The sequence below is a fragment of the Rana temporaria genome, chromosome 3 (genome assembly GCF_905171775.1).
Source record: "Rana temporaria chromosome 3, aRanTem1.1, whole genome shotgun sequence".
Taxonomy (NCBI): Eukaryota; Metazoa; Chordata; class Amphibia; order Anura; family Ranidae; genus Rana; species Rana temporaria.
In genome coordinates this window covers 55875071-55996966 of record NC_053491.1, presented here as the reverse complement: position 1 = coordinate 55996966, position 121896 = coordinate 55875071, and the positions used below count along the sequence as shown (strand labels likewise).

The 121896-nt window shown below is 44.9% G+C and overlaps 1 protein-coding gene across 2 annotated transcripts; it reads right to left on the bottom strand.

Moving 5' to 3' along the window:
- Positions 1-597: 597 nt before the first annotated feature.
- Positions 598-79414, bottom strand: TM6SF1 (transmembrane 6 superfamily member 1). Of its 2 annotated transcripts, XM_040342604.1 has the most exons (10): positions 79033-79414; positions 74841-74944; positions 68888-68985; positions 54975-55078; positions 48279-48361; positions 40042-40163; positions 32428-32532; positions 20157-20249; positions 9173-9292; positions 598-1026 (listed from the first exon to the last, which is right to left on the bottom strand). In XM_040342604.1, exons 1-10 carry the CDS (start codon positions 79122-79124, stop codon positions 835-837), a joined length of 1113 nt encoding a protein of 370 aa, XP_040198538.1. In that variant the 5' UTR covers positions 79125-79414; the 3' UTR covers positions 598-834. The 2 variants fall into 2 exon arrangements, with proteins under 2 accessions (XP_040198538.1, XP_040198539.1); XM_040342605.1 differs by lacking the exons at positions 68888-68985; positions 79033-79414 and having other exon boundaries at positions 74841-74916.
- Between the last annotated feature and the right edge of the window lie 42482 nt (positions 79415-121896).

Genomic DNA, 121896 nt, shown 5'->3' with positions numbered 1-121896 from the left:
CATTTCCATATTCTGTGCCCATTGGGGAGACCAGATATAGTGAATGCAGGGTCCTGGGTTTAGTAATACTTTAAGGCATTTTTTTAAAGTTCTAGTAAGCAAAGTACATTTCTACCTACTTCATCCATCATGAAGTAGAGGCTTTCAGAACAGTTAAAGGAGTTGTAAAGGAAACATTTTGTTTTGCTGAAATGACTGTTTACAAGGTATAGTGACATAATAGTTAACTGATTACTTTAAAAAATGATAAAAAATTGATAACAATCAATCATATAATGTACCTGTAGTTTCAGTTTCGTTTTTGCATGCTGTTTCATGCTTCTGTAATGAACAGAGACAAAGAGCCAATACAGGGCAGTGATGGTTTGGAAAACTAAACTGATTGGTGTTGAGGGGTTTTAGACACACAGTAATCACACCTCCTTGATTAGTGACCACAGAGAGAAAGCTCCCATGACTTTTTTCATCAGGAAACAGACTGTTCAGAACAGAGAAGGATTACAGCAACATCAGAGCAAAAACGAACAATGAGGACATGAAACCAGGACTGCAGTAAGGTAAAGGAAGCTATTTAACTAAAAAAAAAAAAAAAGTGACCCTTTAAGTCAAGGGATGCCCCTACACATTATTAGGTCCTTGATATGAATTGGGTGTGGTTTCTTTTGTTGGCCTCCTGTGAGGTTTGGTTGTTCTGCTGCAATTTCATTATTTTTCATTATTTACTATAAAAATCTTCAATGCATCCAAGGAAAATGTGCAGTTTGTTTTACAGAAAGGCAAAATATACAGTGACGCTCATCTTGCTGAAAGGAGAGTTGCACATGGAGCCTAATTCTATTCAGATTTGACCCCTGTTTTTACCTTCACAAAAAATTCTGGTTCACTAATACAACGATGAGCCAGTAGCTGTGGAACAGATGCAAATATTATATTTGTGAATAAAAATAAAAGCCTGGCTTCTTCAGGAACTCTGTGGATGTAAGGAGTCCGAGCATGAAGAGAAGCACCGATGTGAGAGAACTGGGCCTGTACAGCAAGAGAAAATGAATCGTCACTTATTTATTCACATAAGACATAGAAACAAGAACTAGGGAATACAGGGGGTATAGAAAAGAATCACCCCCTTTAAAATAATCACATTTTGTTGCTTTACAGGTCCAAATAAAGAAAGACACAGTTTTTGTTTTATCCGGATATGTTTACAATTTATAGCATCCAAGTGAAAGATATAACACCAACATGTCAGAAATGTTTTTTAAAAATTCAAAAACAGAATCACTCAGTTGGAAAAAAGATCACCCCCTTGTGTCAGTATTTTGTTGAACCACCTTTTGCTTTAACCACTTAACCCCCGGACCATATTGCTGGTCAAAGACCAGAGTACTTTTTGCGATTCGGCACTGCGACGCTTTAACTGACAATTGCGCGGTCGTGCGACGTGTCTCCCAAACAAAATTGGCGTCCTTTTTTTCCCACAAATAGAGCTTTCTTTTGGTGGTATTTGATCACCTCTGCGGTTTTTAGTTTTTGTGCTATAAACAAAAATAGAGCGACAATTTTGAAAAAAATTAATATTTTTTACTTTTTGCTGTAATAAATATCCCCCAAAAATATATAAAAAAACAATTTTTTTCCTCAGTTTACAAAATAGGGGGTATTTTTATGGCATTTTTATTAATATTTTTTTTACTAGAAATGGCGGCGATCAACGATTTTTTTTCGGTACTGCGACATTATGGCGGACACTTTTGACACATTTTTGGGACCATTGGCATTTTTATAGCGATCAGTGCTATAAAAATGCATTGGATTACTATAAAAATGCCACTGGCAGTGAAGGGGTTAACACTAGGCGGCGGGGAAGGGGTTAAGTATGTCCCTGGGTGTGTTCTTACTGTGGGGGGGGTGGCCTCACTAGGGGAAATCACTGATCTTCTGTTCATACATTGTATGAACAAAGGATTAGCATTTCCCCCCCTGACAGGATCGGGAGCTGTGTGTTTACACACACAGCTCCGCACGGGAGCGAGCGAAGGGGGGGCCCCTAGTCGCGCCCCTAGTTGCCTGCGAGAGAGCCGACGTAGAGCTACGGGCTCTCGCGCAGGAGAGCCAACCTGCCGCCGTAGAATGACGGCGGCAGGTTGGCAAGTAGTTAAAGCGGTTGTATACCCACCAATGAAAAAAACATGTAAGGCAAAGGCATAGCTAGCTCATTATGAAATACTTACCTTATGCCGCGTACACGATAATTTTTCGGCATGAAAAAAAATGTTTTTAAAAACGTCATTTAAAATGATCGTGTGTGGTCTTCACATCGTTTTTCGGCTTCTGAAAAACGGCAAAAAAAAAATAGTTTTTCGGGTTGTAAAAAATGATCGTGTGTGGGCAAAACAACGTTTTAAACCCGTGCATGCTCAGAAGCAAGTTATGAGACGGGAGCGTTTGTTTAGGTAAAACTACCATTCATAATGGAGTAAGCACATTCATCACACTGTAGCAGACAGAAAAGCGCAAATCGTCTTTTACTAACAAGGAATCAGCTAAAAGCAGCCCAAAGGCGAATAGAACTTCCCCTTTAGAGTGCCGTCGTACGTGTTGTACGTCACCGCGCTTTGTTCATCATTTTTCAAAAACGATGGTGTGTGGGCAACATCGTTTTTAATGATGAAGTTGGAAAAACTTCGTTTTTTGGACATGCTGAAAAACGATGTTTTTTTTCTTGCCGAAAAACGATCGTGTGTACGTACGCGGCATTAGAATGAAGCGTTGGCATTGCATCCCAGTCACCACCGAGGGAGCTGACATTTTCCCCCCTGCATTTCTTCTGGGTTCGTGGCTCCGGCACTGTGAATGGCCGGAGCCTTGATGACATTACTCCCACGCATGTGCGTGGGAGTCCTCAGTTCTTGCATGATACGCCGAACCTTCACTGCACATGCGCCGCTGATGTGAGTGGCTGCATGCAGGGTGAATATATCCTATAAACCGTGTAGGTTTAGGAGATGTTAATTTTACCGACAGGCAAGCCTTATGTAGGTAAAAAGGGAGTATACAACCACTTTAATTACAGCCTTTAGTCCGTTGGGATATGTCTCTACTAACTTTGCACATCTAGACTTTGCAATATTTGCCCACTCTTCTTTGCAGAACTGCTCAAGTTCAGGTAAATTTGATTGTGACCATTAGTGGACTGCAGTCTTCAAGTCATTCCACAGATTTTCAATGGTGTTAAAGTCTGGCCTCTGACTAGGCCATGCAAGAACATTCATCTTTTTCTCCTTCCACTACTGTGTGGTAATTTCCGCGGTGTACTTTGGGTCATGGTTATGTTGGAAGGTAAACCTTCTTCCCATTGACAACTTTCTGGCAGAGAGCAGCAGGTTTTCCTCAAAACTTTGATGGTATTTTGCCCCATCCATTTCCCCTCTATTCTGACAAGTGCTCCAGTCCCTTCTGCAGAGAAACACCCCATAACAGGATATTACCACCTCCATGCTTTACTGTGGGAATTGTGTTATTTGGATGGTGAGCTGTATTGGATTTCTACCAGACATCATTTGGTGTTGAGGCCAAATAATTCAATCTTAGGCCTCGTACACACGGCCGAGGAACTCAACGTGCCAAACACGTCGAGTTCCTCGGCTAGTTCAGCCCTGAAGCCGCCGAGGAGCTCGGCGGGCCGAGAGCTCCCATAGAACAACGAGAAAATAGAGAACATGTTCTCTATTTTCTCAACGAGTTCCTCGGCGGCTCCATCGGGCCGAAAGTGTACACACGACAGAGTTTCTCGGCAGAATCCGGCTCTGACTGAGTTTCTCGCTGAATTCTGCCAAGAAACTCTGTCGAGTGTACGAGGCCTTAGTCTCTGCTGACCATAACACCTTTTTCCATGTGGCCTCAGAATCTTCAAGACGTGTTTTGGCAAAGCTAAGCAGTGACTGCATGTGGCCTTTCTTGAGGAGTGGCTTTTTTCTTGCAACCCTCCCAGAATTTGTGATATTGTTGTCACACGCACACAATGACCACTCTTTGTCATAAACTCCTGCAACTGCTTCAGAGTTGCTGTAGACCTCTTGGTAGCTTCTCTGACTAATTTCCTCCTGGCTCTTTTATCCAGTTTGGAGCGACATCCTGATCCAGGGAGGGTCTGTGTTGTACCAAATACTTTCCACTTGTTAAAAATAGACGTGACTGTGCTTCTAGGCATTGATAAAGACTTTTCATTTTATTTGTATCCATTTTCTGATTCAAGCCTGACCACAACTTTATCCCGGAGATCCGGTGACAGTGCCTTGCCACCCATAGTTGATTGTTTAGTCAGTTGCACCACCAGGGACTGAAATGCTCTAGGAAAGCTCTTTTCATGCTGAGCTAATCAAAATGACCACAAATGATCGCAGTTGAAAGTCAGATGGCTTTGTGTGCCATTGAGAGGGTGATTACCTACACCTGATTGAGTTTACAAGTAATTTTTAGGAGAAGGATGATCCCTTTTTACATTTTTCCTGGCGTTATATCTTTAACTTGGAGTAAATACAGCTGGATAAAACAAAAACTGTCTGTCTTCATTTAATGCTGAAAAGCAGAAAAATTTGATTATTTTAAAGGGGGAGTGATTCTTTTCTATACCCATTTTATGGTGCTGAAAAAATATATTTTTTAACTGAGTATCTAAGTGGATTACTATCCGCTGTAGTGGAAGATTATACATATTGTTTATAGCACTTTATAAACAGCTAAAAACCTATGTCTTGGGTCAGGTTTGTGCATTTGGATTTTAAAAACACCATAAACCCCATGGAACGTTTTGCTTGTACTTCTGAGTGCAATATAAATGCAACATTCAGGACTTTTTAAAAATATAGCACTTTTAAAGAGGAAGTAAACCCCACCCCAAAAAACGGGGGGGGGGGACCTGCAAGAGAAAGGCATAATGAGCTACTAGCTCATTATGTGGCACTTACCTGATATCGAAGCCCCCAAAGACCTCCTAGTTCCCCCGTCGCCATGTCCCCTTGCAGATACTTCCTGTTTTCGCCGCTCCATCGCTGTGATTGGCCGGAGTGGCGATGATGTCACTCCCGTGCATGTGTGGAAATACGACATTAACCCTGGTTATGCCATTAAGAAAAACTGCACTTTCAGTGCACCTGCGCCGTTGTCTACGGCGCGCCTGCACTGTAGACATCGGCGCCTGTAATTACTGTAAATATCTTGCACCTACAGATAAGCCTAGATTAAGGCTTACCTGTAGGTGCAAGAAATATCTCCTAAACCTGCACCGTTTAGGAGATATTTCTTGCACCTACAGGTAAGCCTTAATCTAGGCTTATCTGTAGGTGCAAGATGTGTGATTGGGTTTACAACCACTTTAAATACATGAATGTAGGCAGGGCTCAGTGAAATGCATTTTAACCACTTGCAAGAGTACCTAACACCTAAAGTGTGGAGCTATTGAATTGTTACACCTTAATATATTTTATATATAGACGGTTTTAATGTAGTTATGCTCATACTGAAGGGCTTACCATTGTTTGGTGTCTCTGAAAGAGGCTCATGAGCATCACACTGCATGCTGTAAAAATGCTGAAATGTGGCTTTTAGGGTTTGTGTACACATTAGCCCTCTGAACAGGAGTCTGCGGTGGATTGGTTTTTGGAAGGCAGGCTGTGAGGAGGTGCTATGTCACCTCCTCATCACCTGTTTTATTTCCTAGAAGCCCACACCACTGCAAAGTAACACAAGTACTGCACATGGCTGCGGCGTGGCCTTATTTACTTAAATAGATTGAATTCGGTGGATAGTACTGCCTGCCTAATGCAACAGAGGGCATCATTTTTGGTGCAATGTGGCCACTGCATATGAATAGCCCTGTACAGCTTCCTTTGCAGCTTGGGAAGGGGGGGGGGGGGGGCGGGTTAAAATATGTCTCAATCACCTGTTTTTACCACCTCCACAACTACAAATGTAAACTAGGCCTTTAGTTGGTGGGTGTTAGATACATTTTGATTGTCATCCTGCTCAGTCTGCATTTACTACTTGCCGACCACGCTATAGTCAAATGACAGCTACAGCGCGATCGCCTCCCATGATTGCGTCTGCCATGGGCCCACTGCTGGGTGCAAGCGGTCCACTCTGTGGTCGCAATGTCCTTCAGACACAGATCGAGGTAAAGAGACAATCAGCGGCTCTTTACCTCGTGATCAGCTGTGTCCAATCACAGTTGATCACGATGTCAAGTGTTGCATGACCGTACAATTGTCATTCAAAGTGCAACAGCACTGAAAGCTAAAAATTGTCCTGGGCAGGAAGGAGTGAAAGTCCCGTTTGGGCAAGTGGTTAACTTGCAACAGCCTCTAAGCCCCCTGCTATTGTGCCCAAATGCTAAGCTCTTCTGATGGAAAAACCTGCAGCATTTACTAGTTGTGTTGTGGCTGGACCATCTCCCACAAATCATGGTGATTAACCAATAGGAAAAATAGGGGAGGAGAGATGGGAGAGAGCAGGAAAGGTTCAACACTTTCAAAATACACTAGTTTTTCAGCAATGGCGAAGAGTTGAAGACTGGGGTGTCTGGCCAATAGTGTCCCAGAGAGGCATAAACAGGTAGTTTAAAGCAAGTCTTTCATGGGGGGAATTTGGTGATGGGTATAAAGTGTCGGCTTATCCCTTAACCACTTAAGCCCCAGACCATATTGCTGGTCAAAGACCAGGCCACTTTTTGCGATTCGGCACTGCGTCGCTTTAACTGACAATTGCGTGGTCGTGCGACGTTGCTCCCAAACAAAATTGGCGTCCTTTTTTCCCACAAATAGAGCTTTCTTTTGGTGGTATTTGATCACCTTTGCGGTTTTTAGTTTTTGCGCTATAAACAAAAATAGAGCGCCAATTTTGAAAAAAAATAATATTTTTTACTTTTTGCTATAATAAATATCCCCAAAAAATATATAAAAAAAAACAATTTTTTTCCTCAGTTTAGGCCGATACGTATTCTTCTACATATTTTTCGTAAAAAAAAATCGCAATAAGCGTTTATTGATTGGTTTGCGCAAAAGTTATATCGATTATAAAATAGGGGGTAGTTTTATGGCATTTGTATTAAAAAAAAAGTTTTTACTAGTAATGGTGGCGATCAGCGATTTTTATCGGTACTGCGACATTATGGCGGACACATCGGACACTTTTGACACATTTTTGGGACCATTGGCATTTTTATAGCGATCAGTGCTATAAAAATGCATTGATTACTATAAAAATGCCACTGGCAGGAAAGGGGTTAAAACTAGTGGGTGAGGAAGGGGTTAAGTATGTTCCCTGGGTGTGTTCTAACTGAAGGGGGGTGGGACTGACTAGGGGAAATGACTGATCGCTGTTCATACATTGTATGAACAGACGATCAGGCATTTCTCCCCCTGACAGGACTGGGAGTTGTGTGTTTACACACACAGCTCCCGGTTCTCGCTCTGTAACGAGCGATCGCAGGTGCCCGGGGTTGATCGCGCCCGATGTGCGCGCGCGTCGGCGTCAGGGGCGAGCGGGGGGCATGCGTGCCCCCTATTGGCTGCTCAGCGAGCCCAGCAGAGCCGACCTGCCGCCGTATAACTGCGGCTGGTCGCAAGCAGTTAAAAGAGGAGAATGTTTTTTTATTTTTTCTACATTCATACTTACCTAGGTGGATGCAGCATCAGATCAATGCTGCAGCTGTCCCCCGGTGTCTCTGTACTGAGAACCGAGCCACCGAACATCGCTGATGGCTCGGTTCTCACTCCTCCCCGAGAGGAGAGCTGCTGACTGTCAATCAGCATCTCCTGCTCTGTTCTTCCACGCTCATTGGAGCGCTGAGCTGTGGAGGGGCAAGGAGCCGAGTATCAATACTCATTGGGAATAACACTGGAAGCATCATTGGGTGCTATACATTCATTACAATGTGATTTGCAGCAGTACCCCTGGGGACCACCAAAATGTTCTCGTGAACCATCAGTGGTCAACGGACCACTGCTTTAAACCACCTGACAATTTCCTGTGTCTCTCTGGGACTGACAGGAAAATATCTGTGCTTAGTTCCTGGATTTACATACCTGCTGCGGCAATTATGAGGTGTCCAATTTTTTAAATTTTGATATAAGAGAAATGCAACAAATAATTAGCTGGAATGCCCAAAATGATAAATTAGAGAGGAAGAGAGTTAGGAATTATAGCATGAAATCTCACTGTAGTGGTATTCAAGACATATTAAAAAGCCAGGGGCTGACTAAGCTCACCAAGGGGGTGATTTACTAAAACTGGAGAGTGCAAAATCTGGGGCAGCTATGCATGGTAGCCAATCAGCTTCCAGGTTTACTCCACTTTCATGGGGAAAAATAATAACAAATAAAGAAAAAATAATATAGTGTATACAACTGCGACACAAGTCATATTGTAATTGAATGTTATTAAAAATGACCTTTCCTTTTCATTCTGCAGCTCTGTAATTTTCTGAAAATGCAATGCAATATGGAAACCTGGAGAAGTTCTGTACACAGAATGTGTACTGACCACTCCCCAGAAACATAATTTCCTGCTTGTGTGATTGGCTTTACTGATTTTCCCAGAAGTCTGCGCTAAGATACAAGTCAGATTTCAGGCATCCTCTGCAACAAACATGTCTTTTTTGGGTGAGATACTCCCAATAGGAAATCACATCTAAAGGGATGCAGGCCCAGCAGATTTCCTTATTAGTGCCCTGCAGGTGCACAGCTGATTGATAATTATGAAACCACTCCCGTTAGACTCACTTTACCACATGGACACAGACGAACACACAGGGATTTCTTTAGAATAATAAAAAGTAGGAAACTGCAACAGTTTGTTAAAAATCCTTGCAATGTAAACAGATCACCCAGAGGGGAAGGGAGTTGCGCTTTAATTGAACAAGATGAAGTTAGAAGCTGATTGGTTACTATGCACAGCTGCACCCGTTTCTGAGTACTGTAGTTTTAGTAAATTCACCCCCATGTTTTCCATGTAATTAAAATATTAATTTAGGAAGAACTGCCCTTTTAAAAAAATGTAAAGCACTGCAGACAGCAAGTTTTTTGGACATAGTCACAAGGCACAGGAGTAATAGAAAAAAGCAATTTAAATGTAAAAGCATATCAAATGAACGAACAGATTTAAATGAGAAGAACTGTACCTGAGCTAATCCTCCAGCGTGTATAAGAGTCAGATCTGGCATCCAAGTACATCCAGGAACAAGCAAACCATACACAGTGATTAGATTGCTTGGAACTGAATAGAACATATATACCAACATCTGCAAAACAGAGAAAGCAAAGACAGTCATAGTTTAGCACCTAAAACAGGACCAGGAATAAATAAAGCTTATATGATGCTCAGCTTGTTTTATAATATTTAGATCAAGTTTGATCAATTTGCTAACGTTGCTGCATTCACATGAACATTGCTTCTGTCTATACAGTATGGATGATTTATGAAAGCTAAAGAGAATTAGCAATCAGTACTACATCTCGTTTCATTTTCCAGTAACGTGGTGCTTAAATTTTAAACACTTGGCTAAGGCCCCGTACTCACGACCAAACATGTCTGCTGAAACTGGTCCGCGGACCAGTTTCAGCGGACATGTTCGTTCGTGTGTAGGCAGTAACGGACAGGATTCCAGCAAACATTCGTCGGCCAGACCGTTTTCCAACGAACAACTGTTTCCTGGTCTTGCTTTAAAACAGTCTGCTGGAATCGTGTCCGTCAGACATGTTCGGTCGTCTGTACACAAAAGCAGCGTACAAAAACCCCGCGCATGCGCAGTCCAAATGAGGAGACGGGAGCGCTCGTTCAGGTAAAACTCGCGTTTGTTTGGGATATGGCACATTCGTCATTAGAAACCTTTTATTCTAGCAAAAGAACAATGTCTTAAAAAGGCGCACTAAACCACAGTTTCTTGCCTCGTTTTATTAATTCTTCTCTTGCTAGAATAACCCCGTTCTCTTGCTGATGCAATTTCAATAGAGTTGTCCCATACTGAAATGTCACATTTCTTGCTTGTGATGTAATCCTTTAATAAGGTTTTCTAGGCAAGACGTGTGTTTTGGTTGGTGGTCCTCCATAATTTATTTTAGTCATTTTTGTAAAGGAATGTGCATCTTTTTAATTTTTTTTGTTGTTTCTAGTTATGTCACCATTTTCTTTAATTTTTTTTACATGTTTTTTTTTTTTAAATTTTTTGTTTTTTTGTGTTTCATTTGAGAATATTGAACCATGTTGGCACACCAAATGTCCCCCCCCCCCCAAGGAGTGTGTCCTTTGTAAATGACCCATTGTATATTTATTAAAGGTTTGCTGCCTAATAATCCCCACAGTATAACAAACAATAGACATGTTTTCAAATGAAAGCAAAAAGCCTTTTATTTAGGCAAATGTCATCACAAAAAATAAACAGAACGGCAGCACTAGAATAGATAGCAAACTATATGCAAACTTGCATTTCCAACATGGTGAAGGAGAAACTTCCAAGCCTCAGGAGCCAAACCAAAAAATATGAAGCAGCAGCACAGAAACAAAGGAACCCAAACTGTGGTAGTCCAAACAATATGTCCTTTATGTGGAAGGAAATGGAAGGCAGAGAATCAACGTTTCCTCCTCTTTCCAGCCTTCCCTCCAGGCAGCCTTCCAGCGGATCTTACACGGGCTCTTGCAGGTGGGGTCGATGTGGCAGCAGGAGGATGGTGTTCCGCAAGCCGGGCCGGGTCACATAGCCCAGTGTCTGGGGTCAGCAGGCCCTTCTGCATCCACCAAAGGACCTGGTTCATCAGGGCCTTTGCCAGTCTTCTCTGGTCCTCCTCCCCTTCATTCAAATCGTGTGCCAAGGAGGCACTGAAGGCCTCTGTGGGGTTGAGGGGGGCCCTCATGATGGCGCTTGCCTCCTGTATCATGCGGAGGCTTGCCTCCTCCACAGGCCTCAACTGCCTCCTTCGGCCTGATGGCCTCACCTGGGGGGGAGAAGACTGGCTGGTGGTGCTTCTCCTGGCCGGGGGGACCTGCTGCAGGCCACTGGGCCCAGCCTCCTCCTGGCTGCCACTGACCCCGGCCTCCTCCTGGCTGCCACTGACCCCGGCCTCCTCCTGGCTGCCACTGACCCCGGCCTCCTCCTGGCTGCCACTGACCCCGGCCTCCTCCTGGCTGACAGACACGTGAGGATCTGCCACCTCCTGGCTGATCTCTTCTTCCTGTGTGCAAAAAAAAAGGACATTTTTTACAATTTCGCTAAATAAAACCACACTCATTTTCATGTTTTTCGTTTAGTATTTTCTGTTCATTATTACTTGAATAGACTCTACTTCTGACCCCTGCAGTTGTCATCCCTGACACCTATTTGTCTGTACACCTTTTTTTGTGCTTTTTCCCAGCTTGGCTTTTCTTTTACAATATCAAATCATTAATCAACCAATAATTATTTAGGTCAGAAATATAGAGGAAACTCCTATACCTCCTCATCGAAGGGTGGCAGATCTGCATCTCTGTCAGCCAGGCCCTCTTCCTCCGACTCTGCAGGGCTGTGGTCATCTGGGGAATGTCCGCTGGAAGGTAGCATGGAGGAAAGGTTGGAAGCAAGACTAGACATCGTTTTCCTGCCTTCCATTTCGTCCCGCAAAAAAGCCATCTGTTTATAATACCACAGTTTGGGTTCCTTTGCTTGTGTTGCTGCTGCTCCTGATTTTTTGCTTTTATTAGCTTTGTATGCTCTTCTGTATGTGCTTCTCAGGTTGGCAAGTTTATCCTTCACCATGTTGGCAGTGCATCCTGGCACCCATGTTTGCATATAGTTTGCTAGCTCCTCTAGTGCTGCCGCTCGTACCTCTTTATTGCAATATAACGCGTGTTTGGAATTCCACAGGATGGGCGTGTCCTGATATTTTTGTAGTAAGGCCTCTATAGCTTCCTTAGTTTGTAGTTGGTCCATTTCCCGTTGTGAATTATGATATTTATTTTTGAGTCTAGATTCGAAAAATCGATATTAAAAAGGATCAGCGTTGACCTTGATATAATATGTGTCTTCAAATTTATTACCTATATCTAATTACAAACACAGTCTCTCTTGTTTAAACAATGATTGGCAGCTCGGCCGCATTGGTTGTACCAAACATTGATTTGCTAGATGCAGAGCCATTGTTAACATTGCAGTAACTATTTTTAATATAGAAAAATAAACAATGATTACAAATGACAGTATTCATCTAGGCACTCTTTCATGTGTAGATCTCATGCCCCTGACAATGGATGACATAAAAGACACTTCCTAATGACCTCTGTACAACCAACACTTGAACAATACTTTGCCTGATCAGAATACACCATTCAAAAACTTGTCAATGAGGTACAGCATTGTTCACATCTCTATTTTGTGAGGTGTCCAAAAGCATTTGGACACCAAAATAACATTGTGGTACCCCATAGACAGAATAGCTTAAAAAGGGTGCAACCAACAGCCCAAACCCCCATCCCATGGGTCTACATTTTCTAGGCCTCTGCTGATCCCATTTTTAATTTCCTTACCTTCCTGTCTCTCGCTCCTCGTTTCTCACGCTCGCCTAATTACCGCGTAAGATGCGTAATCACGGCGTGCACCTTTTAAACACTCCGCGTATTTATTAAACCCAGCCCTCGTCACCTTTGCTAGGCCCCTAATCAATGTGTTTAGGAAATATGGCGTTAACTGTGTATGTTCTGGATGCGCTCGAAGATTCTCCGCGTAACCTACGTAAACACGTTTGCATTCTCTACACTCCGCGTATGTATTAAACGCCGCCCTCTTCTCCGCCCATGGCGTAACAATTCATCTTTTCCCCGCCCAGAATCTCTGTGGGAAAGGAAAGATGGCGATGTCACACGAGCGGGCACGATGCTCTCATGCCACAAGTGAAGGGACAGAGGCAGGGACGTCCCGATCCAGGCAAAGAAGATACAAAGCCACTAATATGCGGTTCCAGGAAATGGTGGAGTTAGTTTCCATCATGCGGAGGAAGGACTATGATGGTGAATTAGGGCCATACAAGACCCCTAACCGCCGAAAGGCACATATTATGGACAAGGTGGCGAGGAGAATGCAGAGGATGTTTGGGATCACTAGGTCCAAGGAACAGCTGAGGAAACGCTGGTCAGACTTAAAATTGAGGGAGCCACATCAGATGAAGAAGATACTTAAAATTCTGCGTAAAAGTAAGTAAATATATTTTGGGGTTGGGGGGGGGGGGGTTGATAGTCTGCAATAATGTGTTGCCATGTATATTTCACCATCTTCCTCCTTGGCCTGCTTGTAATTTTAAAGACATGTTGTCATTTATTTTTTATGACATAAATAACTACATATTTACAAATAGTGTTCTTAGTAAACCACGTAACATCACATAGTTTCTCAGAAAGGCTCTGTTTTTCCAGGAACAACACACCTGGACATGGCTCACTGGCCAAACACTTTGTTTGTAAACATTGTGTAAAAGCTAGTTATATAAAATAGAATTAGGAGAATGGGAAAGGCAAACAGGATACATTCTAAAAACAGTGGTAATAAAGCATATGTTTTCACATCTGCAATGCAGAGCACCTGTGTCTCTCCAAATCAAAAATGGGTTTTGGTAGGGTCTCCCAGAAATACAGTTTAGGGGGGACATCCATGTGTGTCACTTTGCTAAAAAGGGGCAGGATCAGAGCTTGCCATAGAAGTAATTAAAAAATGTAGGTTTGGTGAAAGATAAAAGTAAATAAATGAAAGCCTCTTCTAAGCAATGTGTGCGATTTCTGCTCTCCAATATCTGTGTGCTGATGAGTATACATTTTTTTTTTTGTTATTTAAGGGGAAAGAAGTCGCCAGCATTTGGAGGAGGCAGAGAGGGCCAGACAAGGCCAAAATCTTCCATCTCGACATGTGGAGGAGGAGGAGGATGTGGAAGGAGAAGAGGATGTGGAAGGAGAAGAGGATGTGGAAGGAGAAGAGGATGTGGAAGGAGAAGAGGATGTTGAAGGAGAAGAGGATGTGGAAGGAGAGGAGGAAGGAAGAAAGGAGGAAGGAAGAGAGGAGGAAGAAGTAATTTTGGACTTAGAATTTATAGCAGATGAAGGGCAAGTGGCGGAAGAACAATTTGGCGAATTGAAAGAAGGTGGATTGATGGATGAAGGAGGAGTCGAAGATGATGGGGAAGTGGTGGAAGAAGGAGGAGTGATAGAAGATGATGGGGAGGTGGTGGAAGAAGGAGGAGTGATAGAAGATGTCGAAGAGGTGGAAAGGAGAAGCCCATCAGGTCAGTGTCACCCTAGCTTGATTTAAAAAAACATATGTAGATAGGCCTCATCAAATAAATAATTTTTGAATGCCCATTTTTTTCTTTTTTAGGGGAGGAGGATGGTGTGTCAATATTTTCACGTGCAAGTGCTGCTATAATTATTCAACAGGTAATGGAGTGCAGCACTGAAATGCACAATATGCGTGAAAGGATGGTTGTCATGGAACAGAATGTAACAAATGTCCTTTTGGAATGCAGCACGGAAATGGACAATATGCGGCAAAGAATGATGGTCATCGAATCTAATTTTAAAAATATTATTGACATGATGGGCCGTGTCAAAGACTGAAACACCCCCCGCCCATCCCCCGCCCCCACAACCATTTTTACTGTTTTAATAATGAATACGCCAAAATTTGAAGATACACACACAGTGTGCCAACATGTGCTATCTGCCATCACAGAATATCTAGTGTTTGTGCTTTGTGGGTCCAACCCCCTCCTCCATCCTCAAGTAGTTGAGAGGAAGGGTTTGCTCCCACAAAACACAGACATTGATCACCCATGATGTCAGATAGCACATGTGGCCATTTGTCTGTTGAACCAATGACATTTGGCGAGTTTGCACTGAATGTGTGTATCTTCAAATTTTGGCGTGTTCCAGTGTGAAAGCACACCATGACTGACTGCTGTTGTGAATTTTTATATTTTTATAAGTTTTAAGTTCTTTTTTTTGTCCATGTTGTACATTTTTGGATACTATAAAGTTTAGACCATAAAGAATAAACACCCAAAAAAAAGAAATATATAGATATATAGAATTATAAATCTCTCTAATCACTGAATTTAGTGAAGTCGAGATTTGACTCCTAAATCTCCCCAACAAATATTCGTATTTAAAAACACACAAAAAAATGGAAAAAAAAAAAAAAAAATTTAAAAAATAAATATAGGTTTTTGGGCCGAAAAAATATGCCGAGAAGAAAAAATAAAAAGGCGGTAAACACCCCACCAAAAATATTCTATATATATATATATATATATATATGTAAACAATAAATCGAACTATATTTGATAAACAAAACTGTGAACTTGTTCAAAAATGTATATTCTTGATAATATTTTTTGTTTAATTACCTGAAAAAAAAATACACAAAGTCCAAAAAATATTGTAGACTCCTAAGTACAAAAGCAGGGAGTAATGAAAAAAATATAAAATTATTTTTGTGGTCATGAACAAGCAAAAATTAAAACACTTGACCTCAAAATTTTCTAATGGAGTTGCTTCTTATTTCTAGACTCAATACCTTGTTTGTAGATGAGTGAATACTGTGCAAAATGTGGTTATTTACTAAAAGTGGAGAAATCAATTATGCAATAAAATTGCAGAAGTTAGTTAGAGAACCAGGAAGACAGATAAAAAGAGAAAAAGCAGTAATGACAAACAACTGTATAAAGTCCAATGGTCTAATTATTTATTATTTGTGAGAATATTCCTTTCTTTGGGGGCCGAATTAGAAAGAAATATGATCTGGCATAGCAATGGCCCCCCGACCCATGAAGTACTCAACATATTTGTCGCGTACCTCACGAGCTGATTGGGGGGCCAAGCCAGCACGACCAGTGTCCAGCCCGGGAAGGGGATCTGAGGGTAGTCTTGCCTCAGAACCGATGTCGGGTAGGTACGTCTGGGAGTGCCTGCGTAAAAAGTTGTGCAAAATGCAGCAGGCAAATACAACGGTGTCCAATTTATATTCCGCCAGATGTATCGATGTCCTGAACAGGCGGAACCGGTTGGTGAGTATCCCAAAGGCATTCTCGACTACCCTCCGAGCCCTGGCCAACCGAAAATTAAACACACTCCTCTCTGAGGTGAGGGTCCTCTGGGGAAAAGGCCGCATGAGGTGAGGACCAAGCCCGAAAGCCTCGTCCGCTAGGAACACAAACGGAAGTCCTTCCACATTCTCTTCATCTGGTGGCAATGCCAGACCACCAGCTTGGAGACGATCATAGAAATCAGTCCGTGCGAACACTCCCCCATCAGACATCCGGCCGTTCTTCCCCACGTCCACATATAGAAACTCATACTGTGCCGACACCACCGCCATCAACACAATACTATGATAACCCTTGTAATTATAATAGTAGGACCCCGAGTGGGGTGGGGGCACAATGCGGACGTGTTTCCCATCTATTGCTCCACCGCAGTTAGGAAAATCCCACCGCTGGGCAAATTGGGAAGCCACAGACTGCCATTCCTGTGGTGTGGAGGGTAGCTGTGGGGACAAACAAATAAAGAGATTTAGTACTTTGGCACATAAACATCCTACAAGCATCCTTGTGAAACTTCACAGTATTAAAATTGCATTGGAAAAATGTGCATGGAGAATTTGGGGAAAGAAATATATATAGGGCCACTTAATTAAGAGACTCCACAGCCCTCTGATGGGGACTTAAAAAATTTGAAGGGGGGGGGGAAACAAAAACCAAAAAGTCGTGTTTTAAAAAATGGCAAGGTGGGTTTGTCCCTAGGATAGCATGCTGGACAGGTTAATATTGGGTAAGGGACAAATATGCAGGTAGGTCAAGAATAAAACATGTAAAGCTTATATCAACATGCATAGGGAGAAAAGGGAACGTTAGTTAAACACACAGCATATCTGGGAAATTAAAAATAAAGTTAGTTGGCCACATTATTACAGCCAGGAAACTTACCTTAATATACTCCTCATGCAGAACTTTGATGATGGCAGCACACGTGTCCGGTATGATGACCCCAAGCGCCTGCGGAGAGATGCCTGTCGAGAACTTGAGGTCCTGCAGGCTCCTCCCAGTCGCCAGGTACCGCAACGTGGCAATAAGCCTCTGCTCGGCCGTGATGGCTTGGCGCATCACAGTGTCCTGCCTCGTGATATAGGGGGACAGAAGATCCAGCAGACTGTTGAATACGGGGTCCGTCATGCGGAGAAAATTCCTAAAGTCATTAGGATTATTCTCCTGGATTTCCCTAAGCAGAGGCATATGTGAGAACTGGTCACGCTGGCGCAACCAATTCTTGGTCCAGAAACGCCTCCGCCCCCTGTTTCTGGCCAAAGTACTGGAATAATGAACATATCCAGCAGCCATCCCATAAACAGCACCAACTCGCGAAAATTGACGCTGCTGCTCCATCATGGCTTCAAACCGGCCGGCTGGTCAGTCAAGAACACACTCAAACAGAAAGCACTCGCAAATCCAGCACTACCTGCGACGAACGCGTGACAAACAGATACGAGCGCACAGGATGCAACTGCAAAAGCAGAAACAACCTGCTAGCCTATAGCCGAATGACAACTACGTTACCGCAAGCACACGCACTGAACCCGTGAATACACGCTGTCAAAGCCTGGAGACCGAGAAGCGCGAATCAGCTCTAACCAAACCTTCACTAACACGAGCAAACCCGTAACTAGCAAAAGAGGAACAGAGGGCGGCGCCATTAAGTTTGGTCTTCCCCTTTATAGTGACGTCGTACGTAGTTTACGTGCACGCGTTCCGGTACGACGGTAATTTGGTCCGCTGGTGTGTACAAGCCAGCGGAACCAAACAAAAATCAGCCTTGTACGCCGGAAACTGTCCGGCAGACAGTTTTCAGCGCACAGATCCGGTCGTGAGTACAAGGCCTAAAAGGCTTGATTCACATCTATGTATTTTTGTTTTTGGACACGCGTTTTTATGGCAATTTTGACGCAATTTGTGTTTTGCGTTTTTTTTACACTGTATATAGCTGGTTGCTAAGGAGGGGGCCGGGAAGCAAATCCTTATCAAATACAAACGATGAGTCATCAGCTGTCAGCGGGCTTCCTGCTGAATAAAAACAAAAAAGAATTACCGGCTAAAAGAAAAAAAAACATGAAAAAAGTCCATGACCCTTTCCAAAAATGCATTGATGTGAACATGTTCCATAGAAACCCATGTTAAAAAATGTCCCTGCATTTCTGCAAATTGCAAAATGCAGTGTCAATAGAGCCTAACTAATGACTAATCTGAATGTCCTAAAAACTGGATATGAACAATTTGAATTTAGTAAATTGATTTTATTCTGGAAAACTGTTTTGATTACAAAAAAAAACCTGTTCTATTTTTTATTATAGACTGACAAATGAAAGATATATAAAGCAGCCCTCAAAATTTCCACTCGCCTACTAGCATTTGGCGAGTGGATTTAAGCTGGGGGCGAGTGATGACAGGGCTGCATGACCAATGTCCCTCCAATCTGTGCCTACACTGAGGCCTCGTACACACGACAGAGATTCTCGGCAGAATTCGCCGAGAAACTCGGTCAAAACCCGGATTCTGCCGAGAATCTCTGTCGTCTGTACAGTTTTGGCTCGATGGAGCCGCCGAGGAACTCAACGAGAAAATAGAGAACATGTTCTCTATTTTCTCGTTGTCCTCGTTCTTCTATGGGAGAAGCCGGCCCGCCGAGCTCCTCGGCGGCTTCATCCCAAAACTCGACGAGGAACTCGACGTGCCAAGCACGTCGAGTTCCTCTGTCGTGTGTACGGGGCCTTAGAGTCCCGATGAGATTGGCGGCCGAAGAGGAAAGGTGCATGCTCGGGAAAAGTAGTCTGGATTGTACTCCCTCCCGCTGTGCTGCAGCTCCTCTCCTCTCTGCCAGCCTGAATAAAAGGGGGAAGTGGGGACATGCAAGCGTGGAGCCGCACACACAGGCTCCTGATGATGAGATGAATGGGAGAGAGAGAGAGGATGAATGGTCTGCCCCCAGTGCCCTGTCCCTCTGGTCTGCCCCCAGTGCCCTGTCCCATTTTGTTAAAGTTGTTGTTGGTAATATTCAATTTTGTAACTTGATTCTGCATAAAACATTGTCATTCCATGAGATAATCTACGAGGGTGTGTTTACGGGTGCAATTAGGCGCAGGGCAGTGTATGAATTAGATGGGGCAACTGGTGGCGAGTAACTCTTGAGGCCTGGCTAGTAGCTCAGGACTTGAAATTTTGAGCCCTGTATAAAGTATACAGTGGGGGAAATTATTTGATCCCCTGCAGATTTTGGAAGTTTGTCCACTTGAAAGGTAAGAGGTTTCTTGTAGTTGGTGACCAGGTTTGCACACATCTCAGGAGGGATTTTGATCCACTCTTCTTTACAGATCTTCTCCAAATACTTAAGGTTTCTTGGCTGTTGCATGGCAACTCGAAGTTTCAGCTCCCTCCATACATTTTCTATAGGATTAAGGTCTGGAGACTAGGCCACTCCATGACCTCAATGTGCTTCTTCTTGAGCCACTCTTTTGTTGCCTTGGTGGTATGCTTTGGGTAATTTTCTCATGCTGGAAGACCCATCCATGACCCATCTTCAGTGTTCTGGCTCAGGCAAGAATGTTCTCATCCAAGGTTTTTCAATACATGGCCCCATCCTTTGACCCCACATTGCGGCAAAGTCAGCCTGTACCGTTAGCAGAGAAACAGCCCCAAAGCATAATGTTTCCACCTCTGTGCTTGACTGTAAAGATGGTGTTCTTAGGGTCATAGTCAGCATCTTTCTTCCTCCAGACATGGCCAGTCAAGTTAATGCCAAAGAGATACATTTTGGTCTCATCTGACCACAACACTCTCTCCCAATCCTTCTCTGAATTATTTGAATGTTCATTGGCAAACTTCAGACAGGCATGTACAGGAGGGGGATCTTGTGGGGGGGGTGCAGGATTTCAATCCACGGCGGCGTATTGTGTTACCAATGGTTTGTTTGGTGACTGTGGTCCCAACTGCCTTGATATCATTCACAAGCTCCAACTTTAATGTTATAAAGCATTACTGGGGCAGTAATATGTTCCATTTATACCGACCTGAAGTTCAGCTTTAAATGTAATTTCAGAAAAGATTTACCTGAAGTTTTGAATAGGCAACAGGATCTTTAAGATATGGTTCTTGCAATTGCAAATAAAATCGACAGATATCAGAAGGACAGTCTAAGGCGATCTGTAAACCAATATAACATTCAGATTAATAGTGTATTTTCACTATACTTAGAATCATAAACAAGGTGGCTGACTGAACCCAATTATTACTTAAACATATGAAAGACACAGAACCAGTGACTGAGAGATGAAGGTAAGGGACTGACCAAGTCCAATGAACGATGGAACTTGTCAGCATTTTATGTCAGTTATAAAAGGTACAAGTTGTCCACTTTAATCACAGCTGAGTAGAAGAATAAAACATAGAACTGTCTCTACTGCTCTTTCTCAAATTCTCTTTTTTTTGTATAGCCTTAAAGGGCGCCTGTGCCCAGATTATGGATATTAACCACTTACCTACCGGGCGAATTCCAGCACTCCTCTCTACATGTAAAAATCATATTTTTTTGCTAGAAAATTACTCAGAACCCCAAACATTATCTATGTTTTTTAAGCAGAGACTCTAGGAAATAAAATGGCGGTCATTGTAACTTTTTTTGTCACACGGTATTTGTGCAGACATTTTTCAAACTGAATTTTTTGGGGAAAAAAACACTTTCATGAATAAAAAAACAAATCAGTAAAGTTAGCCCAATTCTTTTTGTATAATGTGAAAGATGATACTACGCCGAGTAAATAGACACCTCTTATGTCATGCTTTAAAATTGTGGTATGTCACGCTTTAATACTTGCGGTATGGCGCCAAACTTCAATACTTAAAAATCTCCATAGGCGACATTTTAATTTTTTTTTTTACAGGTTACATTTTAAGAGTTACAGAGGAGGTCTAGTGCTAGAATTATTGCTGTCGCTCCAACGTTTGCGGCGATACCTCACATTTGTGGCTTGAACGTTGTTTTCATATGCTGGCGTGACCTACGTATGCGTTTGCTTCTGAGTGCGAGCTATAATAAATATTGTTTATTTTATTTTTATTTTAACATTTTTACACATTCCCTTTACACATTCCCTTTTTTTTTTTTTTATCAAAACGACTTTTATTGAGCATAAAGAAAAAATAGATGAACAAACGGGTCATAAGTGCAACATGCACTACAAGTACAAATAATATCCATTTGACATTCATGAAGACATGCATGATAGATATATATTAAAAAAAGGGAAGTGGGGAGTTGGTGGGAACAAGCAAGAGAAGAGGATGTGGACGTGGCATAGGCCGCGGGGCGCCAGGCAAAGAGAAATGAAATTAAAAGAAACCAAAGGGGATGGAGGGGGGGGGAAGGAAATTTACGGAGAGAGTGGGCAGACATCAGGCGGGGACCACGTCTAGTCCGCTGCATTGCAAGTGGAGGAGTCCTCCAGCCACCTGTCCCAGATCTTATTGTATTTCTTCGGGCATCCCCTGTGGGTATACATCACTTTTTTATAGGGGAGGGTGATGTTGACAGCCCTGATCCATTGCTGTAGAGTGGGTGGTGCCCCTCTCATCCACCTCCTAGCGACCTGCATTCTAGCAAGGAATAACGTTTCCTGCAAAAATGTGTTAAGATATTTTTCGCTTTCGGGGAGCGAGAAGAGCCCCAGTACACACTGGCAGGGGCAGAGGGACACGGGGAGCCCATGCGGTCATGGAGGAACCAGACCACCTGGGTCCAGAACCCCTGTATGGGTGGGCAGGTCCAGAGTAGATGGAAGAAGGATGCGTCGGAGTGGCCACAACTGGGGCAATTGGGGTCATGGCCTCGTCTGAACTTGGAGATGCGGTAGGGCGTCAGGTATGACCTGTGGATAATAAATAGGTGAGTAAGACGGTCAGAGAGCTTAGGGGAAACAGTTTTGCAATTGGCGAGGGCCTCTCCCCAGTCCCCGTCGGTCACCGCACCAAGGTCAGGCTCCCAACGGGCCTTCAACCGGTAGGATACGGCGGTCGCGGCTGGCTGGAGGAGGTATATATAGAGTTGGGAGATTAGTTTTTTGTGATCCGAACCCGACACGATGTCGACTAGGAGAGGGACCTCAAGGGCCGGTATGGGGCCACCAAGCTGCATGTTGAGTGCGTGCCGGAGTTGAAGGAAACGGAAGAACATGTGGTTGGGTAGTGAAAAGTTGTCTTTAAGTGTTTGAAACGGCTTGACCGAACCGCGAGCCACGACCTGTGACAGGTAGATAACGCCCCTGTTAATCCACAGCCCGTGGTCGGGGACAGAGGCAAGCTCGGGCAGAAGAGGGTTGTCCCAGAGAGGCGTGTGAGAGTGGGGAGAAGGGGCTTCGCCGATGCGCACAGCCAGCTGCCATATCTTACAGTGGTGAAAGAGCATATGCCCGACGTCATCAGCACGGGGGGGGGGTGCATGGGCCGCGGAACAAGAGTTGGAAGGGGTGAAACGGGACCTGGGGTGTGTGAGCAGACTAGGGTAGAGTAACGGTCCTTGTCAGACCGGTTATAGTGAAAGAAGTGCGAGAGTTGGGAGGCTATGTAGTAGAGGAGGAGGTCCAGGAGTGCGGCGCCGCCCAAATCGGCCGGGCACTTCAGGACCCGCCAGGACAACTTGTGACAGGAGGAGCCCCAGACAAATGTATTGAGGATGGTCTCCATGGCCTTGAATATGCGTGGGGGAAGGTGCAGAGGAGCTTGCCAGAGAACGTAAAGCAGTTTGGGGAGAAGGATCATCTTGACCAAGTTGATGCGGCCCATCACCCCAAGGGGGAGACGGGACCAGACTTGTGTTTTCAGTTTTAAAAGCGCAAATAAGGGTTCCACATTAAGAGTGACATAGTCAAAGAGGGACCTGGAGACTGTGACACCAAGTTATTTAATAGTACTGGCTCTAACAAGGGGAAGGGAGGCCTGGTCGGCAGTGGGAGCACCAATGTCTAGGGGGAGAATTTGAGATTTGGTCCAGTTTATCCGGAGTCCCGAGTACGACCCGAAGTCCGTGATGACCTGGAGAGCTGTCCGGAGTGAGGGCCCCGCGTCCGCGACGTACAGGAGCATGTCGTTGGCATAGAGGCTAACGACCTCGGTCAGCAGACCGCACCGGAGGCCCCTGATGTTGGTGTGAGCTCTGAGGGCGATGGCCAGGGGCTCCACAGCCAGGGCATAGAGCAAGGGAGAAATAGGGCACCCCTGTCGCGTGCCACGGGAGAGGGAGAAGGGGGCCGAGATCCGACCGTTAACCTGAATGCGTGCCGAAGGGGACTGATAGAGGAGTTGGAGCCATTTAACAAATTTGGGGCCAAACCCAAATCTATAGAGGCATTCCCACAAGTAGCTCCATTCGACGGAGTCGAATGCTTTGGCAGCGTCCAAACTAACAACCACCCTGGAGCCGACATCCGAGTGCCGCGCCTGGAGGTTCATGTGTAACTGTCTGAGGTTGAAGGCCGTGTTTTTGCCCGGCATAAACCCAGACTGGTCCAGGTGTATGAGGCTAAGGATAACTTTGTTGAGGCGCAGGGCTAGGATCTTGACCAGGATTTTGACTTCAAGCTGGAGGAGGGAAATGGGCCTATAGGATTCAGGGAACAAGGGGTCCTTGCCCGGCTTGGGGATAAGAACAATCAGGGCCTCGCTCATGGATGGTGGGAGGGAGCCCGTGTCAAATATGTGCGTGTACAACTGGCAAAGTCGCGGGATGAGGGTTTCACCAAAGTGCTTGTAGAACTCGAGGGGAAGTCCATCGGAACCGGGCGTCTTAGACGTGGGGAGTGATGCCAGGGCCTCCGCGATGCATTCCTCGGTTACAGGTGCCTCTAATTGGGCCAACTGGGGGGGCGTAAGCGTGGGGAAGTCAACGTCACGCAGGAAGCCCGACAACTCGTCCTGGGTGTGGTGGACAGTGGGGGAGTATAGTTCAGAGTAGAAGGATCTAAACTCCGTGGCCACCTGGTCAGGGTCGGTCACCCTGGCCCCAGAGGCCAGCTGGAGGGAGACCACCACCGGGGGTTTGTACTCTAGATGGGCAAGGTAGGCGAGGAGCTTGCCAGCGCGCTCGCCAAATTTATAGATGCGCTGTTTGCTGAAGAATATGCCTTGCTTGGCTTTTTCAAAGTGTAATTAGTCTGTGAGTCTGGTCTGTACCCGAACGCGGGCGGCGTTGGCTGCAGTAGGGTCGCTCTGAAAATCGTGCTCGAGGGCATCAAGGCACTCCTCCGCCTGGCGGAGCAATACCTTGGAGGTGGCTTTATGCCTATTAATGCAAGTGGACAGAATCAGGCGGGCATGTGATTCAAAAGTCTCCCAAACGGAGCCGAACGAAGCGGAGCCAGCGTTTGTGCGGAAAAAGTGATCCCACTCGAGCTGGACCAGGTCCAGATCATATAGGACAGTGAGCCAGAACGGGTTCAGTTTCCAGAGTCTGACGGTGGGGGGAGTCGGGAGCCGCAGCTTAATCCAACACGGGGAGTGGTCAGAGAGTACTCTGGTAACAATTTCTGCTGCAAGGAGTTCGGGGAGGAGAGAGGGGGTGGAGAGGTCAATGCGGGACATTGCTGAACGTGAAGGGGTGAAGCATGAAAAGTGCGATTGTGTCGGGTGTATGTGACGCCACGTGTCCGTGAGGGTGAAGTCTGCGAGAAACCTCCCAAATCTGGCAGTGTCAGGGGTTGAGGGGGAGGGGGCAGTGGGACTGTCGAGGGTAGGGGAAATTACAATATTAAAGTCTCCGGCCCAGATGGCCGGCACCAGGGGATGCCGGGCCATGAAGGCCACCCCCTCCTGAAGCATAGTAAACTGAAAGGGGGAGGGATGTAAAAGGCGAGAAGGAGAACCTCAAGGCCCCCCACAGTTGCATGTAAAAACAATGATCTGCCCTGGGGGTCCGACTGCAAGGAATGAAGACAGAATTGCGCTGCCTTGGCTATGAAAACTGCAATTCCACAGGAGTTAGAGGTGTATGGGACCTAATAAAGCCAGCCAACCCATGGTTTTTTGAGGCACAGTTGTTTCTGGCCCACAAGGTGGGTCTCAACCAGGATGGATATGTCGGCCCGGAGAGATTTAAGATGTGAGAGGACAGCAGTGCGCTTCGCCTTCTCCCCGAGACCCCGGACATTCCACGTTAGAATCTTAAGGGAGGCCATGGCAGGTTAGGGGGGGTGGAGTAAGCAGTCGGACTCCCAGGGGGCAGCACATAACATGAAAAGCAATTGGACCGGCATACCACACAGTATAGCAAAACGTACAGGAGCAAGGCTATTCCCAGCAGCATAAACGCACGGGGGAGACCTCTGCGCAAATTGCAAGTCAAAATGGAGTCAAATAAAGAAAAAAGAGAAAAAACAAAACATATGTACATAAAAGCCGAAGCTAAACAGTCTGCACAGACACTGGACCAGCGGTGCAGATCCATCACACTACCGTGCACCGAACATAGGTCGGCAGGGGCTGGCCAGGGAAACATGGGTTGAAGAACAGTGTTCCTGTATGGCGTAGGTGCCATGTTAACGGTGGGGTCGGGGGGGGGGGGCGACCAAACTGAAGAGCGCACAACGGTGCAGGGGGGTATCCAGTCACTTTGGATATGGGCGCAGGTGAGCCGGCCGAGACCCATAGAGACAAAGGGGGAGAGGGGGGAATTCAATCACAGGGAAGGGGGGAATAAACACATCCCGGTCCGGTGGTGTAGCATCTGCCGGGGCATGGCGGGTACCAGGCGGGAGGGTAAATGCACAGGGGGGAGAAGTGTCAGAAGTCAACTCACAGTTCTGTAGAGGATATCAGGCGTGCATGGTGTCCATGAAGCAAAAGACCTCAGCTGTAGCGGGTTGACGGGCACGGCCAACGAGGTAACGAGGATCTAGGCCGGGGCCCGCAGGCTGCTTCTTGGTGCAAGGGGGAGAGAGGGGAGGAGGTCAGCCATGGAGAAGGGGGAAGTAAACACCGCCTGGTACCGCGGGCCAGAGATGCAACAGGGCATAACGGGGGGCAGGAGGAGAGCAAGTGTGTGGAAGAAAAAATGTTGACTCACGGTTCCACCAGGGCGTTCGGATGTGCCCAGAGAGCGGAGGTCCTCAGCTACTGTGGTTCGACGGAGGCGGCGAGCGGGATGGCAAGGATCTAGGCCGAAGCCTGGTCGGCTGCTCCGCTGTGTTCCAGCCAGGATAGGATGGCCTGCGGGTCTTCAAAAAACTGAGCCTTGCCCTCGCACACCACAGGGAGACTCGCGGGGAAGAGCATTGCATACGGAAGGTGGCGGGCGCGAAGCTGCCGCTTGGCCTCAATGAATCGCGCCCTTTTCTTCTGGACCTCGGCCGAGAAGTCCGGGAACACCGCCACGTGCACGTTGCCGATGGGGATATTTCCTCTCTCGCGGGTGAGCCGAAGGATTGCGTCACGGTCCCGGTAGTTGAGGAACTTTGCGATGAAGGTCCGTGGCGGGGCCCCGGCGGGAGGGGGTTTTGCGGCAAGGCGATGCGCACGTTCCACAATGAAGGTCGAGGAGAAGGCCTCCCTTCCAAACGACTTGATCAGCAGGTTCTCGAGGTATGTAGGGGGGTCAGCGCCTTCCGATCTCTCGGGGATGCCCACGAAGCGCAGGTTGCATCTCCTAAGGCGGTTCTCCATGTCGTCTTGCTTGGAGAGGACAGCGTTGAGTTGGTACTGCAGCTGTTCCGTGGTGACCTGGAGGGGATGCCGGCCTTCCTCCACGTGGTCGTCCCGGCGCTCCGTCTCAGACACCTGCTCGCGTAGCTTCTGGACATCTTGGCGGATCAGGGAGATGTCGATCTTCACCTCCTCGATTCTGGACGTAAGGGTAGATTGGCAAAGGGCGATCGCCTCCAACACTCTGGCTGTGTCCCCCGAGGCCTGGGTCTCGTCCTCCTCCGTGTCGTGTCCGTCGTGGCGGAATTGGACCAGTTTGGCTAGAGCCCCGGATCGCTTAGTAGGAGACATGGAGGCCCGCAGGTGAGTAGGGTGTCCGGAGACTTCAGGTAGTCTGTGATTGGGAAGAAAATCCCCCAGGATCGGTCAAAAAGGATAGGTCTCAAGCGGAGCTCTCACTCTGCACGTCCTGCTACATGCAGCTCCAGACCACGCCCCCCCCCCCCTTTACACATTCCATTTAAAAAAAAAAAATTGATCACTTTTATTCCTATTACAAGGAATGTAAACATCCCTTGTAATAGGAATGGTGTGTGATCGGTCCTCTTTCTGGAGAGATGAGGGTTCTATAAGACTCCACATCTCTCCTCCAGACAGGAAAACATCAGATAATGGCAGCCCATCCATATTGGCAAGAAAAGAGAACACTCACGATTGGCCGCGAGGGAGTAAACGGAAGCCACCACCGTGGAGAGCAGGAGAACGGGAGGCCACTAATCAGGGGAAGCCACTGCCGTGAAGAGCAGGGGAATGGGAAGCCGCCGCCAAGCAGGGGAAGCCGCTAATGATGGGGTAAGGGCTACTGACCAACCAGGGGGGGGGGGGGAATGTGGCATACTGTTTGCTGCCCCCCCCCAAAAAAAATTTACACTAGCCGCCACTGCTCTCCACCATGGCCAAGACCAGAGAGCTGTCCAAGGATGTCAGAGACAAGTTTGTAGACCCACACAAGGCCGGAATGGGCTACAAGACCATCGCCAAGCAGCTTAGTGAGAGGGTAACAACAGTTGGTGCGATTATTTACGGATGGAAGAAACAAAATAATTGTCAATCTATCTCGGTCTGGGGCTCCATGTAAGATCTCACCTTGTGGAGCTTCAATGATCACGAGAACAGTGAGGAATCAGCCCAGAACTACACAGGAGACTCTTGTCAATGATTTAAGGCAGCTGGGACCATAGTCACCAAGAAAACAATTGGTAACACACTACTCTGTGAAGGACTGAAATCCTGCAGCGTCTGCAAGGTCCCCCTGCTCAAGAAAGCAAATGTACAGGCCGTCTGAAGTTTGCTAATGAACATCTAAATGATTCAGAGGAGAACTGGGTGAAAGTGTTGAGACATGAAAGACGTTAGTCCAATCTTTCTGTAGGGTATAAACAGTTTACTTCATGTATTTATTTAGTAATACAAATTTTCACATGCCTGTGTAATACTATTTATTTACCGACAGGAAGCTGTTCATTGTACTGCTGTGTTATGTTCTTCAGCTTTTAGTAAATTATACACATGCTTGTAATACTGATTATTCCTGAAACTTGGTTTAGAATTGTCGCGAAAATAATCAGAGTTTAGGAGTGGACCTGATCCAGTTGTTGAAACAAAACAGTCTGTTCTGACCAGAGTAGTATCTTATAACACTGCAGTATTGCTTGCTGCTGAGTGGTATGTATGGCAGGGTTTGACAAATTTGCTTGGAATCTAGGAGCCAGCTAAAAAAGTTAAGCGCCAGAAAATGCGCCCTGTCCCGCCGAGCTTGCGCGCAGAAGCGAACGCTCACGTGAGTAGCGCCCGCATATGTAAACAGTGTTCAATGCACACATGTGAGGTATCACCACGATTGGTAGAGCGAGAGCAATAATTCTAGCCCCAGATCTCCTCTGTAACTCAAAACATGCAACCTGTAAAAAAATTTAAACGTTGCCTATGGAGATTTTAAAGGGTAAAAGTTTGTCGCCATTCCACGAGCGGACGCAATTTTGAAGCGTGACATGTCGAGTATCAAATTACTCGGCGTAACATTATTTTTCACAATATAAAAAAAAATTTGGGCTAACTTTACTGTTGTCTTATTTTTTTATTAAAAAAATATATATTTTTTCCCCCAAAAAGTGCACTTGTAAGACCGCTGCGCAAATACGGTGTGACATAAAGTATTGCAGTGACTGCCAGTTTATTCTCTAGGGTGTTAAAATGAAAAATATATATAATGTTTGGGGGCTCTAATTAGAGGGAAGGAGATGGCAGTGAAAACACTGGGGAAGCTCCATTAGAATTGCTGGTTTACTTGTCATGCCAACAGCCACCACAAGATGGCGCCAGATCACAGAAGGTAGCAAAGGCCTGCAGAAGGCCGCAAAGGCGTGGCCCAACGTGATTGCGTGGTGGGGGAGATGGGGGTGCACGGAGACACAGGATGGGGTATCAGAGCCTGGTCTGCAGTTATTCAAAGGGGTTCTTAACCACAATATGTGGTATGTGTAACATCAGTATGGCAAAGATTCATGAGTAACTCCAAGGAGAAACAGCAACCAGTCGTTGGCGCGGTACCTGTTAGGTGACAGGTTCTCTGGTAGAGAGGGGATCGATGCTTGGACTCCCTCCTTAGCTGCCTGACTCCATCCGTCATCGGGAGTGGACCAGCGTTACAAAGATATATGCCTGGTTACTTGGTATGGAAAGAGGAAGGTTAAGCGAGAGCACGTATGAGGTCTGCATGTACTTTGCAGGACCCAATTCTGATACTGGGAGGTAACAGGGGTACGTTGACTGCTGGAGTGGGGAGCAGCTCAGCCTTTCCCTCTGAATGCAACACATACTGTATGTCAGAACAAGTGTGTAGGACATAGGACGAAGAAGCTTAAGGAGGAACTCCATGTCATGGGTACTGCACACAGGTGGCTCATAACTGAGTTAGGAGACCACCTTAATGTTTGACTTTTCACGTGACTGCTTCTCCTGCCTGGTCCTGGGCATTGATGAGCACCACCTTGGGGGGAAGTATTACCCAATGCAAGGGTTAGTGACCCTGTTCAATGCCTGGTGTAGGTCCCGGGGGGGACCTCTCATGTGACCCTTGCTTGGTGCCCAACAAGAGAGGGAAGCATGGAGGACATGATGAAAACCCTCTTAGATACCTTCAGAAGTCTAGTCCAAGCCACGACAGGTCAGGGCTGTTTTGGAGGCAAAAGGGGCACCTACTCAATATTAGGTGGGCGATCTTAAAGTTATGGCTGAGCGGTAAATCAGCTGTGTTCCAGTAAAATAGTTAAAATGCCTCCATTGCATGGACTCTTCCTTCTCCTAAAATCAAGATGGGAACATCTGCTGGAAATTAAACTTGTGCTCGGTGAAGCTGCCATTGAGGTCCATAGCTGGAATAGGAAGCTATGCACTTGGCTCCTGAGGAGTGCTCATTAGGCCAGGCTGGGGTGCCTCTGTAATGGCACAAAGAGAAGGATCCTATGCCAAGAGAGCCTCAGTCAGTCTAAGGGGGACCAAACTATGGCAAGCAGGAATAGGCTGAAATACAGGTGCTTTCCCACTACATGGCTAAAAGTGTGGCAGACAAGCTCCCCAGCACAACAGTGGGGCCCACAACACAACAGCTAAAAATATGCAAGTCTGAATAAATAAATCTGCAGATTTCATCTTTAGCTTTTCTATGCTCCATTCATTCTAGATATACTACACAGGCAAAGAATTGTATTGGGCAATGTTTTCATTTCTTTTAACTGATAAGGTAATTAAAGCGAACATTGCTCTTAAGCCAGCCATAGATGGATGGAATCTTGGCCTGTTCAGCAGGGACCAGCAGAAGTGGACCAGCGTTACAAACATCTATGCCTGGTTACTTGGTATGGAAAGAGAAAGGTTAAGCAAAAGCACGTATGAGGTCTGCATGTACTTTGCAGGATGAGATTTGACCCATCCATGGGCAGGCTGGTTGTACTGAAGTCGATCCATTGATCGATTTCTGTAAAATCAACCCTTTAGATTTTTTTTCATGTGATCAATGTCAGTGGCTATAACCCCCAGCAGTGATCATTGTCTTCTACCAGCAGGGAAGGCTCCCAGATGAAAAAACTCAATAGCACTATGGGAGGGATTCCTCCATCAACACTGATTGTGCTAATGGGGGAAAATCAAAAAAAATTTCCTCTCACCCATTGTGGAATCCACAGATATCTCCCCCATTGTAATATCCACAGACATCTCCCCCATTGTAATATCCACAGACATCTCCCCACTGTAATATCCACAGACATCTACCCACTGTAATATCCACATCTCCCCCACTGTAATATGCACAGATATCTCCCCCATTGTAATATCCACAGACATCTCCCCACTGTATTATCCACAGACATCTCCCCCATTGTAATATCCACAGACATCTCCCCCACTGTAATATCCACAGACATCTCCCCCACTGTAAAATCCACATCTCCCCCACTGTAATATCCACAGACATCTCCCCCACTGTAATATCCACAGACATCTCTCCACTGTAATATCCACAGACATCTCCCCCACTGTAATATCCACAGACATCTCCCCCACTGTAATATCCACAATCTCCCCCACTGTAATATCCACAGACATCTCCCCACTGTAATATCCACAATCTCCCCCACTGTAAAATCCACAGACATCTCCCCCACTGTAATATCCACAGACATCTCCCCCACTGTAATATCCACAATCTCCCCCACTGTAAAATCCACAGACATCTCCCCCACTGTAATATCCACAGACATCTCCCCATTGTAATATCCACAATCTCCCCCACTGTAAAATCCACAGACATCTCCCCCACTGTAATATCCACAGACATCTCCCCCACTGTAATATCCACAGGCATCTCCCCCACTGTAATATCCACAGACATCTCCCCCACTGTAATATCCACAGACATCTCCCCCACTGTAATATCCACAGACATCTCCCCACTGTAATATCCACAGACATCCCCCCACTGTAATATGGTCCACATCTATCCCACTGTATAGGAAGATTAGTGCTTGCTTAGTTTTACCAGAGAAGCCGGCCGAACACGAGCAGTTGAGGCCGGTGATGACGTCAGTGCGCCGCTCAAGGCTCACCTAGGCCACCACCGGGTGGACCTCTGGGAGCTAAGCTGGGAGCTAAGCTGAAGCCACAGCCTTTCCTATGGCCGAGGCAGCAGCAGAGCTCCGCGGATCACGTGGTGTGCCGATCGCATATGGTGACCTGTTCAGGACACAGATCATTTACGATCCAATGCACCACTAGTACCGATCAAAAGAATTTTGATCGATCAAATAAATTAACGATTAATCAAGGAATTAATCTTTAATTCCCACAGCCTTACTTTTTATATAATTTATATATTTCGTTGTTACATACCTGCTCTTTCATATTTGTATACTGCATTTGATATAGAGATTTAACGATACATACTGTATATATAAAATATTTAAATATAAAACATATAAACCACTTCCAGATATTGAGAAAACAATTTACATTATCCTGGTTTGAAACATGTATACTTTCCCATTGTTGGTTTAATACCACTTTAGTTCTAAATGAGTTTAATAGCTCATACACTTATATTACAATGATTACATAAGGCAACGATTACATGACTCACCATTCCACGGAATACACAAAAGATACTTGCAGCGATAAGATAGGAAGCTAGCACCATGTCAAATGGTCGCTGGAATATATTTTTCTTCTGAATACTTTGTGCTTCCTACAAAAAACAAACAATTTAGACGGATGTTAAATTTGAGCTTTACTTAAAGAAATAGAGAACAAGCAGGATGTTTAATGCAGAAGAGACATGCTATGTCTCTTCCGCATTAAAGCTACTTAGCTGCCTGTTCCGCACTGTACCTTGCTGCGCACGCGCAGCTCAATGCAATAATTTTGGCAATGCGGAAATTACTGAATTCCCATGAATGCGTGGGAATGACATCATAGCAGCCTAGCCAATGGAAACAGCTGGGGATCAATACCTGGATGCCACTAAGCTGAAAATGTCAGAAGCTGGTGGGGAGCTCTGGGGGATCTCAGCACTGGAGAATAGCTGAGTATAGTTCTGCTCTAACAAATAACTAGACCTTCAATATGCATATTTTAAATAGTACATGTAAAATAAAAATGTATTTTTCTAAAGCACTGCATATCATAAACATAATCCCTCTGTAATAAAATACTTCTTTCAATCACTTCAATACCGGGCACTTTCACCCTCTTCCTGCCCAGGCCAATTTTCAGCTTTCAGCGCTGTCGCAATTTGAATGACAATTGCGTGGTCATGCAACACTGTACCCATATGATTTTTTTTATAATTTTCTTGAGATAGAGATTTATTTTGGAAGTATTTAATCACCACTGTGGTTTTTGTTTTTTGTTAAAAAAAAGACCAAAAAAAGTTTCTTATTTGAAATTTTTTATAACAGAAACAAAGTAATTTTTCTTCTTCACTGGTGGGCACTAGTGAGGCTGCACTGATGAAGCTGCACTGATGGGCACTGGTGAGGCTGCAGTGGTGGGCACTAATGAGGCTACACCAATGAGGTTGCACTGATGAGGCGGCACTAAAGGGTACTGATGAGGCAGGACTGATAGGCTGCACTGATGAGGCAACACTAAGGGGTATTGATGAGAAAGCACTGATAGACTGCACTGATGAGAAAGCACTGATGATGCTGTACTGATTGGAACTGATGTGGCTGCACTGATAATTATCAGTGTAAATGTGCCAGTTATTGGCTCTTCTTTCGCAGCGCATGAGAAAAGGAATGCTGATAAGCTGTGATTGGACCCATATGATTGGATCATATATTAAAGGGGCGCTGTGGTTGAACTTATTTTGTTCAGATGGTGTCAAGCATGTGTGACGGCAACCAGGTGAGGAGTACAAAGTCAAGCATGGTGGTGGGAGTGTCATGGTCTGGGGCTGCATGAGTGATGCTGGCACTGGGGAGCTACAGTTCATTGAGGGAACCATGAATGCCAACATGTACTGTGACATACTGAAGCAGAGCATGATCCCCTCTCTTCGGATACCGGGCCGCAGGACAGAATTCCAACATGATAACGACCCCAAACACTCTTCCAAGATGACCACTGCCTTGCTAAATAAGCTGAGGGTAAAGGTGATGGACTGGCCAAGCATGTCTCCAGACCTAAACCCTATTGAGCATCTGTGGGGCATCCCCAAACGGAAGGTGGAGGAGCGCAAGGTCTCCAACATCCACCAGCTCTGTGATGTCGTCATGGAGGAGTGGAAGAGGACTCCAGTGGCAACCTGTGAAGCTCTGGTGAAATCCAGGCCAAACAGGGTTAAGGCAGGAAAATAATGGTGGCCACACAAAATATTGACACTTTGGGTCCAATTTGGACATTTTCACTTAGGGGTGTACTCACTTTTGTTGCCAGCGGTTTAGACATTAATGGCTATGTGTTGAGGGGACAGAAAATTTACACTGTTATACAAGCTGTACACTCACTACTTTACATTGTAGCAAAGTGTAATTTCTTCAGTGTTGTCACATGAAAAGATAGAATAAAATATTTACAAAAATGTGAGGGATGTACTTGCAGCTTGTTACTGATGGGGCCATGCAAGTACAGACAGTGAAAATGGGGCACCTTCCCTGTGCAATCTACATCAATGCTAGCCAGAGGTGGGAGTCCAAAGCTAATATCTTGCCTAGGGCCCCTTCTGCATTAATCTGTCTCTATTCAAGGGTAAAAGCTTTATAAATAAGACCAAAGATAAGGAAAGGGAAAGAAAGTAAAGAAGCAAACTACCCAGCCATAAGTCAGGGGGGAGAACAAAGTTATCTTTTTTGTGTACAGTGGGCCAGATTCAGCAAAGCTTTACGCCGGCGTATCCATAGATACGCCGCGTAAATTCAAAGCTGCGCCGGCGTATCTTCTTTCTGTATTCAGAAAGCAAGATATGCAGACATTAGCTTAACCACTTCCCGCCCGGCCTATGGCCGATTTACGTCCGGGAAGTGGTTATGAAATCCTGACAGGACGTTCTAGAACGTCCTGCAGGATTTCATGCCGCGCGCGCCCGTGGGGGCGCGCATCGCGGCGATCGGTGATGCGGGGTGTCAGTCTGACACCCTGCATCTCCGATCTCGGTAAAGAGCCTCCGGCGGAGACTCTTTACCACGTGATCAGCCGTGTCCAACCACGGCTGATCACGATGTAAACAGGAAGAGCCGTCGATGGCTCTTCCTCACTCGCGTCTGACAGACGCGAGTAGAGGATAGCCGATCGGCGGCTCTCCTGACAGGGGGGGTTAGCGCTGATTGTTTATCAGCGCAGCCCCCCCTCGGATCGCCACACTGGACCACCAGGGATGCCCACCCTGGAGCACCAGGGTGGGCAAAAAAAAAAAAATGACAGAAAAAAAAAAAAAAAAAATGACAGAAAAAAAAAAAAAAAAAGCATAAAGAAAAAAAAAAAGATGCCAGTCAGTGCCCACAAATGGGCACTGACTGGCAACCTGGCAAAAATCAGTGCTGCCACCCCAGTGTCCATCAGCGCCACCCCAGTGTCCATCAGCGCCACCCCAGTGTCCATCAGTGCCACCCCAGTGTCCATCAGTGCCACCCCACAGTGCCCATCCATGCCCAGTGCCCACCTATCAGTGCCCATCTGTGCCACCCATAAGTATCCATCAGTGCCGCCCATGAGTGCCCATCTGTGCCGCCTATGAGTGCCCAGTGCCACCCATGAGTGCCCATCAGTGCCGCCTATGTGTGCCCATCAGTGCCGCCTATGTGTGCCCATCAGTGCCGCCTATGTGTGCCCATCAGTGCCGCCTATGTGTGCCCATCAGTGCCGCCTATGTGTGCCCATCAGTGTTGCATACCAGCGCCGCCAATCAGTGCCACCTCATCTGTGCCCGTCAGTACTACCTCATCGATGTCCATCAGTGCCATCTCATCGGTGCCCATTAGTGCCGCCATATCAGTGCCCGTAATTGAAAGAGAAAACGTATTTACAAAAAAATTTACAGAAAAAAATAAAAACGTAATTTTTTTTCCAAATTTTCAGCCTTTTTTTAGTTGTTGCGCAAAAAAAAAAAAATCGCAGAGGTGATCGAATACCACCAAAAGAAAGCTCTATTTGTGGGGAAAAAAGGACGCCAATTTTGTTTGGGTACAGTGTAGCATGACCGCGCAATTGGCATTCAAAGTGCGACAGTGCTGAAAGCTGAAAATTGGCTTGGGCGGGAAGCTGCGTAAGTACCTGGTATGGAAGTGGTTAAGATCCGACTGGCGTAAGTCTCTTACGCCGTCGTATCTTAGGGTGCATTCTCACGCTGGCCGCTAGGTGGCGCTTCCGTCTTTTTCAGCGTAGAGTATGCAAATTACCTAGTTACGCCGATTCACAAACGTACGTGCGCCCGGCGGTAGTTTTTTACATCGTTTGCGTAAGGCTTTTTAGGCGTAACGTTGCTCCTGCTTCTATGAGGCGCACGCAATATTAAGTATGGACGCCGTTCCCACTTCGATTTTTGAATTTTTTACGTTGTTTGCGCAAGTCGTTCGCGAATAGGGCTGGACGTAATTTACGTTCACGTCGAAACCAATACGTTGTTGCGGCGTACTTGGGAGCAATGCACACTGGGATATGTACACGGACGGCACATCGTCAATCACGTCAGGTCATCACACATTAACATAAAACACGCCCCCCCTTCCACATTTGAATTACGCGGGCTTACGCCAGCCACATTTACGCTACGCCGCCGCAACTTACGGAGCAAGTGCTTTGTGAATACTGCACTTGCTCCTGTAAGTTGCGGCGCCGTAACAATGCGCGCCCCTACATGAATCTAGGCCAGTATATTCCACCTAGATCGCATACAGTAGCTAAAGCAGGTACAATGACAATCATTTTAACCACTTCAGCCCCAGAAGAATTTACCCCCTTTCTGACCAGAGCACTTTTTGTGATTCGGCACATGCGCCGCTTTAACTGACAATTGCGCGGTCGGGCGACGTTGCACTCAAACAAAATTGACGTCCTTTTTTTCACACAAATGGAGCTTTCTTTTGGTGGTATTTGATCACCTCTGCAGTTTTTATAAAAATGCACTGATTACTGGCAGGGAAGGGGTTAAACACTAGGGGGCGACAAAGGTGTTAAGTGTGTCCTAGGGAGTGATTCTAACTGTGGGGGGGGGCTAGGCTACAAGTGACACGACACTGATCAATGCTCCCGATGACAGGGAGCAGTAGATCACTGTCCTGTCACTAGGCAGAACATTGAAATGCCTTGTTTACATAGGCATCTCCCCGTTCTGAACCATCCAAGCATCGAACAGGTACGTTGCTTTGCGCAGTCGTGCCATTCTGCCGACGTATATTGGCGTTAGCCGGTCGGCAAGTGGTTAAAGGCAAGTTTCTTGGCATAATAAATAAATATAGGTACTCTGCACTACTCTACTCAACACCACTCTATAATAATAATAAAAAAAAAAAAAGCAGCAACCACCTACAACGTGTTATTACCACACTTTCAAATGCAATATATATTATATCCAATGGTGAAGCGCTTCCTCTAAACCTTATTAATCATGCTTAAATAGTGATAGCATTGTGTTCCAAGGGAGCCTTTGAGAAAGCTGATTGGTGCGCAGCGCACGAGGCATGATGCAGTGACATCATCACACTGGGCGGGGTTTGCACGCCACCATTGAGACATTTTATTTTATTTTATGGCTGTGGATATTTTAAAAATGTAAGTTCAATTTATATGTTAAGAGATCAATACACTTTTAGCAGTCTACACTATTGGGTTCTCTGTTTTGCTTCCTCTCATGATCCATCCATCTGGGAACCTGTCTTATTGCTGAGCCTAAAGAGAAAGACTGGAGCTGACAGTTATTAAAGCGGAGGTCCGCCGTTTTTTGTTTTTTTTAAAGTCAGCAGTTACAAATACTGCAGCTGCTGACTTTTAAAATAAGGACACTTACCTGTCCAGGGCGCCTGCGATGTCGGCAGCCGAAGCCAATCTGTCCCTCGGCTCTTAGATGCTGCCACTGCCATCTTCGGTAAGGGAATCAGGAACTGAAGCCTTTTGGCTTCACTTCCTGGTTCCCTACCATGCATACGCGAGTCGCACTGCGTGATCCGAATGGTCCCTGCTCTCTTCTGGGACCTGTGTGTCTCCCAGAAAACAGCGGGGGGGGGGGGACAGAGAAGGCACCGAATGGGGCCTAGATAGCCACAGATAATACGACTATCTATGCCCGGAAGTGGGAGCAAATACTGCTAAATGTGACACCTGAGGGGGGAGGGTTCCGAAAAGCAGAAGTTCCATTTTTGGGTGGAACTCCACTTTAAGAAAGTGCAACTGACCCTAATATACTAGTGGGGTCCCCTACATTAGGCAAGAGGACACCCAAGAGGTGTGATGAAGGGCACTGTGGGTGTGAAGTGAAAAAAAGGTCACATATCACCTGTGAGAAGGGTTCACAAATCGTGCACCGCTTATATACAGATTGGATGGTGTATGGGACACTACATTGGGAATATATGTTGTTTTGACTTTTTTACGAATTTGGAATTTACACATTGATAAGATTGGATGGGACTTTATATTTCCGTTTATGTGGATCACATTTTACCTGGTTTATATTTATATTTAGTTTATGATTTGTATTAATTTAATCATATTATTATGAGTTGTCACAGACAGTTCTTTATACAGTACAGACCAAAAGTTTGGACACACCTTCTCAATCAAAGAGTTTTCTTTATTTTCATGACTATGAAAATTGTAGATTCACACTGAAGGCATCAAAACTATGAATTAACACATGTGGAATTATACATAACAAAAAAGTGTGAAACAACTGAAAACATATTTCATATTCTAGGTTCTTCAAAGTAGCCACCTTTTGCAGCAGACACATCTCTAGAACTGGTAAGAGGAGACTGTGTGAATCAGGCCTTCATGGTAGAATATCTGCTAGGAAACCACTGCTAAAGAAAGGCAACAAGCAGAAGAGACTTGTTTGGGCAAAAGAACACAAGGAATGGACATTATACCAGTGGAAATCGGTGCTTTGGTCTGATGAGTCCAAACTTGAGATCTTTGGTTCCAACCCCCGTGTCTTTGTGCGACGCAGAAAAGGTGAACAGATGGACTCTACATGCCTGGTTCCCACCGTGAAGCATGGAGGAGGAGGTGTGATGGTGTGGGGGTGCTTTGCTGGTGACACTGTTGGGGATTTAATCAAAATTGAAGGCATACTGAACCAGCATGGCTACCACAGCATCTTGCAGCGGCATGCTATTCCATCCGGTTTGCGTTTAGTTGGACAATCATTTATTTTTCAACAGGACAATGACCCCAAACACACCTCCAGGCTGTGTAAGGGCTATTTGACCAAGAAGGAGAGTGATGGGGTGCTGCGCCAGGTGACTACCTCTTGAAGCTCATCAAGAGAATGCCAAGAGTGTGCCAAGCAGTAATCAAAGCAAAAGGTGGCTACTTTGAAGAACCTAGAATATGAAATATATTTTATTTATTTTTATATTTAGTTTTGATGCCTTCAGTGTGAATCTACAATTTTCATAGTCATGAAAATAAAGAAAACTCTTTGAATGAGAAGGTGTGTCCAAACTTTTGGTCTGTACTGTATAATTTATAATTATTACTATTTAAGTACTATTAATAAGGTTTTCGACATTTTTCACCATTGGCTATAATATACATTTCTTGGCATAACAATATTAATAGCATTCTGCTGCATGCTCTAGATCTCTTATGCCGCGTACACACGATCAGTCCATCCGATGAGAACGGACCGATGGACCGTTTTCATCGGTTAACCAATGAGGATGACTGATGGTCCGTCGCGCCTACACACCATCGGTTAAAAATCGCGTCAGAACGCGGTGACGTAAAACACAAGGACATGCTGAAAAAAACAAAGTTCAATGCTTCCAAGCATGCGTCGACTTGATTCTGAGCATGCGTGGATTTTTAACCGATGGTTGTGCCTACTAACGATCGTTTTTTCCCCATCGGTTAGGAATCCATTGGTTAAATTTAAAACAAGCTTTTTTTTAACCGATGGTTAAATAACCAATGGCGCTTACACACGATCGGTTTTGACCGATGAAAGCGGTCCATCAGACCATTCTCATCGGTTTAACCAATCGTGTGTACGCGGCATTAGAATCCAGTATAGTCAATGTTAAATATGTTAAGTTACCTCTATAGATGGGTTATGAATGACAGATGGCTGATTGTAGATCTTGAATGCAGCCCAAAGTGGAAGGCACAAATATGGAAAGTTTAGGAGAAATGTTGAACAAATCCGTGTACCATATTTCCCTGTAGAACAAAAACGCCTGTTTATGTTTAAGTTGTACTGCAATAAGTTTGCGAAGTGATTGTAATGACATGAATCCCAGGATTTTGCTATATGTAGTGTGATCATGTGCACGTGTTACATAGATAGTGTGGAGTCGGTGTGACAGTATTGGGTTCCTATAGAACACAAATTACTGGGCACCAGTTCTGTTACAGGTGATACTCAAAAAATTTGAATATCATGCAAAAGTTCATTTATTTCACTAATGCAAATTAAAAGGTGAAACTAATATATGAGATAGACTCATTACATGCAAAGCAAGATAGTTCAAGCCGTGATTTGTCATAATTGTGATTTTTAAGGCTTACAGCTCATGAAAACCCCAAATCCACAATCTCAGAAAATTCGAATATTACATGCAATCAATAAAATAAGGAAAGTACATAGAACAATATCGGCCCTCTGAAAAGTAGAAGCATGCATATGTACTCAGTACTTGGTTTGGGCCCCCTTTGCAGCAATTACTGCCTCAATGCAGCGTGGCATGAAAGCTATCAGCCTGTGGCACTGCTGAGGTGTTATGGAAGACCAGGAAGCTTCAATAGCGACCTTCAGCTCTTCTGCATTGTTCGGTCTCATGTCTCTCATCTTTCTCTTGGCAATGCCTCATAGATTCTCTATGGGGTTCAGGTCAGGCGAGTTTGCTGGCCAATCAAGCACAGTAATCCCACGGTCATTGAACCAGGTTTTGGTGCTTTTGGCAGTGTGGGGGAGGTGCCAAGTGCTGCTGGAAAATGAAGTCAGCATCCCCATAGAGCTCGTCTGCAGAAGGAAGCATGAAGTGCTCCAAAATCTCCTGATAGACGGCTGCGCTGACCCCGGAATTAATGAAGCACAGTGGACCAACAACAGCAGATGACATTGCTCCCCAAATCATCACAGACTGTGGAAAATTCACACTGGACTTCAAGCATCTTGCAGTGTGTGCCTCTTCATTCTTCCTCCATACTCCGGCTCCTTGGACCACTGAGCAACAGATCAGGTGTGTTTTCCTTTAGCCCAGGTAAGACGCTTCTGACGTTGTTTTTTGTTCAGGAGTCGTCGCTTGACAAGAGGAATATGACATTTGAAGCCCATGTCCAGGATCCGTCTGTGTGTGGTCGCTCTTGATGCACTGACTCCAGCCTCAGTCCACTCATTGTGAAACAATAGTGCAGCGCTAATGAATATTGTGATCAATAGTTATAATGACACAGATGATGCAAAATATATATGTCATGGATCTTGAGATATTAAAGTGTTTCTACTTGACATCTGTTACACAGGAGAGGGACATTCAATGCAAGGACACCGGCTTTTGAAATGCTAAGTGGAACCAGCTTGTGAAATACCTTTTATTGTGTTCTGCAGGTTAAGAGAGGTTGTCGGAGACAGTCTGTCTGGCTAGAATTGTGGATTGAAGGTTAATTGAATCTATTATGTATGTTTGAAGATGTATGTGTTTACGCTAAGGGACTTTGTATTGTTCTAAAGGTCAGAAGCCTGTCAGCTGTATTGAATTAGCATTCTATTGTCTAAAAGGAATGTAACCTCTCAGAGGTAGTAATTAAGTAGACCGGGTTATTGTGTACATTGATTACCCCCTGGGGCTTCTGTCTCAATACACAAGTCTTTCTATCCAAGCTATTGGACCAATCCCTGTTGACTATTTCAAGTCCTCATTTTCATGGTCAAGGAGGACCTGAGTGAAGACTGCATACTTTACAATTGACCAATAGGAAAGCGGTTGTTGGGAGTGGGATGTTCCAAAATTCTGTATAAAAGTGTGCTGTGTAATTGAAAATAAAGAGTCCTGTTTGAACTTACATACAGCCTGCCTGGTGTTTGTTCTTAATGGGTCTGAACGGCACATAGCTGTAGTTCGGACCCCGGAACCTTGGATGACTGGACCATCAGACGCTGCAATCTGCAAGCTGACTCACTGGTAGCAGAGGAGTGTCGGGAGAGCAGAACCGGGCGAGAAAGGATCTCGTCACATTGGTGGCAGCAGTGGGATTTGCTCTCCAGTTACTGGGACAACTCCAAACCACCACCATGAATGACCAGCTATGCAGCCTGGAGGAGAACCATGCTAAAAGACTTGCTTGAGAGCCGTGGAGGGACCGGTGGGAAGAACAAGGCCACCCTGATCATTGCGCTAGCCGAGATGGATCAGAGGGATGGTGATGCAGGACCCCGGTCAGTTGAAGACTTGTTCCAGCAGCGAGTTCAACAGCGGTTGGCATTATATGGTGCTAACCCATCAGAGACCGTCATACAGAATACCATTAGAGACGTCCGGCTGCAGGAACAGAGAGAATGAGAGCGGCAACAGAGAGAACGAGAGCGGCAACATGAGCTGAGAATTGCAGAAATACGGCAATCGGTGACAACGCCTAAAGAAGCAGCACCAAAGGGAAAAAAAGGAGAGGTACAGATACCAGTAACCATGGAAGAAGAATTCAGAAGGAGGTTGCGAGAGAAGCAGATAAAGCGCAGAGGACCAGTATCAGAAGAGGTCCTGCTTGGATGGTCTGATTCGATCCGCTGCGAACTCTGGAAAGAAGCGCTAGCCCGTGAGCAGCGACACCAGGGAAAAGCTCTCCCCTCCATCCATGTAAGGTACTGGTCACAGTATGAAGTACGGATGCTGTTATTGGGGGAACAACCAAAGCAGGAGTGGACAGCAGAGTTAAGCAGGCTGATCCGGGAAGAGATGCGGTTGGACGAGAGCTACAGAGCCCTCCGGTGGTATGTAGTCCAAGAGTGCCCGTGGCCAACGGATGACAGCCCCACGGAAGGCTTTGGCTATGATGGCCTGGGATTATTGTATTGGAGGATGTCCAGTAATCCCGACTTTGGGAGCAATCGGGAGTGGCGTCTGGAGGACATAATGGAGCACAGAGAGCGAAGACTGAATGTCCCGGAAGTGCACTGGTTACAGGAAGATTTGGAATTCCTGGCCGCTCAGGAATGGGAACTGGAAATCGCCTACAAACAGCTGCTAGACTCCGCTCAGCAGCAGGGTGAGGTTCCCTTTACCTGGGACTATGAGGAAATATCAGCTGACAACGCTGAAATCCTGGCTGATGAATCAGCAGTGGAAAATCGGGAGCTTGCCATTCCCAAAGATGAAGTACTGACCGCAGGGCCGAGCTCTGCTAACCTCTGCTCAGTACCCATAGCATCTTCTGGGTTCCATGGACAGGAGATGATGAACCTCTATCCCCAGACACCAGTTGTAGAGACAGGGGATTTGATAGACTTTTCTGCTGAGGAAGAACAACCTGGGGAGCCTCCAGCAGAAGAGCTGGTATCAGGGCCAAACTTCACTGTGCTCTGCCCAGCACCAAGGGCAGTATTTGTGGAGTTACAAGGAACTTCCCCAGCTGAAGTGCTGGTCACCGGACGGAGGGATCAAGACCTCTACCCCACCCCCGTGGCAGTTCCGGAGGCTCAGGGTGAGAAGATGGCGATCACTCCCCAGCCACAGATTACAGAATGTATGGACTGTTCAGAGGATGTTATGGATTATGCACCCCCAGCAGAAGTCCTGGCAACAGGGCAGAATGCTAGCCATCTCTGCCCAGCACTGCGACCAACTGTGGAGTTCCAGGGAGCTGGGGCGGTTGGCCCCCCTCCCCAGCAACAAGCTGAGGTGGTAAAGCTCTTACTCCCAGCTGAATCACTGGCAGCAGGACAGGATGCTACTGGCGGCTGCACCCCACTACAGCTTGAGCGGATATCGGTGGTTGGGACTGTGGTCTCCACTCACAGCAGCCCAGCGGAAGAGCTGGCAACAGAGCAGAGTGCCCCGGGCCTCTGCTCTCAACTAACAGAAGAGGGGGTTCCTGTGGTAGTGGATGGGACTCCGATCTCCCCTGACACAACCCCAGAAAATGGTGCGGCACTAAGACAGGAGGATGTCGGCTTTGCTTTGCAAGCACCGGGGGATTTTCACCTAGCATCAGTGGATGGGACTTCAGTCTCCACTGGTATACCCCAGGAATGGTGGCCAGTTGGACCAGATCCCCAACAGCATGATGAACTGAGCCCAGCCACCCTGTCTTCTCTCCAGCGGCTGAAAGGACTCCAGGGAGAAGGGCCAGTCCAGGCCTCTCCCCAGCGGCAGGCGTGTTCTCTGAGAGAGGCAGAGATTGGCTGGGTGAGTAATGCTCTGTTTGGGACAAGGTATCTGGGGTACGGGGTGGGTACCGGAATTGGGATCTCTCCCAGTGTTAGTCTCCTGCCAAAGGGGGAGATGTGTGCCAGACCTAGCCGGGACAGGGGCTTTTGGAAAGGACTGAATGCGAGCCTCTTGCCGTCCGATTATGGGCCAGGACCTCAAAACAGGAAGGCAGATGGGTCATCCCAGTGGACAGTCCTGGAACCTTAAGACTACTTTTCCAACATCCTCGAGTTGACCCGTTTGGGTCCCACTGCGGCTGTTGGACTGTTTCCCAGGGGAAGTAATGTCATGGATCTTGAGATATTAAAGTGCTTCTACTTGACATCTGTTACACAGGAGAGGGACATTCAATGCAAGGACACCGGCTTTTGAAATGCTAAGTGGAACCAGCTTGTGAAATACCTTTTATTGTGTTCTGCAGGTTAAGAGCGGGTGTTGGAGACAGTCCGTCTGGCTAGAATTGTGGATTGAAGGTTAATTGAATCTATTATGTATGTTTGAAGATGTATGTGTTTACGCTAAGGGACTTTGTATTGTTCTAAAGGTCAGAAGCCTGTCAGCTGTATTGAATTAGCATTCTATTGTCTAAAAGGAATGTAACCTCTCAGAGGTAGTAATTAAGTAGACCGGGTTATTGTGTACATTGATTACCCCCTGGGGCTTCTGTCTCAATACACAAGTCTTTCTATCCAAGCTATTGGACCAATCCCTGTTGACTATTTCAAGTCCTCATTTGCATGGTCAAGGAGGACCTGAGTGAAGACTGCATACTTTACAATTGACCAATAGGAAAGCGGTTGTTGGGAGTGGGATGTTCCAAAATTCTGTATAAAAGTGTGCTGTGTAATTGAAAATAAAGAGTCCTGTTTGAACTTACATACAGCCTGCCTGGTGTTTGTTTTTAATGGGTCTGAACGGCACATAGCTGTAGTTTGGACCCCGGAACCTTGGATGACTGGACCATCAGACGCTGCAATCTGCAAGCTGACTCACTGGTAGCAGAGGAGTGTCGGGAGAGCATAACCGGGTGAAAAAGGATCTCGTCACAATATATATATAAAGTCCGTGTGGGAACCTTGTGTCTCAAAACTTGTGACACTGAGTGAATCAGTAAATCACACCAATGAGTGAAGACATTCAAATTCCAAAACAAAGTGATAGGTGGATGAATCAACGTTGAGTATACAGTTGCCTGAAGGGATCACCAAGGCATCAAAAAGGGTAAGTATGATGGGTACTCTTACCGGTGGTTGTGGACTCAACTGTTTGTGATAACAGTAAGTCTTAAAGGCGTAGTGGTTTCGACGGACCTGAATCTCTGCATGGACGACCTCCCCGGACGGCGATGGCTGTATGAATCCTGATGAGACGAATACCACCAATCACAGAAACCGGATGGATGCGACTTCCAATGCAGGGCATATATAAAGCCCCAGTGGGCTTACAGGGCAAAATGGTCAAAAAATGAAAGAAAAAAGAAAAAGATGCTCCAAATGATGCAGGCCAAATTAAACCATGACAGGTTTTATTTAAAATAAACAAAAACATAAAAAATATATGATCATGTGAATAGTAATAAAAGCAGTATGGGGTGCTGTAAAGCGGACCCGACGCGTTTCGGCTTAGAGAGCCGTCAACAGGGCGGAGGACGGCCAGCTGATGTCCAATAGGACTCACGTCTACGTGAGTCCTATTGGACATCAGCTGCAAGTCCTCTGCCGTGATCTCCCTCAGTCCTGCGGGTTATAGTAAGGCCCCGGAGAGGCCTTAGTGACACAGCTGGGATTTGAATATGGGGCCTCCCTTTTTGTTTAAACACCCACATGGGGACACATACTTTACCCTTCAGTATATGTTAAGCCGACGAGGTCGGCATGTGGTGTAAATTGTGCCCTCTGTATTGCGGCGGCCATATTGTTTTTTTCCTGGTGTCCCCTCACACTACTTTCATAGGATGTCACCTATTGTCGACATTAACCTAGCCTTTTAAATGTTCAATACAACAGTTTTGAAGTGAAGATGGGTTCACCCTACATTTTAGGTTATTCCAATAAGAATTCTTATATAGAGATTTTTTATATATATATTTTATTGGATTTTGTATGTATGATGGATGCTGTGATATATGTTGATGTATGTCATCATTTCCTTCAGATCTATCACATAATTTCCTGTTCCCGCCCCTGTGTGGGTTGGTTTTCGGTTTATTATATATATAAAAGCAAGCAGTATGGGGGTGCAGTGAAATGCCCCTGTTGACGGCTCTCTAAGCCGAAACGCGTCGGATCCGCTTTACAGCACCCCATACTGCTTTTATTACTATTCACGTGATCATATATTTTTTATGTTTTTTTCTTTCTTTTAAATAAAACCTGTCATAGTTTAATTTGACCTGCATCATTTGGAGCATCTTTTTCTTTTTTCTTTCATTTTTTGCCCATTTTGCCCTGTGAGTCCACTGGGGCTTTATATATGCCCTGCATTGGAAGTCGCATCCGTCCGGTTTCTGTTATTGGTGGTATTCGTCTCATCAGGATTCATACAGCCATCGCCGTCTGGGGAGGTCGTCCATGCAGAGATTCAGGTCCGTCGAGACCACTACGCCTTTAAGACTTACTGTTATCACAAGCAGTTGAGTCCACAACCACCGGTAAGAGTACCCATCATACTTACCCTTTTTGATGCCTTGGTGATCCCTTCAGGCAACTGTATACTCAAGGTTGATACATCCACCTATCACTTTGTTTTGGAATTTGAATGTCTTCACTCATTGGTGTGATTTACTGATTCACTCAGTGTCACAAGTTTTGAGACACAAGGTTCCCACACGGACTTTATATATATATATTTTGCATCATTTGTGTCATTATAACTATTGATCACAATATTCATTAGCGCTGAACTATTGTTTTACCATTTCTGTTTCACTTTGTTTGTGTGCTGGCAGCTTTTTCACGTATATGTTTGGTCTAGCGCAGTTTTTTCTCCCTTTTTTTCCACACTCCTTGTGAAAGTCCCCAACACTTTTTAATGGCCTTTTCCTGACAATCCTCTCCAGGCTGCGGTCATCCCTGCTGCTTGTGCACCTTTTTCTTCCATACTTTTCCCTTCCACATAACTTTCTAATAATGTGCTTTAATACAGCACTTTGGGAACATCCAACTTCTTTTGCAATTACCTCGAGGCTTTCCCTCCTTATGGAGGGTGTCAATGATGGTTTTCTGTACAACTGTCAGGTCAGCAGTCTTTTCCATGATTGTGATTCCTACTGAACCAGACTGAGAGACCATTTAAAGGCTCAGGAACCCTTTGCAGGTGTTATAGATTAATTAGCTTATTAGAGTGGGACACTTTGAGCCTAGAATATTGCACCTTTTCACAATATTCAAATTTTTTGAGATTGTGGATTTAGGGTTTTCATGAGCTGTAAGCCATAATCATCACAATTATGACAAATCACGGCTTGAACTATCTTGCTTTGCATGTAATGAGTCTATCTCATATATTAGTTTCACCTTTTAAGTTGCATTAGTGAAATAAATGAACTTTTGCACAATATTAAAAATTTTCGAGTATCACCTGTATAGTGGCAGGTGGGATGGAAGTCTGGAACTTTTTAATATACAGTACTATACTGACAGCAACCTGCATTGTCAGTGGTGGTCTGCTTTCCTTAAAAGGTGATCGTAAATCCGACCCTTATTTCGAGTTCACACGGTCAGAAAGTGTTAACACACACTGTGCTGTGCATTGGTTTGTACTGTGTTAAGGTAGTGCATTCGTTTGAATAGGCTGCTAATGCACCAAAAAATGTGAAGCAGTTTCAGCTGCATGACAGTAAGTATGGGGCCTTGTGTTGCAGAATTATATTAAGTGTGATTGCCTATTATGTACCTGTGATACTTACCAGCAATGCTTCCAGGAACAAAGACAACCATGCTCATTATAATAGATCCAATCCAATAAAGGCCAATTGTCCTGTAATTCTGACTGTAGAAGAAAACAGCAATACACATTAAAGTGATTGTAAAGGGCATTTTTTTTTAAATAACAAAACATCTCAATACTTATGTGCTCTGTTCAGTGGAATTGCACAGAGCCTCCTCCTCTCAGTTCCGCTGCTAGAGCTTTTGGCTCCTCCACTCTGTCCAAAGCCTCCACCAAAAGCTGATTCCCATGGGGGCACTCGTGTGTGCTCAATGCCGAGCCCCGCTGCTGCGTCCGTTGCACAGACAGCGGGACTCGGTCCCTCGTCACTGGCTTTGATTGACAGCACATGCTTCCGGTGCTCCAGCAAGGTAAGTGAGGTAAGTGAGACCCGGAGGTGAGGTGAGAGAAGAGCTGCAGACATGCACAGTGCTGGAAATGAACGCCTAAACATTTTTTACCTTAATGCACGGAAAGTTTTTTTTATTGTATGTGTGTGTCTTCCTGGGTCTTACGTCATAATTAGAAATCACCCCATACAAACAATAGTTTAGTAGTTCCAATATAGGTAGGAATAACGGACACAAGGTTATATGACTTTAGGAGCCCAATAATGAATGTGACTCTGCATTGCTGCATTTGAAATCATTATATGTTATTTAAAGTGGAGTTCCACCCATAAATATAACATTACATCAGTAGTTTTAAAAAAAAATGTCATTAGTCCTTTACGAAAAAATTTTTTTTTTTTAGATGCCTTCAAAGTGTTGTTGCTAGGCAGAATAGTTAATCTTCCCACTTCCTGCACCTAGGTGCTTAATGCTTCCTAACCTACACCGCACAGACTCCTGGGAATGTAGTGGGTGTAACTTTCCAGGAGTCTGTGCACTCCCCAGTCTCGAAGAATCATGTGACTTGGACAGCACAGGTGCTGAAACCTGATCTGACACTGCTTGTGCAGCAAGTGCGAGATCTGCAAGGCTGAAATCCAGGAAGTCATACAGTCTGGCTTCATGATGCCCACACTTAAGATGTCAATTCTATTTTATAAAGTGTCTAAATGCTGTAACAACCTAACAAAACGGACCTTAGTTTACAGACTAACTTTACTAGAATACATTAAGCTTGTGTATTACAGGGGTATTTATATTTAAAAAGTGAAATTGTGGCCGGAACTCCGCTTTAAAATAATGCCAATCAGAAATACAGAGGCTAATACTGTAGGTAAAGCAATAGAGTTTAATGTTCAAAGGTGCATTTGTGCAAAATATTGCACAAAACTAGAGTGTCTCTGGTGGGAATGTAGTTAAAGCTGAACTAAACCCAAGTAAAAAACACAACATATTGCAGCTTACAGTCCTCAGATGTGGCGGCTGCTTTCGCTTTATTTATTTTTCTCAAGCCAAGAACATTTTCAGCAAATACAGAAAATGCCTGTTGACCTTGCCGGAAATGTGGTGGCTTTTCCTGTGAGCTGCACAGAAGAATATCTTCCTTCCTAGCTATATCACCAATTGCACTGCCCCCATGAAATGGATTTCAAGAGATATTGACATGTCTGCAATGAATATCAGGAGAGAAGCCTAGGGTGAAAACCAAGGCTCCCCTCCATAGATAACAGTGGAGGAGTGACCCATGGACAGGAAGCATGTCATTTGCAGGAGGATCACCAGGTAAAAGTAAAGCAGAAAAAGCTTGAAATGCAGCCACCATACCAAGGACTAGTAAGCTACAATGTATTACATTCCTGATCTTGAGTTTAGATACTATGGGCCAGATTCTCGTAGAATTACGTTGCTCCACGGCAGCGTAACGTATGTGATTTACGTTACACCGCCGCAGGTTTACAGCGTAAGTGCCTGATTCTCAGAACTCTTACCTGTAAACTTGCGGCGGTGTAACGTAAATGCGCTCGGCGCAAGGCCGCCCCATTCAAATGGGGCGGGCACCATTTAAATTAGGCGCGTTCCCGCGCCGAACGTACTGTGCATGCTCCGTCGGGTAAATTGCGTGCATTGCGCTAAATGACGTCGCACGGACGTCATTTGTTTAGACATGAACGTAAATGGCGTCCAGCGCCATTCACGGATAAATTACGCAAACGACGTTGTTTTTTAAATTTCGACGCGGGAACGACGGCCATACTTAACATGGCTTAGGACAACTAGGGCTCAGCCCTAATTTTACGCGGCGTAACTCGACGGAAACGACGTAAAGTTAGATCGACGGGCAGCGCAAGCGTTCGTGGATCGCCGTAACTATTCATTTGCATATTCTACGCAATGGCCTCGCCACCTAGCGGCCGGCCTAGAATTGCATCCTTAAGATCCGACAGTGTAATTCAATTACACCTGTCGGATCTTAGGGCTAGCTATGCGTAACTGATTCTATGAATCAGTCGCATAGTTAGGACGGCCCTAACACAGAGATACGACAACGTATCAGGAGATACGCCGTCGTATCTCTTTTGTGAATCTGGCCCTATATGCTTTAACACTTATATTTAGTATCTGATGGCCCTTCCTTTAATGGCAAATGCCTCTTGTACTGAGTGACTTATGCCGCGTACACACGATCGGAAATTCCGACAAGAAAACCATGGATTTTTTCTGACTTAATGTTGGTGACGTACAAGACGTACGACGAGCCGAGATCAATGAAGTTCAATAGGCGATTCGGCTCTTCTGCTTGATTTTGAGCATGCGTGTTTTTTTGCATGTCGGAATCGCATACAGACGAGCGGATTTTTGTTGGTGGAAATTCCGACAGCAAAAGTCCGACGGAGCCTACACACGGTCGGAATTTCCGACCAAAAGCTCACATCTGACTTTTCTTGTCGGGATTTCCGGTCGTGTGTACGCGGCATTAGTGTTGTACCTCTGATTGTAATGGAGGGATTTTGATCCAGTTCTACTTACTGTACATAACTGTTTCAACTACTAAATATTTTAGAAATCTTGTTTAAATTACTTCATATCATGAAACACAGATGGTGTGTTAATGTCATGACTTGACTCGATAATTAAAAAATTCTTATCATGTAAAGTGACACTAAACTCTGGTTAAAAAAAAAATCTATTCAAATATGTATTCTTAGTACAAAAAGTCCCTTCTATTGCTTTTGGCCTTTTCCAATTTCCTTGTTGTTTGCTGTTGTGATTTTCCTCAATTAGAGGGTGGCTATGTTCATTGTCCCTGGTCCCACTGTATGTAGGCATGTAGTCACCCTCTCATGCTCGCTCTCAAGATGGACTATGATGGGATTTGTAGTGTGTATAGAGCACAGGCGGATAAATAAAAGGTCCACCTCCTCCATCCACAGAGCACTTTACTCTGATGGAAGCTATAGAACAACTGTCCTGTGGTCCGATGAGACCGAGATAAACTAATTTGGTTTAGATGGTGTCAAGCGTGTGTGGCAGCAACCAGATGAGGAGTACAAAGACAAGTGTGTCTTGCCTACAGTCAAGCATGGTGGTGGGAGTGTCATGGTCTTTGGCTGCATGAGTCCTGCTGGCACTGGCAGTGGCATCTCCAGCTTTCATATTTAGGGGGGGCACATGGGGGGACAGGGACAAAAGTAGGGGGGCCAACTATAAAAATGCAATTATATATATATATATCCTGGGGCCCTTTACTACGATCCCACTATGGGCCCTTTCATATGTTCTGCAGTGAGCTCCCTTCCTACTATACTGGGGCCCCCCAGGGTGGCAGAAAACAAGAGATATATGTCACCAGCACACCAAGAAAATATAAGGGTCCAAAGCAGTGGGAGAACTATCATTGTTGCAAAGGTTGTCTTGCCACCGGGCCCTGGGGTTCTGCCACAGTGAGGATCCCCAGCTGTCCTGTCCCTGCTATTTACAGCGCTGGTCTGGCATCTGTCTCCTTGGCAGCGGCGGCAGTCTATTAGGACCTAGTGCTGGTGACATTATGGGTGCATGCAGGGGAAGGCTGGCACTATTGGTTATAGAGAGCCGAGCCCCCAGCTGGTCACCTAGCAGCAGTAATGCTGTATAACCTTCTCTGTTGACATGCTGATCGGCATGTGATCCAGGTGATGCTCCCAGTCAGATCTAATAAACACAGTATTTATTAGCATCAAGAGTACAACCACATGAATATAATCAACCGTATGATCAGCAGCCATGTGGGCTCTATGCCTGTAAAGTGTGGGCTTTGATCAATAAAATCTCTGATATTTATGACTAGGATTTGACTAAGAGCATCACCTGGATTGCATCCCGATCAGCATGTCAGAGAAGGGTCCACTGCTGCTAAGCAACCTGCAGGGAGCTCAACTGTCTACAACCAATAGAGATGGGCTCGGGTGTGTTTGAAATCCCACATGCCCGATCCCGCCAGGAAGCCGACACTCCACAGTGCTAATCAATGTATGGGCTGCCTAAGAGCTAAGACCAGCCATAGACAGTTTAAATCTCAGCTGGTTCAGCAGGAACTGGCTGAGATTTGAACCATTAATGAGCAGATTCTCTTATAATTATCACTAGTGGTTGCTGTATAGCCACTGGTGATAATCACTGTTTGTCAGGAGAATATAATTGCTGGGCAGGAGGGGTATTCCCCTGTCACCACTGTCTGTTGATGGGGGAATCATGCAAGTTTCTTTCCTGCAATCTGTGGATGCAGCAAAGAAATTTGCATCGTATATTATCTGCCTAACTGAAAGTGAAAGTAAATTGTGAATGTTTTGAAAGAACAGGAGAGGGGGAGGGAGACAGATGGGGGGGAGAGAGAAGGGATGGAGATAATGTAGTTCAGTGATTACAGTGTACTACGGTCCAGGCTAGAATATCTGGTTGTGTGAGCGCTCGCATTATGCAGTGATGGCGAGCAGAGGGAGGGGGAGGAATCCCCCGCAGAGCTGACTGGGGACGCTCTCCCTCTCGGGGGGGCACATGGTGGGGCACAGCATGGTGGGGCACAGCATGATGTTGGGGGGGTCAGGGCCCCCTCTGGCCCCCCCCCCTAGGGACGCCCCTGGGCACTGGGAAGCTACAGTTCATTGAGGGAACCATGAATGCCAACATGTACTGTGACATACTGAAGCAGGGCATGACCCCCCCCCCCCCTTTAGAGACTGGGCCGCAGGACAGTATTCCAACATGATAACGACCCAAAACACACCTCCAAGATGACCACTACCTTGCTAAAGAAGCCAAGGGTAAAGGTAATGGACTGGCCAAGCATGTCTCCAGACCTAAACCATATTGAGCATCTGTGGGGCATCTTGAAACAGAAAGTGGAGGAGCGCAAAGTCTCCAACATCCACCAGCTCCGTGATATCATCATGGAGGAGTGGAAGAGGACTCCAGTGGCAACCTGTGAAGCTCTGGTGAACTCCATGCACAAGAGAGTTAACCTCCCTGGCGGTATGATTCTGTCTGGAATTACGTACCAAAAGCGGTACAATTATTTTGCAAGAAAATTTGGCATTTTATAATGTAGGCCTGTGATTTTTAGGAATAACTCACTTAAATCTGACCAAACAAGAGACTAGTAGGCATCCCGGGTATGATTTTTAAAAAAAAACAAAAATATAAATTATAATATAATAAATAATTATAAATAATTATAACAAATAATAATATAATTATAATAAAAATTATTCAATAATGTAATCAACTAAAAATCATTGAAATTTGCTCAGTTGCAGAATTGTCGCTGTCATTACTTTTATTTTTTTATGACGTATTTCCCCACAAATCGCTATCGCACAATTCTGCAAGTGATTATAATTTATTATCGCTGTTTTCTAGCTGATCTAAAACCATTTTTGACATAAAGGGACACTTTTGGACAATCTACAGTTTGCAGGGAGAAAGAACACTCACACAGTGCGGTGGCATCGCTGGATCCAGGGACAAGGTAAGTAACTTGCCTGTGGATTCAGCGAGCAGGTAAGCCGCGCCGCTGCACACTCTGCGCGTCCGGCCCGAGCGTGACTCGGGGATACCGATCCTAACATTGAAAATCCACCCCGAGTCACGCTCGGGTTTACCGCTAAGGGGGTTAAGGCAGTGCTGGAAAATAATGGTGGCCACACAAAATATTGACACTTGGGGCCCAATTTGGACATTTTTACTCAGGGGTGTACTCACTTTTGTTGCCAACGGTTTAGACATTATTGGCTCTGTGTGGAGTTATTTTGAGGGGACAGTAAATTTACACTGTTATACAAGCTGTACACTCACTACTTTACATTGTAGCAAAGTGTCATTTCTTCAGTGGTTTCCCATGAAAAGATATAATAACATTTTTACAAAAATGTGAGGGGTGTACTCAATTTTGTGAGATACTGTACATATTTTATATCCAGCAGGTGACAAACTCAACTTCCTCGCTGAATGATTCAAAGGATAGACACAGCCCCCCTTTATTCCTAACAGATATGGCACCATTTGCTTTAGTCAGTTATATGCATGCAGCCAGCAAGCACAGGCTTTCTTATTGTAGATAATTGCTAAACTTGTTACACTTATTGTGTAAACTAAACATTATAAATACAGTACATGCAACCTGTAGTAAATGTTTATTTTGTTTTTATTCATGCCCAGTATTGTCTATGCAAAATGAGTTAGTGTTTATTACAACTACAAATTGTTTATAATACACACATTGGTTATGCTAATGTTTGTATTCAACCACTTACTCCCAAGCGATGGCTGCCACCATCAGTAGGTACATCAGGTAATGAGCAGTGCCATCCCAGTAGCAGATCATGTGACCATGAGCTGTGTTCAGATGAGGCTCACTCTGGAAAATTATATTATGATAATTACTATTTAACACAAAAGAGGTGTTCTGCATATTTTTTTTTTGTGTCAACTACATACAATTGTACCTTTTTTACGCCAACATAGAAAGCATAGCATTTACATGGGCGGCACGGTCGGCCATTCCGTCAGAGCGCATGCCCTGGGGATGTAATTGGCGGCATATACAGTAAATATCTCCTAAACGGTGCAAGTTTAGGAGATATTTACAGTACCTACAGGTAAGCCTTATTATAGGCTTACCTATAGGTACAAAGAAACCAGGGAAATTTACTTCCTCTTTAAGTATTTCTCTACAATTTCCAAACTTATAATATACTCCCAGAGTGAAAAAAAATCGAACATATTATTTATGATATTAAGGTTTGAACATGCAATGCAGACATCAATTTAGTCGTTATATAATGTCTTTAAGTAAAACCAAGTTTCCTTACAAGAATATTGCTTTTTTGACAGAAATGTAACGTTAACCAATTGCCGCCAAATCACGTAACTCGTCATTTGGTTGACCATCAAGTGGTTGTATCGGGGGGGGGGGGTTGGGGGGTGCCTGCAGCTACCCCTGTACCGTTTTTAGAGCTGACGGTCGCTAACCAGCCGCTTGATTGGTATTACAAGCAGCAGGAGGGGACTTCCCCCCTCTCCTACCACTTCCTTCTGCGCTTGGTCGGGCTCTCCCTTCCCACCAGGAGGGCTACTAGCCGGCATGTCCGCTGGCCAGTCGGAGAGCCAAAGAAAGCCAGGATCGGCTTTGATTGGGTTGCCGCTATGGTAACCCGGAAGAGATGACATCACTTCCGGTTTACCGGCATCTTAACGGTGCCATTTTTTGAAAATTGAAAGTATTAAAAAATGCGGATCTTCGTGCTTTGAATGCTTTCAAGTACAAAAGAGAGATTTGGGGTCTTATTGACCTCAGATCCCTCTATAAAGAGTACCTGTCACCGGTGGCATGGCATCACTAGGGTTGGTGCCACCCGATGCAGTAAAACATGGTGTCCCCCCCCCAGACTGCAGTACTCCATCCTGAATTACAGCAGGACAGGCAGCAGGGCATTGAGCAGGCTAGTGCATTAGCACAGCTCACCCCCATTAGTCTGCCACAGTGCTACTCAGTGCAGGGACAAACTAATCCAGGGCCGGGATGAAAATGGGAAACTATGCCCCCCCCCCACCAACCGCAGTGATACCTCATATGTATGGGATGATCATTTTGCGTGCATGCGGACTGACGTGTGCATTCACCTTTGCACATGTGCACAAGGGGATGGGGGCACTTTAAAAAAAAAAAATTATTTTATTGCTGTCACAAAGAATGTAAACATCGTGGAGAAATTGGCAGTGATGTATGCGCATAACTTCCAGTTTTCTATATCATGGAGGCTGACAGAGCGGTTCTGTCTTCTGTCTTTGTTCGCCTCTATGATCAGCTGGCAGAAGCTCCGGCTGGTTGATCGGGACTTGCGGTGAGACAAGACAGTCTGAGAAAGCAACGGAAGGCAGTGGGAGGGGGGAGAAGTCCCCCCCCCCCACCGCTGCTTATAAAAGTGATCCTGTGGCTAGTTAGCCATTAGGATTGCTTTTGCAAGAGAGACATCCGTTGGCTCTAGCAAGTTGGTACCAAGACACTCCCCCCTCATACCAGAAAGTTGTTGCACCCACGGCTTCTGGCCCTTCCAAGGAGGGGCCCTTTCCTGCTCCTGGTTCTACATGATGGTGTCACCCCTGGCCGGGTTTCATCTGGGTTACATTCCTTGTGACAGCAATAAAAGTGATCAAAAAATTGTTTTTAAAGCAACAGTGTAAAAAACAAAAATAATCAAAATGATTAAAAAAAACTGACGAGAAACCCGGACGTGTGTACAAGGCTTCTTTCTCAGAATTTACAATGACAATATAGCTAAATATCATACTAGAAAGACTACACTAGGGGCAGGACCCTGACATAAGGCTGCCCTATTTGACAGTTAGGCCTCGTACACACGATAGGTTAACCAGAGGACAACGGTCTGATGGACCGTTTTCATCGGTCAAAACCGATCGTGTGTGGGCCCCATAGGTTATTTAACCATCGGTTAAAAAAAAGCCAACTTGCTTTTAATTTTAACCGATGGATTCCTAACCGATAGGTCAAAACCGATCGTTAGTAGGCACAACCATCGGTTAAAAATCCACGCATGCTCAGAATCAAGTCGACGCATGCTTGGAAGCATTGAACTTTGTTTTTTTTAAGCACGTCGTTGTGTTTTACGTCACCGCGTTCTGACACGATCGTTTTTTTAACCGATGGTGTTGTGTGCGCGACGGACCATCAGTCAGCTTCATCGGTTAACCGATGACAACGGTCCTTCAGACCGTTCTCATCGGATGGACTGATCGTGTGTACGAGGCTTCACGGATCTATTTTTCTTATTTCATTAGTGTGATATTTACCACTTTTGTCAAATTTTCCAATGCTAAGAGAGAGAGCAGTTGATAAAAAGCGGTGGTTGTATGTTTCAAACATCCCAGCTAAAATGTATAAAAGATAGATTATCTGTCACCTCAACGCAGACAAGTCTTGTATCCCTCTCACTTGGAAAAACCCACAGCCACCGACAATTAGTCTTTGGCTAAACAGGGTAGAAGACATAAATAAGGTGAAGGATCTCATGCTTACAGAACAACATAAGCGTGGATATTACTCCAATACCTGAGCGTTGTGGAACATGTTTGTCTACACGTAACAAGTAAGCCGTTTGCGATGCCATCTGGTTCCTCCTAACATCCGGTCCAGGTTGCAAGTGTCTAGAGGCACGGTTCCAATTGCTGGAGTATTAATAAGCCTTTTTATAACGCTTGTTTGTATTACTCTTGTTATTTTTTTTTATACATTTTAGCTTTGGTAATGCACAAAATCGGTGCACCCTCCTTCTCTTTCTATAAGTCTTTACAGCATTAACAGACTTTGAAGGCTTCCTCTGTGGAGTGTCTATCTATAACTTGTCTCCTTTGTCTACCTGGTGCCACCCCAACATGCAAGCTCCCATTGCCTAGTGCTCTGCTCGTGGGATGAGCACCACCAATTGGCCATAATGCATCTTTTTCCATAAATATCTCAATCGGGGGGGGGGGGGGGAAGTATTATTGCCACAAGGTGTGGTTGACAATGTAGAAACTACATATATTAGAGAAAATACAGTGATTTTCTTTCTAAATGTGAGTATTTGTTGCATTTGTGCAAGCAATATTATATGCAAAAACCCAATATTGTGCCACCAATTGATTTTATTGAAATTGTTCTGATCGGTCTGGATAGAAAATCCATCTGTTGGAAAGTAGATGGATCAATATTTTTGTTAGGTGTATGGCGCACTAAACAATCTTTTTCTATCTTTCATTTGTATTTTTTCTCCCAGACAGTAAACTGACCAACAATACAATCATATATATGAAGCTATTCCGTGCATGGCAACCATAGCTGATTGGCAGTTGAAACCTAATCAGCCCATTTTATTGTTCTTCCCAGGTGCAATAAGTCCAGAGGACAGACCACATTCTGTTCTATAACTTTAAAATTATCCATAGACATAAGATAGTGGTTGGGAGACTTACAGCCACAGCATCAGAACAGGTTTAGGGCAATATGCATCCAGGGACAAATGCCGAGACGGCTTGCATTCTAGGTATTCCTGCCTGGGCACATGCTACCCAAAACATTAGTACCAGTTGATGCATCATCCAGCCCTGTACAGTCGCAGCAGCTGTCAGCCTCTCACAGAGTTTTACAGGTCACCAGCAGCAGGGCTAGACAATGTACCTATGCCTTCCACCTGCACATAAACGCTGGAGTCTCGTGCACTGGGGCTAAACATCCAGTGTATTTGAGGCCTAACTGTAATTGTAGGCTACACAAGCCTAAAAACTCAACTAAGGCCTCGTACACACGACGGAGGAACTCGGTGGGCGAAACACATCGTTTTCCTCGTCAAGATCTTGTTAGGCTTGTCGAGGAACTCAACGAGACAATTTTCTCCATTCCCGTCGAGGAAAAAGAGAACATGCTCTCTTTTTGGCTCGACGAGTTCCTCGACAGTTTCCTCGATGAAAAATGTACACACGACCAAGTTTCTTGGTGGATTCTGCCGAGGAAAACCGTTGTGTGTACGAGGCCTAACACTTCCAAAGGGCAGAAGATAAAATTATGTTCATATGATTACATATTCCATAGAAGATGCAGTTGACCATGTACATAGATCTGCAGAAGAGTTAACAATTTGTGCAAAATTGCTGCTTAACAACTATTGTTGCTGCATTTTAATATTTCTGAAAAACAACATTAATCTTTAATCTGCTCCAAATGTGCTAAAATATTTTCCATTCAGGATTTAGAAGTACAATTAAATTAAATTAATCCATAGAGAGACTGCAAGATTTTCTGAAAGGGCTCGCGGGTGAAAGCTGTAAGGTGGATTAAAATATTTAACATTTTTTTATATTTTATATAGTTTCCTATGAAAGAAGAGAAGGGAGATATTAAAACTGAATAAAATATCTTTGTAAGGAGCAGCTGACTTCCAGAAACAATTTTATCTAGTGCACAAGGCAAACTCTATAGTATATTTACGATGTAGATAGAGAAGGAAGGCAAGTACCGTATTTATCAGCGTATACCGCACACTTTTTTGCCCTGAAAATCAGGGCAAAATCGTGGGTGCGCGATATATGCCGATACCCGCTTCCCGCGCTTAGTTTGAATGCCTGCGCCAACATATACCGAGCGCAGTACACTCGGGTACATTCGGCCAGGCTCTGCTTCGCTCATAGTCACGCTCTGTGATGTTTATGCGTGAGAAGCCGAGCCTGGCCGAATATACCCGAGTGTACTGTGCTCGGTATATGTCGGCGGAGGCTTCAAACTGAGCGCGGGAAGCGGGGATTTGACACAGAGACAGTGCGGGAGAAGCCGGGAGGACACCACCGAGGCCGCAGATGAACGCCGGACCGGACGAGGCCGCCGGGCAAGACACCAAAACTGTAAGTAGTAAAATGTAATAAAATGGTTTTTTTTCAACAGGATTTTAGGGTCAACATTAGGGGTGCGCGCTATATGCCGGAGCACGCAATACCCCGATAAATACGGTAATTAATAAACACAGGAGATTTAAAAAACGGGGGAACTTGCATAGGAAAAAAATGACCTATGAGATTCCCAAATAATTAGATATGTAATTGTCCCCACTTTCCACACTCTTAAGCCTCGTACACACGATCGGATATCTGATGGAATCTAATCCGATGGATTTTTTCGTCGGATATCCGATGAAGCTGACTTTCATCAGTCTTGCCTACACACCATCAGTCAAAAATCCGACCGCGCCAAAACGCGGTGACGTAAAACACTACGATGTGCTGAGAAAAATGAAGTCCAATGCTTCCGAGCATGTGTCGACTTGATTCTGAGCATGCATTGATTTTTGACCGATGGACTTCCACACAGACGATCGTTTTTTTCTATCGTTTTTTTATCCATAGGAAAAATTAAAAAAAAATTCTATTTTTTTTCACCGATGGAAAACAACACGATGGGGCCCACACACGATCGGTTTGTCCGATGAAAACAGTCCATCGGTCTGTTTTCATCAGACAAACTGATCGCATGTACAGGGCTTTATTGTTCTAACAGTAAAAACCCTCCTCTCTGTACTTTGATGGAATCAAATCTTAAAAGGGAAATATATGTACAGCAATTTCCACGAGAAACGATTGCAGTTTGGTCTTTCCAAACTTCACCAGCAGGTGATGCCGCAAGTGAAATCTGTAATTACAGCTGTGTGCTCCTTGAAACTCTGCGAACTGTAGGGGTTGCCCTTCACTTTTGGGACTTATGCTGCGTACACAAGAGTATTTTTCGGCATGAAAAAAAACGTTGTTTTTCAGCATGTCCAAAAAACGAAGTTTTTCCAACTTCATCATTAAAAACGACGTTGCCCACACACCAGCGTTTTAAAAAAATTATGAACAAAGCGCGGTGACGTACAACACGTACGACGGCACTCTAAAGGGGAAGTTCTATTTGCCTTCTATTTGCCTTTGGGCTGCTTTAGCTGATTCCTTGTTAGTAAAAGACGATTTGCGCTTTTCTGTCTGTTACAGCGTGATGAATGTGCTTACTCCATTACAAATGCTAGTTTTACCAGAACAAGCGCTCCGGTCTCATAACTTGCTTCTGAGCATGCGCGGGTTTAAAATGTCGTTTTTGCCCACACATGATCATTTTTTACATACCGAAAAACGAAATTTTTAAAAACGACGTTAAAAAATGCAGCATGTTCGAATTTTTTTTCAGAAGCCGTTTTTTTTTATGCCGAAAAATGATCGTGTGTACGCGGCATTACTCTCTAATCATTGCAAACGATAGAAGCCTTGTCCTTATGGATGGTTAACTGATACTTTACATCGGGGTAGGCAATCTCGGCCCTCCAGCTGTGGTGAAACTACAAGTCCCAAGAGACATTGCAAGACCCTGACAATCACAGACATGACTCCTAGAGGCAGAGGCATGATGGGATTTGTAGTTTTACCACAGCTGGAGTGCCGAGGTTGCCTACCCCTGCGAGTGGTACATCTTTATCCAATCAAATCTCCAAGGTGCGTAACTGAGATTTAAATTGAAAGGATACCAAAGTATTCTTTCTTTTAAGCTTTGATCCTCACTGTTGGCTCTGACACTTGCTTTTATCTCACCGCAGTTTTACCATTGCAGAGCAGACTGCCATTATCATGTAACTGAAAATGGTGGAAAATGCTTTCCAATAAAAAAATAAATAAGTTTGTCTCACAGCTGGACCCTAACTGTTACATTGCAGCTGGAAGTTGGGGAATATAACAAGATTCAGCATGAGATCAAACTCAGAATGGAAAAATATTTAAAATGTAATTCCTACTTAATGTATAAGTTCACCTTCAGCAACATTTTCCAAAAAGCCCCCTATGCAATTCCATATCTTCTGAATAGTACACTCTTTTAAATGTTTCACCTCCCCTGGAGGAGCTGCTGGTTTGTTTTGGGTGGCACATTTACCTCGTGGCTCTTCCGAATTTCTAAGGGTGAATGGTAGGGTTGTCCCGATACCGATACCAGTATCGGTATCGGGACTGATACCGAGTATTAGCGGGAGTACTCGTACTCCTGCTAATATCGCCGATGCTAAAATAGAATACTTCCCGCCCCCCCCCCCCCCGCCGCCACCACCGCAGCCGACGCCACCACCGCCGCTGCCACGTTAATCACCGCGGCGCGGGGAACATTTCAGACAGCTTTCGTTTGAATAGCTGTTTTCCCCGCCGCGCATAGACACTCCCCCTTGGACGGATCTGTCCAATTGTGAGCAAGGGTGAGTGTCTCTATACACAGCGCGGCGGGGAAAACAGCTGTTCAAACGAAAGCTGTCTGAAATGTTCCCCGTGCCGCGGTGATTAACGTGGCAGCGGCGGCGGCATCATAACAGGTACGGGGGACATTGCTGGATATACTGGGGACATTGCTGGATATACGGGGGACATTGCTGGATATACGGGGGACATTGCTGGATATACGGGGGACATTGCTGGATATACTGGGGACATTGCTGGATATACTGGGGACATTGCTGGATATACTGGGGACATTGCTGGATATACTGGGGACATTGCTGGATATACTGGGGACATTGCTGGATATACTGGGGACATTGCTGGATATACTGGGGACATTGCTGGATATACGGGGGACATTGCTGGATATACGGGGGACATTGCTGGATATACGGGGGACATTGCTGGATATACTAGGGACATTGCTGGATATACTGGGGACATTGCTGGATATACTGGGGACATTGCTGGATATACGGGGGACATTGCTGGATATACTGGGGACATTGCTGGATATACTGGGGACATTGCTGGATATACGGGGGACATTGCTGGATATACTGGGGACATTGCTGGATATACTGGGGACATTGCTGGATATACGGGGGACATTGCTGGATATACTGGGGACATTGCTGGATATACTGGGGACATTGCTGGATATACTGGGGACATTGCTGGATATACGGGGGACATTGCTGGATATACTGGGGACATTGCTGGATATACTGGGGACATTGCTGGATATACTGGGGACATTGCTGGATATACTGGGGACATTGCTGGATATACTGGGGACATTGCTGGATATACTGGGGACATTGCTGGATATACGGGGGACATTGCTGGATATACTGGGGACATTGCTGGATATACTGGGGACATTGCTGGATATACTGGGGACATTGCTGGATATACGGGGGACATTGCTGGATATACTGGGGACATTGCTGGATATACTGGGGACATTGCTGGATATACGGGGGACATTGCTGGATATACGGGGGACATTGCTGGATATACTGGGGACATTGCTGGATATACTGGGGACATTGCTGGATATACGGGGGACATGCTGGATATACTGGGGACATTGCTGGATATACGGGGGACATGGCTTGATATACGGGGGATAATGCTGGATATGGGGGGACATGGCTGCATGTGGGGGGGACATGGCTGGATATGTGGGGGACATGGCTGGTTATATGGGGGACATGGCTGCAATATGTTTGGGGACATGGCTGCATATGTGGGGGGACATGGCTGCATATGTGGGGGGACATGGCTGCATTTGGGGACACATTTAAAAAAAAGTATCGGTATTCGGTATCGGCGAGTACATAAAAAAAAGTATCGGTACTTGTACTCAGTCCTAAAAAAGTGGTATCGGGACAACCCTACCATATAGCAATAGTAAAGGAATGTCCGCAACAGGTGTCTTTTCTGTGCTCTTTATTACCCAGCCGGGTAAAAACAACTAAACTTGTGGTGAGGAAAGTAGAGTTGAAGAAAGAAAGGAGAATAGCAAATTCAGGCGTAGCAATAGGGAAACATTCCTGCTCCCAAGTGCAACACTTCTCTGCACCACTCCTGCCTGAGTGGGAATAGCGTACCCGGGCAGGCCTCTCTCGTTGACCTGGCAGCTAGAGTATCGCTCAAACCTTTGCAGGATAAAGTCTCTGCCACAGACCCTCCTGATATGAACGTCAGGGAGACACCTCTGCCACAGGCCCTCTCTGATTGCAGTTACGGAGTCAATCCTCCTTAGGATCTCCTTCTTAACGTTGCCCAGGTACCGACTGACAGGTGATCAATCCTTCAGTGTTCGGCTACCTTGATCCCCGGTGGTTTTTCAAAATCCTTTTGGACCGCCAGCCTCTCATTGGCGCTCCTCAGATGGACTCCCCACCGAACAGCTATACCGCTTGGGATCATCAGAAGTGGGAACCCAGTCGATCACTGGGTCCCCGTCGCTGCTCAAATGTTCCGGACCAACATGGTCCCGGGAACCAGGAACACCACGTGGCACGCATGCCCCGGCCAGGTAGGCAATAACGCCGGGCGCCGTGATATGGTCACCCTAAAGGTGGGTGCCACACTGGACGGAGAAGACCCAGAACCAATGGCGTCTGCCCCATAAATACCCTCCCCCAGCATGCACAGCGAGGCTCAGCCCTCCTGATTGGCTGCTGGGGAAGAGCACCCAAACCTTGACTCCACTGCTGCCATCTACTGCACTGGGGTGGGAAGAACACCCCAGCACAACAGAATGAGCCCACAGCACAGGCAAGCTGAGACAGACACAATTTAAAAATGTTAACCAGATCAGAGTTTAACTACACTCTGATCCCTCTCTAAATTTAAATAGCACCGGTACTTTGAAGTAACCAGGCGCTACACATGCAACTGTTGGGGAGCCTCTCTGTAAAAACTGCTGGCCCCTCAATCCTCCTCTGTCTTGCCATTCAAATTGCATTATGCGCTCTCTTCTTCTCCAGCTGAGCTCAACTGCTGCAGCTAAAGATGGAGAAAGCGCACTGCAAACAGGTAGTTTGAATTGGCTGGAGTGAGCGGAAGGGTGCAGGGGGATCGAGAGAGCCCCCCCCCCCCCCCACCTCTGCATATGTAATTAGAGGAGGTGCAGAATTTGAAACAGGAGGAGCACAGGTATTTACTATTCAGAAGATAATCCATTGCATAGGGGTATTTTTGGAAAATTTCGCTGGAGGTCAACTTACACTTTTAGGAGGAACTCAATATAAAAAAAATTCAGTTCTGGGTGCAATGGTGCAGAGTTTAACCCCCTGTTGGATCTTGATTTCTCCCCCCACCACACTTTAATATCAGGCTTTGATGCACTTGGTTTTGACACTTGTTTATGCCACTATACAGTTTAACCGGTTAACGACCGCCGCATGTACATATATGTCCACAGAATGGCACGTACAGGCATATGGGCGTACATGTACGTCCCCACCTTTCCGCGGGTCGGGGGTCCAATCCGAACCCCCCCGGTACATGCGGCGGTCGGTAACCCGCGGAGAGCAATCCGGGACGTGGGCGCGGCTATTAGTTTCTAGCCACCCCCTCGCAATCGCTCCCTGGAGCTGAAGAACGGGGAGAGCCGTATGTAAACACGGCTTCCAGGTGCTTCACTGTGGCGGCGTATCGATCGAGTGATCCCTTTTATAGGGAGACTCGATCGATGACGTCAGACCTACAGCCACACCCCCCTACAGTTGTAAACACACACTAGGTGAACCCTAACTCCTTCAGCGCCCCCTGTGGTTAACTCCCAAACTGCAACTGTCATTTTCACAATAAACAATGCAATTTAAATGCATTTTTTGCTGGGAAAATGACAATGATCCCAAAAATGTGTCAAAATTGTCCGAAGTGTCCGCCATAATGTTGCAGTCACGAAAAAAAATCGCTGATCGCCGCCATTAGTAGTAGGGAAAAAAATATCCCCTATTTTGTAAACACTATAAATTGTGCGCAAACCAATCGATAAACGCTTATTGCGATTTTTTTTACCAGGACATTTTTTTTTTTTATATATATATATATGTTTTTGGGGGATATTTATTACAGCAAAAAGTAAAAAATATAGATTTTTTTTCAAAATTGTCGCTCTATTTTTGTTTATAGCGCAAAAACTAAAAACCGCAGAGGTGATCAAATACCACCAAAATAAAGCTCTATTTGTGGGGAAAAAAGGACGCCAATTTTGTTTGGAAGCCACGTCGCACGACCGCGCAATTGTCTGTTAAAGCGACGCAGTGCCGAATCGCAAAACCTGGCCTGGGCATTTAGCTGCCTAAAGGTCCGGGGCTTAAGTGGTTAAAGCTATAAGTAATGCGATACCAAATATTAAAGATAAATTAGTGGAAATTAGTGGAAAGCAATAAAGATGTATTCCTGGTTCTTCAATCTCTAAACTGCGCTCACCCTGCATTCTGAAAAACATGAATTTGCTACATGGTCCTCTGACTTCTCAGAAATCCATGAATTGGATTAGAAATGTCCAACAGTAACATTTAAGAATGTATTGTCTTGGCACTGAAGGAAATTATATGGTTGCTGAGCACCTTTTACACAACAGATGCCACTACATTTTTCTTCTTTAATCACACATTGTACTAATAAGATCGTCATTCAATACAATTCCATGGCAATCCACCAACACATCAACAAATCTGAAAACACTCAGTATGGTGTGCGATATGCACATATAACACATCAATTACCTTTTTACTCTCATCCCGTGTACACACGATCATTTTTCGGCATAAAAGCAAACGTTGTTTTTAAAAACGTCATTTAAAATGATCGTGTGTGGGCTGCACATCGTTTTTCAGTTTCTGTCGTTTCTGTCGTTTTTCGGGTTGTAAAAAAATGATCGTTTGTGGGCTAAAACTACGTTTTTAACCCGCGCATGCTCAGAAGCAAGTTATGAGATGGGAGCGCTCATTCTGGTAAAACTACCTTTCATAATCGAGTAAGCACATTCATCACGCTGTAACAGACAAAAAAGCACAAATCGTCTTTTACTAACAAGGAATCAGCTAAAGCAGCCTAAAGGCGAATAGAACTTCCCCTTTAGAGTGCCGTTGTACGTGTTGTACGTCACCGCGCTTTGTTCATCATTTTTGAAAAACAATGGTGTGTGGGCAACGTTGTTTTTAACGGTTAAGTTGGAAAAACGTAATTTTTTGGACATGCTGAAAAACAACGTTTTTTTTCATGCCGAAAAATTATCGTGTGTACGCGGCATCAGATTCATCACTTCAGCTGATCATAAGTTGATTTATTAATTTGTAATTATGCTGAGCTTTTAAAATGTATGTAAAACACAAAATCTGTTTACACAGTTTTTATCAAGAAAATCATTTATTGTGAATCAGTTGCAAAGTTCCTAACTTGGAGATCTTGGCAGTAACATCCCTTGCTGTTGAGGTTGACAAGGCTAAAGCCGGCCATACTCAGTGCAAATTACTTTCCTGCAACCTCGGGTTTCTGGAAAGAAATATGCTTGATTCCCCCATCAACATAGACAGTGCTGACATAGGAATCCCTCCTGCCGAGTCATTGCATTCTCCTGTTGAGGAGCGAGGGAAGCCGCCCCCGATGGGAGAAAACAGCAATTATTGCTAGCGGCTATACCAGTTGCTAGCGATAATTGCATGTAAGATCCAGCTGGCTGGTTGTACCCAAGTTGATCGGTCATACACGGTTCGAATCTATGGCTGGGCTATGCCACTGCCTTACAATTAGTAGCAGTGCTGTCAGCCTGCTGTGTGCACCTCATAGACTGGCCATGGGACTGCCAATCCGGTCTGCCCATGCTTGCCAGGCAGGCAGAGCTGCACACTGCAGGCTGACAACAATGGGATAGATTCAAAAAGCAATTGCGTCTGCGTAACCATAGTTACGCAGCGCAATTGCTTACTTGTGCCGGCGTATCGAATGCTCCTGATTCAGGAACCTCGATACGCCGACTGCAGCCTAAGATATGACTGGCATAAGGCTCCTTATGCCGTCATATCTTAGGCTGCATTCTTACGCAGGCCGCTAGGTGGCGTTCCCGTTGTGGTCAGCGTAGAGTATGCAAATTGCATACTAACGCCGATTCACAACCGTACGCGCGCCCTGCGTACGCAGTTTACGTCGTTTGCGTACGTCGGGTTTTGCGTAAGGCTGCCCCTGCTATTAGCAGGCGCAGCCAATGCTAAGTATACCCGTCGTTCCCGCGTCACGAAATTTGAAAATTACGTCGTTTGCGTAAGTGAATCGTGAATGGCGCTGGACGCCATTCACGTTCACTTTGAAGCAAATGACGTCCTTGCGACGTCATTTACCGCAATGCACGTCGGGAAAGTTTCCCGACGGAGCATGCGCACTACGCTCGGCGCGGGAACGCGCCTAATTTAAATGATCCACGCCCCCTACGGGATCATTTAAATTACGCACGATTACGCCAGGCATTTTTCAGGAGCGCCCACGCAATTTACGGAGCTACTGCTCCGTGAATCGAGCGTAGCGCAGGTAATTTACGGAGGCGCAGCGGCAAAACGGTGCGCTGCGCCTCTGTAAAAAATGCGCAAATGTACCTGAATCTACCCCACTGTTGCTAATTGCAAGGTAGAGGCTTTGCACTTTAAGCCTACAACAGAAAGTGCTAATCATGTCAGGATCTTCAGGTAAGGAACGTTGCAACAGATTGACAACAAATGGATTTGCTTAAGAAAACTGTATACAGTAAGGCATGATGCCAAACATGCTGGAAAAAAAATACAGCTTTAACATATTTTGCTTGAAAAGGGAACAGTTATCATGTCCCATAAATGTATAGAACAGCTATGCACATATCTAAACTCTCTGTCATTACCTCTTTTAAATATAGGGTCATAAAACTATCAATGATTCCATCTTGTTCCAGGCCAATGATAAGACCCACCACGCTGGTAAATGCAAATACCGCATATACTAGAAAAGCAAAAACAACATGATGGTTACAGTAAAGAAAACAACACAAACATTATGGAGACAACATTTTATAGATGGGTAAAGATATCACTTAGATGTCACACTAACACTGTGCATGCACTTTACAATTTACAGGGGTATGCCTGTATATCAAATGATGTACAAGTGAATTTGAGCGATGACATCATTAAGGGAGCAAGGGATGAGGTGGAATCCTTATGGGTAGAGCTACTAAGTGAGGAAACTAAGGGGCAAGTAATACTGGGACTATGCTTTAGACCCCCTAACCAGAGGGAGGAGGCACAGGCAGACCTCCTATCAGAATTTGGATTAGCGGCAAGAATGGGAAGTGTCATTATAATGGGGGATTTTAATTATCCAGACATAGACTGGGTCGAAGGAACTGCGCATTCATCTCGCCAGTTCCTAAATGTCTTGCAGGACAATTTCATGGGTCAGATGGTAAATGCACCAACTAGAAAAAAAAGCGTTACTAGACCTACCTGATCACGGATGTGGAAATATGGGGCAATTTAGGAAACAGAGATCACAGGTCAATTACCGTATATACTCAAGTATAAGCCAAGTTTTTCAGCACATTTTTTGCTGAAAATGCCCCCCTCGGCTTATACTCGAGTCACCTTTTTGCGCCTGATCTCCCGGACTTTGGGCCCACGGTACCGGAACTTGGCACACATGTAGCCCCACTCTGCAAAGTTTGTTGTCCGGGGGACCTACGACCGGGGAGCACCGATTTTTCAAAGTCGGGCATCCCTTCCATAGACTCCCATGTTAAATGGTAATTTCTCCGGTGACTTTGGGGACACGGTACCGGCCGGTCGTAGGTCCCCTGGACTTGGCACACATGTAGCCCCAATGGACCTCTACAAGTGTGCAAAGTTTGTTGTTTAGGGTACCTAAGGCTGGGGAGCACCGATTTTTCAAACCCGTGCACCTCTTCCATAGACTCCCATGTCAAACGTCAGTCTAGTCATGGACACAGTGAGGCATGGGCATAGTGAGGCATGGACACAGTGAGCAGGGTGAAAATCTCTCCCCGGGCTGGTGACACTATGCACAGCCACCGGATGCCACTACCAAATGCTGTTTTTGCAGAGCAGGAATATGCCTGCTGGAGTTAACACAGGTCATGGCCGTTGCTCACCTCCCACTGTGCACCGTGCCTGTGTCAGCTCCAAAGTAGATGGCTGCAGAGCTGACACTCGTCTCACACATAGCTCAGCCTCAGCTCACACCAGCGCTGACATCCCCTTCTCTCTCTGCACAGACACGAGGACCCTGATGTAAGGGGGGCCTCTGTGCGGACTCTGATGTAAGGGGGGCCTCTGTGCGGACTCTTGTGATCATGAAAAATCTTAGACTGTTTTCCTCAATACATCACTTTTCCACGCTCTATGGGCCACTTGACTGGACTTGCCCCCCAGGCCTAAGGCTGCCAGCCCTCCCCTGACAGTGAGGCATGGACACAGTGAGAATTTATATTTAGGATATTTGGGAAGCACTGTGATTGTGTATATGTGAATTTTCGAATTGCTCTAACTAGAAAGTAAGAACAATGCCGCTGTGAAAACTGAAAAGCTACTGTAATCGAAAATTCAGACACTTTAATATGGATGTGGCAGCAAGTGATACAGACGTTTTTTAAAGGTCAAAATTGCAACAGCTGATGGAGTAAATGGTACTTATTTTTATTAAAACAGATGGTGACAGAAACCGTAGGTATGTACATAGGGGGTAATCCACAAAGATCCGGCGTAACGTAAATTTTCCCATTTAAGTTACACTGCCTTAAAATTTCTACCTAAGTGCCCGATCCACAAAGCACTTACCTAGAAATTTTTGGCTGTGTAACTTAAATTCCGCCGGCGCAAGGCGTTTCTCTTTTCATGGGGGCGATTCCTATTTAAATTAGGCGCGCTCCCGCGCCGGCCGTACTGCGCATGCTTGTGGCGTCATTTTCCCGACGTGCATAGCGCGAAATTACGTTACGCCGAGCTTTGTGGATCGCGACGGGTCAATAAAGTTGCGTCGGGAAGAAAAAAAAGATACGGCGAAAAAAAAAAAATTCAAAACAAAAAAAAAATCGCGTCGCTGGACAGAACGGTCTGCTTTTACATGGTGTAAACAGTTTACACTTTGTAAAAGCAGCCCTAATTTTGCGTTTGCAAACTAAAACTTACGGAGAAAAAACGAAGCTGAAAAGCTTTGTGGATCTCCGTAAAGTGCTAATTTGCATACCCGAGGCGGATGCGGTACTGCATCCTAAGATCTGGCAGTGTAAGTCCCTTACACATGTCGGATCTTCTGCCTAACTATGGAAAACTGATTCTGTGGATCAGTTCCATAGTTAGAAACAGGGATACGACGGCGTAACAGCAATTACGCCGTTGTATCCCTTTTGAGGATCTGGCCCATAGTTACATAGTTATTCAGGTTAAAAAAAAGACACAAGTCCATCTAGTTTAACCAAAAAAATAAATAATGATAATGCAATTCCATAAACACAATCCTTAACCCACAGTTGATCCAGAGAAAGGCAAACAATCCCAGCAAAGCATTCTCCAATTTGCTACAGCAGGGGAAAAAATTCCTTCCTGATCCCCGGAGAGGCAATCTGATTTTCCCTGGATCAACTTTACCTATAAATGTCAGTACTCAGTTATATTCTGTACATTTAGGAAAGTATCCAGACCTGTTTTAAAGTAATCTACTGAGCTGGCCAGAGTCACCTCTGGAGAGAGTCTATTCCACATTTTCACAGCTCTTATGCTGCATAAACACGATCAGAATTTCCGACAAGAAAAGTTCGATGTGAGCTTTTGGTCGAAAATTCCGACAGCAAAAATGTGAGAGCTGGTTCTCAAATTTTCAGACGGGAAAAGTTCTTGTCGGAAATTCCGATCGTCTGTATGCACTTCCGACGCACAAAAATCCTACGCATGCTTGGAATCATTGAACTCGGCTCGTCGTAGTGTTGTATGTCATATCGTTCTTGACGTTCTGAATTTCCGACAACATTTCTGTGAGCGTGTGTATGCAACACAAGTTTGAGCCAACATTCCGTCGGAAAAAAATCCACGGTTTTCTTGTCGGAAATTCCGATCATGTGTACGCGGCATTACTGTGAAGAAACCTTTTCGTATTTAGAATTTTATGAAATCTTTTTTCCTCTAGACATAAAGGGCCAGATTCAGGTAGCTCGGCGCATCTTTGTGTCGGCGTAGCGCATCTCATATGCGCTACGCCGACGTAACCCTGAGAGGCAAGAGCAGTATTCACAAAGCACTCGCTCCCTACGTTGCGCCAGCGTAACGTAAATTGGCCGGCGTAAGCCCGCCTAATTGAAAGTAGGAAGGTAGTGGGTGTGATACATTTAAATTAACCCGTGACCCCATGTAAATGAAGGGCCGAACGAACGACGCATGCAGGCGCATGCTCAGAATCACATCGCATATACGACGGCTCAATGCCTACGACGTGAACGTAACCTACGCCCAGCCCCATTCACGTACGACTTACGTAAACAACGTAAAATCCGACGGCTGTTCCGTCGTCCATACCTTTGCATGGGATGCGCCTCCTATAGGTGGAATAACTTTACGCCGGACGTACGCCTTACGTAAACGGCGTATACTACTGCGACGGGCGCAAGTACATTTGTGAATCGGCGTATCTCTGTCATATGCATATTCGACGCGTAAATCAATGGAAGCGCCCCTTGCGGCCAGCGCAAATATGCGCCCAAGATACGACGGCGTAGGAGACTTACGTCGGTCAGATGGAGCCAAAATTCAGGCGTATCTTATTTCAAGAATCAGGCGCATAGATACGACGGCGCATCAGTGCACTTACGCGGCGTATCAGAAGATACGGCTGAATCCGGCTAAAAGAGTCTAGTCCTCGTCCTCTGTGATGACCTTAAAGTGAAAAACTCAACACCAAGTTCACTATATGGACTATACCACTATATGGTACATGTTGATCATATCCCCCTTAATCTCCTATAATATAATCTCCCTTAAAAGGGAATAAATTCAGTTGTTATAATCTTGCCTCATATTTTAGCTCCTCTTTGTCTCTATGTAAAGGGTTTACTACTCAACCTGCCCCACTGATGATCACTCTCAGCCTCCTGGTGCTTAGATTGTTGTTATACAAGATGGAAAATCTCTTTGCAGGGTGATACAGATACAGAGGGCATAATCATCACAAGGAGCAGTGTTGTCTCTCTGTGACTCGACTACAGAAAACCACCTCCTCTCCTTTTCCTATAACAAAGGGGTTCACACTGAGCTGCGGGAATGAAGCCATGTGAGTTCAGCTGAACTCACACAATTTCTCTCCCGCTTGTCAGTCCCGATTTCAGCCACAATTTCGGAGATATCTGTGCAGGCTTCATCTGTCAATGTAAACTGAGCCTGTCAGTGTAAATTGCAGCCTGAAATCGCAAAAAGTAGTACAGAAACTTTTTGAAATGGCTGTGGCGCTGCAAATGCAGCATCGCACCAATTAGGACGGTGCCATTGCCAGAAATTGCTGCCGATTTGACATGTCACATCGTACCAATGTGAACCAGGCTCTGTGACCAGCCGGAGTCTCGTGATGGCATGACCCGAGATAGAAATGGCACAGCGTGCCCTTTCTAAATCCGGCGCATGCGCAGAAGAAATGGCCCAACGTCGATTTGCAAATATGTCCTAGACCGTGCACTTCTGGGAGAAATTTCAAGCACCTACATGTAAGCCTTAATCTTGTAAATGGTTTACAACCACTTTAACCACTTGAGATCCGCGCTATAGACGAAATACGTCCGCAGCGCGGCTCTCAAGTGCCAAGTGGCCGTTTAAAAACGGCCTTTATGTGCATTACCCGCGCGCGCCACTGGGTGGCGCGCGGCGGGTAAAAACTGTCCCCACGCATCGCCGAAGACCCGATGCGTGTACCTGGCGGCCGCGATGTCCGCCGGGTACACGCGATCGTCGGTGACACGGCCGGTAACAGCAGGGACGTGGAGCTCTGTGTGTAAACACAGAGCTCCACGTGCTGTCAGAGGAGAGGAGACCGATCTGTGTCTCTTGTACATAGGGACACAGCATCGGTCCCCTCCCCCAGTCACCCCCCTCCCCCCACACAGTTGTAACACACCCAGGCTACACAGTTAACCCCTTCCTCACCCCCTAGTGTTAACCCCTTCACTGCCAGTCACATTTATACAGTAATTCGTGCATTTTTATAGCACCGATCGCCGTATAAATGTGAATGGCGTCAAATTTGTGTCAAAAGTGTCCGATACGTCCGCCGCAATATCCCAGTCCCAATAAAAATCGCAGATCGCCGCCATTACTAGTAAAAAAAAAAAATAATAAAAAAAATCATAATTCTGTTCCCCATTTTGTAGGCGCTATAACTTTTGCGCAAACCAGTCGCTTATTGCGATTTTTTTTTTTTTTTTACAAAAATACGTCGAAAAATACGTATCGGCCTTAACTGAGAAAAAAAATAGTTTTTTAAAAAAAAATTGGGATATTTATTATAGCAACAAGTAAAAAAAATATATATTTTTTTTAAATTGTTGCTCTTTTTTTGTTTATAGCGCAAAAAATAAAAACCGCAGCGGTGATCAAATACCACCAAAAGAAAGCTCTATTTGTGGGGAAAAAAGGACGCCAATTTTGTTTGGGAGCCACGTCGCACGACCGCGCAATTGTCAGTTAAAGCGACGCAGTGCCGGACGCTGAGATTTCGCCTGGGAACGAAGGGGGTTTATGTGCCCAGTAAGCAAGTGGTTAAGAAACATTAATAAACATAAGTAAAGGTTTTGTAGGTATACTTACCATAAAATAAAGGATCCTTGGGTGGTTTCTGAATGACAAGCAGACGGGATAATAATGCTATGACCATTAAAACCACAGAACCAGCAACTATAACCGGCCAGGAACTGGAAAATACAAAATATTTGACAAATAAATGGACATTTACACAGTTATTAAGATCGGTGCTGTATAAAAAGAAATTATTTTATTTTATTGTTAATTTTTTATATAAACATGACCCATAGAAGTAGAGGTGCAGATTGGTAGACCTATCATAAATTTAGCACACACCAACACAAACCATCTGACTTGCTAAATACCAAGGGGCAGATTCACATACAGCCGCGCAATTTTGTGCGGGCGTAACGTATCTGATTTACGTTACGCCTCCGCAACTTACACGGGCAAGTGCTGTATTCTCAAAGCACTTGCTCCGTAAGTTGCGGCGACGTAGCGTAAATCACCCGGCGGAATTCAAATTCGGCAGGGTAGGGGGCGTGTATCATTTAAATCAAGCGCGTCCCCGCGCCGAACGAACTGCGCATGCGCCGTCCGTAAAATATCCCAGTGTGCATTGCTCCAAATGACGTCGCAAGGACGTCATTGGTTTCGACGTGAACGTAAATGACGTCCAGCCCCATGTACGGGCAACTTACGCAAACTACGTAACTTTTTAAAATTTTGACGCGGGAACGACGGCCATACTTAACATTGGCTGCGCCCCATATAGCAGGGGCAACTTTATGCCGGGAAAAGCCTAACGTAAACGTCGTAACTTTACTGCGTCGGCCACGCGTATGTTTCGGGAATTCGCGTATCTAGCTAATTTGCATACTCAACGCGGAATTCGACAGAAGTGCCACCTAGCGGTTAAAAAAAAAATGCAGTTAAGATCCGATGGCGTAAGAGACTTACGCCTGTCGGATCTAATGGATATCTATGCGTAACTGATTCTAAGAATCAGGCGCATAGATACGACGGCTCGGATTCGGACTTACGACGGCGTACATGGCGCTACGCCGTCGTAAGTACTCTGAAAATCCGGGCCCAAGTTTTCCTTTTTTTTCACTCTTTAATGCAAGGGTGTGGGCCAGATGCCGGGAAAAGCCTAACGTAAACGTCGTAACTTTACTGCGTCGGCCACGCGTATGTTTCGGGAATTCCCGTATCTAGCTAATTTGCATACTCAACGCGGAATTCGACGGAAGCGCCACCTAGCGGTTAAAAAAAAAATGCAGTTAAGATCCGATGGCGTAAGAGACTTACGCCTGTCGGATCTAATGGATATCTATGCGTAACTGATTCTAAGAATCAGGCGCATAGATACGACGGCTCGGATTCGGACTTACGACGGCGTACATGGCGCTACGCCGTCGTAAGTACTCTGAAAATCCGGGCCCAAGTTTTCCTTTTTTTTCACTCTTTAATGCAAGGGTGTGGGCCAGATGGGTGTTGGGTGTTGCAAGCACTGGGCTATAATTCATAACAAATCAATGCCTTAGGCCTCGTACACACGATGCGAAAATAGTTAGTACGATGGATAGTTAGTACGATTCTTTCAACAGCTGATTTGACCTTTTCGTCAGACAAAAGTTGGATGTGCAGGCTATAACATTTTTGTCGGATGTGAACTCAACGTCTGATTTTTGAATGGTCAGTACAGAAATCGTCACACAAAAGTCAAAAGTTCAAACACGCATGATCGGAATCAGGGAACGACCGGGAAGAGTTCGGTCTTGTAAACTACTGTAATCTAGAATTAACATTTGTGACGCGCCAATTGATGAAATGGCAACATTCTCATCTTCTTTAATGGGACAATAATGAAGCTGCTTTGCGGGTGATACTGATAGTTGTGCCAAACGTATTTTAAAAGGCATTTGTTTTGTACGATCTGAAAATAGCGAATCAACGCTCACCAAACTTCTACTGACACGAAATTAGCAGATGGGGCCCAAAGCACTTGAGAGATGAACTTCCTCTTTATACTCTGAGGCTTTGTACACACGACCGAGGAACTCGACGGGGGAAACACATCGTTTTGCTCGTCGAGTTCCTTGTTAGGCTGTCGAGGAACTCGACAAGCCAATTTTCTCCATTCCCATCAAGGAAAAAGAAGACACGCTCTATTTTTGGCTCGATGAGTTCCTCGACAGTTTCCTCGTCGAAAATGTACACACGGCCGGTTTCCTCGGCAAAAAAAAAAAAAAACAGCAAGTTTCTTGCTGGTTTTTGCCGAGAAACTCGGTCGTGTGTACGAGGCCTCATAGTATGTCACTATGTTTGCGTTTGTCGAATGACAATCAAAATAAAAAATCAGACGCTCCTGTCAGCGGGGGAAATGCTGATCTTCTGTTCATACAATGTATGAACAGAAGATCAGTGTTTCCCCTAGTGAGGCCAGCCCCCCCCCACAGTAAGAACACACAAGGGACATACTTAACCCCTTCCCCGCCCCCTAGTGTTAACCCCTTCACTGCCAGTGGCATTTTTATAGTAATCCAATGTATTTTTATAGCACTGATCGCTATAAAAATGCCAATGGTCCCAAAAATGTGTCCGAAGTGTCCGCCATAATGTCGCAGTACCGAAAAAAAAAATCGCTGATCGCCGCCATTACTAGTAAAAAAATATATTAATAAAAATGCCATAAAAATACCCCCTATTTTGTAAACGCTATAACTTTTGCGCAAACCAATCAATAAACGCTTATTGCGATTTTTTTACGAAAAATATGTAGAAGAATACGTATCGGCCTAAACTGAGGAAAAAAAACGTTTTTTTTTATATATTTTTGGGGGATATTTATTATAGCAAAAAGTAAAAAATATTATTTTTTTTCAAAATTGTCGCTCTATTTTTGTTTATAGCGCAAAAAATAAAAACCGCAGAGGTGATCAAATACCACCAAAAGAAAGCTCTATTTGTGGGGGAAAAAAAGACGCCAATTTTGTTTGGGAGCCATGTCGCACGACCGTGCAATTGTCAGTTAAAGCGGCGCAGTCCCGAATCGCAAAAAAAAGTGCTCTGGTCTTTGGGCAGCAATATGGTCCGGGGGTTAAGTGGTTAAAAGCTGTTTTTATGTACTTATTGGTTTATAAATGCATTTCCAAAGAAGAGGATAAGAAAGCCGTTCCAAAAACCAGCTGTGGTCATTCTTTATGGTTCTTGGAACATGCAAATCTAAGTAAATTAGCGCTTAGTAATAAAAATTGTACATCTATCTTTATCGGAGCTTGATAAATGTCTTCTAGTTTCATCACTCTTTAATGGAGTGATCAGTTGTTCTTGAAGTCTTTGAGCCTCTGTGCGATGGGGATTTCCAAGAACTCTACAGAAATAAGCACTGAAATTAAATGTATTAGAACATTTGGTTTGGCCATATATAATATGACCTTTGCAAGTCACCCGTTTAGCCATTTAGATTTTTTAAGCCTAGTTGACAACCGTGTCCCTGTTTAACTTTGTCAGTGTCAAACACAATGTCATTCTATCCTCAACTCAGGCAGCTGATGACAGATGAGTATGGATTCGCAGTGACTCCTCTACAGAAGATGAATATATGAATGAGAGATCATGGAAAGGTCTACAATTGGGGTACCAAAAAATGATTCTAAAACAATGTACCGTATTTATCGGCGAATACCGCACACTTTTTTCCCTTAAAATCAGGGCAAAATCGTGGGTGCGCGATATACGCCGATACTCGCTTCCCGCGCTGTGTTTGAACGCGGCCGCCGACATATACCGAGCGCAGTACACTCGGCCATGCTCGGCTCCCCTCGCGGATATGCGAGAGAAGCCGAGAGTAGCCGAGCGTGGCTTAGTGTGCCCGAGTGTACTGCGCTCGGTATATGTCGGCGGCGGTGTTCAAACACAGTGCAGGAAGCGGCGATCGGCTCAGAGACCAGCGTGGGAGAAGCGGGGAGGACACCACGAAGGCTGTAGACGGACGCCGGACCGGACAAGGCCGCCGATGGACGCCGGGCAAGACACCAAAACAATAAGTAATAAAAAAAAAATTTAAGGAATTTCAAGGCCACATTAGGGGTGCGCGCTATACGCGGGTGTGCGCAATACCACGATAAATACGGTATTTGTTATGCATTATTGTTCTGTGATAAAACACAATTAAAACCAACTTCTGTCTATTCAGTGAGGTTCTTTTTAGCTAATATTACTACGCTTTATGTAATAGGTATAGTCCACTTACCCGTTAACTGTAGACACATAGTTGAAAAGGTAAGTGACGGGAATGGCAGTTAAGGATAATATAAATACACCGGTTGCAGCAGGTGCGCTCATTATGGTAGAACTTGTCCCTCCTTCAGGAAAGCGGCATCTCCAGCTCAGAGGATGGTGGCATTCACAATGTGGTGCACCTCCTGAAACAGCTGCTCCATGACACTGCTGCCAGCTTGCTATGCTTTCTGTATTATAACAAACCCCCTAGAAAATCTTCTCAGTTCTCTTCCTTTGGATGCGATGCTTGGTGTTCAGTACATACAAGGTTACACACACAGGACACCCGAGCCTCCCCTTGTTCTGTGCAGTGACACAGCTGACTGCTGTATTCAGAACACAAGCTGCTTCGAATTCCTACAGCGAGTGGCTGGCTCAGGCCAGTGCCAGTACAACAGATTCAGAAATCTGGGACCTCATCTGATTGAGTAAACCTGGAGCCAATCAGCAGCTGAATCAACATGACATCATACAACTATGTGCAGTCTTTCAGCAAAATGTACAGTTTTTTTTTATTACATTTTAATAAATGGAAATGGAAAGAGAACTAAAAGTGAATAATAAAATAAGTCAACCCTGGAAATGACGCAGCTATTGGCTGCATGCGCTGATCAGATGCGGATCAGATGCTGTTTTCCGGTGACTTGTCCTTAATGTTCCCCTAACGGGGAAGTTCCTTCAATGACTGCGCAGGCGCAAACTTGCCGACGGAAATCTCCGAACCTCGTCCGGCATCCAGGCTCATTCTTTAACATCCCTGTGGATTGGAGGATGTTAAAAAAAGAGCCAGGAGGCCGACTGGCCACTTACCTCGAAATCCACGTCGCCCTGGATGCCGGCGGAGGTTTGGAGATTTCCGTTAGCAAGTTTGCGCCTGCGCAGTCCTTGAAGGAACTTTCCCGTTAGCCGGAACCATCTCGGCACATCAGATTGCGCCTGCGCTGGAACTTCCACGATAGCTGCAACCAGCTTGGCAGATCACCGGTATGCCCCAACAGGCTGCTGTACACACTGGACGAATGTCACCTGGTTTCTTTTAAACTGGCTGATATTCGACCCTTGTCTACCAGTCTTGAAGTAGTTGTACAGCTTATACAATTTATGCAAAAGCTGATCTAACAGACACCGGGCATACTGGAACTTTGTCCTTGACCCATCATTGGGGGATGAGAATCACCATGAAAAATACTCTCTATTTTACTTATGGTGGACTCTCCATACCTGCTCTCAGAATGATGATAAATTCTGCTCTATACTTGTTTCTATCTAGTCTGCTTTCTGGGGTAAGGGCCAATCTCATTCAGGGGTCTCCAAACCTTCTAAACAGAGGGCCAGTTTACGGTCCTTCAGACTTTATCGGGCCAGACTTGGGCCATTAGGAGTAAAAAAAATGTCCAGGTGTCCAGTGGGAGTAAATAATAACAACATATCTTTGGTGACAGTGGGAGGACTAGTGCCCCATCGTTGGTATTATTGGAAAGAATTCATGGTGTCAGTTGGAGGAATAGTGCCCCATTGGTGTCAGCAACAAGAATTGTGACCCATTTAAATTGGATGGAATAATGCCCCAAGGGCCGCATTAAGGCAAGCAAAGGGCCACATCCGGCCCCAGGGCCGCAGTTTGGAGACCCCTGCCCTAGGTGATTGGGATCATTCTCCTGCTTCTGGAGAGATGAGACCCCATGTCTCCAGCCTGGTTTATTGCTCTTGTTTTTTATGCAGCCATATATGTCATGTTATGCTTTCTATTCATGTTCATGATGGTTAATTCTGCCTATGCACAAACTTGTTTACTGATGATAACTATTTCTACTGACTTTGTACCATCCACAAAATGAAAGATATTTCTTTCTTTAATAAAAAAACAAAAACAAAAGGAAGTATATATTATTATATTATATATATTGCTTTACTTCCCACCTTGAAAATACCAATTTCCTGGTGGTCATACTGGTCCACTGACACAAAGCAAGTATGCAGATTAGGAGCCAGATTCACGTAGCTGCGTAAATGGGGCCTGCGTAAGCGCACATCATTCAAATGATGTTGAGGGGGGCGTGTTTTATTTAAATTAGGTTGACCCCGCGTATTTTACGTTTTTTTACGAACGGCGCATGCTCAAAATTCCGACGCAAATCGTCATTGCTTTCGACGTGAACGTAAATGACGTCCAACCCTGTTCGCGAACGACTTACGCAAACGACGTAATAAATTAAAATTTCGAAGCGGGAACGACGTCCATACTTAACATTGTCTGCGCCACCTAATAGCAGGAGCAACGTTACGCCGAAAAAGCCTTACGCAAACGACGTAAAAAACTACCGCCGGGCGCACGTACGTTCGTGAATCAACGTAACTAGGTAATTTGCATATTCTACGCCGAAAACAACGGAAGCGCCACCTAGCGGCCAGCGTGAGAATGCACCCTAAGATACGACGGCGTAATATAATTATGCCAGTCGGATCTTAGGCTAATGTCGGCGTATCTAGCTTTCTGAATACAGAAAGTAGATACGCCGGCGCAGCTTTGAATTTAGGCGGCGTATCTATGGATACGCTGGCGTAATTCTTTGCTGAATCTAGTTCTGGTCTCATTCTGACTTTTCTGATCTGCATACTTATTTGGGACCAGTGTTGCAAAACAAACAGGAAACCAGCAGGAATTTTTGGCGCCATTTTCCTCAAAGATATTGGCTGCACAGGATTGCCAGAACCAGTCTTACATTACACCGCAATTCACATGGCTAGAACCATAGACTAGATATGGACACCACAAACTATGAGTCTCTATAGAACTTCCTCTATAGAATTCTCTCCTCTACTGCTTTTTATAGGCGTGCGCACAGGGTGTGCCAGGTGTGCCCAGGCACACCCTAATCAGCCTTGGCTGCAGAGAAAGGGACTCTGCCCCTTTCTGTTTCAAAGGTGAGATATCAGGGATCTGTTTAGGCCCCTGACATCTCACCAAAGCCCCCCAATGGTGCTCCTAAAAAATTGTAAAAGAAGATAATAAAAAATTATTGTAAAAAAATATTGTAAAAAATAATAAAAATTAAAAAAACTAAAGTAATAATAAATAAAAATAAACTACTGACAACAGTCCTTGCCCACTGACACCATCAACTGTTCTACTGACACTGTCCATTGCTATATATATATATATATATATATATATATATATATATGTATGCATGTGTGTTTGAGCTTTGGGGTGCACACCCTAATGTAATAGGCTGCGCACACCTATGCTGCTTTTAAATGATCCCACCAAAGTATATTAGGAGTTCCTATCACACAAGATCTCCTCCTTTTACTTAAAATATACAGTCATCTAAAAAAAATTAAGTACACCCCATGGAAATTGTTGATGTTTTTCAACATATATAAGCAGGAAAAAATTAGATCTTTGTTAAAGCAGTGCCTGTAGTTACAGGTGATCTATATGAATAAAAATACATGGAAACAAGCCGTCAATCACAAGCCGTCAATCATCCAACGGAAGGATAGGAACGCCGAGTCCTGCAGTCATCGGAACCCGGAAGCCCTGGATAAAAACAGAATATAAAGGTATGTACGGAGAAAAAAAAAAACGCTGAAAGTAAATGCCCTTACTATGCTGGCTCTGCTAGATGTAATATTAAAACATTAATTTTTTTGGTGAACCCCGCTTTAAAAGGGGTTGTAGAGGTAATTTTTTTTTCCTAAATAGTTTCCTTTACCATAGTGCAGTCCTCCTTCACTTACCTCATCCTTTGATTTTGCTTTTAAATGTCCTTATTTCTTCTGAGAAATCCTCACTTTCTGTTCTCTGTCTGTAACTAAACACAGTAATGCAACACTTTCTCCCTGGCGTTGAAAAAGCCTCTTGAGGGGGGAGGGGGTGAGCAGGAGGGTCAGGACACTCTCTACTTTGCAGATAGAGAAAGGAGCGGTGTGTTAGTGGGCGTCCTGACACTCCTGCTCGCCCCCTCAAGAGGCTTTCTCCACACCAGGGAGAAAGTGTTGCATTACTTTGTTTACTGAAAACGCATCAAACCCGCAGGTAATAACAGAAGTCTATGGCTCAGTGCTTGTTTCATCTACCAGCGGCTTCATTCACAAAACTGCTGCTCTTGGATGGCGGGTCGGCAACTCGGGATCTGAGCTTGCCAACCTGCCATCCCCGAGCAGGAGGTCGAGGGCCACCGCGGGCCACTGGTTGGGCACCCCTGCTTTAAACGTACTGAAATGTTGTCTTTTTTACAAAATACTAATATTGCATGTGATTGTAACCTGAGTAAACCCTGCAAACTTGAAAAATCTGCGGAAATTATAAATAAATTCAAAATGGAAATTAAAAAAAAAATTCAAAACACATTTAAACAATCAATTGATACAAACCCTACCTAATGCCAAATGATACATCTAGGGCCGGATTCACAGACAGCTTACGCCGACGTATCTATTGGTACGCCGCATAAGTTCTAGGATGCGCCGTCGTATCTATGCGCCGTATTCAGGAAACAAGATACGTCTGAATTTTGGCTTAATACGACCAACGTAAGTCTCCTACACCGTCGTATCTTAGGTGCATATTTACGCTGGCCCCTAGGGGCGCTTCCGGTGATTTACGCGTCGAATATGTAAATGACCTAGATACGCCGATTCACGAACATACTTGCGCCCGTCGCAGTAAGCTACACCGTAAGCTACACGTAAGGCGTTCGTCCGGCGTAAAGTTATCCCACCTAAAGCAGGGGTAAGTCATGTTAAGGTATGGGCGCGGGAACAGCGTTGTATTTTACGTCGTTTACATAAGTCGTACATGAATGGGGCTGGGCGTAGGTTACGTTCACGTCGTACGCATTGAGCCATCGTATCTTAGGGAGGATATGCAACGTGATTCTGAGCATGCGCCATTCGTACGGCCATGCATTTACATGGGGTCACGATTCATTTTAATACAACACGCCCACTACCTGCCTACTTTGAATTAGGCAGGTTTACGCCGGCCTATTTACGTTACGCTGGCATATTTTAGGGTTGTCCCGATACCACTTTTTTAGGACCGAGTACAAGTACCGATACTTTTTTTCAAGTAGTCGCCGATACCGAATACCGATACTTTTTTTTAAATGTGCCCCCATATGCAGCCATGTCCCTCTAGCCATGTCCCTCACATATGCAGCCATGTCCCTCTAGCCATGTCCCTCACATATGCAGCCATGTCCCTCTAGCCATGTCCCTCACATATGCAGCCATGTCCCTCTAGCCATGTCCCTCACATATGCAGCCATGTCCCTCTAGCCATGTCCCTCACATATGCAGCCATGTCCCTCTAGCCATGTCCCTCACATATGCAGCCATGTCCCTCTAGCCATGTCCCTCACATATGCAGCCATGTCCCTCTAGCCATGTCCCTCACATATGCAGCAATGTCCCTCTAGCCATGTCCCTCGATGCGGCGGCGCAATGCGGCGGCAGCGGCGGGGGGGAAAGGGGGGGGAAAGTATTCTATTTAGGTATCGGGGGTATTTGCGCGAGTACGAGTACTCCCGCAAATACTCGGTATCGGTCCCGATACCGATACTGGTATCGGTATCTGGACAACCCTAGTAAATATGGGAGCAAGTGCTTTGTGAATACTCAGCTTGCCTCTCAATGTTACGTCGGCGTAGCGCATATGAGATGCGCGTACCTGAATCTGGCCCCTAGTGTGTAAAGGCAGTACTGAAAAAAATGCTTAGTTATTATTTTTCTGCAGATTTTTCTATTATTATTTTTTCACCATTATTATTTTTTAAAAAAAATTGTTTTTGTTAGTTTTGTTTGTTAATTTTTCCAGTGTTGCATACATTTTTATATTTACAGTAAATCTATTAGATGGACGAACAACAGATTCTAGTAGTACCACAGATTCGTCTATAATTAGATGGACAAACTACAGATTCTACACTCAATCTGATCATCTAAGAAATCCTAGGCTCTATTGGCTAGACATTGGCTAAGCACCTCCTCCACTACACCGAATCACAGGCTAGGCACACAGTTAACCCTTTGATCGCCCCTGATGTTAACTCCTTCCCTGCCAGTGTCATTAGTACAGTGCTAGTGCATATTTTTTTTAGCACTGATCATTGTATTAGTGCCACTGGTCCCTAAAAAGTGTCAAAAGTGTCAGTTAGTGTCTGATTTGTCTGCTGCAATATCACAGTGGCTGATCGCCGCCATTACTAGTAAAAATAAAATACCATAAATTGTAGACACTTAGGCCCGGATTCACATACATCGGCGCATATTTATGCCGGCGTAGCGTATCGAATATACGCTACGCCGACGCAGCGCACAGAGGCAAGCACAGTATTCACAAAGCACTCGCCCCCAAATCTACGCTGGGTTTCCTCTGCGTAAGCCAGCGTAAGTGGAAGTGGGCGTTAACCATGCTAATGAGGCGTTACCCCATGTAAATGATGGACTGAGCATCATAAAGATACGAATAATGTACGGCGCATGCGTGGTCCCGTGGACGCATCCCAGTGCGCATGCTCAGAATCACGTCGAAACAACTGCCTAAGATACGTCGAATCACTGCCTACGACGTGAACGTAACGTACGCCCAGCCCTATTCACGTACTACGTAAACAACGTAAAATACGACGGCTGTGTTCCCTGGTCCATACCTTTGCATGTCTTACGCCTCCTATATGGGGAATAACTTTACGCCGGACGTACGACTTATGCAAAGCGCGTATATTATGCGCCGGGCGCAACTACGTTCGTCAATCAGTGTATCTCCCTCATTTGCATATGTACATAGAAAATCAATGGGAGCGCCCCTTGCGGCCAGCATAAATATGCGCCCACGATACGCCAGGGTAGGAAAGTTACGTCGGTCAGATGAAGCCTATTTTCAGGCGTATCTAGTTTTGTGGGCACAGCGCATTGATACAACGGCGCATATTTACACTTACACGGCGTATCTCGAGATACGTCGTGGTAAGTGTTTTGTGAATCCGGGCCTATAACTTTTGCGCAAATCAGTCAATATATGCTTATTGAGAATTTTTTCCCCTGATTGACCTGGCTAGGGTTTTCCTGCATTTGTCAACGTGTCCATAGCTAATTTTGCGACAGGTCTACAATCGGGCTTTGGTTTTATAACGTAGTTAAAGGGGTTGTAAAGGTTCGTTTTTTATTTTCTAAATAGGTTCCTTTAAGCTAGTGCTTTGTTGGTTTACTTACCTTTTCCTTCGATTTCCCTTCTAAATGTTTTTTTTCTTTGTCTGAATTTCTCACTTCCTGTTCCTCCTCAGAAAGGTGTTCAGTAAGCTGTTCTAAATTACTTTCCACCGCTCGGATGATGGTGGAAAGCTTACTGAGGAGAAACAGGAAGTGAGAAATTGAAACAAAGAAAAAAAACATTTAGAAGGGAAATTGAAGGAAAAGGTAAGTGAACCAACAATGCACTAGCTTAAAGTGGAGTTCCACCCATAAATATAACATTACATCAGTAGTTTTAAAAAAATGTCATTAGTCCTTTAAGAAATATTTTTTTTTTTAGATGCCTTCAAAGTGTTGTTGCTAGGCAGAATGGTTAATCTTCCCTCTTCCTGCACCTAGGTGCTTAACCTACACCGCACAGACTCCGGTGTGTAGTGGGTGTAACTTTCCAGGAGTCTGTGCACTCCCCAGTCTTGAAGAATCATATGACTTGGACAGTACAGGTGCTGAAACCTGATCTGAAACCTATTACACTGCTTGTGCAGCACTGAGCATGTGCGAGATCTGCAAGGCTGAAATCCAGGAAGTCATACAGTCTGGCTTCATGATGCCCACACTTAAGATGGCCCCAGTCAATTTATATTTTATAAAGTGTCTAAATGCTGTAACAACCTAACAAAACGGACCTTAGTTTACAGACTAACTTTACTAGAATACATTAAGCTTGTGTATTACAGGGGTATTTATATTTAAAAAGTGAAATTGCGGCCGGAACTCCGCTTTAAAGGAACCTATTTAGAAAATAAAAGACGAACCTTTACAACCCCTTTTGTTAATATGACCACATAAAGAGTTAAGTTTGTTGGCATGTTTGTGTTGGGATTCCAGCATATGGAGTTTGGCGAGGAGCATATTTAATTGTTCCCCCTTTCTCGTTTGATTTGGGAGCCGTGTTTATTGAATATACCTCGGATAACAGCCTTATGGGCTTCCCACACTGTCTGGTGTACCATTATTCTGAACATACAACGTTAATTCTTTAGTGATCTCTGCCAATATTTCTGCCACCTGTAGGAGGCTTACGTGTCACTGGGGAAGTGACATCTGAAAGGGCATAGGTCAGTGAAATAGGAGCATGGCGAGACCATGTTATTGACTCAATGGAAGTTGCTCGTTCAGCCTGAAGTAGAACCATTCTAATGCTTTACCTAACATTTACTTCTTTTTTTATTTACCAGCACTGGCTTCAGATGTGTTTTCTGAAACCTCACGTTCCTTTTCCAGTGCTGGACGAACCTTCCACCAGACATAATACAATTTGTTTTGTTTAGAAATCAAGCTATTTTTATGCACAACAATTTTTGGTGCATGAATTACTTTCAAAGAGGCATGGCTATTTTGTTAATCATAGGATTATAGGCCCAAAATATAGCACTGGAAAAATAGGACAAAGGTCAGATGTTGGCATGAAACTCACTTATGCTCAGCTTTTCGGATTTATTAACAAAGTATATTTGCTAATGACATGGTAACTTGCTTTAGAATTAAAAAAATAAGGGACATTTAAAAGCTTAAGGTAGTAATAAACCCTTTGCGTTTTTTAGCTTAACACATTGAGCACAATAAAATAAACATTCCTCAGTAAACCATTTAATATATTTACTCTGGTACTTGATCAGCAAGACTTGCAAACCTGCTGACTCCTACTCTTTCAGTGTTGCTTCCATGAAAATTCCCTCTTCACAGGAAAGGTAGAACCTTTTAAGGTGAAAGTGTTTGATTCCATGGACCACCGGTATATTTTGCCCTGAGCCCCACTGTGTTTCCTCGGCTCCACTATCCCACCTGTGGAACCGGGACCCACGTGGCAGGTGTTGCTGGGTAGAGGGGAGGAAGACCAGTGAGTGTCCATTCACTGATCTCCCCAAGCTATTAAGAACTCATTTGTGGTGAGGATTTCTCCTTATTTCCGGTTTCTGATCCCACAGCAACCAGGGAAGAAGCCAAAATAGTACAATATGCGCTCCATTAGCTTCAGTGGAGTGCTTTAGATCCTGAACCCTGATGTCTGATTAAAGTGGCTGTAAACCCACTTTGCAAACAAAATTAAAAAATCTAACACCTGCAAGACAAAGGCATAATGAGCTAGTTTGTATAGCATACTAGCTCATTATGTAATACAGACCTGGGATCGAAGCCCTCGATGCGGTGCCTTTACACAGCATCGGCTGGCATCATGTATCGCGGCTCTGGCACTGTGATTGGCCAGAGCCGCAATGACGTCACTCCTGCGCAATGCACGCGGGACCCGCCCGTACGTGCCATTGCCTCAGTGCGCATGTGCCGATTACATTGGCACATGCAAATACAGGGGATATCTCCTAAACCGTTTAGGTTTAGGAGATATCCAGGGTAGCTACAGGTAAGCCTTATTATAGGCTTACATGTAGCATAAAGTGTGTTGTAAGGGTTTACAACCACTTTAACCACTTAACCCCCGGACCATATTGCTGCCCAAAGACCAAAGCACTTTTTGCGATTCGGGACTGCACCGCTTTAACTGACAATTGCGCGGTCGTGCAACGTGGCTCCCAAACAAAATTGACCTCCTTTTTTTCCCACAAATAGAGCTTTCTTTTGGTGGTATTTGATCACCTCTGCGGTTTTTTTTTTTTGCGCTATAAACAAAAATAGAGCGACAATTTTGAAAAAAATGATTTTTTTTACTTTTTGCTGTAATAAATATCCCCCAAAAATATATAAAAAATCATTTTTTTTCCTCAGTTTAGGCCGATACGTATTCTTCTACATATTTTTCGTAAAAAAATCGCAATAAGCGTTTATTGATTGGTTTGCGCAAAAGTTATAAGCGTTTACAAAATAGGGGGTATTTTTATGGCATTTTTTTAATATATTTTTTTTACTAGTAATGGCGGCGATGAGCGATTTTTTCTGCGACATTGTGGCGGACACTTCGGACACTTTTGACACATTTTTGGGACCATTGGCATTTTTATAGCGATCAGTGCTATAAAAATGCATTGGATTACTATAAAAATGCCACTGGCAGTGAAGGGGTTAACACTAGGGGGCGGGGAAGGGGTTAAGTATGTCCCTGGGTGTGTTCTTACTGTGGGGGGGGGGGGTGGCCTCACTAGGGGAAACACTGATTTTCTGTTCATACATTGTATGAACAGAAGATCAGCATTTCTCCCGCTGACAGGACCGAGAGCTGTGTGTTTACACACACAGCTCCCGGTCCCCGCTCTGTAACGAGCAATCGCGGGTGCCCGGCGGCGATCAAGCCCGCCGGGCACACGCACGGGAGTCGGGGGCAAGCTCAAAGAGCCGCCATATAGCTACGGGCTCTCGCCCAGGAGAGCCGACCTGCCGCCGTATAATGACGGTGGCTGGTCGGCTAGTAGTTAAAAAGAACAAGTCAAAGTAAATTTTTTATCACATCAGAGACTATTATGCAAATATGCATAAAAATGCAGCTCCAGATGGGAGCTGCAAAAAAAAAAAAAGCTACACCCCAGAGTCTCGCTGTTTGAACCCCATTTTGTCCACATTTTTTAAGCTGCAACCCCTTCCCTGCAGATTCTGGCCCCCCTGCAACGTACTTTTTATTTTTTGCTTTCTATATGTATTTTATTTATTTTTTTACATTGATGCAGCTCTCCCCAGGCAGTCAGAAGTCAGTTGTATTCTCTTTTACATCAATTTGTTTCATTATAATTAAAGCGGAGGTTCACCCTAAAACATTTTTCTACCTTTACATTGTGCTCGCTTGCAACAATGACAGTATGCGTTTTATTTTTTTTTCCGCTGTACATACCTTCGTACAGCTATTTTTCCCCCTGGCATCCGGGTAGTGAATTACGCGGGAGTGGGCGTTCCTATCCAGCAGGTGATTGGAGCGTCACGAGTTGCCGAAAGAAGCCGAATGGCGGTGCGCAGGCGCCATATAGCGCCGACTCCCCGTTCGGCTTCTTTCGGCAACTCGTGCCGCTCCTTATGCGACGGGGGAGGTAGTTTTTGTCATCACGTCAATCACCTGCTGGATAGGAACGCCCACTCCTGCGGGATTCACTACCCGGAAGCCAGGGAAGAAAATAGCCCCCCTCCACCCTAAACAATAACACCCCTCCCCACCTCCCCACCCTAAACAACCCCCTTTCCAGCCCTCCACCCTAAACAATAACAGCCCTCTCCACCCTAAACAACCCCCTCCTCACCCTAAACAATAACACCCCTCCCCACCCTAAACAACCCCCTCTCCATCCTAAACAATAACACCCCTCCCCACCTCTCCACCCTAAACAACCCCCTCTCCACCCCTCCACCCTAAACAATAACACCCCTTCCCACCTCTCCACCCTAAACAACCCCCTCTCCAGCCCTCCACCCTAAACAACAACACCCCTCTCCACCCTAAATAACCCCCTCTCCACTCATCCACCTTAAACAATAACACCCCTCCCATCTCTCCACCCTAAACAACCCCCTCTCCAGCCCTCCACCCTAAACAATAACACCCCTCCCCACCCTAAATAAACCCCTCTCCACCCCTCAACCCTAAACAAATACCACCCCTCCCCACCCTAAACAATAACACACCTATCCACCCTAAACAATAACCCCCTCTCGACCTCTCCACCCTAAACAATACTACCCCCCCATCCTAAAATAAATAAATAAATAAAAATGTCAAAATAGGTATCCATAGTCGGTATCGGCGAGAACTTGAGGAAAAGTGTCGTACTTGTACTTGGTCTTAAACAACTGGTATCAGTGCAACCCTAATTATTATTATACAGGATTTATATAGCGCCAGTTTGCACATCACTTTACAACATCGAGGAAGACAGTACAATTACAATACAATTTAATACAGGAAGGATCAGAGGGCCCTTCTCGTTAGAACTTACAATCTAGAAGGGAGGGTCAAGTGTAACAAAGGGTAGTAGCTGTGGGGGATGATCAGATGGCCAAATGAAATTTCAGTTGTTAGGTGTGGGTAGGATAGGCTTCTCTGAAGAGGAGGGTTTTCAGGGATCGTCTAAACGCTAATAGAGTAGAAGATTAATGGACAGATTGGGGTAATGCGTTCCATCGGCTTGGAGAGGCTCTGGAAAAGTCCTGGAGGCAAGCATGGGAGGAGGTGATGAGGGAGCTAGAGAGCAGGAGGTCTTGCAAAGAACGAAGAGAAGGATTAGGTTGGTATTTTGAGACTAGGTCAGTGATGTAGCTGGGGGCAGAGTTGTGGATGGCTTTATAGGTAGTCGTTAATATTTTGAATTTAATTTCTTGGATGAGCGAGTGGAGGGATTGACAGAGAGGAGTAGCAGACACAGAGCGGTTGGTAAGGTGGATGAGTCTGGCAGCAGCATTCATAATGGATTGAAGGGGGGTAGAGTATGTAGAGGTAAGCCAATGAGGAGGGAGTTTCAGTAATCGAGGCGAGAGATTACTAGGGAGCGAATTAAGAGCTTTGTTGTGTCATTGGTTAGAAAAGGGTGTAACTTGAAGATGTTGTGGAGGTTGAGGTGGCAAGATTTGGACAGTGATTGGACGTGGGGCTTAAAGGAGAGTTCAGAGTCCAGGACCTTGGCATGTGGGGATGGGCTGATGGTTGTGACATCGATTTTGACAGAGAGATCAGGGGAAGGCACGTGGGGGAGGAAAAATGATAAGTTTGGTTTTGGATAAATTAAGTTTGAGGAAGTGGTGTGACATCCAGACTGATATATCTGATAGTAAATTAGTGATACGCGAGGAGACTGATGGAGTGAGTTGAGAGGTAGAGAAATAGATTTGAGTGTGGTCAGCATAGAGATGGTAATATGGATGCCAATGCCCGTCTGAATGAGAGCAAATTTGTAAATTTATATGTGTTTATATATTTATAAAGCACAGCAGAAGGCAAGCCTGGCCCTTTGCTATCTTCTGTGTGTGGCTGTCATTGTGTTAGATGTGACACTGCAGCTGCCTTTGGAAAAGTATTGTATTTGGCATCTCTCCTGACGTTCTTCCCTTTATGATATTCGCTATGGAAAGATATGATCCGTTGTGGAATTGTGATGATTTAAAGCATCATGTAGCAGTGGAATAACCTTCATGCGGGTCACTTGACAGCAATTGTTTGTGTCATTGGAGGTAAAGCCATTTACAAAAAAACATGTAATGACAGACTGTAGGAGACAGCTGTTATCCTGAGCTATGGGTCAAAAATAGAAACAAAATGGATCATAAGATGAATATTATGAGGCTGTAAATATGAACTATTCCTGAAAGACGAGCAGAATATTTCCATTCTAACAAAATCTCACAACTTGCTTTTTAAAAGGGAACACATACCTGTTTTATAAGTACATTTTGTTTGTCTAGATATATAGAAAAGGCCAGGGATCATGTACTGTATATCTATAGGGATGTATGTGGATGGCATACAAATGTTTATTTTTACGGTTTGACCAAAAGTAAACTGGTTTCCTCCATTATCTGCTATAACTAATAAGTAGAACTAGAAAATAAATATATATAAATATATTGATGGGGGCGCTAGTACGATTAATAAGATTATTTATATTGAAACACAATATTAAATAAAAAACACCAGCCTGCCTATAAATCTGAAAAAGTGCATACAGTGGGGATCGAAAGTTTGGGCACCCAGGTAAAAATTTGTATTAATGTGCATAACAAAGCCAAGGAAAGATGGAAAAATCTCCAAAAGGCATCAAATTACAGATTAGACATTCTTATAATATGTCAAAAAAAGTTAGATTTTATTTCCATCATTTACATTTTCAAAATTACAGAAAACAAAAAAATGGCGTCTGCAAAAGTTTGGGCACCCTGCAGAATTTATAGCATGCACTGCCCCCTTTGCAGAGCTGAGACCTGCCAGTGTCATGGATTGTTCTCAATCATCGTCTGGGAAGACCAGGTGATGTCAATCTCAAAGGTTTTAAATGCCCAGACTCATCTGACCTTGCCCCAACAATCAGCACCATGGGTTCTTCTAAGCAGTGGTCTAGAAAACTGAAACTGAAAATAGTTGACGCTCACAAAGCTGGAGAAGGCTATAAAAAGATAGCAAAGTGTTTTCAGATGTCAAGATCCTACGGGGTAAAAATTGACCGCACCAGCCAAGCAGACTCTGGCTGGAAAAAAGCGCCCAGAGGCGATTCAGTTCGCATGCGTTGCGCTATACAAGTCATTCATTCATTCATTCATTCAATATCCTCTGTTCGGAATGTAATTAAGAAATGGCAGTCATCAGGAACAGTGGAAGTTAAAGCAAGATCTGGAAGACCAAGAAAAATATCAGACAGAACAGCTTGCAGGATTTGAGAAAAGCAATTCAAAACCCACGTTTGACTGCACGATCCCTCCAGAAAGATCTGGCAGACACTGGAGTTGTGGTACACTATTCCACTATAAAGAGATACTTGTACAAATATGGTCTTCATGGAAGAGTCATGAGAAGAAAACCTCTTCTACGTCCTCACCACAAAAATCAGCGTTTGAACTTTGCAAATTAACATATAGACAAGCCTGATGCATTTTGGAAACAAGTTCTGTGGACCGATGAGGTTAACCACTTGCCGCCCGCCAATGACATATTGACGGCGGCAAAGTGGTTGTCTGATCCTGACCGGACGTCATATGACGTCCTCAGGATTCTGAGCCGCTGCGCGCCCCCGGGGGCGCGCATCGCGGCGATCGTTGTTGCGGGGTGTCAGTCTGACACCCCGCAACACCGATCTCGGTAAAGAGTCTCTCACGGAGACTCTTTACCACGTGATCAGCCGTGTCGAATCACGGCTGTTCACGATGTAAACAGGAAAAGCCGTTGTCGGCTCTTCCTCACTCGCGTCTGACAGACGCGAGTATAGGAGAGCCGATCTGCGGCTCTCCTGACAGGGGGGGGCTCGCGCTGATTGTTTATCAGCGCAGCCCCCCTAGGATCGCCACATGGACCACCAGGGAAGCCCACCCTGGACCACCAGGGTGGGCAAAAAAAAAAAAAAAAGTCTGTAAAAAAAAAAAAAAAAATTCTGTAAAAAAAGAAAAAAAAAGCATTATGACTGGCAACATAGCTAAATCAGTGCCGCCCCAGTGTCCATCAGTGCCACCCCACATTGTCCATCAGTGCCACCCTACAGTGTCCATCAGTGCCACCCCACAGTGCCCATCCATGCCCAGTGCCCACCTATCAGTGCCCATCTGTGCCACCCATAAGTAGCCATCAGTGCCACCCATAAGTGCCGCCCATGAGTGCCCATCTGTGCCGCCTATGAGTGCCCAGTGCCGCCCATCAGTGCCCATCAGTGCCGCCCATGAGTGCCCATCAGTGCCGCCTATGTGTGCCCATCAGTGCCGCCTATGTGTGCCCATCAGTGCTGCCTATGTGTGCCCATCAGTGCCGCCTATGTGTGCCCATCAGTGCCGCATACAAGCGCCGCCAATCAGTGCCATCTCATCTGTGCCCGTCAGTACTACCTCATCGATGTCCATCAGTGCCATCTCATCGGTGCCCATCAGTGCCGCCATATCAGTGCCCGTAATTGAAAGAAAACGTACTTATTTACAAAAAAATTTACAGAAAAAAATAAAAACATATTTTTTTTCAAAATTTTCAGTCTTTTTTTAGTTGTTGCGCACAAAAAAAAAATCGCAGAGGTGATCAAATACCACCAAAAGAAAGCTCTATTTGTGGGGAAAAAAGGACGCCAGTTTTGTTTGGGTACAGTGTAGCATGACCGCGCAATTGCCATTCAAAGTGCGACAGTGCTGAAAGCTGAAAATTGGCTTGGGCGGGAAGGTGTATACGTGCCCTGTATGGAAGTGGTTAAAATAGAACTTTTTGGCCGGAATGAGCAAAGGTAACTTTGGAGAAGAAAGGGCACAGAATTGAATGAAAATAACCTCTGTCCAACTGTTAAGCATGGGGGTGGATTAATCATGCTTTGGGGTTGTATTGCAGCCAGTGGCACAGGGAACATTTCACGAGTAGAAGAAAAAATGGATTCAATAAAATTTCAGCAAATTTTGGATGGTAACTTGATGCCATCTGTGAAAAAGCTGAAGTTAAAGAGAGGATGGCTTCTACAAATGGACAATGATCCTAAACACACTTCAAGATCCACGGGGGATTACATCAAGAGGCATAAACTGAAGGTTTTGCCATGGTCTTCACAATCTCCTGACCTCAACATAATTGAAAATCTATGGATAGACCTTAAAAGAGCAGTGACAGACAGCCCAGAAATCTCAAAGAACTGGAAGACTTTTGTAAGGTAGAATCTGCAAAGATACCTCAAACAAGAATTGAAAGACTCTTGGCTGTCTACAAAAAGCGTTTACAAGCTGTGATACTTGCCAAAGGGGGCAGTACAAGATATTAACTCTGCAGGGTGCCCAAACTTTTGCAGATGCCATTTTTTTGTTTTCTGTAATTTTGAAAGTGTGAGCCCTGGTTCACACTGGGTACGATTTGGAACGATTTGAGATGCGATTTGACATGTCAAATCGCATCTCAAATCGGCGGCAATTGTCGGCAATGGCACTGTCCTAATCAGTGCGACGCCGCATCTGCGATTTCAAAAAGTAGTTCCTGTACTACTTTTTGCGATTTCGGGCCGCGATTTACATTAAATTGCGGCCGAAATCGCGGCAAATCTCGGCAAAATCGCGGCCGCGAAATCGCGCATTTTACCGCGATTTTGAATTCGCAGCAGTGTGAACCTAGGCTGAATGATGGAAATAAAATCTAACTTTTTTGACATATTATAAGAATGTCTAATCTGTAATTTGATGCCTTTTGGAGATTTTTCCATCTTTCCTTGGCTTCGTTATGCACATTAATACAAATTTTTACCTGGGGTGCCCAAACTTTCGATCCCCACTGTACATGTGACTGAAATAAAATTAGTGATGTTCATACACTAGAAAAATGTGCTCTCTCTCCCTTCTCCCTCTCTCTTTTCCCCTGGTCTTGAGGTCCCTCCACTGGCTAGCCGAAAAGGATCGGTTTCTACGGTTATGTCTAATCGGAGATACTCTGCAGAAACCATTTGGGGTCTTAAGACATTCGCCGCATTATTACCAACCGTCACCAAAAAAGCCCTAAGGAATGAGCAACTGTTAAGAATCAATCCACGATCGACAGTCAAAAATTACAGGCATTTACCCCAACCTAAGCACATATCATGTGCTTTGGTCAATACAAGATCAGCAGTAAAACACTGACAAGAAATCCATGATTTCATCCTACAACACGATTTAGACTGCCTCTTTATCGCAGAAAGCTGGCTCACAGCCGACTGTAACAAAGAGGAGGAGGGCAAAGAGGATGAGGCCTGGCGGTGATCCACAAGACTCACCTCTCGACCACTAAACCAGTCCTTCAGTACTCACTTCCATTCATGGAAACCCTCACTCTGCAACTGCAAACAAATCCCCAGGACACCGTTCACATACTCCTGTGCTATAGACCATCGGGTCCAAAAACGCACCTCCTCATGTCATTGACAGAGTTCATGTCCACCTATACCCTAAATACCAAACACCTCCTGATGCTTAGGGACTTTAACCTCTGGGCCAATTCCTCACAGGACCCCGACGCCTGCATTGACCATTTGGAAGGACTAGGTCTGCAGCAACTAGTATGTGGGCCCACACATGCTTCAGGCCACACGCTCGATCTCATTTTCAGACAAGATTTGGAAATCAATATTCTGGAAAATGAGCCGCAACCATGGACAGATCACCATGCCATTAAATTCACAATCACCATAAATGCCCCCTCAAAAAAAACTTTAAAACTGGTGACAAACACACTGGACTAGATCTCAGAAGAAGCTCCATTCAGAACTCTTTAAAATTACATTAGGGAACAAAATAAAAACAATCCAACTACATCAAACAGCCACAGAAACCCTGGATGCCATAAACAAGGCTCTACTACAGTCAGCCGACTTAGTAGCGCCAAAACGCACAACGTGCATCCGTAAAAACAACTCCAACTGGTTTAATGACCAGCTGTCGTTACTAAAGCAAGAGCGCAGAAGAGCGGAAGCAGCCTGTAAAAGAAGCTTCAGAGGAAAACCACTCTATTTATAAGACAATCACTAAAAAATACCATAAAGAAATCTTTATTGCCAAAAAAAAATATTTTTCCAATATTATCACCAATGCCTTTAACCGCCCCCGTGAACTCATCAATCTAGTCACCAAGACCATGAACACAGTCTGTCTAGAAGCCCCCAACTCAGATTCACAAGAATTTTGCAACGTATTATCGGATTATTTCATCAACAAATTTAAAGAATCCGTGAAAGTATTCAGCAAAATAGTACCTCCATCTACCCCCCCCCCCTAAATCACAGACCTAATATCCACATAATCCCGCCGCAGTCACCAAATTTCACTCTAAAACCCATTTCCATCTATGCCGCTAAAAATATCATCGGGACTCTGCGAAACAGCACAGCTCCCAACGATATCATCCCCACTAAACTGCTGAAAGAATGTGCCGATATTTTGGCACCAGCTATCATGCAGCTCATAAACCAGTCATTCAAGGAGGGCTTGGTGCCACCCTTGCTGAAACAAGGTATAATCAAACCAATTCTAAAAAAAAACACCCTCGACCCCAAAGACCCTAACCATAACAGCCCTTAATGTCTTCTCCAAGGTAATGGAGAAAGAAGTTGTACATCAGTTACAACATAATTTAGACACCCATAAATTACTTGATCCATTCCAGTCCGGTTTCCGTCCTGGTCACGGGACAGAAACAGCACTGCTCAAAATATGGGATGACGCTCTAGAGGCCGCAGACGAAGGAGAATCTTGTCTTCTAGTACTGCTGGACCTAAGAGCAGCTTTTGATACGGTAGACCACAAATTACTGCTGACACGGCTAGTCGAAGTAGCCGGAGTTGCGGAGCATGATTTATCGTGGTTCTCCTCCTTCTTGGAAAACCGATCACAAATAGTGAAACTGGGATCTTTCACTTCTGAAAATCGCACGGTGTAAATGCGGAGTCCCTCAGGGATCCCCAATGTCACCTGTTCTGTTCAATATCTATCTCTGCCCTCTTTTTTAAATCATCAGCAACCAGAAGTTATTTTACCACTCTTATGCAGACGACACACAACTATATTTTCGCATCTGCAACAAGAAGGATCATTATCTCGGACCAGAGAAATGCCCTTCCTCGATAGAAAGTGGATGACAAAGAGTTATCTTAAACTCAATGGCTCAAAAACAGAACTTCTCCTGTTTCAGGCCAATCGGAAGATTCTTCCCGCAACAACATGGACGCCCCCGCCCATTCTGGGTCAAACCATCACCCCCAGCACCAAAGTCAAAAGTCTCGGAGTCATCTTCGACACCTACATGACAATGGATGCACAAATAGGGTCAGTAGTCAGCGGATCTTACCATCTGCTGCGCCTACTACGCAGACTCACTCTCTTTATCCCAAAAAAAGACATAGCAGTCGTGGTGGGAACAATTATCAACTCCAGACTTGACTATGCAAATGCCCTCTATCTTGGACTCACCTCTCGACCACTCCTTCAGTACTCACTTCCATTCATGGAAACCCTCACTCTGCAACTGCAAACAAATCCCCAGGACACCGTTCACATACTCCTGTGCTATAGACCATCGGGTCCAAAAACGCACCTCCTCATGTCATTGACAGAGTTCATCTCCACCTATACCCTAAATACCAAACACCTCCTGATGCTTAGGGACTTTAACCTCTGGGCCAATTCCTCACAGGACCCCGACGCCTGCATTGACCATTTGGAAGGACTAGGTCTGCAGCAACTAGTATGTGGGCCCACACATGCTTCAGGCCACACGCTCGATCTCATTTTCAGACAAGATTTGGAAATCAATATTCTGGAAAATGAGCCGCAACCATGGACAGATCACCATGCCATTAAATTCACAATCACCATAAATGCCCCCTCAAAAAAAACTTTAAAACTGGTGACAAACACACTGGACTAGATCTCAGAAGAAGCTCCATTCAGAACTCTTTAAAATTACATTAGGGAACAAAATAAAAACAATCCAACTACATCAAACAGCCACAGAAACCCTGGATGCCATAAACAAGGCTCTTCTACAGTCAGCCGACTTAGTAGCGCCAAAACGCACAACGTGCATCCGTAAAAACAACTCCAACTGGTTTAATGACCAGCTGTCGTTACTAAAGCAAGAGCGCAGAAGAGCGGAAGCAGCCTGTAAAAGAAGCTTCAGAGGAAAACCACTCTATTTATAAGACAATCACTAAAAAATACCATAAAGAAATCTTTATTGCCAAAAAAAAATATTTTTCCAATATTATCACCAATGCCTTTAACCGCCCCCGTGAACTCATCAATCTAGTCACCAAGACCATGAACACAGTCTGTCTAGAAGCCCCCAACTCAGATTCACAAGAATTTTGCAACGTATTATCGGATTATTTCATCAACAAATTTAAAGAATCCGTGAAAGTATTCAGCAAAATAGTACCTCCATCTACCCGCCCCCCCCCCCTAAATCACAGACCTAATATCCACATAATCCCGCCGCAGTCACCAAATTTCACTCTAAAACCCATTTCCATCTATGCCGCTAAAAATATCATCGGGACTCTGCGAAACAGCACAGCTCCCAACGATATCATCCCCACTAAACTGCTGAAAGAATGTGCCGATATTTTGGCACCAGCTATCATGCAGCTCATAAACCAGTCATTCAAGGAGGGCTTGGTGCCACCCTTGCTGAAACAAGGTATAATCAAACCAATTCTAAAAAAAAACACCCTCGACCCCAAAGACCCTAACCATAACAGCCCTTAATGTCTTCTCCAAGGTAATGGAGAAAGAAGTTGTACATCAGTTACAACATAATTTAGACACCCATAAATTACTTGATCCATTCCAGTCCGGTTTCCGTCCTGGTCACGGGACAGAAACAGCACTGCTCAAAATATGGGATGACGCTCTAGAGGCCGCAGACGAAGGAGAATCTTGTCTTCTAGTACTGCTGGACCTAAGAGCAGCTTTTGATACGGTAGACCACAAATTACTGCTGACACGGCTAGTCGAAGTAGCCGGAGTTGCGGAGCATGATTTATCGTGGTTCTCCTCCTTCTTGGAAAACCGATCACAAATAGTGAAACTGGGATCTTTCACTTCTGAAAATCGCACGGTGTAAATGCGGAGTCCCTCAGGGATCCCCAATGTCACCTGTTCTGTTCAATATCTATCTCTGCCCTCTTTTTTAAATCATCAGCAACCAGAAGTTATTTTACCACTCTTATGCAGACGACACACAACTATATTTTCGCATCTGCAACAAGAAGGATCATTATCTCGGACTAGAGAAATGCCCTTCCTCGATAGAAAGTGGATGACAAAGAGTTATCTTAAACTCAATGGCTCAAAAACAGAACTTCTCCTGTTTCAGGCCAATCGGAAGATTCTTCCCGCAACAACATGGACGCCCCCGCCCATTCTGGGTCAAACCATCACCCCCAGCACCAAAGTCAAAAGTCTCGGAGTCATCTTCGACACCTACATGACAATGGATGCACAAATAGGGTCAGTAGTCAGCGGATCTTACCATCTGCTGCGCCTACTACGCAGACTCACTCTCTTTATCCCAAAAAAAGACATAGCAGTCGTGGTGGGAACAATTATCAACTCCAGACTTGACTATGCAAATGCCCTCTATCTTGGACTCCCAAAATACCAAATTACTCATCTGCAAGTCGTTCAAAATACGGGCGCTCGACTTGTGACTGGGAAAAAACCATGGGAATCAATCTCACCTTCGTTGAGATCCCTTCATTGGTTGCCTGTAAAAGACAGAATCACTTTCAAAGCACTCTGTCTAACGCATAAATGTATTCTGGGAAATGCCCCCCAATATCTATGCGAAAAACTAAAAGCTCACAACACCAATCGCATTCTGCGATCCACCAACCAAAATCTTCTCCAGATACCCAAAGCCAGATACAAGTCCAAAGGAGAATGAAGATTTGCGGTCCAAGGACCCAGACTATGGAACGCTCTACCAACCAGCATCCGGTCGGAGGTAAACCACCTGGCCTTCAGGAGAAAGATCAAGACCCATCTCTTCTGAGGGCCCAGGGAATGGATACCAAGCGTCCAGAGGCGATTCAGTTCGCATGTGTTGCGCTATACAAGTTTCTCACTCACTCACATTCAAGACACTCTTCCTCACCCACAAATGCACACAGGGAAACGGGCCTCAATACTTAAGCGAGAAAATTAAACCCTACGTCACCAATCGCGTGGTCTGGTCTACCAACCAAAATCTCCAAATCCATCTACAAATCGAAGAGAGAACGTAGATTTGCAGTCCAAGGACCTCGGCTATGGAATGCTCGACCCACGACCGTTTGCATGGAAGAAAACCATCGGGCTTTTAGGAAAAAATGAAAGACCCACCTCTTCTGAAGGATCAGTACGACAATGGATGCAAAGCGCCTTGAGGCGATTCGGTTCGCATTTGTTAGCGCTATACAAGTTATTCACTCACTCACATATTATAAGAGCTCACTTGATAGGTACCCTTTAGAGGGTAATATGATGCCCTTTGATTTTTCCCTTTTTTTTTGTTCTATACTTTGGCACTGACAATGAGAAATTTCTTATAATATTTTTTTTCTTTCCTTTTTGATTTTTTCTTTTCTTCACACATTATAAAGTTCACCTGATAGGCACATTTTAGAGGGTAACATGACATCCCTCTATCCTCCTTTTTTTTTATAGATTTCACTTGATAGGTACATTTTAGAGGGCAATATGATGCCCCTCTATCGTCCTTAATTAAATTATTATAATTTTTTTTCATGGGGGGGGGCTTTCTTTTTCCCGGCATCTCGTCATCCAGCTACCTATTCCCAATGCGCCCTATTCTCTAGTCCCTATCTCTCCTTGGCTTATTATCTCTCGATGTTTTGTTTAATCTAGAAAAGAGAAGTTAGAAGGTTTAGGATGATGTATAAGAGATAAGGGGATATGCAATTATAAGAAATGTATTTATTATAAATATGAGATAGATCTTATGAAGGGGATATATTGAGACCATTTATGTGTGTTTGTATGATGTTTGTCTTTTAAAAAATGTATATTTATTTATTTGTATGTATGTAATGTTGGAAAATCAATAAAGAAATCTTAAAGTAGATAAATGTGCTGAAATGGAAAAAATGGAGTTAGTACTCACTGGTAACTCCTTTTCCGGTAGTCTTCCAGGACAGCCCTTGAGAGATGGAATCCCTCCCATCGACACAGGAAACACATTACCAGCAGTTCAAAAGGCGGTCCCTCAGGTCCCTGGCCAGTCTTCCCCAAGAACCGAAAGATGGAACTGCAAAATATAACTACAACAGGTTAATACGTTTAATGCATTACCTATAAATATAAAAGGGTGGGATCGTGCTGTCCTGGAAGACTACCGGAAAAGGAGTTACCGGTGAGTACTAACTCAATTTTTCCCTAGTCATCTTCCAGGACAGCCCTTGAGAGGATCCCCAAGTACTCACCAGATTAGGGTGGGACCACAGCTTGGAGGACTTTCCTCCCAAAGGCTTGATCCTGGCTGGACAGTAAATCCAGTCTGTAGTGTTTTGTAAAGGTGGAAAAACTTGACCAGGTTTCCGCCTTACAAATCTGCTCCGGAGTGGCACCAGCTTTCTCTGCCCAGGATGTTGCAAGTGCTCTCGTGGAGTGGGCCTTAATGCCCCCTGGAGTGCCTTTTCCCACTATTCTATAACTCTCTAGAATAGCTAACCTAATCCACCTAGCTATCGTGGATTTTGAGGCTTTCTGACCTCTACGTTGACCGGAGAAAAGAACAAAAAAGGAATCTGTCAACCTGAAGGGGTTTGTTGACTCTAAGTATTCTAGAATACATCTTCTCACATCAAGGAGATGAAACTGTCTCTCCTTGCTATTAGAAGCGTTCTGATAAAATGAAGGTAAACTAATATCTTGGGACCTGTGAAAATTTGATGTTATTTTTGGCAGGAACCCAGGGTCTGTTTTCAGAATGATTCTGTCTTCCAAAATTTGAAGAAAGGGCTCCCTGACTGAAAGCGCTTGTATTTCACTCACTCTGCATGCTGTAGTAATTGCTACCAGGAGCACTGTTTTCAAGGTGAGCAGTCTAAGAGAGGCCTCCGAGATGGGCTCAAATGGAGCACCCAGAAAAGCTTTAAGGACGACTGCCAGGTCCCATGTTGGAGTTGCTTTTGTCTTAGTTGGTTTTTGTCTGGAAACCGCCTTGCAAAACCTAGAGATAAGATGATCTTCCTGTAGTCGTTTTTCAAGAAAAACGTTAAGGCTGCTATTTGCACCTTAATAGTGCTAAGGGACAAACCTTTGTCTATGCCGTCCTGTAAAAATTGTAATATGTTTTTAATACTTTTTTCGGATTCACCCTGCTCTGACAACCAGGAATTACATTTCTTCCAGGTTTTCCCATAAATCGTCCGGGTGACTGGCTTTCTACTCTGTAACAGAGTTTTGATCACTTTTTCTGATAGGTCTTTTCGCCTCAGAATTTCTTCTTCAGTAACCACGCTGATAGTTTTAGCATGGCTATCTGAGGATGCAGGAGAGGCCCTTGTGACAGAAGGTCTTGCCTGTAAGGAAGTCTCAATGGTGGTTGGTCTGTTAAATTTTGTATCGTCGTGAACCAAGGCCTTTTCGGCCAGAAAGGAGCCACCAAAATCAGAGATGTTTCTTCTACTAGAAACTTGGACAACACTCTTGGAATGAGATGAAATGGTGGAAATGCATAAGCTAGATTGAAAGTCCACGGAATTTGTAATGCATCTACCCCACCAAGGATGATCTCCTGGGCACAGAGAGCAAAAATCTTGAACTTTGGTATTCACCTTGGTTGCGAACAGGTCTATGTCTGGGTACCCCCAATGACTCGTTATGAGCCTGAAGGTTTCCTTGTGAAGAGACCACTCTTGATTCGACACTAAATGTCGGCTCAAAAAATCTGCAGTGTTGTTCTGCTTGCCCCTCAGATGAATTGCAGAAATGGATCTTAGATAAATCTCTGCCCATTCGAACAGTTGTCTTGCTATTGTCATTAGGCGAGGACTCCTGGTACCTCCCTGCTTGTTCACATAGGCTACTGCCGTCACGTTGTCCGACTGGACCTGAAGATGGTGACCTTGCAGCTTGTCCTGAAAGGCAAGCAAAGCTTTCAAGATTGCCGCTAGCTCTTTCCAATTGGAAGAAGACCTTCTTTCCTCTGGTGTCCACTTGCCCTTGTACCCAGAGGCTATTGAGGTGAGCTCCCCAGCCCCAACTGCTCGCGTCCGTGGTCAGAATGTACATGATAGGAGGGACCCAGAGAACCCCTTTGTTTAGGTTCTTTTTGTCCTTCCACCACCAGAGTGAACGTTTCACCCTGTTGGGGATTGGCACCAAGTCCTCCAGATCCTTTGTCTTTATCTGTTCCAGCAAAAAGTTTTGAAGATTTCTTTGGTGGAACCTGGCCCATTGTACAGCTGGGATGGCTGACGTCATAAGCCCTAAGGCAGACATGACCTCTCTTACTGTACAATTGTGATTTGTTTGAAGAAAGAACATCCGGTGATGTATCTTGGAGATTTTTTCTTCCGGCAGGACAATCTTTTGTTCCACTGACAGGATCCTGTAACCCAGGTATAGGATATCTTGTGTTGGAGTCGTCTTGGATTTCTCCAAACTGATTATCCAACCTAGACTTCTCAGGCTTCGCTGTGTTAGCTCTAAGTCTTGACATAGTTGTCTCTCCGAGGGGTCTGTGAGGAGCAAGTCGTCCAGATATGGTATGATTGATACCGACTGGAGTCTCGAAGGGACTAGTGCTTCTCCTAGAACCTTCAAAAATATCCTTGGAGAGGACGACAGCCCAAAGGGCAGAGCTCTGCACTGAAAATGATAAATCTTTGATTCGATCTGAATCGCCATACGAAGAAATTTCTGACATTCCTTCTTTATTGGAATATGAAGGTAGGCGTCCCTTAAATCCAGGGTTGCCATAAATACTTCCTTCTGCAGAAGATTTTTTACCGAATAAATTAATACGCCATCCGAAACTTCTTGTAACGGATGGAGAGATTTAGGGGTCGGAGGTTCATAATTAGTCTGAACTTCCCTGAGGGTTTTTTGACTACAAAAATATGAGAGTAAAAACCCTCCCCCTGTTCGTGAATAGGGACTGGTGTCAATACTTCTTGATCTACCATGTCTCCTATTAGTAAGGGCAAGGCCTTGGCCTTTTCTGAGTGACTGGGTAACTTTGTCACTAGGAATTTGGATGGTGGCTCGCTGTGGACCTCTAGAGCATAACCTCTCTTGATGATATTCAGAACAAATTCATTTGAGGTTATTTTTTCCCACTGGGGAAGAAAATTCCTTAGTCTTCCCCCCACAGGGACCTTGACGTCACTGTGGCTTGGGGTCTGGACCGGGGCGATTAAAAAGAATGCTCCCCCTTCCTCTGCCCTTTTGGCCTGCCCAATGCTTCTTGGGTTTAAATTCTTTTCCAGTTTTCTCAGGCTCCTTGGGGGGACGAATTTTTTTTTTCGGAAATAAATTTTTCTTTTTAGGGGGAAAAGACTTCTTTTTGTCAGCCGTCCTCTCTAAGGCGGTATACAACTCTGGACCAAAAATAAGGTCCCCAGTGAATGGAACACTGCACAACCTAGTCTTGGACGCTGTATCTCCAGCCCAAGTTTTTAACCATATGGATCTTCTAGCCGACACAGAGAGAGCTGCAGATTTGGCTGAAAATTTTACCGCATCTGTTGCTGCATCCGAAATAAAGCCAGTTGCTTTAAAGAGCATAGGGAAGGTTTTAAGAAGCTGTTCCCTAGGGGTACCAGCCTTGAGATGTTCCTCCAACTGGGATAACCAGAACTCAAGATGTTTGGCTACACAAGAAGTAGCCAGTGCAGGTTTTACCCTGCCATGGAGGCATCCCAGGCCCTTTTTAGGACGATGTCAGTCTTTCTGTCCATTGGGTCCTTCAAATGCCCCATATCCTCGAAGGCCAGATCCGACTGCTTGGATACCTTAGATAGGGGGGCATCCAGCTTAGGAACCTTGTTCCAGACTGCCTCTGGGTTCTCGTCAAAAGGGAACCTTCTTTTAAGGGAATTTGGAAAAAATGTTTTTTTATCTGGCTCCGCCCACTCCTTGCGGACCAGATCAGAGAGGACCTCATGAATGGGAAACACTCTGGCTTTTTTCCTTCCCAGGGCAGCATACATGGTGTCATGCCTAGATAATTGAGACTCCTCTTCTTCAATATCTAGTGTACCATAAATGGCACCTAACAATTCATCTACCTCTTCGACAGATAATTTGTATTTTGACACTCTGTTAGCTGCGACCTGACTCTCCTCCTGATCTGAATCTGCATCGGAGGTTTCAGGTCTAACTAACTCGGGGCTATGCTCCCTCTCCCTACGGGACTCCCCGGAGCTAGGCATAGTGGGGCTTGGAGAAGGGGAAACAGCATTAGGACTACTGGTGGTAGCAACCGTGCTAACATTAGCAATTAAATCTCTAAGTGATTTAAAAGTAGAGGCCATTTCCTCTTTAAATTAACCCAGAAACTTAACCACTGGAGAGTCTGCTTCAGATTTCAACAATTTAGCTATACATTGTTTACACAAAGTTTTATCATAGCCTGAGGATAATTAGCTGCCACAATTTGGGCACTTTTTGCGGCCAGACTTGTCTTCCCTTGTGGGTTCCTTAACCTGAAAGAAAAGAGAGTACACTCAGGACCTACCCTCACTGAGGGATACACCCGTGCTGCTACCATCACCAGAACAGTTTCCCCCTGGGATGTGACCCCCCATGGAGCAATACCCAGCCACCACAGTATGCCTTGCAATTCCCCCGGGCAGCCTACCTGGGGAATGCTGGTGCCTGCGTCCTCCAGAGTGAACAGGGAATGCACCTCCATGGTCGCTCCCTCCTCCGATCCCGCCGCTCGTTCGGTATAGCTGGAGGCAGGCCGGGATATGCAGGACCAGCCTGGGCTTCTCTTCTCCCCCATACGCCGCTGGAGACCCGAAACCGGAAGTCTCGGCGCTCAACTATGACGCAGTTCCGCCGGAAATGACGCAACGGCGTCTCCGGCCCCACTGAACGGCGCAAATTTTCGAATCCACCGTTCTGGGAGAACCGCGCCATTCTGCCACAGGCCTGCATCGGCACCGGGAAGGGGAGAGAGAACGGGCCTGCTCCGACAGGCTGGACGGTACCCGTGCCCATCACCAAAAAAGGTGAGACTTCACAGGGTGCACAAAAAAGACCCGGTCCCCTGTGCGCCCCACTTTCCCTACAGGAGAGCCCCTGAGAGACAAAGTCCAATATATGTTCCTTTAGGTAACATGTTCCTCCGACGGAGGAAACACAAAGACTGGCCAGGGACCTGAGGGACCGCCTTTTGAACAGCTGGTAATGTGTTTCCTGTGTCGATGGGAGGGACTCCATCTCTCAAGGGCTGTCCTGGAAGACGACTAGGGAAAACACCCTAAAACCAGCGCATTGGGATTGCAGATGAGGCTTCGCTCGAATAACACTTGAAAACCGCCCCAGTGTGAAAGGGGCCTTAAAATGCATGTCTAATGCTACATTTTGAAGCAAGTATAATCAAGCCCTAAAGGATAACAGTAAATGTTGTATTTGACCAAACACATTCCACACTTGCCTCTACTGAAGTAAAAAATAAATAAATGCAGTATAGATGTTAATAAACTAAGCAAAATCTTAATAATAGTGTCATATACTGTGCTGCAAGATGAATGAATTGGGAAGTGTCTGCTGATGTAATACTCATCCACAAAGCAGTTTTATACAGACCAGGGGGTCAGAGGTTGTGAGGGTAACATGGTGCTCTCTACATTCTTGTAGGACAGGGGTGCCCAACCAGTGGCCCGCGGAGCCCTCTGATGTGACCCACAGCCTCCTGCTCTGGGAATGGCGGATCCCAGCCCAGATTGCCGGTCACTGACCCCCCATCCCAGAGCATCAGTTTTGTGAATGAATCCAGTGGTATAGGAAGCAAGCGGCTGCAGTGGAGAGCTGCGTAAGCCAATGCTTCCTGTATAGCGTCGGCTCCTGTCATAGGCAGAGTGATACCAAATGCACTCTGCCTGGGACAGCAACAGCTGGTGATACCTGAATGGAAGACCGGAATTAAAGAAAAGCTTATTACTAAAATCACAGTGTATATATAAGCATGTCTGTTCTGCATTGATTACTATTCTGCTTTCAAACTTATACGCAGGCGCAGAGGAGTGGTTACCTTCAATGAATCAGACTTCTGTTATTACCTGCGGATTTGGTGCGCTTTCAGAAAGTGCGCCACACTTGCAGGATATAATAGACTTCTATGGTAAAGTGCAGAGTGGACACGGACCTGTCATCCGTCCGCTCCGCTCATTGTGGCCCGCGACCGGTTACTAAGTCGCTTAACCACCTAAGACCCAGACCAAAATGCAGCTAAAGGACCAGGCCCCTTTTTGCGATTCGGCACTGCGTCGCTTTAACTGACAATTGCAAGGTCGTGCGACGTGGCTTCCAAACAAAATTGGCGTCCTTTTTTTCCCACAAATAGAGCTTTCTTTTGGTGGTATTTGATCACCTCTGCGGTTTTTATTTTTTGCGCTATAAACAAAAATAGAGTGACAATTTTGAAAAAAAAATTCAATATTTTTTACTTGTTGCTATAATAAATATCACCCAAAAATATATAAAAAAACTTTTTTTTTCCTCAGTTTAGGCCGATACGTATTCTTCTACCTATTTTTGGTAAAACAAATTGCAGTAAGCGTTTATCGATTGGTTTGCGCAAAATTTATAGCGTTTACAAAATAGGGGATAGTTTTATTACATTTTTATAAAAAAAATTTTTTTTACTACTAATGGCAGCGATCAGCGATTTTTTTTCGTGATTGCGACATTATGGCGGACGCTTCGGGCAATTTTGACAGATTTTTGGGACCATTGTCATTTTCACAGCAAAACATTTATTTAAAATGCATTGTTTATTGTGAAAATGACAATTGCAGTTTGGGAGTTAACCACTAGGGGGCGCTGATGGGGTTATGTGTGACCTCATGTGTGTTTACAACTGTAGGGGGGTGTGGCGTCATCGATTGTTATTCCCTATATAAGGGAACACACGATCGATGACAGCGCCACAGTGAAGAACGGGAAAGCTGTGTTTACACACAGCTCTCCCCGTTCTTCAGCTCCGGGGACCGATCGCGGGACTCCAGCGGTGATCGGGTCCGCGCGCCCGTGACCCACAGCTGGGCATTATACAATCACGTACAGGTACGTGATTGTGCCCAGCCGTGCCATTCTGCCGACGTATATCGGCGTTAGGCGGTCCTTAGGTGGTTAAGTGGCCCTCACTCTTCAAAAAGGTTGGGCACCCCTGTTGTAGGAGCTGTAATGTGCTGAGAGGAGCCGCCAATCATGGTTCCCACATCTGCTGTCAGAAATAAGATGCCTTGGCTTATATTACTCTGAGAAGTCTGGGTGTAACCAGGCCCGTCGCAACAGGACAGGCAAACCAAGCAATTGCTTGGGGCCCCGAGCTAGGAAGGGGCCCCCAAGCTGGCTCGTCTGTCTGCCTGCTGCTACGGAGAGCCGCACAGCTGAATCCTGGAGTTCAGTGCCGAACTCCAGGATTCAGCTGTGCGGCTCTCCGTGCGGGAGGAGGGGGGTTCGCGGAGGGGGGGGCGTTTCGCCGCCCCCCGCAAAGTGGCGCGGTCACCCGGGACATCTGCCGCCCGGTGTCCCGCAGCGTCATTTGGCTACAGTGCAGCCGTCCCTCTTTCCACTGACTGCAATACACAGTCACACTTCGGCTCCTCCCCCCCTCTTGGCTCAATGTGTACACAGCCAGGAGGAGGAGCCGAGAAGAGACACGAGTGACTGAGAGAGCCGTGCTGCACACAGTAACCAGGAGGTAAGGGGGGGGAGCAGATACGAGGTGAACGAATGAAGTGATGGGAGAGGAGAGGGTGGTATGGGGATATGTGCTGGGGAGTGATTTGAGAGGGAAGATGATATGTGCTAGTGGGGGGTCCGATTCCCCCCCCCCACTAGCACATATCATCTTCCCTCTCAAATCACTCCCCATGCAGCACATATCCCCATACCACCCTCTCCCCCCAAATTAAAAGATGTTCTGTCCCCCTGTGCTCATCCCACTCTGTGCTCATCCCACCCTGTACTCATCCCACCCTGTGCTCATCCCACCCTGTACTGATCCCACCCTGTGCTCATCCCACCCTGTGCTCATCCCACCCTGTAAGAATTATCTTACCTTTGTGGCTGTGTGGTGAAGAGCTCAGGTGTGTTATTTGTATATATATAAATGTAGCACTACCCCAAAGGAGCTGCTGGTTTGTTTTGGGTGGCATGTTACCCCTATTTCCTTGCGGTCTAGGGTATCAGATGAGAGTTGAGAAAAAGTTCAATGTCCACACTTTAGACTTCTTTTTCTTTGATTTATTTGCTGAACTTGGTAAAAGAATACAAGAAGTAGATGAAGAGGTGGAAGGGTAACAGGTAATAGGTTCAGGTGCACAACTTCTGTCCGGAAACACTCCTGCTTCCAGCAACACAGCTTTCGTCGCCACTCTAGCCAGAGTGGGTATTGCGCACCCGGATAGGCCTCTCTCACTAGCCTAGCAGCCAGGATGGCGCACGGAAATTGGTAAAGTCTCTGCCACAGACCTTCCCACAGATGGAGGTATGTTTGGTCCAAAATCCTCTCAACACAGGATTCAGCACCCGGATCTCTCCCGATTAACCTCTTGCAAACTTGTAAGAAAAGGGGGGAAAATGGTTTCAAGTCCCCCCTTTTCTCATGGGATTGCGGTAGGACAGACAGTTTTAAGTTCCCCCATCTCTGGGGGAGCCAGGCAGTTTAGCTAGAGCACCTGTGGCTCACGTGTACTCAGGAGAGGTTACACGTGAGTTTCCCGGTCTTTTTTGAGGGGAGCAGGGCAAGCCAATTTTAGCCAGTTTAGTCAGGCTGAGAATAGGGCTATATAAGGCAGGATAGAGCAGGGCTTTTTCAATTCGCCTCAGAAGACGGGAGCTGTGGTGTTCTAGGGTTTTCCCATTGAACAAACAGTGTCTTCTGAGGCCAGAAGATGTCTCTTCTGCGGCGTCTGATCGAGAGAGCTGGAGAAGAAGGAGGGGACGACTGGGTCAGAGAATGCCTCAACTTACTGCAGACATCGGGTCAAGAAGCTCCGGTGGGAGCTGCAACGGAGGACGTTGACCCGGCGGTATTGGCGGCAGACTTCATTGCAGCGGCTGTGGCTGACAGAAGCTGTGTGCTGGAGGCGGGCCTGGAAGAAGATGGCGTTGTCCCGCCGGAAGACGCGTTGGATCGGGGGAAGAGCGGCAGCGTCAGATCCGATGACCGGAACTCCTCGGCGAAGAGGCGGCGCTTCCCTGTCATCAGGCTTTCCCCTTCCCCACCGAGACCGACGGCAACGAAGAGCTCAGTGAAGAAACCGAAAGGACGCGGAAGAGGCTCCGGTTCGGCTGAGGTCGGCAGAGCAGGGGCATCAGCTGGAACGCGGGTAAGAAAGACCTCAGCTGGTTTTACAGCTGGAGGTGCCACTAAGAGCGGAGGTAGAGCGGTGGAGAGGAGTCCGGTTTTTCCCCAGGTGATCGAGTCGGTCGGCACCAGGTGTCAGAGCGGGACGATGACGTCATCAGCCTGGGAGAGATGGTGGACAGTGTGGCTCTCAACAGGGACGTCTGTAGGACTGCGGAGGCTGTGTCAGCACAGGCCGTTTCTCGTGCACCAGTGCAGAATCCAGGTGAGTCAGTTACTGTGCCTGTGTTAGCTGATATTTCTAATTTATTGTCTGTTCTAGTGTACAGGCTTTAAAGGAAAAAAATAAGACTCAGGTATCTCCTCAGGACATAGCAATGGGGATCTGGGCGCCATCTTGTGGACAAATTGTAAATGACACTGTTCCTACTGCAGAAACCAATGTATTACCTTCCTTTAATTCTGCACGTTTACAAAATTTGCCTGAAACCTGTTTAAAAGACCCAATTTCTTGTGAGATATCTCCGTTAGGATATCATTTGGCTTCTGCAGTGAAGGAAAAAATATGGAACGGAGAATTTGTTGATATACTTTCCTTGCTTTCTTCAGCAAAAGAATTTATGTTTAAAGACAAAAAGGAGGATGACGACAGGAGGAGGCCAGTTACTAAGTCTTTTAATAATTGGCTACAAGCTTTCTGCATTTTCTCAGGAGTGTTATGTGAGCGTTTTCCTGATAAGAGTAAGGGTTTTTTTCCGACATTTGGACATTGTTCTTGAAGCATTTAAAAATTTTGGTGGTACGGCTTGGTTTTCCTGACGAAGCTTTTCGCCAAAAGTTGTCGGTTCATCCATCACTGAAATGGGGGGTAAAAGACATAGGCCTGTGGCTGAACCTTTTTCTACCCCAAAGGTCATCTTATTCTAAACAAGGTAACAAATCTCTCAGTCCACTACACCGTCAGTATACAAAAAGGGTATCTGTTTCAATTTCAATGATGGACAGTGCAAATGGCCCAATTCATGCAGATACCGGCATGAATGTGCCTTTTGTGCAGGGACCCATTCGGTCTCCAAGTGTTTTAAAAAGATGGCAGCCGCAAACCAATCATCAGGGAATGTTTCAAAAAGCAATAACTCCAGTGAAGTGGCAAGGTATGCTCCCTTGGCTCAACATGTACCCAGACAAGGGGAAGGCTCGGCTACTAACTGAGGATTTTTCGGGATGGTTTCTTGCTGCCGTCTTTTTCTGGGTCTGGATGTACTATTGTTAACAATTTAAGGTCAGTGGAGCAACACGCTTCAATTGTCGCAGAGAGGATTGAAAAGGAGATTAAGGAAGGCAGGGTTGGAGGTCCTTTTAATTCCCCCCCTTTTTGAACTTTAGAATATCACCGTTAGGAATTGTTCCAAAAAAAAAGAACAAAATGCCTTCCGTTTAATACACCATTTGTCTTACCCAAAGGATTATTCTTTGAACGACCAAATTGATGATAGTCTTTCGTCTGTCCAATACGCCTCTCACACTCAATTTCTATAATGTACTCTATCCTTCTGCTTTCAATCCATCCAGATCTCCCACCGTTCACGCGGAAGTGGGAGAAAGAACTCCAAGAGAATATAGCTTTAGCAGACTGGCAAAAAAGTTTTATTTTGACCCATAAAACCTCAATAGATATAAGATCACAAGAAAAGGCATATAAAGTGGTGAGTAGATGGTATAGGTGCCCTTCTATAATGCATCAAATCAATCAAGATATACCTGACATTTGTTGGCGTTGTCACGAGGCAAAGGGTAGCATGTTACATGTCCGGTGGGATTGGCCGCCGGTGAGAAGGTTCTGGAAGCAAATTTTTGATTTATATGGAAAATTGGAGGATACAGTAATTTGCGCATCCCCCAGAGTGGCTCTCCTAAACATGCTCCCAGGTTCCTTAAAAAAGGCAAGAGAGGAGATGCTTGGACATTTCATTTCAGCAGCTAAAGTAGTTATTCCTCGATATTGGAAGACAAGGGTAGTACCTTCCCTGGGGGAATGGGTGAAGGAATTGGAATGCTCTAGAGACTTGGAAAGCCTATTGGCCCGGGAAAAAGGAAGGGAAGAGCAGTTCTTTCATACTTGGTCTGCATGGTCTGACTTTCGAAAATCAGAAGAATTCCCAATCTGGGTAAATTAAAGGGAACCTTACAGACGAGTAGCCATGGTGGGGGGATTATTATTGTTTGGTTATGTTTCCTCCCCCCCCCCCTTTTTTTTTCTCTCTCCTTTTTTTTGTGTTTTTTATTTTTTTTCTCTCTTCCCTTTCTTTATGCGTGTATGTTTATTAGATGTTCAAATTAAGACAATATGCTTCACCTACATGTATGTTTAGCCACTACGAACATAGTAGTAATGTATGTATATTTGAGTACTACTAAAATTCAATAAAATTCAGATTGATAACAATACGCCTCTTTTGAGGATGCGTTGGTACAGTTGAGAAGTCTGGGGAAAATGGCCTTGATGGCAAAAGCTGACATTAAGTCGGCTTTTCGCCTTTTACCAATAAATCCCTCCAGCTTCAATTCTTTAGGTTTTTTCTTCCAGGGAAAATTTTATTTTGACAAATGCTTGCCCATGGGGTGTTCTTTATCGTGTTTTTATTTCGAATCCTTTTCTACTTTTTTAGAGTGGGTAGTTTGTAGGGAATCAGGTTCTAGTTCTGTAGTTCATTATTTAGACGATTTCTTATTTTTAGGAAAGGCGGATTCGGAAAAATGCTATGAGTTACTACACATGTTTTTCAAAATTTGTAATCTTTTCGGGGTTCCATTGGCTCTTGAAAAAACGGCCTTGCCATCTACGTGTCTTGATTTTCTTGGCATTACCATAGATTCAGAGCTAATGGAATTTCGATTGCTGGAGGCAAAGTTGGAGAAGCTTAGATGTTTGCTCATTGCTATTCTCAGGAAAAAGAAAGTTTGCCTGAAGGATATGCAATCATTATTGGGCTCTTTTGCTTTTGCTACCAGGGTAATGCCAATGGGTAAAGTTTTTTCTAGAAGATTGTACATTGCCATTTCGGGATTGAAGTCTCCTTTTTCGCATGTTCGGGTCACGACGGAACTAAAAGAGGACATATTGGTATGGTTACAATTCCTCCAACATTTTAATGGCCGAATGGTTTGGCAAAAAGATTTTATTCTCGACGAGGAACTATTTTTGTTCACCGATGCAGCGGGTTTTTGCGGTTTTGGTGCTCTATGGCAATACCAGTGGTGTGCGGAACGTTGGCATCACAGCTGGAAGGACAAAGGTTTCTTAAAAAATATAGTTCTATTGGAACTGTTCCCCATAGTTGTAACGCTGGAACTATGGGGTCCAGTTTTTAAGGATAGACGGATTATCATTAGAACTGACAACAAAGGGGTCATGTTTGCCATTAATTGTTTAACATCTAAATCTCTGCCAGTCATTGGTTTACTACGCCACATCATTTTCAAATGCTTAAGTTTGAACATATGGTTGAAGGCATTGCATGTGGCGGGTAAAGATAATGACGTGGCGGATGCTTTATCTCGCCTGCAGATGGAACTATTTTTTCGGCTGTTTCCAGACGCAGTACCAACGGGATTGAGTTGTCCTCCCTATTTGTGGGATCTGGTATAGGACCCTTGGCTGATTTTATCACAAATTCGGTTGCTCCTTCAACCTGGGTTGGATACCAATCGGCCTGGTTGATGTGGCTATCGTTTCTGAATTCCATCCGAGAGTCGGCCGGCGCATTCTCGGAATATTTACTATTGAATATTTTAGAATCCCTTTTTGTAAAAAATTATTCCTGGTCATATATTAACAAAACATTAGCAGGTGTGTCTTTCTTTTATAAACTCAAAAATTTGCCGCCTTGTTTACAGTTCTTTTCAGTGCGTCAATCGCTAAAGGGTTATAAAAGGCGTAATTTTACTAAGGATCGTCGTTTGCCTATTACTCCAGCTCTTTTGGAAAAATTATGTTTCATCACGGGACAGGTTTGTTTTTCAAGTTTTGAGGTGATACTTTTTAGAGCGTTTTTTTCTTTGATGTTCTTTGCAGCACTTAGGGTGTCTGAATTGAACATCATTCAGCTATCGGATATATTGGTTTTGGAAACGGCGATTCGTCCATTCATCCGACGCTCTAAAACTGACCAGTTGGGAAAGGGTGCTTGGATAAATTTATCAGCCTGCAGCGGTTCTCCTTTATGCCCGGTTAAATTGTTATGTCAATATGCTGAGGTCAGGCCTAGTTTTTCAAATAATTTCTTTATTCATGAATAATTTTCAGTTTAACAGTGTTTTTCACAAATGCTTAAAGGCACTCGATTTGAATGGAGAGGTATTATTCTCTCATTCTTTCAGGATCGGGGCTGCAACGGAAGCGGCTAGGTTAGGTTTGAATGATACAATAATTAAGAAATTTGGTAGATGAAAATCTGATGCTTATTTGTTGTACATTAGACCTAATCAATGTTTTTGATCCATTTTAGGTCCACCCAGAACAATTTGGATTGTTGCACATTCTTTCATATTCTGGGCACGTCAGAGAGCTGATGAAAGAATCTACTCCAGCAATTTGGGTTTGGATCCACAACGGTTTAAAGTTTTTTGGTTCGGTAGGAAAGGAATGCTATGGTCAGGTTTATTTTGGGAAGTAAGTAGGCTTCTTCAGCGTTTTTCCCCGCCTGATGTGTTTATTATACATCTGGGGGGGAATGACATTGGAAAACAAAAAACGCTGGATATCATTTTTAAAATTAGAGATGATTTTCATAGGTTGCAGTTATCATTTCCACACACTGTATTTGTTTTTTCGGAAGTAGTGCAGAGATTGAAGTGGCTGTCTTTCCCTCCTCTGCGCCCTTTGGAAAAAATTAGGCGGCGTATAAACAGGGCGGTGGCAAAGCTGCTTCCGCCTCTGGGTATACTCTGCTTTAGGCATACGGAACTGGAAGGTTTTATTCCTGGCCTTTTTAGGGAGGATGGAGTTCACCTGTCCAACATAGGTTTGGATATTTTCAATACCGGTTTAAGCTCCTGTATTGAATTGGCCGCGGTTGTGGGTGTTGGTGACAGGTGGACTTAAAGTCCCCTGTCTTGTGGATGTTTTTATTTTTAAAATGATTTATAAATCATTTTAAAAATAAAAAAAGTGGCTAGGTTGTCTTTAATTTATTGTTGCATCTGTTATTTAAATAAATAAAGTGTGTTTAAAACCAATAATAAAGCAGCCGCGGCCGTTAAACTCCAATTCAGGTGTTTTGGTATTTATTTATGTATTTATTTATATATTTATTTATTTATTCATGTATTTATTATTAAATATTTATTTGGGTTAATGTTCCTGCTTGCTATCCCATGTAAGAAAAGGGGGGAAAACGGTTTCAAGTCCCCCCTTTTCTCATGGGATTGCAGCAGGACAGGCAGTTTTAAGTTCCCCTATCTCTGGGGGAGCCAGGCAGTTTAGCTAGAGCACCTGGGGCTCACGTGTACTCAGGAGAGGTTACACGTGAGTTTCCCGGTCTTTTTTGAGGGGAGCAGGGCAAGCCAGTTTTAGCCAGTTTAGTCAGGCTGAGAATAGGGCTATATAAGGCAGGATAGAGCAGGGCTTTTTCAATTCGCCTCAGAAGACGGGTGCTGTGGTGTTCCCCTCCCACCCTACACCTTGTTAATATGTATTTGTCGCGAGCTGCTATTATGTGGTTGTGGGTCACCTTTGGTTTAATATATATGTATTTAAATTATATGTATATATTGCAAAGGGGGACAAATCTGTTTTTAATATTTTAATTGGATGTTTTTATTCTTAAAATGATTTATACAGCCTGAGCCGTAGTGGCTAGGTTGTCTTTAATTTATTGTTGCATCTGTTATTTAAATAAATAAAGTGTATTTAAAACCAATAATAAAGCAGCCGCAGCCATTAAACTCCAATTCAGGTGTTTTGGTATTTATTTATATATTTATTTATTTATTCATGTATTTATTATTAAATATTTATTTGGGTTAATGTTCCTGCTTGCTATCCCATAGAACTGACAGGCGACCATCATTCAGCCTTTCAGTAATGGTGCGTCCTTCAATGAAGTTCAAGGCCTCTCCTGAGATACCAGCCTCTTGCTCGGTGCTCTCCAAGACAGGTTCTTCATCGAGTGGCTTCCTCCCCCAGCACAGGACCACTCTGCAAACGTAGACCCAGTCTGACTACCGGGCCTACTTACTAGATCACAACCCCGGACCAACGTGGTCCCGGAGCCAGGAACACATGAACACGCACCCCCGCCCAGGAGGGCCAATTTATGGGGGGTGGTGGGACGACAGACCAGCGATCGATGACCCCGGACCAATGGCATCTGTCCCTTAAGTACTCCTCCCCAGCATGCACAGTGGTACGATCAACCCCCACTGATTGGCTGCCGAAGGGGAACACCCAAAACACCTTGACCTGACTGCTGCCACCCTTGGCCTGGGGTGGTAACGGCACCCCAGACAACAATAGTGGTCACTCACAGTACAGCCATGGCTGGAACAGAGGCCCAAAATTTGGAACAAATGATACGGTCTGAGTCAACTAAGTCTCAGACTACTCTCTAAATTTAAAGCAGCGCCGGCTAATAAGTAGCAGGCCGCTACATGTATATATATATGTATATATATCTTTTGTGGCCCCAACCAATTCCAGAGCGACACTCAGGACTAAGGATGAGCTTGGGTGTGTTATTTTTATTTTTGTGTTATATTGTATTTATCGGCGTATAACATGCACTTTCATTTTAAGAGGGAAGTTTCAGGAAAAAAAATATTTTAAATAAAGAACTGTGAAGCAAAATAAGGGTTAGTGCCCATCTGCAGCCTCACCATTGCCATGAATGCAGCCTCTCCATTGCCGTGAATGCAGCCTCTCCATTGCCATGAATGCAGCCTCTCCATTGCCATGAATGCAGCCTGATCCATGCCCATCTGCAGTCTCGGAGGAAACAGATTACCTACAGGAGAATCTCCTGTTTACTCGGCAGCTTCTTTACCACTTAACGACCCCTTCACGCCGATATACGTAGGCAGAATGGCACGGCTGGGCACATGAAGGTATAGGTACGTTGTCCTTTAAGACCAGCCGCGGGCGCGAGCCCGCGGCGCCCTTCCGCGACCCGGTCCGAAGCTCCGTGACCGCGGGACTCGCGGATCCGATCGCCGATGGAGTCCCGCGATCGGTCCCCGGAGCTGAAGAACGGGGAGAGCCATGTATAAACACGGCTTCCCCGTTCTTCACTGTGGCAGCGTCATCGATCGTGTGATCCCTTTTATAGGGGGACACAATCGATGATGTCACACCTACAGCCACACCCCCCTACAGTTGTAAACACACTTGAGGTCACACATAACCCCATCAGCGCCCCCTGTGGTTAACTCCCAAACTTCAATTGTCATTTTCACAATAAACAATGCATTTTAAATTATTTTTTTGCTGTGAAAATGACAATGGTCCCAAAAATGTGTCAAAATTGTCCGAAATGTCCGCCATAATGTCGCAGTCACGAAAAAAAATCGCTGATCGCCGCCATTAGTAGTAAAAAAAAAGAATTAATAAAAATGCAATAAAACTATCCCCTATTTTGTAAATGCTATAAATTTTGCGCAAACCAACCGATAAGCGCTTATTGCGATTTTTTTTCCAAAAACAGGTAGAAGAATACGTATCGGCCTAAACTGAGGGAAAAAAAATGTTTTATATATTTTTGGGGGATATTTATTATAGCAAAAAGTAAAAAATATTGCATTTTTTTCAAAATTGACGCTCTATTTTTGTTTATAGCGCAAAAAATAAAAACCGCAGAGGTGATCAAATACCACCAAAAGAAAGCTCTATTTGTGGGAAAAAAGGACGCCAATTTTGTTTGGGAGCCACGTTGCACGACCGCGCAATTTTCAGTTAAATGGGCAAGGTCCTTTAGCTGCATTTTGGTCCGGGTCTTAAGTGGTTAATACGGGACTTCCAATTACAGATGGCACAGAGTAAACAGGAGAGCGGCCACCTGAATAACGGCAGCTGGTTGGTTGATTGAAGCCATCTGTCACAGTAAGATTTCCATCTATCTGAGGTACTGTGTGCAACTTTTCCATCAGTGATTTACCACCTGTCCTGGTGTGCAGCTTTGCAACTATCCACAGCATGACATATGCATTAATCATTCCATCCCAGGACTCTCATTATGGATTTGTCGTTTTATCAGTTCTTATTTTATATGATATTCTATTTTATCATTTTTATACCTGTATGTGCCAATACTTCTGTTATTTTTTTAATTTAGACTATAAAGTGCTATTATTTTACTCAGCGAGCGCTGCTTCTTTTGTTTTTGTGTTTAAATGAAACACGCCCACATCATCCACATTTGAATTAGGCAGGCTTACGCCGGACCACATACGTTACGCCGCCAAAACTTAGGGCGCAAGTTCTTTCTGAATACGGAACTTGCGCCCTAATTTACGGCGGCGTAACGTATCTGAGATACGTTACGCCCGCCGATAGATACACCAATGTATATGAATCCGGGCCATTATGAATAACTGTGTTGTACATCCCAGGCACCAAAAGCAACCCCATCTATGGAACTCCTCAGGTTCAAGTAGATGATAACCCCAGCTGATGCTTGTTGATGTCACGTACTTGGTCGGAGGCTAGAGTACTGAGCGGACTCCCGTTACGGCTAAGTACAGAGCATCCCTGAAGGTGATAACAGCAGATGCTATGCCCAAAGAAACGCGGGTTGGCAGCTGCAATAGACTTAAAGGGGTTGTAAAGGTAATTTTTTTTCCCTAAATAGCTTCCTTTACCTTAGTGCAGTCCTCCTTCACTTACCTCATCCTTCGATTTTGCTTTTAAATGTCCTTATTTCTTCTGAGAAAGCCTCACTTCCTGTTCTTCTGTCTGTAACTACACACAGTAATGCAACATTTCCTCCCTGGTGTGGAGAAAGCCTCTTGAGGGGGGAGGGGTGAGCAGGAGTGTCAGAACTCCCACTAACACACATCTCCTTTCTCTATCTGCAACGTAGATAGCGTCCTGACCCTCCTGCTCGCCCCCTCAAGAGGCTTTCTCCACACCAGGGAGAAAGTGTCGCATTACTGTGTGTAGTTACAGACAGAAGAACAGGAAGTGAGGATTTCTCAGAAGAAATAAGGACATTTAAAAGCAAAATCGAAGGATGAGGTAAGTGAAGGAGGACTGCACTAAGGTAAAGTAATCTATGTTGACCGGATGATGACCAGATGAGCAGGATGCACTGCAGGGCAGGAGTCCCTCAGAAGTACCAGGCAATACTTGGCAGCAGGGAGAGACAGGAAGCAGGATCAGGAGCCAGGCCAGTAGTCAATCACCACAATTACTAGTAAAAAAAATAATAATAATAAAATTGCCATAAAAACTATAACTTTTGCGCAAACCAATCAACATAAGCTTATTGCGATTTTTTTTTTGTTTTACCAAAAATATGTAGAAGACTGCATATAGGCCTAAACTGAGATTTTTTTATTTATTTTTTAAATTGGGATATTTTAGCAAAAAGTAAAAGATATTGGCCCGGATTCACATACATCGGCGCATATTTATGCGGGCGTAGCGTATCTAATATACGCTATGCCGACACAGCGCACAGAGGAAAGCACAGTATTCATGAAGCTAGTGCTCCCACTCGCTCTCAAATCTACGCTGGGCTTCCTCGGCGTAAGCCAGCGTAGGTGGAAGTGGGCGTGAGCCATGCTAATGAGGCGTGACCCCATACAAATGATGGGCCAAGCGCCATAGAAGTACTTAAAACGAACAGCGCATGCGCTGTCCCGTGGACGCATCCCAGTGCGCATGCGCAGAATCACGTCGGAACTACTCCCTAAGATACGACGGATCACTGCCTACGACGTGAACATAAACCTACGCCCAGCCCTATTCACGTA

Coding starts and splice junctions, on each gene's coding strand:
- TM6SF1 (XM_040342604.1), bottom strand. CDS start 79,124: ATGAGCGCACCTGCTGCAACCGGTGTATTTATATTATCCTTAACTGCC. Junction 48,362..54,974: donor GTGGCAGCCATCGCTTGGGA/GTAAGTGGTTGA, acceptor TTTCTTCTACAG/TCAGAATTACAGGACAATTG. Junction 32,533..40,041: donor TTCATAACCCATCTATAGAG/GTAACTTAACAT, acceptor TGTTTTTTGTAG/GAAGCACAAAGTATTCAGAA.